Source organism: Malaclemys terrapin, chromosome 10 (assembly GCF_027887155.1).
Source record: "Malaclemys terrapin pileata isolate rMalTer1 chromosome 10, rMalTer1.hap1, whole genome shotgun sequence".
Classification (NCBI taxonomy): domain Eukaryota; kingdom Metazoa; phylum Chordata; order Testudines; family Emydidae; genus Malaclemys; species Malaclemys terrapin.
Window position 1 is genome coordinate 25,836,593 of NC_071514.1, and position 144,179 is coordinate 25,980,771.

Sequence of the window (144,179 nt, forward strand, 5' to 3'; positions counted from 1 at the left end):
TGCTGGAATAGTTAGTCTGACTTCAGTATAGCTACTGTGTACCAAGCTGTCTTAGCTCTTTACTGAATTAGTTGGACCTTAGGAAGCCTGATCCAGATTTCATTTTACACTTTGAAAATTACAGTTTTCATAAAAACTCTCTTGCTGGTCATATACCTCTGTACTAATATTTGGAATCATTGCCTGAGTTGCCAATACTGCAACTCATTGCACTACTGGTGTTTTGAATCACATTTTGTTAAAAGTATCTCTTCATTTGGTAACTGCAGCAATACAATGCTGCAATACATTCATCCCACCACACACTCGAGCAGACTATAAAATGTGCCAGGATTAGCCAATCAAGCTTTCATAGGTGTCTTCTGTATTCATCTTGCTATACAGTAATGGTTTGTCTGTTTCACATCCACAGCATGCTGTAGAGAAAGGAGTTTATTGCAATCAGTAGCAGGGCAGCTCAATACTTTGTTCAAGTTTAGTGTGTGGATTTGGAAACCTGCTTTAGATATATATTTAAAAAATATTAATAAATATACATATATATTTCTAATTACTAGCCAGGTAAATCTATCAGCACAATTGTGTTCAGAACGACGTTTATTTTAATCTTCTTTGACTATCTTTACCCTTTGCCTTCTTCCAATGACCTATAAACTAGAGGGTCTCACAACTTTGTTGCTTAGCTGGACTGGGCTTGCAGATGGTAGGAGGGGCAGGAACACGCACTCTATCCCTGAACCTATAGACATTTTAGAGGATACTGCCATTAAATCTATAGTTGATTGGTAAGTTGTCTAAGCCACTTCTCTTTTTCTCTTAGTAGTTTTATCAGTTTCATATCAACAAAAACAATGCTGGAGGCACAGGGATCTGAGCAGCAGCATTGTGACATCAGAGGTAACTCACTAACGTTAAACTCTGCTGCTTGCCTTGATCACCTCTCCCCTTGGCAGTGCCCATTTGGTGCTGCAGGTAGAAGGTCTCTGTCTACAGAACCCAATTGGGCTCTGTTTAGAGAACTAACACAGTTTTGACTGGGCAAAGATAAATGAAGAGCTGCTCAGAGCTAATCTACAGCAGTGGGTAAAGCCCATTCTTAAAATATAGTTAGCAAAGCCTGCTCTGTCCAGATTCAGGACACTCTGCTGTCCCTCGTGCCAAATTTATTTTTATTACTGCCACCCCCCAGGTCTGGGAGGGTGAAATGTCTGAATGGGGAGTGCACTATATGCCTCATCCATATTGTCCACTAGTACTCTGCCTTCCAACTGATTTCTGTGCACGAAGTGAGGATCTGCATCCTTCCCACAGAGTGTGCAGGCTCTTCAGGGCAGGAACTGTCTTCTTTTGTTTGTACAGCACTTAGCGTGTTATAGGTACTGTAATAGTGTGTGTCCTATATTCTCTCCACCAGCCTAGCGAAAGGTGGTCTTGATTTCTCTCATCTTCTGCACAGAAGCTTTTACATTACTGGCATGCCCTCAGTTTGCCCATAGTAGGTTCTAATTTTGCATGGTAAAGTGAGTGAAGCTGGAAGAGAAAAGTCAGCAGGCTTAGGAAAACACTTCTGTATTTTCTTAGGTATAAGTGGTCAGAATAGAACTTGATGTAACTGGCTCAGCAAAATGAAGCCTAAAACTCAGCTCAACAGCATTTCTCTGTCTGCAAAAAAAGGCCCAGTCTTTGCCCTGAAAAGCCTACACCTGCTGTGGTAAGGATGCAAGTTCCTGCTGCAGGCACACCCTCTGCTAACAGATTAATTGAAAGGAAGACACACCAGTGGAGCATAGGGGAGAGGCATACAGTGTACTCTGCACCCAGGCATTTCATCCTCCCTGGCCTGCGGGTGGCAGCCATTGCATGAGGGACTGCAGAGTCTCCTCAATCTAGGCAGAGTAGGATTTGCAAACTAGATTTTAAGAGTGATCTTTTCCGGCTGCAATAGATTAGCTCTGAGCAGGTCTTGGCTACTCTCTATCAGGTTAAATATTACCTGCGGCTTCCACTGCTGAAAAGAGATCAGGATGGGTAGATATTGTGCAGGACCTAATGCTTTTAGTAGGAGAGTTTCAGTCCGAGACAGAAAAAATGTACTAAAAAGCTGCAGTATTTTCACTGTACTGGTTCTGTATTCCACTCACAGTAAAACCCCTGTTTGCTGTTGCTTGGTATTGATCTTTTATTGCAATGAGGCAGCTTGACAATCTAATGACACTTTTACAGTTTTCTTTGTCTCTCTGTACTTTCCCCTGAGACAGAAGTCCTACCAACCCCAGCACCATCTTAGAGAAATAGTGTTGGATTGTTAATGTGTGTGATTAGAATGTATAGTGAATATGTGGTGTCTCTATTATTTTAGTAGTGATAAGCATGAGTTACAGTTTTTTTGAAGAGATTTTTCTTAGCTTTTCCATTTTTTAAATTAATTCTTGGAGGGTCATCCAAACATACAAAAATGAAAGATGTGTGATCAAGAAAATCTCATAAAGATGTGATTGGACTGCAAGCTCTTTTGAGCAGGGGTCATGCCTTTTATTTGTCTGTAAAGTGCAATGCATGTGTGTGATGCTGAATAAATAAAATTAAAAAATATACTAAAATATACAATTCTATTATTCTGGAAGACAATGTTTATATTCGGATTGAGCTATTATCTCATTTTTAATACAAATAGCAATAAAGAGGCCATACCTTACTGAATAAGTCTAGGGTAACATTACTGAATAGTGATTCTCTGCAACTAAATAACTCATCAGCCTTGGTCACCTGCAGTCAGAAACAAGAGGAGACTCCCATTTTCATATAGCCTAATTTGTTTTAATTATAGCAATGAATAACCTTTCCCATACAAGGAATTGGCTCTATGTACTGTATGGGATCAGCTGTACCAAAAAGGCCCAGCTCAGCGTTGGGGGAACTGCACTGTCCCAACTGGAGTTTTGTGATGCATTGTGTCTCAGGCAGGTAAAGTGTCTCTCAGGGAGCACAGATTCTTTGCCACACACACATTGGAGCACATGCCTTCTGAGCTTACAGGCTATAGAGATGGGGCCCTGCCACCTCCTTGTTCCTCCCTACCCACTTTGGGGAGAATAGTGTGCTAGCCAGCGAAATGATTAGCGAAATGCTTCGATATCATGGTGATGGCTGGGCAACCTTATAAAAATCTAGGTATAAACCTGTGCTCTCAGGAGAGCACAAGGATTGCTGCTGAACCTTTCTCTTTTTCCACAGGAGCAAAAGTGGGGAACAGCCTCCTTGCTCTCTACTTTTTTTGTTCACCGGGGGAAAGTGGGCTAGGGGTGGGGGCCAGGGCCATCCAGCATGTTTTACATTTTTATTATATTAACTCACACTATATACAATACATTATATTAACACACACTATATGACTATACTATATACAAATGCAAAATAGTGGTCACCCAAAAGCAGCCATTACTGTTAAGTTTTACAGTTGGATTCTCAGCTCAATTTTCTAAGATTTTTTCAATTCAAGCTCAATTTTCTAACATTTTTTTTCCTTTTCATGTTGAAATTTTCTTGCTTGCTCACTTGTGGTGATTCATTCTTACATGCTGTGGTAGGTTATTTGTCTGGAAGATTCCAAGCACTGAAAGAATTGGTGAAAAACTTCTTCCTGGCACCAGGCTTTTTATCTTTTTGCAGTTGCCCAAATCCTATGCAACAATGTTTGATTTTGCAGAATTAATGTATAAAATGCCTCCTTTGTAACTGCAAATCATTCAGTCCCTATTGTGAACAGTGGTACCTGCATGCTTGCATCGCACATGCAGTTGCACTGTGGTCTTTACTGTATAATATATATTTCTTTTAAATGTGTCTCTTTTTAAATTGGAGAATGTAGAGATTCTGTTCAAAGGAGTTTTGTTTTGTTTTATTCTTTTAACTTTAAGAGAAGCAGCTGATTAAAGTTTGTGTGTGAGATACTATAATATCAGATTCAATCACAGTTGGTGGGCGGGCTGTCAAGGAATTAACCCAGCATAGTTTCATTCTTTGCTGCCCTTTGGAAACTGAAAATTCACTGAGCACACTTCCTTTATACAACCACTTTCCCCACATAAAGGTTAGAACTTCCTACAGATCTTTCTGGGAATTGTAGTTCTCAACCTTGGTGACTAGAAATGCTGGCAAGAAAATTAACTTTCAACATACTTGTAAAATTAAATTACCCTCACCTGCAAAGTAAGGCTGTGGTATTGAGTGTAACAGAAATTAATTATAAGTGTATCACTATCACAGGCAACAAAGGAGCAACAGTGGGGCTGGTATTTTCACTGTACTCTCTACTTGCAAACATTTGAAAGCTACAAAGTGGAACACTTGGAGAGGAAACAATAAGGATTGATCATTTAACTCCACTGAAATACATTGGACTGGGAGAGCTTTTTGAACAAAGAAAAATACTGTACATTCTTATGTTTTTAAGAAAATGCATTGTTTTTGTTTAGAGGAAAATTTACTTCAGTAACTTTGCTGTATTTCAAACGCAGATTACACCTACATTGCATTTTACACTACTTTTATTGTTCAGACCTGTTTATACTGTAAATGTATATGCCAAGATAACACATCAGGTTACTGGAAAGGCACCGATGATCACTCTGGGTCATATCCTGCCAACCTCATGTTGATTTCAGTGAGGCTATTTGTAGAGTAAGGTACTACTCAGCACAAGTAAAGGTACTAAGTCATTGTACTTAATATTGTGAATATTATTTATATATCATCCTTGATGAGCACTACCCTTTAAAAAAAACTATAAGGCAGTGATGCTGGGCTGAGGAGCCTATGAACCCAGCTAAATATTGCATGAGTGAAATATAATTATATGGGGATGGGGGGAAAGAAAGATGGGGGAAGTATAATGAACGCTGCTTTCTAGGGGCTGGATTACTCCCTTCTGCAGGAGAAGGAAAATGACACCTCATTAAAGACCATGAGATTGTCAGTAATATTCATTTCCCAATATCCTTTCAAAGATGCAGAATCCGCAAACTTCTGGATGCATATGGGGACTCCTGAGAAACACACTCATCTACCCCCTGGATCACTGCCCAGAGACATGGAACAGATGTCCTTCCATGTGCCCTACGGCCATCCCCATCCCCCTGCCTGCACAATGCCAGATGAATTGTCATTGGTTCCTCCTCCTCAGCTGCATGTTCCAATTTTCTCTGCAGGAAGTTAGTGACTTTGAGGGGCAGTCAACACAGGACAGACAGTTTGCGTTGGTATTTTAATTTGTCCACTGGGAACATGCTGCCTATGTTGGCTCCTCCCAGGCTCAGTCTCCTGCCCACTCCAACACTTCACTACAATCTCCAGAGTCCCAACTTTTCATCAGTCCTAAGGAGCAGATTCCAAGGGTAGGGGGCAGGAAAGAGTTGCTGCTGACCCTTCCATGTGCACTGCCCAATTCTGGGTTCATTTTTCTCCCTTGAGCCTGTGTAGGTGGAGACCATCCAGGGCAAGCAGACTAAAGGATATTTTGTGTTTAGGCACAGAAGTCACAAATTCAATGATACTACTACAGTTTAATGGTGCAGGCAGAAATGGCAAATTTGCTGGCTGACGACTTCCTTTCTGGGATTGACCTCCCACCCAAACAAACCTAACCTGGATAGATATTTCTAGGATTTCAGTGCTTTGGCTAGTACAAGGAGCCTGGACATCAGGAACAGTTCTCTTGAGATTCACTGAGAGTTTCGAATTTTAGTATCTCTACAGCTTTGGAAGTGCTCATCTGAGCAGCAGTGGAAAGGATATAATAAAGCCCTGAAGTTGAGTCATGGGTCTAGACTACCTCTGATAACTGCCAGAAGGTTCTGGCCACAGCAGGGGAAAGAAGCCAGGATCCAGAAAAGTTTCACCTTTTGTCATCTTCTAAAAACATAACCCTGGTTGACAAAAATTGAGACAAAGTAGAGAGAAGATCACTGGAAGGGTCAAAAAATAAAAGCAGCATAATAGGACTGCATTTCTTCTGAACAAGTTTCCCTGTCAGAAGGTCAATACCTCCACCCATGCCAAACCAAAGTACAAGGAAGAAGGGGAACATAAGTTTTGGTCAGCATTCTATGGCTAACACACAGGGGTGGCAGATACCAATGTTCTATATGTGGCTTTGACCCAGACTTCCTGTGTGCCCTTGACCTAAAATTCTCAGTCTGTGTGTGTCTCAGTTCCCCCTTCTGCAAACTACTAATCTACTTCAGGGATGTTGTGAGCCTGAGCTCATTAATGGTTATGAAATACCTTTGGATCAAAGGTGATGTAGACATACAAATAGTGGTATTATTAATAAGTAATAATACATACATTGTGTGTATGGCATGCCTGAGTCTAAAAAGTGACCTGTGTACAATTTATCTACTTGTACACTATTTATAATTCACGTTGATTCTTAAGCATGGTTCTATATTCTTTGTTTTATAAAGCTGGTAGAATGGATCAAATTCATTCTTGGTTGAACTCCATTTCAAGTCAATGGAGTTATACCAGACATGCATTTGGTCCACTGTATTCAGCTCCAGAGAGGGGCTGTGAATCTGCATCTTTATCTGTTTAAACTAGTGTCACATTAACATACTAATCCTGAGCAAGAAGGAAGGGACTGAGAGTAACAATTACTGAAGTTGCAAAGCTTTAATCATCTGTTTAGTTTAGCTGAATGTATTTGTATTGGTAAACTGAGGTTGCGTGCTATTCTGATCTTTTTTTAGTGTCAATGTGAGCCACAATAGTGGGGATATTTCAGGCTATTTTATTCAGTGTTGTTGTAGCCTTGTTGATCCCAGGATATTAGCGAGACAAGGTGGGTGAGATAATATTTCTTATTGGACCAACTTCTGTTGGTGAGAGCCACAAGTGTTTGAGAGCCCCGACTTGAAGAAGAGCTCTGTGTAAGCTTGAAAGCTTGTCTCTCTCACCAACAGAAGTTGGTCCAATAAAAGATATTATCTCACCTACCTTGTCTCTCAGGCTATTTTATGACATTATGGAATTAAAGCACATTAGACGAATGCCATATAGTGTAGGTATTGCAGGTTGTACCAAAATAAAGCATATAGAATTCCAAATCCTATTTTATAATATCTGGGTACATACACAACAGAGTTGAAAACATGGTGAAAGAGAAAAACTTAAGGCCAAAGGGATTGTTTCTTTTTTTCTCTTCACAACAGTAAAAATCAGTATGAAGGTTACTACACATGTGGATGTTGTTCTGTGATTAAGTATATGCTGGCTAGTGCCAACCGATCTTGCACCTGTTCTTGGGGGTTTGCTTTTTGTTGTTGTTTTTTTACAACAGTGCAGAAGAATAAAAACAAGTCTGCTAGAATTTTGCTGCTCTGCGCTATGGGATTCCTTGCAGGTTTCTCTTAACATAACCTATGAGATTCACTGCTGCCTTTACAAATGTTACCCCAGTCACAGTCAATGAGGTGCAATTGAAGTAGGTTGGTAAGTGGCTCCCCAGACAACTGTTTAGAGGAGTTAAATGAATAAGGACTTGTCTACACAAAGACTTTGTATCAGTATCACTATGTCAGCCAGAGGTGTGATTTTTTACCAGAATAGTTATACACATATAATCCCTAGCATGAGTATAGTTAGACAAGTATAAAAATGCTCATACTGGTATAGCTTATACCCATGTGTGAATGGAAATAGACTATGCCAGTGTGAACACTTTTATACCCTTGTAACTGCACCCACTAGGAGGATTGTACACATAAGACAAGGGCTTAATATCAGGAGTTCAGGATTCAATCATACGATGGTTGATCTTGATAGCTGGCTTACCCTGCTGCATCACTGGACAAGCTAGCTTTTGCTGTACAAACCACCCTTGAATAGTTTTCTGTAATATCAAAGGGAGAACCCATGCTGTATATCTAGACTGCAAATGAGAGAGAAACTCCCAACAGATTCTTGATTATATCAATATCCAAGCACATTCAATTTTCTGATGGGCTAGTGAAAAGCAGATTTTAAATGTTACTATATTGAGTGCTTTTCTCAGCTTTACACTGTATGATTATCCCCCTAAATCTGGATTTAGGGTGTGACAGACCTACTCCTCCACTTGTGCATTGGTCTCAGCATAATGGTACATCAGAAACTTTCCTACAGCTTTGGCAGCATACCAGATGTACCATAACCTCAGGGGCAACTGATGTGCACACTTCAAATGCTATACTGTCTAGTATCAGGACTGAGCACCTTCAGCAGAGCCTGAGGACTAGCCAGGCCAGTCTCCAGGCTGATTAATGAACACAGATGGGTTGCGCCGACAGGACTGCTTGATTACCTGACCTGCCTGATTGGCTGAAGAGAGCCAGAGGCCTGCCTTTGAGCTCAGCAGCACCAGCCAGATTCTGCCTGCAGTTGTGAGTGCTCTTGCCCCTGCCTTGTGCCTGTCCTGCTCCAGCCCCATGTTCCCTTCCTTATTCCTGGCTCCTGATTTTGACCCCTGTCTCCAGCTCCTGGCATCGAACCTTGGCTCTGGTTCCTGACTTTGACTCTGACCTTTGGCCCCTGTTTCTGGAAAGCCCCCTCAGATCAATTCTAACCACTGAGCTGGACTGCAGATACCCACCCCTGACATCTAGGCCCTGGAAAAAGGGAGTACTAACATGTACATCAAATAGGCAAGGTCTTCTTACATTTCAGAGAATGAAAAATTTCTGACCTGATAATTTTCTATCATCACTAATGGGTTATACCCTCCTACCTGTGGACCTCAGAGGCAGTCCAAGATTGTTGCTGGAGGCTCCAGGACTAAGTCCAGCTTTTCTGCTAAGAGTGCTAGAAGAGTTCTTCCAAAAAATTATAAAAAATACTCCAGCAACCTATTATAGCATTAAGACAACAACTTGATAGAATATACAAGTACCCTTTAAGCAATTTTGTGTCCAAGTCTTCCGTCAGAGAAACATTTTAATTTGTTACAAGTTGCATTCCAGTCATTTACCAGGCTACCAGGGTAGGTTAAATGATGAAAGAACCTGCTAACAGAAAGAAAATGATCAGGTAAGAAATTTCTTATTCTGCTGCACAGCTTCTTTCCTCATTCATCACTAATGGGAAGCAGCAAGCAGGAATCACAGAGGTAGAGAGGGAAAGCATAAGCAGAGTTTTATTATTAAAGCAGAATGATAGGCAAAATAGAAGTTCCCCTATATAGCACAAGAGCTTTGTAATTTAAGGAATTATTTGGGAACCAACCCAGCAGCACCATCATACCAATAGCTGCCTCTCCACAGGAATGGAAACTTCCTTTGCAAATCTTCCTCAGATGAGTCTCATATACTTTCCCCCCACAATGCAACTAGGAAGACTGCAGAGGGACCTTTGACTCCTTCTTCGTAAATAGTTTTCCAGATGCCTACCATGCCAACTGGTGCAGGATTTTGAAATCTTGCCTGCAACTTTGAGGCCCTTAAGTCCCTGGCCTTTTAAATGGATTGAGAGGAATGGGGTACAATTGGTGTTTGTACTCCATATGCTTGAGACATATCTTTAGAACTCTAGGAATGGCCATTTATGCTGCAACCTTCCAATGGGTTGCTAAAGTGTAGTACAAAACGATGAGAGAACCATTTCCCAGAAACTGTTTAAACAAGAACTTATCCTGAACAGAAAGGTTTCTGGAGCTATAAGAATAATCTTTTCTCTCTACCTCTATGATTCCCTGCTTACTGCTTCCCATTTCTCTTTACAACATTTCAAACATAAATTTTTTTCTTCTCTATCCTTACTTCCAACATATTAGTCCATTCACATCTTTTCCCCATCTCAACTTCTGCAAACTCAACCTGCAACTTCAATAGTCTTTTCCACCGTTCCCTTCTTCAGTCCATCCAGAAATGTGGCTACCATGCTCATCTTCCTTCCCTGCTGCTCTGACAACATCTCCCTTATTCGGTCGCCATACTGGCATCCCCTCTTTTTTTCCACACACTAAATGCAAGCTCTTTTTCCTCACCTTCTTGTCCTTGCCTATAATACATCTCTGTATCGAATCAATGGCAATGCCAGGTCTCCTACCTGTACTGCATCACTGGCAGATTTGGAAGTAGAGCAATCACTGTGAACATTAAGATGTCCACAACCTCATGTCATATGACATTTCCAAGTTGCTCAGAAAATTAAAATTTTGCCTTAACATGGAGGATAGATCACACACAAAAAAGACAGTCTCCTTTTCCATAATTGGTGTTCTTCATATCTATTCCACAATAGGTGTGCATGCTCGCCACATGCACCGGTGTTGGAAGTTTTCCCCTAGCAGTACCCATAGAGGAGCGCCCCTAGCAACCCCTGGAGTGGTGCCTCCATAGTGCGGTATAAGGGGCGCTGCGCACTCCCCCCAACCTCAGTTCTTTCTTGTCAGACAACTCTGACAGAGGGGAAGGATGGCGGGATGTGGAATAGACATGAGCAACACATCTCGAAGAACACGAGTTACGGAAAAGGTAACTGCCTTTTCTTCTTTGAGTGATTGTGCATGTGTATTCCACAATAGGTGAATCCAAGCTATATCCAAGTTCACAAATTCTCAGAATGGAGCACAGCCCTGCTGAACCCGGCGTCCTCCCTAGTTTGGGAGACGATTGCATAATGCGAGGTGAAAGTGTGAACTGAAGACCACGTAGCAGCCCTACAAATGTCCTGGTTGGGGATATGGGCCAAAAAGGTGGCCTACGAGGCCTATACCCTAGTCGACTGTGCCCTCACCATTAATGGCGGGGGGACTACTGCCAGGTCATAACAGGTACAGATACACAATGTGATCCAGTTGGAGAGTCGCTGAGTGGAGATTGGCCGACCCTTCATGTGTTCGGCCGAGGCGATGAACAGCTGCGAGGACTTTGTGAACGGTTTTGTCTGCTCCAGGTAGAAAGCCAGAGCCCTTGCACATCCAGCATGTGGAGGCGGCGCTCCTCATTGGATGCATGGGGTTTGGGACAGAGCACCGGCAGGAAAATGTCCTGACACACGTGATAGCTGGAGACCACCTTCAGGAGGAATGAAGGATGTGGGCAGAGCTAGACCTTATCCTTATGGAACATCATGTATGGGGACTTGGAGGTCAGGGCCCTGAGTTCCGAGATCCATCTAGCTGATGTGATCGCCACCAGGAAGGCTACCTTCCATGAGAGGTGCGACCAGGAGCATGTAGCTAGCGGCTCAAACGGGGGGCCCATGAGGTGGGCCAGCACCAGGTTCAGGTCCCACTGTGGGACTGGGGGCCTGACGTATGGGAAGAGACGATCCAATCCCCACCATGAAACGGAGGAAGTATCTGTGCCTCTCGAATAAGTGGATGTGGACGTACATGTCCTGCAGGTCGAGGGCGGTGTACCAGTCCCCGGGATCCAGGGAGGGGATGATGGAGGCCAGGGAGACTATGCGGAACTTGAGCTTCACCATGTACTGGTTCAGACCTCGGAGGTCCAGGATGGGCCTGAGCCCCCCTTTGGCTTTCGGGATAAGGAAATAACAGGAGTAATACCCCTTGCCCATGAACTCCTCGGGCACCGCCTCTATCGCTCTTAGTCCTAGGAGCTGCCCCACCTCCTGCTCGAGCAGAGCTTCGTGCAAGGGGTCCCTCAAGAAGAACGGGGGCGAAGGGTGGTTGACAGGGTGGAGGTAAATTGGAGGGTGTAACCCCGAGAAATGGTGTTGAGGACCCATCGTCTGAGGTTAGCCGTGACCATTCAGGGAGGAAAGCACACAACTGGTTGGAGAAGGGAAGCTTTATTGTGGGTGGATCCCTGATGAGGACTGGCAGGGTGCCCCTGAGCATCTCGTCAAAAACACCTGGTGGGCAGGCCGAGACTGCCTCTGAGGACGTCTCTTATAGTCCCGCTGCTTCTTATGGGCGGCCTCGTACTTCGGGAGGGCAGCCTGGGTGGTAGTCTGCCGCAGCTTGAATTTAGGTTTTGCCGGAGCAGGGACATAGAGGCCCAGAGTCTGGAGGGTCGTGCGGGAGTCTTTCGTGCCATGCAGCCTTGTATCTATTTCTTCCGCAAACAGAGATTTCCCATCAAACGGGAGATCCTGCATGGAAGACTACGCCTCGCTGGACAGCCCAGAAAGTAGGAGCCACAACGCCCATCTCATAGACACCGTGGAGGCCATTGATCGTGCGGCCGTGTCTGCGGCATCCGAGGTTGCCTGTAAGGACGCCCTAGCAGCCGCTCTCCCTTCCTCCACTAGTGCCTTAAACTCCTTCCTATCGCACTCCTGGAGGGAGTCCTCAAACTTAGGCAGGGAGCCCCACAGATTGAATTTGTACCGCCCAGGAGAGCCTGATGGTTTGCCACTCGTAACTGGAAGCTCAAAGATTAATACATTTTCCTTCTGAAAGAGTCTAGTCTCTGAGAGTCTTTGTTCTTTGTGGTCGGGGCTGGCTGACCTGCCGTTCCCTATGGTTGACTGACTCTACCACCAAGGAGTTGGGCGCCGGGTGGGTATACAAGTACTCGTGCCCTTTAGTGGGTACAAAGTACTTACATTCTGCCTTTTTAGTGATGGGGGCCAACGAGGCCGGTGTTTGCCACAGGGCATTTGAAATGTTAGCCACCCCTTCATGGAGAGGCAAGGCCACCCTACCCGGTGCCAATGGGGACAACACATTAAACATGGAGTCCGAGGGCTCCTCCATCTCCTCTGCCTGGAGGTGTAGGCTTGCTGTCCGTGTTATCTGGCCTGGCCCATCGAGGGACGGCTATGGCTGCCATAAGATCCGCTGCTGTCCCTGGACCAGGAGGAACGGCGGTGCCAGGATCTACGATGGCCATGAGACCACAATCTCGACGTGGAGGACTGGTACCAACGGTAATAGCTGCTCCATAAACGGTCTCAACAGATGGACCTGCAACGGTGAGATGTCAGCCAGTGATGTCTTGGCGTAGACTTGGAATGGGAGTCCGAGCGGGAACTGCATCAATGATCGTGTCATGACCGACTGCAGTACCCTCTCTGAGACGAGGACCGGCAGCGACGCCCGCCGCGGTCTCATCGATATTAGCTCCTTGAGAACGAGTGGTGCCATGAGTACCAGCCGGACGGAACCCAGCCAGATAGTCTGGTCGGCATAGAGGACGATCCACCTGGACTCTGCCCCGAGCGGTCGCTGGGCGGTGATCTGCGTTGGGAACGTTCCCTCGACCTAGACCAGTACCGGGCCAGAGGCTGCTGCGGGGATCCAAGCAGCGGCTTGCCTCTGGAGCACGGGGCTAACATTGGCAGCGCTTCAGGCACCGGCATGGACATGACGTCCCCGGCCGCCTGGAGGGCTTCAGGTGTGGAAGGTATCCGGATATCCGGAGAGGCCTGATCCAAAGGGGCTGGGCTACTGTGCTCAGCTTGAGTTGGAGGCCTGGGGCCCGGCGGGGATCGAGGACTGCCCGACATGGGCCTAGCCTCTGTCCCAGATTTCCCTCGGTGCCGCCGCAAAGAGGGAGTCTTCTTGGCCCTCTTGGCGTGCCCTGTGGATGGGGAGCAGTGCCGACTGGTTGATGGTACCGGAGGGTCACCGTATACCAATGCCATGGTGCCGGGTACCAGTTCGGAGTGGCGTACTGGGGTCGGGGTCAACGACAACTCCATCAGGATGGCCCAGAGCCTAATGTTCCTTTCTCTTTTGGTCTGAGGCTTAAACGACTTGCAAATCTTGCACCTTTCGCTGATGAGGGTTTCTCCCAAGCAGCGCAAACAGTCTGCGTGCGGGTTGCTCCTTGGCCTAGAACGCCTGCAAGAGCCGCACGTCTTAAACCCCAGGGCACGGGGCATGCCCCAGCCCGGGCTCACTGACTAACAAAACTAAACTAACTACAGGTACTAATGTTGAACGAACGAACAGGTCTGGGGACAAGCTGCAGCAAAGCTGGAGCAGAGCAGTTCCGATGCACCCTCAATGTTGGCAAGAAGGAACTGAGGGTGGGGGGAGCGTGCAGCTCCCCTTATACCATGCAAGGCAGGTGCCACTCCAGGGATCGTGTGGGGCGCTCCCCCCTCCGGGTACTGCTAGGGGAAAAACTACCGCTACCGGTGTACATGGCGAGCACACCCACCTATTGTGGAATACACATGACCAATCACTCGAAGAAGAATCTTCTATTTAACTCATCCACAATAACAAATGTAAGGGAGCAAGAAATAAACCCCCTTCTAACTTTCCTTCAGTTTTCTCCACTGAACTGCAGGTCAGTATGCTTCCTTAAAGTTCCTACTGAAAACCTAAGACAAACATTTATGTAAATTATAGCCACTCTATTTTACACCTTCAGTTCTGCCAGGGGAAAGCCAGGGTAACTTGAAAAATAAAACTAGTATTTAAGTACTCTATTTTTAAAACTCTTTTTTCTGCTTATTTTGTAACCATAGTAAAACAAGGCTGTAATCTAAGTTGCAGCTTTCCTCCTTCCCCCAACTGAAGGAGGGGAAGAAAATATTAATTCTCCATAACTCTGAGTGGAACTTGTTTGCAAACTGAACATAACCATTTTCTAAACCATAATACACAAATCAGTGTGAGGTTTCAATGTCACATAGCACTTTCTGATTGCTAGGTGCACTCTGCTTTTGATTTGCAGCCTCAGAATGTGCCCATAACATGTACCACACCTATGTAATTTTGCACCAATAATATAGAAACAACCTTGAAGTAGATTTCTGCAATACCTTTTAAATTAAATACCCAACCCTATGAAAATTAAGTGAATTAAAAAAAATTAAATTCACTGTCATGGGAAATTATTAACCTTCCATATGTAATTATCAATACTACTAAAAAGTGCTTAAAAGAATGAAGGGTTGGTTCTTATTTGACAAATTCACACGTTGACAAGTTTTGCTCATGGAACTGGTCTGATTTTAAGTTGTGTGATATAGCTAGCATCTATGTAAACTACATACTAGTTCTCTAAGTGGATATGGAATTAAACTTGACTAAATTGAAAAGCAAACATATTACTTTGCAGTTATCCATGTGGCGGTCATTTAAAGCTTCGACCTCTAAAATAACCATTAGAATAGTAAATAAACCTCATCAAAACAGTGCACTATTTTATATAAGTAGATGCATTTAGCTTTATGGTAGCTTGCAGGCACAAACAATTAGATAAAACTCCTAGAGGATGAAATGTTTCACAATTAACGGTTTTCCACCCTTTGTTTTCATCTGGTGTATATAGTACACATCAATTTAATGTGGCTAGTTTTAGCCAATAAAAACTATGAATATTTTTTTTAAATTTAGAGTTTCAGAACTGGTATTGGAATCCAACAGGCAAGAACAATTCAACGTACAACCTCCTGCCATGCACCCACTGACTTAATTTCCTCCAGAGCTCAATTAAAGGGAAAAATTTCAGTCACAGTTATATCTGAAACTCCAACTGGAATAACATATTGGAACTTACCATTAATTTATAATTTTCATCCAGTCTGCCTCTACTCTAAACACTTACAACACACTCTTGGGTTACCCAGTGATCATAAAGTATTAACCTATTTTCTCTGGCAGACTACTAAATATCAAGTGTACATCCTAAAGTTGGAATGGTGTGGGATGGATACATGTGGTGAAAACCAGCTCACAAACCCCAACAATTAAAGACTGTAGGACAAGGGCCTGTCCTGTAGTAGGTGACTTCTGGGTACCCGTCTCGCTCTGTCAATCTGTTTCCTCACTTCCCCAGATGGGTACTGTAGTTTTAAGAATGCTTGATAAAGATCTTGTAGGTGTTTGTCTCTGTCTGAAGGATTGGAGCAAATTCGGTTGCATCTTAGGGCTTGGCTGTAGAGAATGGATCGTGTGATGTGTCCTGGACGGAAGCTAGAGGCATGTAGGTAAGTATAGCGGTCAGTCGGTTTCCGGTACAGGGTGGTGTTTATGTGACCATCACTTCTTTGCACTGTAGTGTCCAGGAAGTGGATCTGTTGTGTGGACTGGTCCAGGCTGAGGTTGATGGTGGGGTGGAAATTGTTGAAATCCAGTTAGAATTCTTCAAGGGCCTCCTTCCCGTGGGTCCATATGATGAAGATGTCATCAATGTAGCACAAGTAGAGGAGGGGCGCTAGGGGACAAGAGCTGAGGAAGCATTGTTCTAAGTCAGCCATAAAAATGTTGGCATACTGTGGGGCCATGCGGGTACCCATTGCAGTGCCACTGACTTGAAGGTGTAAGTTGTCCCCAAATCTGAAATGGTTGTGGGTGAGGACAAAGTCAAAAAGCTCAGCCACCAGGCATGCTGTAGCCTCATCAGGGATATTGTTCCTGACAGCTTATAGTCCATCCTCATGTGGAATATTGGTATAAAGAGCTTCTACATCCATGGTAGCCAAGATGGTGTTTTCAGGAAGATCACCAATGCACTGTAGTTTCCTTAGGAAGTTGGTGGTGTCTTGAAGATAGCTAGGAGTGCTGGTAGCGTAGGGACTGAGGAGAGTGTCCAAATTGGCAGATAATCCTGCTGTAAGAGTGCCGATGCCTGAGATGATGGGGCGTCCAGGGTTTCCAGGTTTATGGATCTTGGGTAGCAGATAGAATACCCCTGGTTGGGGCTCTGGGGGGGTGTGTCCGTGTAGATTTGTTCCTGTGCTATAGCAGGGAGTTTCTTGAGCAGATGGTGTAGTTTCTTTTGGTACTCCTCAGTGGGATCAGAGGATAGTGGCCTGTAGAATGTGGTGTTGGATGGTGTTGCCTGGCAGCCTCCTGTTCATAACCTGACATAATTGTTCATTATGACTACAGCACCTCTTTTGTCAGCCCCTTTGATTATAAGGTCAAAGTCGTTTCTGAGGCTGTGGATGGCGTTGCGTTCTGTACAGCTGAGGTTATGAGGCAAGTGATGCTTTTTGTTCATAATTTCAGCGTGTGCACGTCTGCGGAAGCACTCGGTGTAGAAGTCCAGTCTGTCATTTCGACCGTCAGGAGGAGTCCACGCAGAATTCTTCTTCTTGTAATGTTGGTAGGAGGGTTCCTGTGGGTCAGTGGTGTGTTGAAAAAATTCCTTGAGTTGGAGACGATGAAAGTAGGCTTCCAGATCACTGCAGAACTGCATCATGTTCATGGAGGTAGTGGGGCTGAAAGAGAGTCCTCGAGATAGGACAGACTCTTCCACCGGGCTAAGTGTGTGGTTGGATAGATTAACAATATTGTTAGGTGAGTTGAGGGTACCACTGTTGTGACCTCCTGTGGCATGTGATAGTTTACTGTCCTTTTTCCTCTGTAGAGAAGTGAAGTGTGCATTGTAAATGGCTTGTCTTGTTTTTGTAACGTCCAGCCACGTGGAAGTTCGTGTGGAAGGTTGGTTTTGTATGAGAGTCTCCAGTTTTGAGAGCTCATTTTTGATCTTCTCTTGTCTGCTGTACAAGATGCTGATCAGGTGCTTCCTCAGTTTCTTTGAGAGTGTGTGACACTTTATATCTTTTATACTCGGCAACAGAACTCCATTGTGGCAAATAGCTATCTTACAGTCTGACATCAGAAGCTTTGCCTTTGAGAGAAAACTAATAAATTCTATAGCTTGACAGTGGTACTTGAGAGACAGTTAATTTTTACCAGCCAGCAAATAATCAAATAAAAATACTACGTCTTCATCCTGTAGCACTTACTATCCAAGGATCTTAGAGCTCTTTTATAAGCATGAATGCTATTCAGGTTCTTATACCATACCTTTCACTCGCATCTGATGATACGTCTACCCTGCAAAAAACAAAAACAAAATAAAAGTATCCCACAACAGTGAGTCTCAGAGCCCAGGTCTACAGACTTGGGCTCATGGTACAGTGCTAAAAATAGCAGTGTAGACATTCCCGCTTGGGCTGGAGCTCAGGCTCTGAAACCCAGCAAGGAGGGTGACTCTCAAAGCCCAAGCATCAGCCTGAGTGGGAACATCTACACTATTATTTTTAGCGCCATAGAGTGTGCCTGAGTCTGTAGGCCTGAGCTCTGAGAGTCACTGCTGTGGGGTTTTTTTTGTTTGTTTTTTGTTTGCATTGTAGACATACTGAGCCTGCAGCTTTGGTTTGGGAAGACATGTACATGGCCTAAGGAAAGCTCAGATCTGGGCTGGAGATTGATAGGACTGTCATACTTCAGGGGTGGGGGACAGGATATCTGCATTTCCTTTGTTGACTACATCCATGAGGTCATGATAGTTCAATGGTATCTTGAGAGCAGCAGATAGGACTGTGGTAGGCATGTTTAACTGTTATGGGCTTCTTCCCTTTGGGTGGGGACTCCCCAGGTCGTGGCATGAGCTGCAGAGAGCACCTGTTCTCTTACTGGCTTCTGGACAGGATTGCCAGCAATACTGGGAGCAGAAACATATTGTCTCCTTCTGCCAGCGGATGCAGCGGTCATGTGCAGCAAGCCATGGCATACCAAAGACAACCAGAGTAGTGGGCCTGAATTAACCCGAACTGGAGGATTTCCTAATGACCCTGGAGAGAAGAGACTTCATGGGGCACGGTCCCGGTGGGTACCGGGCCAGAGGACAGGAGAGAACTCAATGATCTCCATTAGATTCAGAGTGTTCTTGCACAGAGTAGGAATCCCTCGGGTCTTAGCAAAGTCCCAGTCCATATAATTGCCCAATGTCCCCAAGTCAACTAGAGTTTTCAGGTGGATTTTGGGGCACAGAGGAAAATATGCCGTGGCAGTCAGGAGGGCTGTCAGATGCTAGCTCGCAGTTGCTACTGCTCCAACAAAGACATGTGGAGTCAGATAACTTCAAAAGGATGAAGGAGTCCTGTCCAACACAGATTCCTGTATTGATGTTGGGGTCTGGCATCTTTCCAACTCAAAGGCCAGCCCAGTCTTTGCCAGACATAACACTGCAAAGCATCTGGGTCTCCCACAATATAAGCAAAGCCCCAACACTTGTCATCTGTGCTTCTCTGCATCAGGTAGACATGGGTGGACCTGGCCCAGTGGCCTGGGTTCCAGGTCCTGGAGTAAACTGCACAGTTGAGGAATCACAGCCTGAGATTCGGCAGGTTTTGGGGGGTTGAGCCGAGCCACACTTATGGTGCTATTTGGCCATGCTGTTGTCAATTTGAATACATAAATCCATTAGGTCATCCAGACTGGATGGAGGTTCAACCTGTACCAGCTCATCTTTAGAGTCCTTGTTCAATCCTAGTCAGAAATGGTGACACTGTACTGCCTTGTTCCAGTCAGTGTCCACAGATAAGCAGTGGAATTCATCTGTGTATTTGCCCATAGATTGACGCCCCTGCCATAGCACTTGAAGCATGGCCTTGGTGGTTCAGGCACGGTGCGGGTCATCAAAGATCACGGACATTGCTTGAATAAACTTATCCAACTGACCTACAAGGGCACTGGACTGTTCCAAGAGGGGAGATGCACAAGCCAAGTCTTCCCCAGTCAATAAATAATAATAAGCCCAACCCAGGCCTAGTCACTAGGGAACGAGTGGGGCTGTAATAAGAACAGGAGCTGGCACCGGTTCAGGAATCCCATTGAAGTGGCCATGATCATCAAATTTTTTTGGCAATGGGATCTTTGGTTCCCAGGGGACTGGAACCAGGGCAGCCAGCAATGCCACCTGCATCAGTAGGGTGGACACCTGCACCTGCAAATTCTGTATGGCCTCTTCCATCCTTGCCAGAGAGAAATTGGACTGGGTGGGATCCCATGCTGGAAAGGTGGACCCCAAACCTGGTTATTTTTGATGAGCTGCTCAAACTGTTAAGAGACCAGGGCATGGGTGGTCAGGCCTAGTGGGCAAAGCAAGAGTCAGGCCTAGTGGGTAGAGCAAGAGCCAGGAAGCAGATCCAAACCAAGGGCCAGGGGCTGGAGTCGGGTACCACTCATAGGAAAAAAATTAGTGAGTGCTTAGCACCCACCGGCAGCCAGTTTCCCCTTCCCCAGTGCCTCCCGTCCACTGATGGGCCTGCCAATCAACGCCTCCTCCTCCATCTCACCGCCTCCTGCCCGCCACAATCAGCTGTTCCGCAGCGTGCAGGAGGCGCTGGAAGGGAGGGAGAGGAGTGGGGACAAGGCGAGCTTGGGGAAGCAGGCAGAACTGGGCAGGAAGAGGTGGATGGGGGCAGCAAGAGTCAGGGCAGGGTTGTGGGCCTGGGAGAAGGGGTGGGGTGGGGGCAGGGCCTGAGGTGGAGCAGGGGCAAGAAGAGGAAGGGTGGGGGTGGGAGAAAGGGTCAGGTGTGGGCGGGGCCTGGACACAGCGGGGGGTTGAGCACCCCTAGGGCCCGGAGGAAGCCAGCGCCTGTGGTACCAGTAGCGACGCCAGCAGTCAAAGCCAGAACCAAGAACTGATCGCCAAGCCAAGGATCAGAGCCAGTAGCTACACCATGGGTCAGAGCCAGGATCAGGAAATGGAGGTTACTTACCTGTAACTGGAGGTTCTATGAGATGTATGGTCTCTATCTGTATTCCACATGTGGTGGACACATGCACACCATGTGCCTGAGTCTGGCATTTTCTTGCAAGAAGCATCTATTGGTCCGCATACGTGCTGTAACTCTTGTGCTCTGAACCAAAGGCATAAAGGGGAGTTCCTCTCTAGTTCCTATTCTTACTGGAAACCCCAATAATCTGCAGCACAGGGGATGGAGGGCAGGTAGTGGAATACAGACAGGGACCATGCATCTCTAAAAACCTTGTTTCAGGTAAGTAACATCCATTTCTTCTTTGAGTGATGGTATGTTTATTCCACACATGGGGAATTAACAAGGAATGGTCAAACGGGAGGTGGGTGTGAGGATGCAGAAGTAATAGCTGACTGTAATGCTGCTGGTCCCACAGCTGTATCTGCAACAGAAGATTGGAACAAAGCACAATGTCTTGTGAAAGTGTGCAAGAAGCTCCAGGTAGCTGTCCTGCATCTCTCTACGACAGTTGCATCTCCCAGAGATGCAGCAGAGGTTGCTTGTGCTCTAGTGGAATGAGCTCTCACTCCCTCTGGGCGGGGAGGGGATGTGATCTAGTTGGGTAGCCTAGGATAATACAACCAGAAATCCATTTTGAAAGTCTCTGTACAGATACAGCTTGACCTCTTGATCTCTCTACTATGGAAACAGTTTTGGTATCTTTCTAATGTCTTTTGCTCTTTTTAGATAAAAGGCCACTGCCCTTCAGGTATCCAGAGAATGCAGCTTCCTCTCTTCATCTAAAGCAGTGGTCATCAACCAATCAATCACGATCGACTAGTCGATCCTGGGGTCTCTCCCAGTCAATTGCGATCTCTGGCGGTGCAGTGGGGCTCCAGCTAGGCTTGCTCCCTGCCTGCCCCGGCCCCACGCCGCTCCCAGAAGAGGTGGGTGGGTGGGTCTCGGCACGCTGCTCCTGCCTGCAAGCACCGCCCCTGCAGCTCCCATTGGCCGGGAACAGGGAACTGTGGGCAATGGGAGCTGAGGGGGCGGTGCTGGCAGAGAGGGACAGCACATGGAGCAGCTTCTGGGAGTGGCATAGGGCCATGGCAGACAGGAAGTTTGCCTTAGTTTCACTGCGCCGCCAACTGGGAGCCACCCACGGTAAGTGCTGCCTGATGGGAGGCCACACCCCAACCTCCTCCTGGAGCCAGCATCCCGAACTCCCTCCTGCACCCACAGCCCTGAGCCCCCTCCCAGAGCCAGCACCCCATACCCCAGCCCTGAGCCCCCTATCAGAGCCAGCATCCCATAACCTCTCCTGCACCCCAAGCCCCTGCCCCAGCCTTAAGCCCTCTCCCAGAGCCAGCACCCCAAGCCCCTGCCCCCCCTCCAAGAGCAAGCAACCTACACCCTGTCTTGCACCCCAATTCCCCACCCCAGGCTCAGCTTGGGACCCTCTCCCACACTGCAAATCCCTCAGCCCCAGCCCAGAGCCTGCACACTCTCCCGAACTCCAACCCCCTGCCCCAAACTGGTGAAAGTGAGTTAGGGTGGGGGAGAGCAAGTGATGGGGGGGTGAATGGAGTGAGCTGGGCGGGACTTTGAGGAAGGGGCGGGGCAGATCCTGGGTTGCCCTTAAGTTCAAAAAGTGATCTTTGGTGTAAAAAGGTTGGAGACCACTGATCTAAAGCATGTGATGCAGGAAAAAATGCCAGTAAGTGGATGGTTTGACTCATATGAAACACAAACTGCTTTAGGGATTAATTTTGAGTATGGGCGTAACAAGACTTTTCTTCATGGAAGATAGTATATACTGGGTCCACCATGAGTGCCCCCAGCTCACCAACTATTCTGGCTGATGTTATGACAATTAGAAAGGCCACTTTCATAGGCCACAGAGCATGTGGTTAGAGATTTGAAGGGAGATCTGGTGAGAGATGAATGAACAAAATTTAAGTCCCACTGGGGTGAGAACTTCACCAATGGTAGAAAGGATCTAAGAAACCCTTCAAAAAACTAGTTGTGACAGGATGAGTGAAGTTGCATGGTTGCCCACCAGAGGAAAAAAAGCACCGATTGCTGCTAAATATACCTGAAGAGAAATGTAAGGCGAGACCTGTAGACTTAAGAGTAGGTAGATAAGTCAGGATAGCAGGGATCCAAGCAGATTCTGGAGATAACTGGCATTACTGAACTCAGGTGGAGAAATGCCTCCATTTAGCTGAATAACACATCCTAGTAGAGTTCTTCCTGCTTTGGTTACGGATTGCTTGCACCATTCTGGAACGTGAGTGCTCTACTTCTGATGCACATCCAAATACCAGGCTCTGTGCTGCAGTTGTCCCAGACTGAGGTGCCCTTGTGTTGTGTTAGAAGGTCCGGAAATGGTCGGATGTTTATGGGTGGCCTAGCTGAGAACTTCAGTAGATCCGTAAACTTACCTTGGTCTTGGCCATTCGGGGACAATAAGGATGACTTGAGCTCTATCTTGACAGATTTTCTGTAGAACCTGTTATTAATGGAATGGGAGAGAAGGTATACCTCAGGTGATCCTTCCATGATAGCAAAAGAGCATCTCCCATTGAGCCCTTGCCTAGGGCTGCTCTGGAGCAGTATAGAAGAAGTTTCTTGTTCACCTGTGAGGCAAAAAGGAGCAAGGATGGCATTCTCCATTGGCAAAGGCCTCACTGAGAACCAAATTGTGAATTTCCCATTCATGGTTTGTGGAAAAATGTCTGCTGAGACTGTCCACTAGGGAGTTCTGCACCCCTGCTAAGTAAGCTGCTGAAAAGGTTATGTGATGGCTGATGCACCAATTCCAGAGGTTGACTTTACACAAAGAGGACTGGATCTTGTTTCCCCCTGCTTGCTTACACAGAAGATACTGTCATATTGCTTGACGTTATTTGGACAGGTCAGGATTGGATGAGTGGGAAGAAGGCACCGCAGCCTTGATTGACCATCCTGATATAGATTTGATCTTCCAAGGGGTCCAGATGCCTTGTGCTGTATAACTGCCCATTTGGGGTAGTGTGGATGGAATTTGACATTATTGGCCTCCGGGAGCTATCCCACAGTGCTTCATTGTGACCGCTCTGGACAGCACTCTCAACTCAGATGCACTGACCAGGTAGATAGGAAAAGCCCCGCGAACTTTTGAATTTCATTTCCTGTTTGCCCAGTGTGGAGAGCACAGGAGACCACGCAGAGCTCATCAGCACAGGTAACCATGATGGAGTCCCAGGATCGCAAAAGAGCTCCAGCATGGACCGAACGGGAGGTAGGGGATCTGCTCGCCATATGGGGAGACGAATCAGTGCTAGCTGAACTCCGTAGCTGTAAACGAAATGGCAAAATATTAGAAAAAGTCTCAAAGGCCATGAAGGACAGAGACCATAACAGGGATGCACAGCAGTGCCGTGTGAAAATTAAGGAGCTAAGGCAAGCCTACCACAAAGCCAGAGAGGCAAACGGAAGGTCCGGGGCAGAGCCGCAAATATGCCGCTTCTACGCGGAGCTGCATGCCATGCTAGGGGGTGCAGCCACCACTATCCCAACCGTGTGCTTTGACTCCATCAATGGAGAATCACGCAACAGGGAAGCGGGTTCGGGGTATGAGGAAGATGATGATGAAGATAGCTCACAGCAAGGAAGCGGAGAAACCGGTTTCCCCAACAGCCAGGATATGTTTATCACCCTGGACCTGGAATCAGTAACCCCCGAACTCACCAAAGGCATGTTCCCAGACCCTGAGGGCACACAAGGGACCTCTGGTGAGTGTACTTTTGTAAATATTACACATGGTTTAAAAGCAAGCGTGTTTAATGATTAATGATTAATTTGCCCTGGCAATCGCAGCCAGTACAGCTACTGGAAAAGTCTGTTAACATGTATGGGGATGGAGCGGAAATCCTCCAGGGACATCTCCAGAAAGCTCTCCTTCATGTACTCCCAAAGCCTTTGCCAAAGCTTTCTGGGGAGGGCTGCCTTATCCCATCCGCCATGGTAGACACTTTACCACGCCAGGCCAGTAGCACGTAGTCTGGAATCATTGCATAACAAAGCATGGCAGCGTATGGTCCTGGTGTTTTCCGGCATGCAGACAACATCCATTCCTTATCTCTCTTTGTTGTCCTCAGGAGAGTGGTATCATTCATGGTCACCTGGTTGAAATGGGGTGATTTTATTAAGGGGACATTCAGAGGTGCTCGTTCCTGCTCGGCTGAACAGAAATGTTCCCCGCTGTTAGCCACGCGGTGGGGGAGGGGAGGGGTGAAGTGATCATCCCAGAGAATTGGGTGTGTGTGTGGGGGGGTAGTTGGGTTTGTGCTGCATGTTAACCCGGAAACCGCAGCCCCTCTTTTTACATTGCAAACCCATTTTAAATGGCCAACCCAACAGGTGATTGCTTTGGGAAATGAGGGCGCTGTTGTTTGAAACCATTCCCACATGTTACGAAGGTTGAAAAAGCCAAAAGACTGTGGCTTACCATGGCTGCCTGCAAGCCGAATTCTGTTGCCTGGCACTGTGTGAGTGATCTCTCACACCAAACTGGCAGGCCCTCAATATAAGAGGAAAAATGCGACCTTGTAAAGAAAGCACATGTGCTGTGTAATATGAATAGCAAAATTTAACGTGAAAGAGTGTACCCATTGTTCTCTAAAATGTGTCTTTTTTAACCACCTCTCCCTTCTCCACCAGCTGCAAATGTTTCTCCTTCGCAGAGGCTAGTGAAGATTAGAAGGAGAAAACGGCGGATTCGGGATGATATGTTCTCGGAGCTCCACATGTCCTCCCATGCTGACAGAGCACAGCAGAATGCGTGGAGGCAGTCAATGTCAGAGTGCAAAAAAGCACAATATGAACGAGAGGAGAGGTGGCGGGCTGAAGAGGATAGGTGGCATCAGCTTGCTGACAGAAGGCAAGAGTCGATGCTCCTGCTGCTGGAGCATCAAACTGATATGCTCCAGTGTATGGTTGAGCTGCAGGAAAGCCAGCAGGAGCAGAGACCGCTGCTACAGCCCCTGTGTAACCAACAGCCCTCCTCCCCAAGTTCCATAGCCTCCTCACCCAGATGCCCAAGAACACGGTGGGGGGCCTCCGGCCACCCAGTCACTCCACCCCAGATGATTGCCCGAGCATCAGAAGGCTGGCCTTCAATAAGTGTTAAAGTTTTAAAGTTTTAAAGTGCAGTGTGTCCTTTTCCTTCTCTCCTCCCCCACCCTTCCTGGGCTACCTTGGCAGTTATCCCCCTAGTTGTGTGATGAATTAATAAAGAATGCATGAATGTGAAGTAACAATGACTTTATTGCCTCTGCATGCGGTGCTCGAAGGGGGGAGGGGAGGGTGGTTAGTTTATAGGGAAGTAGAGTGATCCGGGGGGAGGGGAGCGGCGGGTTCATCAAGGAGAAACAAACAGAAGTTTCACACTGTAGTCTGGCCAGTCACAAAACTGGTTTTCAAAGCTTCTCTGATGCGCACCGCGTCCTGCTGTACTCTTCTAATCGCCCTGGTCTCTGGCTGCGCGTAATCAGCGGCCGGGCGAGTTGCCTCAACCTCCCACCCCGCCATAAATGTCTCCCCCTTACTCTCACAGATATTGTGGAGCGCACAGCAAGCAGCAATAACATTTGGAATATTGGTTTCGCTGCGGTCTGAGTCAGTAAACTGCGCCAGCGTGCTTTTAAATGTCCAAATGCACATTCCACCACCATTCGGCACTTGCTCAGCCTATAGTTGAACAGGTCCTGATTACTGTCCAGGCTGCCTGTGTACGGCTTCATGAGCCATGGCATTAAGGGGTAGGCTGGGTCCCCAAGGATAACTATAGGCATTTCAACATCCCCAACGGTTATTTTCTGGTCTGGGAAGAAAGTCCCTTCCTCCAGCTTTTGAAACAGACCAGAGTTCCTGAAGATACGAGCGTCATGTACCTTTCCCGGCCATCCCACGTTGATGTTAGTGAAACGTCCCTTGTGATCTACCAGGGCTTGCAGCAGCATTGAAAAGTACCCCTTGTGGTTTATGTACTCGGTGGCTTCATGCTCCGGTGACAAGATAGGGATATGGGTTCCGTCTATCGCCCCACCACAGTTTGGGAATCCCATTGCAGCAAAGCCATCCACTATGACCTGCACGTTTCCCAGAGTCACTACCCTTGATATCAGCAGGTCTTTGATTGTGTTGGCTACTTGGATCACAGCCGCCCCCACAGTAGATTTGCCCACTCCAAATTGATTCCCAACTGACCGGTAGCTGTCTGGCGTTGCAAGCTTCCACAGGGCTATCGCTACTCGCTTCTCAACTGTGAGGGCTGCTCTGATCTGGTATTCTGGCGCTTCAGGGCAGGGGAAAGCAAATCACAAAGTTCCATGAAAGTGCCCTTACGCATGCGAAAGTTTCGCAGCCACTGGGAATCATCCCACACCTGCAACACTATGCGGTCCCACCAGTCTGTCTTTGTTTCCCGGGCCCAGAATACAGGGACTTGTCTGACTTCTAATTAAAAAGGTTGGACTCATCAAAGGGGAGGTCCTGGATGGTGTTTTGGACCTTTCTAGGAAACCTTCATGACTGTAGCCATGAGTTCCTCTGCAGGACAAGTCCTGTGGCCATAGTTCTGGATGCTGTGTCTGCGGCATCTACCACTGCCTGGAGAGCCACCTTTGCCACTAACTTCCCTTCATCTAAAAAGAGAGTGGAACTGGACTCTGGCTTCCATGGGAAACATTTCTTTAGAGTCCACAAGCCTGGAGCAGCTGTTAAAATCATATTTCACTAACAAAGCTTGGTAGTTAGCTATTGAAAATTGCACACCTGCGGAGGAGACAACCTTGTTTCCTAAGGGCTTAAAGAGACTGAACCTCTTATCTGCTGGGGTGGATTACTGGTAGTGTGACCATGATCCTTCTATAGCCACCTGTACCATCACCAATTTGGGGCCAGGATGGGGTAAAAAAAAAAAAGTCAGCTCTTTTGGCAGGAATAAAATAACATCTCTCAGCCCTTTTAGGTGTAGAGAAACATGGTGCTGGTGTGCACCATACTGCTTTGACTGGCTCTAGTATAGCCTTGTTAATTGGATGGGCCATCTTACTCAGTTCCTACAGTTGCAAGACGTCCCAGAGCTGCTGAAGGTCTGGAACCTCCTCTAGTGGGATCTGTAGATCGTTTGTGACCCTCTGTAACATGTACTGATGGTGGTCATCCCGTGGCAAGGGCAACGAAGAAGCGACAGCATCATCTGGGGATGAAGAAGAAGCGGAATGGGTTCTGGGTCTTTTTCTTCGTACACCAATAGAACCAACTGGTGAGAGGAAGAGGAGCAGTAAAACTCCTGAGAAGGGCCTGACATAGGGATCCCATGGACCCCAATAAGGTCAGAAAGAGGGATCCACCAGTTGCGGGGGAATCAGTACCAGCAGACCTGACGTGGGGAGAGGGCGGCGTCATACCTGGCGGGATGCACAGCCCTCTCAGTTGGAGCTCCTATGTCTCCATGGAGATTCTGGTGCAGCTGTCTCCTCTGATTTCTAGGACTTTTCCATCAGTAGGGGCAGTGCCATCGGTACCAGCATGCTCCTGCCTGATGGCTGGAGATGGAACAGCTCCTCGAACATTGGAATAGATTCTTCCTCCAGGGTAAAGACATCCCTCAGGAAGGCTGGGCCAGAAAGGAGTGGAGACTGTGGATAGGGGAAGAATATATCCTCTGGTGTTATGAAAGTTTCTGTATGGCCCTGGGTCTGGGAGTTCCATCAAATATGCCTGAAGGACCCAGCTCATCTGGTGTAGCCGAACAGTTTTTAAATGAACAAGGGGGTAACTCCAATCTGGGGATCTTGGCAAATCAGATTCCATAGGTTCCATGCGCAACATCTCACCCAACCTAGATCAGCTCAAAGACGGAAACCATTTTTTATGGACACTCCTCTGAGGGGATCTGTCCTTGCATCCATGAGAGTGCTCTGTACTCTCATGGTGAACCCTAGACTCCTGGGCTTTGGAGTTAAAGGCTCCACTTCAAAGCATGTGCTTGGAGGGGCACTGCTGCTCGGTTGAGGCCGATGTACGGGGAGTTTCCCGGTCCCGGGTCCTAGCAGGGCCTCCTCTATCAGGAACTCTCTGTCGAATACTGGGTGTAAAGGACCGACAAATTTGCAGAGATATGTACCTCACCCAGACAGCATAGGTACTACTGATGCTCATCACTGATGGAGAAAGAGCGAGGGCAGGAGACATAATCTTTGAATCCCAGACCTCTGGGCATAGTCCTGGAACCAGGGAGGATTTCCCTGCCCAGGGAGAGAAAACTACTCTATGCTAACTATAAACTATATTAATTACAAACTACTTAAGCGAAGTTATAAAACTATTTACAAAGTTTGTACAAAGGCTGTTGATTAATCGCAGTTAACTCATGCGATTAACTCAAAAAATTAATTGCAATTAATTGCAGTTTTAATTGCACTGTTTAAACAATAGACTATCAATTGGAATTTATTAAATATTTTTGGATGTTTTTCTACATTTTCAAATATATTAATTTCAATTACAAAGTATACACTGCTCACTTTATATTATTTTTGATTAGAAATATTTGCACTGTAAAAATTATAAACAAAAGAAATAGTATTTTTCTGTTCACCACATACAACTACTGTAGTGCAATCTCTTTATCGTGAAAATGCAACTTACAAATGTGCATTTTTTTGGTTACATAACTGCACTCAAAAACAAACTATGCAAAACTTTAGAGCCTATAAGTCCACTCAGTCCTACTTCTTGTTCAGCCAATCGCTAAGACAAACAAGTCTGTTCACAGTTATGGGAGATACTGCTGACTGCTTCTTATTTACAATGTCACCAGAAAGTGAGAACAGGCATTCGCATGGGACTTTTGTAGCCGGCATTGCAAGGTATTTACGTGCCAGATACGCTAAACATTCGTATGTCCCTTCATGCTTCAGCCACCATTCCAGAGGACATGCTTCCATTCTGATGATGCTCATTAAAAAAATGCATTAAATTAAATTTGTGATTGAACTCTTTGTGGGAGAATTGTACGTCTCTGGCTCTGTTTTACCGGCTTTCTGCCATATATTTCATGTTATAGTAGTCTCGGATGATGACTCAGCACCTGTTTTTCCTTTTAAGAACACTGTCGATGCAGATTTGACAAAATGCAAAGAAAGTACCAATGTGAGATTTCTAAAGATAGCTACAGCACTCAATCCAAGGTTTAAGAATCTGAAGTGTCTTCCAAAATCTGAGAGGGATGAGATGTTGGGCATGCTTTCAGAAGTCTTAAAAGAGGAACACTCTGATGTAGAAACTACAGAATCTGAACCACCAAAAGAGAAAATCAACCTTCTGCTGGTGGCATCTGACTCAGATGATGAAAATGAACATGCGTCGGTCTGCACTGCTTTGGATTGTTATTGAGCAGAACCTGTCATCAGCATGGACACATGTCCTCTGGAATGGTGGCTGAAGCATGAAGGAACATATGAATCTTTAGCGCATCTGGCATGTAAATATCTTGCGACACTGGCTGCAATAGTGCCATGCGAACAAGAAGCAAGCAGCATTATCTCTTGCAAATGTAAACAAACTTGTTTGTCAGAGCGATTGGCTGAACAAGAAATAGGATTGAATGCACTTGTAGGCTCTAAAGTTTTACATTGTTTTATTTTTGAATGCAGTTATTTTTTGTACATAATTCTACATTTATAAGTTCAACTTTCATGATAAAGAGATTGCATTACAGTACTTGTATTAGGTGAATTGAAAAATACTATTTATTTCGTTTTTTACAGTATAAATACTTGTAATCAAAAATAAATATAAAGTGAGCACTGTACACTTTATATTCTGTGTTGTAACTGAAATCAATATATTTGAAAATGTAGAAAACATCCAAAATATTTAAATAAATGGTATTCTATTATTGTTTAAAGGTGTAATTAATTGTGATTCATTTTTTAAATAACGATTCATTTTTTAAATAGTTTGACAGCCCTACTACTTACAAATCTTTTTACTTACAAACTCTACAGAGTAGAGGAGAATATGATTCTGACTCAGGCCACGTGGCAGTAAGAAGGTGCGCATGCATATCCATGTGTGGAATACACATAGGGACCGTCACTTGAAGAAAACTATTTATGACAACTTGATTTTTATAAACTTTGATTTTTATAAATTTAGCAAAGTAAAGTTTAAATTTTTCTTCCTAAGAAAAAAGCATCAATCAAATATTGCATTTTTCCATTTTTTGAAGTGCCCTTAGTCATATAACAAATTAACTGCCCTACAGAAAAATCCCAAATACATTATGGAATTTCATCTCCCCAAGTCAGTATTTTTAAGTTATTGAAAAGCCAACACATGCTACTACTATTGGAGAAAGTTGAACTCTATGTCACCCTTTTCTCCTGATAGAAGTACTATAGGACAGTACTTGCCTTTCACAAGAAGCTCTCAGGGTATCTCTCAGTTGCCCATTGACAAAAAGTGCTTTGATTGTTTTGCAAGGACATGCAAATTTCTCTCTCATCCCTCCCACCCCTCTTGGTTACTGTTCCAATGTTAAATATTTGTTTTTCCTTAGATGAGTATTACCTTCTGTACACAAATGGATTCTCCACAAGGATGGAAATACTGTGTAAGCCATATATACAATATTTTCATGTTAATATCTTTGAGTACATATATATTTTCTCCAAATAACTCAGGTCTTTTCAATATGACAATTTTGTTTTCTCTTCTCATACAAGGCGGCTTCTGGACGTCAGTCATTTATTTTTCCGAATTCCTATAATTTAAATCAAACTTTTGTAGACAAATTTATCTTAAGTAAATACAATAATAAAAAACAAGCATGATAGCTAGCTAATTAAAGATAGTGGTATCACAACATACCAACTTAATAAACTTTTCCAACAGCCATGTCTATCAGGGTTTCAACTTAAAGTCATACCATTTGCATGAAGCAGACAAAAAAAAAGAAAAGAAAAACTATTAAATTATCTGTTTGGATTGTCTGCTCATGGTTTTCCATACTGTGAATAAGCTCAGGCTCCCCTTCAGTAACAAACATAGTAAGCCTTTTGGTTGATTGACTTCCCCACTGCCCCTTTTTTGGGATGCTCTGTTTATTTTAGGCTGTTAGTGGAAAAGTTACCATCACCAGCAACCACTCACCATGGGTCTGTTTTGCACAGGTCCACTGTTTCTTCACAGTCTTTAACAGCAGCAGTTATAACAAGATATAACAAGTCCACAGTGTAGAGAATTGCCTTTCCCAGATATTTTATTATTAATATATATACACAGAATTGCCAAACTCTCACAAACTTTATCATACGAACATAAGAACGGCCATAATGGGTCAGACCAAAGGTCCAGCTAGCCCAGTATCCTGTCTTCTCAGAGTAGCCAATTCCAGATGCCCCAGAGGGAATGAACAGAACAGGTAATCATCAAGTGATCCATCCCCTGTAGCCCATTCCGAGCTTCTGGCAAACAAAGGTTAGGGACACCATCCCTGACCATCCTGGCTAATAGCCATTGATGGACCTATCCTCCATGCATTTATCTAGTTCTTTTTTGAACCCCGTTATAGTCTTGGCCTTCATAACATCCTCTGGGAAAGAATTCCACAGTTTGACTGTGCGTAGTGTGAAGAAATACTCCCTTAACACAAGTCTTTTAATATCTGGTGTTTTTCTTGAAGCCCCAGATATTGGAATCATCCAATTAAGTGAGGATCTCAGCTTCCATTAAAAACAACGTTTCCACTACTTATGGTTGAGGAAAAAAACTTGAAAATGTAGATCCCAAACACTCAAGACCAGGAAGGCAAGCAAAAAGAATCCAACATTTATTATTTTTCAAAATCATGATTAAGGCTCATGTTTTTTGGAGTCTGGTGCACAATTTTGGAATGCTGGAGATTGGAAATACTGTTTATATTTAATAGCACCAAGAGAACTCGATAATCTAAGATAGCATCCTTACTTGTGAGCTGGCTGGTCTTGAGCTTTCTCAATCACAGCAAGACTACTGTTTCTAAGGGTACATCTACACTACCCGCCAATCTATCTATTGGGGATCGATTTATCGCGTCTAGTGTAGACGCAATAAATCAATCCCCGATCGCTCTGCCGTCAACCCCACGCTGTGAGGACGCGAGGTAAGTTGACTTAAGATACATCAACTTTAGCTATGCTATTCTCGTAGCTGAAGTTGCGTATCTTAGGTCGATCTCCCCCCCCACTGTCCCCAGTGTAGACCAGGCCTAACTGAGAGATTAACAAGGCCCAGGCTGCTAAATCAATTTACTTATTTAAACCTTTGCTAGTCCTGGCTAATGCTACATTGTGAGGCAATGAAATTTCCTCACAGGAACCAGTTTGGGTACTGTTGGCCCAGCAGAGTTCCTCCTCAAACTTCAAAGTAGCAGCATATCCTGTTCCAATATATTGAAACGGGAATAATGTGTAGGTATAGGCACTTGCTCATTAAATTTCAAAACACTTAAAATATTTCTCAACTCACTAATTTTAAGATGAAATCAAACAAGAATGGACGATAGCTTTTGGAACCTGCAACTAAATGTTTAAAGAAACTGAAAGACTATTTACAAACAAATTAATTACCTGAAAAGTAAAATTATTCACGAAGACAAATATTGTTGCAAATATTTACTCAAAAAAGTAATATTTACAGCAGTGTTTTAATAGCTATTCAAAACATTTAACATTCATTAAAAACAAAACTGAAAGAGTCAAATGCACATTGTAAAGGATTCAAATGGAGCATTTTAATGAAGTTTTGTTAATATTTCAAAGCAAGCTACTGTTAATCATATTATGCATTCCTATACCTAGCTGCTAACTACATAGCAAAAAAAAAACAAAAACAAAAAACAAAAAAACCACCCCAAAATCATTTCAGCAGCCATCTTCTTGTATATAAGTTAGACTACAAAAAGTCCTGAAATCAAATTATACATCTCTGCTTTATATGCCCTTGAGTCTTTTTTGTAACAGTTAGCAAGCAGCAGCTGCAAAATGGCAGAATACATGCCTGTCTGTTTCCAGTTCATTTTTTTAAAACAGTTTCTGCATTAAACCGTACTTTGGTTTCACTTGAAGACCATTCATATGGGTCTATCACTAATAAAAAATCATTAAAATAACTGTAATGGCCTAACAGCTACAGTACTTTGAGCAGTATTGCCCTACTTTATACAACTAGTACGTCAGGTAAATCTGCACAGCTTGCACACTGAGAAATCTCACATATATGTATTTATATTGTAATTTCCACTTTCACTGAAAGTTTAAGGTAAGCTTACAACCTGGCAAGATTACACCTGTACAGAGGTGCATAGATTCATTTAGTTCTGTTTACATGCTTTGACAGACAGGAATGTGACATCAAATCCAAAGTAGGTTTCTATTTATCCAAACTGTCAATAGGCGAATGCACCATTGTTGTGAGCATGCTCTATTTCAGCAGTCAGTTTACTTAATCCTTGTGATTCTAAGATTTCCACATGGAGACTATCTTCACACACAACAATAATCTCAATCTTTTGCTCTTGGGTAACAAACCACTTTATTGTAGGCAACACCATTGTGAAAATGATTTTTTTTTCCATTTTCAAGTGCCAGACTAGTAAAACATATCCTCTTCCTATCTCTTGGAGATATATGCCAATGTGCTATTCTTTGTAATATTTTGTTACTAAACTGCTTTCTTCATATACAACATCTACCCTTTTATTTTTCTATCTTAATACTCTGAATCGGCATCAATAAGCATACCCATCAGGAATGGTCCATGGTGTTCTTACCATAATTTATACAGCATACTACTTTATACTGAATGAAGTTAGTTTAATTTCAGCTTGCTTCATTCTCATCTGTCTGGTTTACAGTTGTTTCCATTCTGCTAGGACTGCTTCCTTTAGGAATGTCATCTGTTTGTTCAGAAACTAGTTCAGCTTTCTTTGATGAAGGTGCAACATTACCTTTTTGAAGGATCTCAGTAGCTTCATGCTCAAGTACCTCTGATGGAGTCAAAGGCTCCAAATGAATACTGCCTTGCTCGCTAATGTCAGAACTAACAGATTCAGGTTCATCTCTTTTTCTCAAAAACTGCTCAAAACTAACATCTTCACCCAATGTCAGTTTTAAGTCCTTTGTGTTCAAAGCTGCAAGCCTAGTTTCATCCAAGCTACCTTCTTTAGTCTGGTCATTCAAGATAGCATTCTCGGAACTTTGGCAAATTTTCAATTCAGTTTCATTACAAATATGTTTTTTTTGTTTCTCCTCTATGACTTGATCATTATTATCTGAAACACAACATACTGTTGTCTCACATGACGAGTTTCTTGAATAGTTGTCCTGGAGTACTAGATTGGAGTCATTTTCCATATTTGACGATGTACTTTCTTCACTCTTTTCAACTGACGAGCCATTGTTAGTTGGATTTCCATTGCATTCTTTTTTTGTTTCCTCTGAAGAGTTATTTGCTTGTCTGCTGGGAAAAAAATATCCACTTATTTCTCAGCCATCATAACAAATGTTTTAACATATGGGTCTACTCTGCAAAGTGACTAAAAATGTCACCGTAGAGTTCCATACTTGTCATCTCTTACTGACCTTCATATCAAGTAGAAAGTGCCCCCACAACTGCTAGCCTTGCAAACTCAGCCTTGCATCTAACAGCTGAGTTCTTTCCTTCCTTCAAATCATTGCCAGTAATAAAGATCTTTCAGGCCAAATTAGGCCCTTAGCTATACCTGTGCAACACAATGGTTTTTCAAATTATACTCTCAGTGACACCTATCATCACATTATCTAAACTGGACTGATGCAGGTATAACTGATTGGAATTTAGTAAATAATTCTGTAGATGATGCAAAAGAAATAGAATCCAGTTCACTCCATCTTAGTCTGATTGGCTCTGCGGTGTTAATAGGAATACAAAGCAATAAAAACTTGTTTTTGTCATTAAAGTGAGCTGCTTTGAATCTGAATTCACACAAGGAGCAGACCTACTGAGCAGAAAAGGTGGCATGTTTTATATCACTTTTCACAGTAAAACTGTATTTTAAATTAAAAGAAAGGTACTGAATTATCTAAGTCAAGTCAAGGAAAACCTTTCCATAAAAGTCTGTTTAGCTATTTATGCTAAAGGGACAATATTGGAACAAGAACAAATGGATATAAACTGGTCACAAACTAATTCAGGGTGGAAATTAGAAGATGGTTTCTAACCATCAGATGTTCTGGAACAGCCTCCAATAGGAAAGTGGGGGCAAGCAACTTAATTAGTTTTAAGAGAACTGGACAAATTTATGAGTGCTATTGTGTAATAGGGTTGCTTGTGATGGGGAAAGGCGGGGGGAGCCAGGCTCAACTGTTGCAGGGTTCACTTCTGGTTTACTTGTTATGTTCCTAAAAATTCATGCTTCATGTTTCAGCCAGCCACCAGCAGGGGCCTTGAAGGTATTCCCTCTCAAAGTATTCTGGGAGGTCGTTTTTTTCCCCTATCTCCTTCCTCTGAATCATAAGGAATGGCTGCCATTGGAAATAGAACACTGGGTGAGGTGGGCCTGGGCTTTAAGGTGGCACCAAGCATTATCTTTGTCTGGTGCTTGGATAGCTGATTCTTGCTCACGTTCTCAGAGTCTAACTGATCAACATACACAGGGTTGGGATGGAATTTCCTGCCCAAGTCAGATCAGCAATGATCTTGGATTTTTTTCACCTGCCTCTGCAGAATGAGAGTGTGGGTAACTTGCCAGGATTATCAGGATTTATCTCATTTAATCATTTCCCTGCCATTGCAGGGGCCTCAACCATTGGTGCACCTTGGTCACCCCTATTCTTGGCCTCAGGCGCATAATATTTTAGTCTCTTATGGGTCTAATTTAGTTTGGGCTCATTTCCATTGTTAGGTTTAATGTGCGAGTGGTAGGTGGTGTTGGTGGCCTGTAGTATACAGGAGGATAGAACAGATGACCTAGTAGTCCCTTCTGCCCTTAAAACTCTATGACTCCATAATAAAATCCAAGCCATAACATAGATAAGGTTTATATACAAAGTTGATATTGGCTGCACCTTGTATTACTGTAGCTTTTTAAAAAAATCAGATGCACTGCTCTAAAATAGCCAGGGAAATCAATATTCCCCAAATAAAAACTGAATTACATACTGTGACAGACCCAGACTAGTGGGGTACAGGAGTCTGGTAGAGGGCAAATATACTGGTCACTGGATGAGTAGTTTTCTGTTCCCTAAGTGACCAGAGCAGGGGCTGCACTGCAGTAATCAGGAACCTGCTAGAACCAGTTAAGGCAGGCAGGCTAATTAGGACACCTGGAGCCAATTAAGAAGAAGCTGCTAGAATCAATTAAGGCAGGCTAATCAGGTCTCTGGGCTGTTCCCCAACCCACATGGTGAATCTCTGAGGCAAGAAAATCCGCCAATAAGCGCAGGACCCACCAAGATAGAGGAGGAACTTTGTCACAATACTTAGAACTCAACATGTATATACAAAACCCTCAAATCTAAAACTTAAATTGAAAACAATCCCTGAACTCTGATATATACAGCCAAGAGATGTGTGAGGGAGAATAAGAGGGATTTTGGGGGGGATGGTGGGTGAGGAGGGGATTCTGATTAAAAGCTGCAGTATTATTCTAGCCCAGATATTACTTATTACAAAATTGAGAAGTTGCTCTGCTTTCAAGTTTTACTTTCACTTAAGAAGCTACACCAGGAATATTTATTAAAAAAACAAAAGCAAAGTGAACTTTCTTGTGCAGGATATAAAATTGATAAGAATTCAGCAACCAATAATATTTATCCAGACACTAGAAACAGCAGAGCCAGTTGTAATGTAAGCACCCCAACACTGCCACACCAATGTGTTTTACTAATACTCTGGAGGGATTCATTCAGAAGCCGCCCATTAAAACCCTTCCTCCACTGAGATTGCCAACAAAGGTAAAATTTATATTTCATTTTTATAAAATGCACCGTAACAAGTCTAAACCTCTACATAAAAAATGTAACATACAATTTTTGCTTATTGTTTAAGAACCTTCAAGGACAGGACCTTCTCCCAAACAAATAAATTCCTACCCTATCCCAACTCTTCCAGGAAAGATTTGAGAAAAGAGGTTTGCATGAGCTAGTGGATGCAACATGTTCCAGAGTTAAGGACTCTACATTCAGAATATCATATCTTCTGTGTCTTGATGCTTAAAATCTAGGGTTTTTTAGCATGATTGCTCCAGTTGACCTTGACCACGCTGCTGGAACAAGAAAAGAAAGATTGTCTCTCAGATAATCAAGACTTAAGTCATGTACAGGTTTACAGATTGAAGTTAATGCCTATGACAGTTCCTGGAGAAATGGTGTAATATATTTGCTATAGTTAATACTGCCTAACAAGCTAGCACCCTCATTCTGGACCAGCTGTAGCTACAAAGTGACGAAAAAAGATACTCCATACTGATCCACCTGGGATTCCAAGAGCACGCAGGAGTATAAGAACAGGTCCAAAGTGAGAACCTCTTAAAATGTGAATATACCCTCAATAAAATGGGCAAGACCAATCACTCCAAGCTCTCAAAATCTCACATATCCCTCAAGCATCAAATTCTCCACCTTTTCCAGACTGAACCCCTATGCATTTGTTTTCATCCAAGCTCAATTTTGGCCAGGCACTGGAAAGCAGCCTATGCATCATTTGACACTGATGAAGAAATGGATAAAACTGTGTGCCATCAGCACACTGACAAATTTATATATCCTACTACTAGTTTATTTATACATGTTGAACTGAAGGGTGTAAGATTAACAATAATTTTGCAAATTCACTCAAAAAGACCTCTTGCAGCAAAGGCATTTAGTTACCCAAAACAAATGGTGACCCCCTCAGATAAAAAGACATACAATGTCTCTAAAGCAATACCATCTACCTTGACCAAGGACTGCAGATGTGTCAACAAAACCTAGTGGTTTGTGACAAATTAAGACATTGAGTCAAAAATACTATTTGGTATTGAGAAATAAATATGAAAAATTGTCATTTTGTTAGTAAGGCTGTGGCTGAAAAAGAATAGCCTTCTGTCTGATACTTGAAGGAATGAAATATCCTGTAAGCTAACTATTTTGACAAATGTGCATGTAAAGAAACAGCTAACTGTCGATGTGAGGGGAAAAAAGAGGAAAAACTGCAATCTTCCAGAGAGAAGGAAGGTTTTGAGTAAATACAGTTAGCCAGCTGGCTACCATACAATGAAAACAAGTATTCACTTCCTGGAGTTGTATGCTTGCATAACCCTTCGTGTCCAGATGAGAATACCAAGAACGCACTATGGTAATGAGCAAGTTGACATGTGGCCCTAAAGTAGCCAGTTTTGACAGTAAGAGGAATCCAAAATCAGGGGCTAACCTAAGACATAAGTTAAAGAGCCAAGACTAACAGCTTAGAGAAACAGAGTTACAGAACTCTAGAAATTTGAAGCGTTGCTGTTGTTGTTTTTAAATCTCTCTTGTAATTTTAAGGATTTGGGTCTCGCTAGGGGATACTAGGGAAACAACTCTACATATACTTGCTTTTTGAAACTTTTATGAGTTCATTTGATCTTCTCTTTGTTTTATTTTGAACATTTGGGGATTTTTCATTTTCTGGGAAGATTCCTATAGTCTGTCCCAAGGAAAGGTAAACAACCCTCTTGTTTGAAAGAAGAGATATAAAAAGGGAATGGGTTTTATGGTCATGCTTGAGTTCTCACTCAAAAGCCTGACCATGGAGCCATGTTAAAACTTTTGCTGAATTGTGAAACATGGGAAAAAACTAGACCATTGATGAGTCAGAGAGCAAGGTGACTTGAGCAATGGTATCAAGGCTGCTGATGAAACTAAAAAGGATCAATATGGACTCCTGACAACTGCCAAGAGGATACTGTCAACAGACAAAACTAGTCAATGCTATGTTATATCTTGGCTTAAATCAAACAGAGATCAACAAATTTGGAGGATTAAAAAATGATTGATACCAGAGGTACTTTGCCCCAGTTTTCTATATTTAAAAAAAATATAATCATAGTGGTGGTTTTCATCATGTTAAGATCTGTGCACTAGGAACTAGACGGACTCAACCAACTCATCTCCTCTAGGCCACTGAACTATTTTCAAACTTGAATAGATGTGTCATTACAAAGCAGAAATTTGCAACAAATACAGATGGGGAGGCAGGGAGAAGCTAGTTAATATGATACACAATTGTCTAATGTATCAAGATTAGAATGATTTATTACTGTTCTGAGCTGGATTTGAAACAATGATCTAGCAAAGGAGAGGCTTTGTAGTCATTGCTAAACCTGAACCATCCAATTTCCATTATTAAGCAAGCATTTTAAGTGAAAGTAAAATTTCAGAGTATCAGACATACTTCAGAAGTGGTCTTTGGTATGACCAGAGGAGGGAAAAGCAAGGGAGAACATTTTATGTATGGAAAAGTAATTGTCAGGCTTTTGTATTAAAGCTTACAGTACATACAGGCTTTAAAAATCAAGACACTACAAATGTGTACGAATATAGAATAATATAATTAAGGTAGAAATTTGTGGCAAACAACTTTTAAGGACTACTTCAGGACCATGGTTTTGTAAATTAATAACTGCAATAGGCCACTTCAGGATGATAATTTTGGTGTAATAATTCACATTTTGTACAAATAATTGAACTTTTCCAACAACCTTTTGCCCAGATAAAAATATACATTATTTCACAACTCATGTCAAGTTTTACTGATTCACAGATTTTTATGTAACCAGTCTGAATTAAAGTTAGTAATGTGTGTGTATTGCTGTATGTTACAATTAATTACCCAACAAGTTCACATATATTGCTTTACAAAAAACCTCCAAATTTTGAAGAGTATCTTTTCACGAGTGTGAAAATATGTTTTTAAGAAGCCATACTGATGTTTTTTAAAACATTTGTTATTTAATTACAATGCATGTTCCCTAATTTTACCCCTCTACTTTTTCCCCTGAAAATACCCTTACTATTCAGATTCATTAATATAATAAATAATCCTTCTTTTCAGTATTTTGTACATGTCTTTTGGTGGAATTATTTTTTGAATGTGACTGTATGTTTATAAATATTAAGGCTTTAAAATTTGTAACAAATACACAAATTTTGGAGCCCGACAGCCCAAGTTCCACGTCTTGTTGAGTAAATACACAACATCTGCTATTTAAAAATTACTTTCTACCATAAAAAAAATTAACAGTATGCAAATACTAATTAAAATATTTTCTCCCAATTACCTGAGAAATAACACAGCACATGTGTTATTTTATGTACTTGAATTTCAAGAGATGCAGCTGTTCCTTATATTTACCTTTCAAAAGTCGATGTTTCTGTTTTTCCTTCAGGCAAACTAGGTCTTGAATTTTGCTGTAATAATTAATGATATTTTTTTATTTTACATCCATGACCAACTGATTATACTGCAGTGCAGCAGAAAGAATGTTATTGTTATTTCCCCAGATCTGCAAGTTAGTAGAGATCCAGTGGATAGCTTAGTACAGACACTTGCAACCAGTCTTCCAAGTTAAGAAAACGTAGATCACATTTTTAGCACACATTTCTGTGACCCTTATTCATATACGTAGACCCACTCACATCTCACTTGAGTAGGGTCTGCAGAACTGAGTCCCCACAGTTGTTCATTTGGAGGAAGAATATCAAGACTGAACTACAGATTTGTTGACCATCAGTGGAAGACAAAAGTGAAGTTAATGCAATTTAAAGTATTACACAGGACTTCCTGGACAGTATCTATTGGAGATGTATTAGATAAGGAAGACTGACATACAAATTTGTCTCATATAAAACTGTAAGGCTCTGGTTGTAAGTGCTTAGTGTGATAGCTTTATAGGAGAACAAATTGTCCACTATCATAACTTAATAGGATAAGTGATTTTTCAGCACTGGAAGGCATAATAAAAATGAGCTAATTCTTTCATGTATAAAATAACTAATTGTAAAAAAGTAAAAGAGTGCTCCAATGATGGCATTTGGAAATGGCCAAAGTAGTCCAATAAAAGCATCTGCCATAATGCAGACTCTTAGGCCCACGCAAAGCCCCATTGAAGTCAATGAAGGGTCAGGGCCTAAAATGACAAAATTTGGCAATTTAACTCATAATGGTCACTGTTCAAAATTATAAATGGATTTTGCATTTAAAATGAAAAATTGTTAATGTATAATGTTCAAAAAAGTATCCTAAATTTCTATTATTTGTACTGAGCTTTTTTTTTAGTCAAATCGTTTTTTCTTTTTTGTTTTCGTATTGTATACTCCTCATATATATATGTAACATACAATACATATGATATATGGGGATCTGTGACTCTGCTACAATGAGACCAAATTCTACAGCAAACATCTTCAAATTCCATGGCAATGTTAATCTGTTCTAAATAGCCTTCATTCTGATCCCTTCACTCATATAAAAAAACAAAACAAAACCACACAATGATGGCTCATACTCACTGACCTAAAATTATTTCCAACAAAGATTATCTTCAACTATGGATTTTTCACTATGTCCTGCAGGTGACTTGGCTCCACTCTCCATGCCTTGGATCCCATGATGATGTACAGCTGGCCTGCTACAGAACCTCCTTCCCCACCCATGTCTACCTAGGAAGGGGTGAGCTTATAGATAACTTCAGCAACTCATCTCCCTATGATGTTCTCAAGGCAACCTAGCTGGCCAGCCTATGCTTTTGGTTCCCCAAGATCCAGGCTGTAAATTAGACTCCAGCTCTGGTCTCTGACCCCATTATCTAATATTATCAAAAGAGCAGAAAGCATGCACTATAACCCAGTTAACTCCTCCTGACAGGGAAAAACTAGAGAGCAAAATACAGCTGCAGTCAGATCCAGGCAGAGCAAGTATATGAAACAAAATGTTGAGCACCTGGCTGCAGCAAAATTTAAAACATTTCATGCCATTGGGGAAAAATAACCAATTCCACAGCTATAGAATCAGAATTCAAGAGGCCCCGACAAAGCTGAAGGGGCAGGTCATATCTCTGAGGGCTGCTTCAGGCTCTCTGCAAACCTCAAAGAAATGGTCTGCACTTTGTTCATATTTTCAGTGTAATGCATCTTCTGCAATCTTCGCCTGGAAGTTGAAGCTAGACAGTCAGACTGGAAATAAGGTGTAAATTTTTAAACAGTGAACGTAACCACTGGAACAATTTACCAAGGGTCATGGTGGATTCTACATCACTGGCACCTTTAAAATCTAGATTGGATGTTTTTCTAAAATATATGCTCTAGGAATTAATTTGGGGAAGTTCTATGGTCTGTACTATACAGGAGGTCAGACTAGATGATCACAGTGGTCCATTCTGGCTTTGGAATCTATGGAAAAAAATCATAAGGGCTAGAAATTTAATTTTTGTTTTTAAATGAAAGCAGAGGTTCTAGAGCACAATTCTGCAGGGCAATTGGGTGAATTCCACAGCAAATTCCACGCTGCTGAATCCTGGAATACATGAGGCCCCATTATACACATGTAAAATACATTCTTAATATTCTGTTTCAACAATATTTAATGAAAACATACAAAGAAAACGCTGGAGAACCTTAAGAGAAGCACATTTCTGTCCCCAGACCCAGAAGATCTACTACGGTTCTGTAGGAAACAAGTACTAATTACAAACAGGGTCTGTGCCAGGTCCTAGGCCTTTCCCTCCACCCACTGGAAGAGTGGGGTTTCTGTAACTGCAGATTCTCTTTTCTGAAGAGTCTCAACAAGGCAAGCGGGAGAACAATGTCCATTATTCCACCAAGTATGCCCACTACTCTGCAAATCCCAACCCACAGGAGAACGTTCTGCAGGGTGTTAAGGGAGTGAGAGTGGGTGGTATGAGAATGTATATATGATAGACTCCAACTACCCCCTTCCACATAGAGCAGGGCAGAGCTGTGAAGAGATCTGGGAAAAGCAGTCTAGACTAGCAAAGGAATGACTGAAGTTTTTTTTTTTTTAATAAAATTTTTAGTTTTAACCATGCCAAAGAGTGCAATTTTTTTTAAAAAGTCACTTTCTCACTTCTATTAAGTCTAGGCAGTATACATAGGGCAACTAACAATGGATTCATTAGATTGACATTTCACTCCAATCAGTATATGAATGCCAATTGGAAGTTTCTAGATATAGCAAATTTAAAGGACATTGACTGGAGGGACATTTTAGTTATGTCATTTGAAAACAGATGACAATGCAGGACAAGGCTTGATTCTTCAAAACAAATGTGTCTCCTGGACATACTAACCTTATTATACAGCAGTGCATACATATGTATTTAAGTAGTATCTTCCCAGTTGGTTAACCATTATAGACATTCAAAAATATTTGGTATGCAGACATCTTTAGACTATAATAAAATATTACCTCAGACTTTGAAATCTCCACCAGAGAGAGAGAAGTTGCCTTTAACCTAGTGAATAACGAATTGAGATTCAGAGTTTTCATACTGTACTGTTAATATTAAAAATAGAGGTGAAAATAGGACAAATATTATACTGACAGTAAGAAAAATACCATAGCAGCTTGAAATCTATTTTTATAGTTAAAATGGATCTGAGTTGGCTTAAAATCTATTTCATATTTTAACATCTCAAAACATTTATTGTATACATGTAGTAAGTTGTACACAAACTTGTTTCGTGTGACCCTTTCCCATTTATTTCATTGATGGAAAAAAGGAAAGTAATAGTCTCACAAAACTTCAAGAAATACTGTTCTGCTAATAGTTGCTGTAAGTCTATTTGATGATAGATGATGCATCTTTCCCACGATCAACCTCTCAAACTATGACTGAATCACCATTTTACCCAAATAAATTCCTAAGATTTATATATAAAAATAGCTATATTTTACAAAGTTAAAACATGTTTCTCTCATACAGCTACACAATGACATTACAGAGAAACATTCCTACAACAAAACTATTGCATATGTCTTTCTTAAATTGTATAATTTATTGCATCCAATAGCTCAGAATAAAGTTTTTTTTGTAAAACTGACCTTCAACTATCACTTAGAGGATATTCTTCCCCAAAAATATCTTCACAAGCACAATCCATACAATAGATAGCTACAAATTATTTAAATTTATTGACTTCTAAACCCACATTAATTAAACAGCTTATCACAACATCACCCTGATTGATTTTCTGTGTTTATATGAGAAAATGCTACTGCAGAGGGAGCAAGAAGTACATATGTCCTGTAAAACCTTGTTAAGTCATCAGTTTTAATATAAAATCTAACCTTTCAAAGGCTTTTTGTTTTAGAAATTGCTTGTGGCCATATCTTCTTTGTTGATGCTGCATTAAAGTCAATTTTAATCAGCTGACGTATGGTGCTGTTACTATCAGACCTGAGTAGTAATGTTATTAATCATGAATTAAATTATTCATGACCTCAGTGAGGCTTAATGACTGCTTCTACAATGTGCGATATACCTTGCATAAGAAACAGTCATTTAAATTTTATGAAAAACAGATAACACCAGCACTATGACTGATGTCATTTAGCCTAATTGCGTTCTACTATTGACTAATACAAGAAAAAACAGTGTTAATAAACACCATTTCAATAATCTTTAAACATTCTCAATGGACATCATAAAACTTATGTTTATTAATAACAACACCTTGGTAGGTATTAATAATGACTTTGCTAGTATTATGCAAACCCATTTATGATTATTTATTACATCCTGATTTATGATATAGAATGTGGCATATATATATATTCAAGGGGACTAAAGATCATACTGTTTTTTGTAGCACTTAGCATTATATTAACGTAAAACTAATTAACAATGAGAAAAACAGAGTAAATCAAGTGTTAAAATTGTGTACGATAAATGACGCACTAAAACCACTCTTTTCAGTCAGGGATTTAGAATACTCTGAAGTATTTAATCATGAGTAGGAACACCAATAAAAAATGAAGTGGCATCTCTCTACTACTTGGCTCAGCTTCATTGTTTTAATGATTTCTATGCAGAGAATATAATAAATGTGTTTTTAATAATGATTTATCTAAAGCACAGACAATAGTTAGAAAAATGTGGTCAAAAGGCCAGACCAATTTAAATACCACAAAGATATAGTTGTGGAGTCAGCGGGGGTTCTGCCACTAATTTCAATACTTGTTTACAGTATCTTTATTCCCTACTATATCAAACTCCTTAAAGACTAACAGATTTATTTGGGCATAAGCTCTCGTGGGTAAAAAACCCACTGCGGGTGCGGTGCTGTGGCGGGGTCCTGGAGCGAGACAACGAAGGGGAACGGCATCGATGTTCGTGTCGCGAGTGGCTATGGTAGCCCTTCGGAGACGAAGACCTTCGGTGTCATCTGTCTCGGTCTCTCGAGGCGGAGCGGTGCCTGGAGCCCGTGTCAGTCAGAACCCAGCCAGACAACCTGGTGGGGGCTGACGGTGACCGGCGTGGACTACGCATGGGATGGTGACTGGATGGCGAATGGCATCAGGAACATTCCCTCGACCACAAACGGTACCAAGCCGGGGGTGACTGCGGAGATCCCAGCAATGGTTTGCCTCTGGACCGTGGAGTCAGCGTTGGTGGTGCCCCTGGTACCGGCATAGACATAACGTCCCAAGCCGTTTGCAGGGCCTCCGGCGTGGAGGGCATCCGGACATCTGGGGAAGCCTGCTCTGAATGGGCTGGGCTACTCCGCTCGACCTGAGTCGGAGGCCTGGAGGCTGATAGGGACCGAGGACTGCCCAACATGGGCCTAGCCTCTCCCCTGGTTTTGCTCCGGTGCCACGGCGGAGAAGGCCTCTTCTGAGCCTTCTTGGCGTGCCCCGCGGACGGGGAGCGGTGCCGACTGGTAGATGGCACCGATGGGTCGCCGCGCACCACCACCACGTTATCCGGTGCCGACTTGGGGAATGGCGTGCCGGAGTCGGGGTCAATGCTCACTCCATCAGGTTAGCCCAGAGCCGAATGTCTCTTTCTCTCCTGGTCCTAGGCTTGAAAGACCTGCAAATCTTGCAGCAATCGCTGAGATGGATTTCACCCAGACAGCATAAACAGTCTGTGTGCGGATCACTCACTGGCATCGGTCGTCTACAAGTGTCGTACAACTTAAAACCCGGGGCACGGGGCATGCCGCGGCACGGGCTCACTAAACTAAACTAATCTAACTACTTCAAAGGACAGTTACCTGTTCCATAACTGTTGTTCTTCGAGATGTGTTGCTCGTGTCTATTCTACAGTAGGTGTGCAGGCTCGCCACGTGCACAAGTACCGGAAGTTTTTCCCTTAGCAGCATCCATAGTGGGGGAGCACCGCTGCGACCCCTGGAGTAGCGCCGACATATCGTGCCATAAAGCGGGCTGCGTGCTCCCTCCACCCTCAGTTCCTTCTTGCCAGACAACTCCGACAGAGGGGAAAGGAGGGTGGGACGTGGAATAGACAGGAGCAACACATCTCGAAGAACGCCAGTTACGGAACGGGTAACTGTCCTTTCTTCTTCGAGTGATTGCTCCTGTGTATTCCACAGTAGGTGACTCCAAGCTAGTCCTGATGGAGGTGGGTAGGAGTTCTAAATGATAAAGGTTAAGGGTTACCCAGGCGGAGCACCACCCTACCAAACCCGGCGGCGTCCCTTGCTTGGGAGACGATCGCATAGTACGATGCAGAAGTATGGACAGAGGACCATGTAGCAGCCCTGCAGATGTCCTGAACAGGGACATGAGCCACATAGGCCGCTGACGAGGCCTGGGCTCTCGTCGAATGCGCCTTAACAATAGGAGGCAGGGGAACCCCTGCCAGGTCGTAACAGGTGCGAATGCACGAGGTAATCCAGCGGGAGATCCACTGGGTGGAAACCGATTGCCCCCTCATGTGCTCGACCGTAGCAACAAAAAGCTGAGGGGATTTCCGGAATGGTCTTGTTCGATCTAAGTAAAAGGCCAGCGCTCTACGCACATCTAGCATGTGTAGGTGTCGTTCCTCATTGGAAGAATGGGGCTTAGGACACAGGACTGGCAGGAAAATGTCCTGGTCCATATGAAACGCTGAGACCACCTTCGGGAGGAAGGCTGGGTGCGGGCGAAGCTGGACCTTCCCCTTATGGAAGACAGTGTACGGGGGATCCGAGGTCAGCGCCCTAAGCTCCGAAACCCTGTGGGCTAAGGCGATAGCCACCAAAAACGCCACTTTCTCAGATAAGTGGGACCAGGAGCAAGTGGCCAAGGGCTCAAAGGGAGGTCCCGTGAGGCGTGACAGCACCAGGTTCAGGTCCCAAGGAGGAACCGGGGGTCTAGCATAAGGGAACGCTCTGTCCAAACCCTTTAAAAACCTGGAAGTCATGTGGTGGGAGAACACTGACTGTCCCGCCACCCAAAATGGCCGCCAGGTGCACCCTGATCGAGGAGGGAGCCAGCCCTTCAGTCCTAAGGGACAGGAGGTAGTCCAGGACCAGCTGGAGAGGAGCAGACGCAGGGGAGGAACTTCTCTCCCTCGCCCATGAGGAGAACAGATACCACTTAGCCAGGTAGGCCCTCCGTGTGGATGGCTTCCTGCTTTCAAGCAGGACCCGTCTAACAGCCTCGGTACTCCTTCCATCCTCCGCATCTAGCCACGGAACAGCCATGCTGTCAGGTGGAGCGGGGCCAGGTTGGGATGGAGGAGACGACCTCCCTCCTGGGAGAGGAGGTCCGGGCGGAGCGGCAGCCTGCGAGGGGGGGCCGCCAAGAATTGCAGTAAGGTCCCATATCAATGTTGATGGGCCCAATCTGGGGCTATCAGGATAATTCTCGCCCCGTCTGACTTCACCTTCTGTAGGACCCTGCCTATTGCGCGCCGAGGACGCGGTGCCCGGTGCGGGGTCAGCTCGACGTGCTGGTGCCGGGGCCAACGCTGACTCCATTAGGAGAGCTCGGAGTCGGATTTCACGCTCCTTCTTTGTTCGCGGCTTGAAGGAGCGGCAAATTTTACACTTCTCACTAATGTGAGCCTTGCCCAGACAGCGAAGACACTGAGTGTGTGGATTGCTTCTGGGCATAGAATTGCGACAAGAGTCGCACGACTTGAAGCCTGGGCCACGGGGCATGCCCCGAGCCCGGCACTAACAGAAAAAAGTTCAACAAGTAACTTCAGTGAAAGCTGGATACCACTAAGGCTAGAAATGCTGCAGCAAAGCTGGAGCACAAAGTTCCGACTACCTTCACTGGCGGCAAGAAGGAACTGAGGGTGGAGGGAGCACGCAGCCTCCTTTATGGCGCGATATGTCGGCGCCACTCCAGGGGTTGCAGCGGTGCTCCCCTACTACGGATGCTGCTAAGGGAAAAACTGCCGGCACCAGTGCACGTGGCAAGCACGCACACCTACTGTGGAATACACAGGAGCAATCACTCGAAGAAGAACTACAGGTACTACTACATCGAACGAACAAGAGTTCTGGAGGAAAGCTGTAGACAAGCTGGAGCAGAGCAGTTCCGAAGCACCTTCACTGGTGGCAAGAAGGAACAGAGGGTGGGGGGAGCGCGCAGCGCCCCTTATACTGCACCATGCAGGCGCCACTCTAGGGGTCGCTAGGGGCGCTCCCCTACGGGTACTGCTAGGGGAAATACTTCCGGCACCGGTGCACGTGGCAAGCACGCACACCTATTGTGGAATACACATGAGCAATCACTTGAAGAATAGGGATCTACAACCTAGACAGAGCTACTATATGGTGGGTGCATAATTGGTTGGAAAACTGTTCCCAGAGAGTAGTTATCAATGGTTCACAGTCAAACTGGAAGTGCATATTGAGTGGGGTCCCGCAGGGATCAGTTCTAGGTCTAATCTGTTCAATATCTTTATCAATGATTTAGATAATGGCATAAAAAGTACACTTATAAAGTTTGCAGATGATACCAAGATGGGAGGGGTCGCAAGTACTTTGAAGGATAGGGTTAAAATTCAAAATGATCTAGACAAACTAGACAAATGCTCTGAAGTAAATAGGATGAAATTCAATAAGGACAAATGCAAAGTACTCCACTTAGGAAGGAACAATCAGTTGCACTCATACAAAATGGGAAGTGACTGCCTAGGAAGGAGAACTGCAGAAAGGGATCTGGGGATCATAGTGGATCACAAGGTAAATACCAGTCAACAGTGTAAAGAAAAAGAAACTGTTGCAAAAAAAGAAACATCATTCTAGGATGTATTAGCAGGAGTATTGTAAGCAAGTCATGAGAAGTAATTCTTTCGCTCTACTCAGTATTGTGTCCAGTTCTACGCACCACATTTCAGGCAAGATGTGGACAAACTGGAGAAAATCCAGAGAAGAGCAACAAAAATGATTAAAGGTCTAGAAAACATGACCTATGATGGAAGATTGAAAAAAACTGGGTTTGTTTAATCTGGAGAAGAGAAAAGAAGATAGAGGGGCCATGATAACAGTTTTCAAGTAAATAAAAGGCTGTCACAAGGACAATGGAGATAATTAAATTGTTCTCATTAATCTCTGAAGATAGGACAAGAAGCAATAGGCTTAAATTGCAGCAAAGACGCTTTAGGATGGATATTAGGAAAAACTTCCTGTCAGGGTAGTTAAACACTGGAATAAATTGTCTAGCGAGGTTATAGAATCTCCATCATTGGAGATTTTTAAGAGCAGGTTAGACAAACACCTGTCAGGGATGGTCTAGATAATACTTAGTCCTGCCATGAGTGGAGGAGACTGGACTAGATGAACTCTTGAGGTCCCTTCCAGTCTGATGTTTCTATAATATTAAAGATTTAATCCATGAACACTAAACAAGAAACCTAAAGAAAATACTACTATGCGATGTTTCCAATAATTTGAAGAAATGTAGTATCAATCTTAAATCTTTTAGGGCCAAATTCACAAGTATGTTTTGACAGCTTTAAGCCATTCTCCTGAAAAACTCATGAAGAAGTGTTCTCTTCAAAATGGCCACTACCTCACTGTTCCCAACTGAAGAGAAACCCAGCTCCCCCTCTAGGAATCTGTCAGTTTCCTGTGCTCTCATGAGGTAAATAGGAGCACTGCGAGGAGCAACTGAGTGCAGATACAGGCCTATGGCTCGAATCCCACTGAGGACAACAAGAGATGATGGCTATTTTGAGAGATGACTGTTCTTTGTGGACTTCTCTGAAGATTAACAGTGGTTGAAGAATAAAAAAGAAACTTTCAGTTATGAAGCAGCAAAGAATGGCCATAATTCTAAAAAGAAAATTCTTCTAATGAAGCCTAGTCATAAGATTCTATTAAGTTTTAACTATATGGGAAATTTGAAGAGTCTGTTTTATTCATTATTAAGATCACCAGGCATTACAAAAAAGGTTTTGCCAGGGGGTGCAATTAATTTTAAAATTAATTTAACTCAAACTAATTAATGGATTTATTTGTAAATCCTCAGAACCTTCTTTACTCAAGAAGTGGTGTAATTTGGGGGAGGATGTGCTGTAATTTTCATACATAACTAAAAGAGTGAATCCCTGCTTTCTGTGCAAAACTTAACTAATCTTAACTATATTATCTCTACAACATACAATAGATACTGAAATACACTTCTCTAATTGCAAAAAAGTACACGTACACACACACACACACACACACAGAGGAAATATATGTTATAACTGAATTTTAGCTTTATTTTGTATTTGAAAACCTATAAAAATGTATTTATTGTGATTATTTCCAGAAACAGGGAATGAGCATCATACCCTACCAGAGCATGGGAATTTTTTTTTTTTTAAATTACAAATCTATACAGCATCTTGTATACCAAATGACACTCAAACAAAGGCAGCCACTTTGATCAAAAAAGTGTCATGTCTCACACACACTGGTTCTTCAGACTAATGTCTACACTACTCAACGTGTCCAACTATTGGCCAGCTTCCAGAAGGCTGGCGTTAATATTATTAGTATTATAGGAGCTTTTGTGATGGCGCTGTTAAACAATAATAGAATAACAACAGAATAATAATAGAACAATAATAGAATACCATGTAAGTTCAACTTTCATGATAAAGAGATTGCACTACAGTACTTGTATGAGGTGAATTGAAAAATACTATTTCTTTTATCATTTCTACAGTGCAAGTATTTGTAATAAAAATGATAATATAAAGTGAGCATTGTACACTTTGTATTCTGTATTGTAATAGAAATCAATATATTTGAAAATGTAGAAAAACATCCAAAATATTTAATACATTTCCATTGGTATTCTATTGTTTAACAGTGAGATTAATCAAGATTAATTTTTTTAATCGCGATTAGTTTTTTGAGTTAATCACGTGAGTTAACTGTGATTAATCAACAACCCTAAAAAAAGTAATTTTTTTTTCTTTGCACACCTAAGAAAATCAGTGACAAAAGCACACACCTTCATCATATAAATTACCTCAGGTTCATTCTAAATGTCCTATAACTAAATCCTCATTTGTTTAGTTCAGATAAAACCACAATCTTCACTGTAACCCAACAAAGAACATTAAAGATTCATTAAACAGTGTTGATAATAGAAAAGGGTTCAAGCAGGGTTCAGATTCAGATTAGTTTAGGTTTAAGTTCAGGATTGATCAGTGCCAAAATCTCTCAGATAATCTAATAATTTTTGCAAAATTGGACAAAAATCTTGAAAGCAGTATTCATTAGAGATTTTGTCTAAGGCCAAACCATACCTGGATAATAGGTCCTCTCCAGTTAGGATACAACCCAGAACTAAAACTATGCAGACAAGCAGAGAGCTAGGAATATTTATCCACGCACCTCAAATATGAAGGAGCTCATATTCATAGTGCAACTTTTGATCATATCTAGTTATACAAATTAAGTTAACTACATTTTAGAGGTTAACAAAAATAAAAACTTACTCAGAAATGTGTTCAGCAGCAGGGCAAGCTAGGGAAACTGGAATTAAAAATAAAGAATTAATTCTACATTAAAAAATACACCTTGAAATATCATCATGAAAGATCATCCATTTCATCCTTACCCATAACAATTTTACATTCAACCAGAACACTTTGTCCAAGCCATGGGTACTAGGGTAGCTCCCCAATACTACAACCTTTTCATTGTCCATCTTGAAGAAGAATTACTGGACAAACGTACCTCAAAACTAGTGATATACTTGAAATATATCAATGGTATTTTCATCCTCTGGACAGATGACCTAAACTCCCTCACTGATTTCCACCACAACTTTAATAACCCCTATCCATCCATTAAACTCTATCTAAAACACTTCCACACTAGCGTCAACTTCCTGGACACCATGATCAGCTTCAACGTTGGAACTCTACAGACAATTTATAAAAAAAACAAACCTTGATCACCACACCTACTTTCATAGATCCAGTAACCACCTCAAACACACCAAGATATCAGTTATTGACAGCCAGGCACTCAAATACCACAGAATACAGTAGAAAAAAGTCTGGGATATACACCTTAACACACCTAAAAACTCCCCCAACCTTTCCAAGCTCATCATCAGAAGCAAGCTCCCCAGAGACCAGGACATACCAACTCCAAGCACCACCAGACCCTGCCAGCATAACAGATGCAAAATCTGTAAACATATCCCCATTGCTAGGATGATCAACACCTCCCACAACACACCTTTCCAGATCCATGGGTCCTACATATGCCTATCACAACATGCGGCGTACATCATCCAGTGCACTAAATGCCCAACAATAACTTCATGAATGAAAGCAGACAATCACTACATTCCCGAGTGAACTCACTCAGAAAAATGATAAGACAAAAACACCATATCATTTGTGTGTAAACACTTTTCACAAAATGATCTCTCTGTGGATGAGAACTGAGGTCAGCTATAAAGTACTCCTGGGGGAATTCTGCACCACTGCACATGCGCAGAATTTATGTCCCTTGCAGATTTCTTTGCTTCCCCACAGAAAAATGACTTTTTGATGGGAAGCATGTTACCTTCCCCAGCATTACGTTTTGGGGGCCCAGGGCAGCCAGCAGAAAGGTAAATCACTGCAGGGCAGAAGGCAGGACTGGGGAAGACCTGGCTAGTGGCTCCTACCGTGCATCAGTCTCTGGTGTTGGTCCCGGCTGGGCAGGGGAGGACAGGACTTCCTCTTCCCTTGCACAGCATCCGTGGCTGGGTCAGACCCACCCCCAGATTTCGCCCCTGGCTGAAGGAATCTCTGAAAACTCCCACCCCCACCCCCCACTTACTGCACCCATCACTCCCCAGCTGCAGGGGGAGGGATTCCTGTACAGGCAGCTGCTCCCCCATCCGCCCAACTCCTGTGCATACCCAGACCCTCCCACCGAGCCTCAACCCCCTGCACTCAGAAGCCCACCACCCGATGAGCCCCACTGCCCCTGCACCTGGACCACCCCACCGAGCCCCAACTGGACCCCCCACACCCAGACCCCACCCCCCCGCTGAGCCCCAACCTTCACCTGGACCCTCTGCAGAGTCCCATTACCATTGTATCCAGAACCCCCCTCAAGAAGCCCCTATGTATCCAGATCCCCCCTGCACCTGGATCCCCCACTGAGCTGCCCACACCCAGATTGCCCCACACAGAACCCTCTTGATCCACACTTGGATCCTGCTTTGCTGAGTCTGCCTGCACACACCTGGTGCACCTAGCACAGAGTGTAGGGCCCTGGGGTGTTTCTGGGGCAGGCCCGGTCCTTGCACTGTGTCAGGGTTGGGTGCAGCCTCATTGCTGAGTCCGTGTCCCGGGAGGAGCTGCACCACGGTCTCCCACCTCTGTGCAGCCAGTGTGCTCCCCAATGCCATGCTGGAGCCTCCACATTTATTTGAAAAATAAAATGTGCAGAATTTTGCAGAATTTTAAAATACATGCGCAGAATTTTATTTTTTTTGGCACAGAATGCCTTCAGGAGTAACAAAGGAAACGTGCACAACACCTTCAAAAGATGAGCCTTGGAGCTTAAATTCATAACTTTGCTAAAAGCTAAAAATCATGGACCGAAGAAAGGCACTGGCTTTATGGCTTATTACAACAATCTATAACCCACTAACCACACCCCCATTCTCCTCCATTACTGGAAAGGAGTTAATGGACCACTTCACCTTGAACAACACATATTTCAAGGGACTAACTATTTACGCTAAACAATCTGTTCCACCTTGTATTTAGCTATGACACTCTGAATACATTTCAAAGACATGAAGAAGAGCTACATGTAAGCTTGAATGCTTGTCACTGTCACCAACAAAAGTTGGTCCAATAAATGATATCACTTCACCCAACTTATCATGAAAGATTAGCATTCATTTTGGGATGTAACTCCACAAGAACCACCAATATTGTGGTAGACTAAAATACTATATTATTAATATTCAATATATAAAAATAAAATATATTACATGTACTTACCATTCTCTATAATAACTTGACAAGTATGAGTATGTCTTTCACTCAAATGTGTGGCCATCTTATCTAAGCCAGAAACATCAGTTAGGAAATCACAATTAAGACACACTACAGTAACACCCCTAAAAAGGAAGAGAAAAAAGAAAAAAAAAAGGTAAAAAGAGTGAGTAGTACAAGGCTATGAAAGATTGTCTTCTACTTGTGGCATATAAAGTTTGAGACTATGTGAAGATCCAATGAAAATAAAATGTACATGTATGTAATGTTTATGTAAATCATCATCATTTTTTGTGCACTTAAGTATTTATTATTTGCATTAAGGTAGCATGTAGGAACCCTAGTCATATACCAGGACCCCACTGTGCTCAGCACTGTAAAAACGTAATAAAAAGAAAGTCATAAAAGTATTATCCATTATTAGCACTTTTACTTAAGCATTCCAAGCATTATAGATAACAGGTGTGTGAGAGGAAGTTCTTCTTTTGAAAATTTGGCAGGGATGGGGAATAAGGGTGGAAGAAACATGTAGACAGTTGCTTTATTTATCTGCAGCTACATTAAACATTATTAGTTCTCCCACAAGCAGCTTCACTTCCCCTGCATAAACATTTTCACTTCCATGCTACTTCCAACTTGTGGCAACCCACAAGATCAAGAGTTCCAAAGTTTGAACCTCAAATACAGGCCTTATATATAATATCAACTAAGCGACTAGACAGGTATAAGAGTGTATATTAAAAAAAGAATGAAACAAAGAATAATTTGCAACTGAAAATAAGAGTTTACCTCAGTTCTTCTGAATGCTTCTTATAGATCCAAAATCTTTTACTTGGACGAGCACTATGAAAACTACAGAGAAGAAAATATAATTTACACTATTTTTCTATATAGAGGGCAAGTCTTTCTGAGTGTAGTACTCCACATAACTACACTGTAAATGGTACTGCAAGTTGCCTGTTGCAAGACATGAAAATAAAGGCCTTTTATTGTCTGTCCATGTACTAGTCTAAGGTAGTAAATTTGGTACATAAAGAGTTTACAGGTTCAAGCATCTCATTCCCTGTTCAAAATACTGAAATACTACACCAACATCTTTAAAACATCACTAGTTGTTATATATTTTCAGGATTAGACTACCAGTTAAATAAGTATGTCTTTATCCTTTTCCGTTTAGTAAACTTTTAAGTACTTTCGGAGGAATGTGATTTTTGGAGAAAACATTTCAGTCATGATTAGCTGAAGTACTATGAAGTTTAATTTTCAGGATACAATCACTTACTATTATAATATGGCAATAGCATTGCATTGTCTTTGAATAAGTACTTTGAATTTTTGTGTTTGGACATAAATAAGTAGTAAGTCATTTCTGAAAATAGATAAAACAGCCTGAGAATATATTCTCAACTTCTAAAGGTTTAACTATTATTTTGATGTTTTACAGTAATTACAATAAGCTATATGTTTGTTCTCAGTATCAGTATTTCAGTTTGCTCCAGCTCCACTATGTTTTGGAAACAAGGCATCATTTATGGACTATACTCAATAGGTTTACACAACAGCTTAATAAATGTGCGTATGTGAGATCTGTCTTAATATATAAGACAAACTAAAGCCACAAGATAGCTATACAGCTGCTGGTTGCTAACATAGAAGGTTCTCCTATTAACTAACTAGAAACCAGCAAGTTTGTAACACGATACATCACTTCATCCAAAAACTCAAATGGACACTGACACCACAACATGTCTGTGTGTGTAGGTAGGCACAGGCATGTCTACATACATACACACAAAATGCTAAAACATTAAGATTGTAAAGTCAAGCACTCAGTTAGAAAATGCCAGAATTTAAAGTTGCCTAGGCAACCTTAACTCATTCTGATTGTGCGTATGCATTATATAGTCCTTAATTATATGATCACATTTTTTTCACAGGACCCCTGCCTCATTCAGTGCACAGACTGAACAGTGCTCATTTAATGAGCAGCTATTCAACATTTTGATTTACCCTCATTGTATGTGAGGTCCCATACCTTATTTACTGCACCACTATTCAAACACTCCACTAAATACAGAATTATTAATTTTCTCATGGGCTTTTCTATCACGATCATCACTGCAGTATCTGACTATTTCACAAACATCAATGAATTTATCTTCACATTACCCCTGTGAGATAAGGCAGTATTATTTTACAGATGCAGAACTGAGGCACAGAGAGAATAGGGTCAAAAAAGTATCCATTAATTTTGGGTGGCCAATTTTAGACACTTACAGCCTGATTTTTCAGAGAACGTCTCATTATATAGCACTGCGTACGTTTAAAGCACAGATCCCATAGACTTTAGTTGTAACTGTGACTGAACTGCCCTTCTACAATTCAAACATTAGGGTCTCAAGGTGGGTGGCTAGAAAATGAGGAAAAAATTATTACTGATCACCTCTGAAAAATTTGGTTTAAGTTACTTGCCCAGCCTCACATAAGAATTCTGTGGCAGAGATAGAGGCACGGATAGAACCCAGTTCTCCAGGGTGTCATTTCATTGCCTCAACCACGAAATCATTGTTTCTCTTCCTGCAATACCACGCCTCACTCTATACGCAGGGTCCTGCTTATAGTCTGAGTTGTTTTTTTATAGCAAGTACCAGTGCAGTGGATTTAGCCACACATCTGTCATTAACATTGCTTTGAAAATCTAAGCCTATAGTTTTCCTCAGTCCTATAAAACAAATACAAGATACAACTCACAGAAACAGTTAACATAAATTATATATAGGTTAAAGAAAAATATTTTATAATAACCATGACTATAATTATAAAAATTTGAACAGTTCTCACCTCATCATATGATTCACATAGGCTTTGCTACAGCTAGTATTGTATCTGCATAAGCTGCAATGGACATATGCTGGAAAGTGACTTGCAAAATCTTTTATTTCTGAGTAACATTCAATGCATTTATGAACTCCCAAACGATACCTAATAGTAATACAAATGAACCAAATACTGTTAGTGTTAATACATTAAGGGGACATAATATATTTAAAAGGTCTTATTTTAAAGCCTCAACAGCATTGGTTTGACTAGTAAAAAGAGGGTCTTTTTAACAATGTGTTGACTGACTAATGATTTTAAACACCACTTAGTACCCAGCGTAGACAGTTTAACACCTTTTAAAAATGTTAGCTGGTCATGGTAGAGCCTATATACAAAGTACTGTTTAAATTCATATTAGCTCATATTTCTTAAAAAACACTCAAGAGATTTCCCCCCCTCTAATTACAGTGTCATTCTGATCTTAAAACTTACTCAAAGGTTATCTGCAAAGGACTTTTAAATAAGTTATTTGCCTGCTTTTTGCTTCTCTAAGCTGTGTAGAAAAGGATTGGGGGGGGGTCTCCTCTGAGATGTCTTCCCAACCCATCCACCCCCAAAATACCCCACAAACTTTACAGAAAAATTAAATGAAGAAAGTTAAGTCTGGTCCTCCCTAATTTTGTTGGAGGCCCAGTTGGATGTCCTGAAGCATATTTATTGTGAGGTTTAGTACCTCAATTGAAGAAGCAGGATTGTTAATCTTTAACAAAGGCGTTCTGTATCCAAAATGTTATTCATTGAAGTTAAATAGCTATTAAAAAAGTTTTATACAATCAAACTAAAGATCCTCTCTCTTCTCAATAGCTTAGCTTTCAATCTCTTGACTCTTCTGGAACAATTTCATTACATCTCCAGTCACCAGAGTGCCTTCTAGGACAGACAAGACCTGAATTCCTAATTTTAAAAATAAACAGGAAAAAACAAACAAAACCTTAAAAACCCTACAAACAAAATGATTTCTTTGTAACCTCATAAAGAAGCTAAAAGGAACACAAGCACAGCTATATTTCCCTTTGCAAGTCATCTTTAGTAGACTCTACCTGGAGACTCAATATTTCAACAAAACATGATTTTGTACAGTGACCCAGTGAAAAGTCTAAATTTTGTAGGAAATTAGTACTTTTCACATCATCTGTCCTGCTCATCCATTGCCAGGAAGTCTGTTGCTAAAAAAACAAACAAATCACATGGGGAAGAATAAAGATAAAAATAATATCAAGATATTGGTATGCAAATATCAAGATACTAGCGTCTTTCTTATGAACCTGCTCTTCCTGCCAAACTCAACCATGTCACAAATCCTCTGTGTTCCAATAAGCTTTATCTTCATGAACTGATCTTTAACTACTTTTTGTAAGTATGTTCAAAATATACTTTAGAACAGTATTAACTGAAAGATTTTACCTTAGATTATGCAATGCTGTATTGGCAACTTTTTTTTTTTTTTTGCTGCTGCTGCTGCTGCTGCTGCTAGTAAATGTGTTTTGCTTCTTCTGTATAGTTGATGATTTTAATTTTGATTTATTTGTATTAGATTTGTTGTGATTTTTAGTGTTTGTGTTTTTAGTTTTGGGAGATAACTGAAATGTGGAGGTGCTTGTGCTAAAAGATGTGGCAGATGTTCCAGATTGAAGAGGTCCAACGGAAGCTCGAATAGTAACCTAGGAACATGAAATAATATGGGCACTTTATTTTTATAACACTGTAAAAATTAATGACACTAATTAGCGAGTTATATTTAAATTTTTGAAATGCCTATTCCTATAACTTAGGCAAAGCTTTCATTTGCCTTGTATATTTTGTTCATATCCCTGTTGCATAAAACAAATAAAGCAGTTTACTGTCAGGAAAATTTTGCTTCACATGGAACACAAATATATAGAATCCTATTCAATAAGACATATGTTGAAAAATATTACTTTCAACTGACACAGAACAGAAGCTATACCCCAAGTAGTTTACTGATTTTCAGCAAAAAAGGGGGCATCCAATAGGTAACAGCAGAAAATTCTAAAGTAAGCAAGCAGAACATCTACTACTTAGTCTTCCCATTAAATCTTAGGATAATTGAGTGTGTTATCACAGAAGACTGAAGTCTGACCTGAGGGTTTACTGGGGGGAAAAGAAGTACTTCATAATTTGCAAAGCACCTATCCAATTATGAGTTCTCCTACAGGGACTGAAATGACAGTGTGGTCAAGCTGGTCAGCTTCCAACAGACCAGCTACTTCACAGACCTGCCAAGTCCACAGGTTTTCCTCATAGGACTATGGATCTCAAACCCTCTTAGAAGTTGGTATGAAAAAACCCTAATTTACAGGGAAATCTTGTGCTGATTGGCTACTTGTCACTCATTCTATTTTTTCCTTGAGGAAGGGGAACCAGGTGAGATGATGATCCACACGCTGATGAACAGCAAGGTTCCCTCAGCACATATAGCAAGAAGAGCTCTCTTTATCTCCCTTCAAACATGGTCTGGAAAACTCTTATAGATCTCTGTGCTCAGGACAGAGTTCTAACTAGGGAGCAGCAACTTTTGCCCCCTTGCTGGCTGCTGCTCTTCCCCAACATGGCCCCATAAATTGAGAAAGGGTCAAATATTCTCAACCACTGATCACACCCTCTCTATAGTCAATATGCTGAAGCCCTCGCTTTTCTCCAAGAAAGTGAGGGGGAAAGAGAAGGCAAAAACAGGACCCTCAGCTCAGGAAAGCAGCAAGACAGACTTCTTCTAAAAAGTGGGAGTGGGGCTATTATCAATTGTGTGTGTTGGGGTGCACAGACATGTGCGGGGAAAGCACAGTCCTGTATAAATTATGAAGATGGGAGGCTGTTGCGGATTGTGGGGGAGTTAGGGCCCTGCACCCCCGGCTTCCTGCGATTCACCATGACTCTCAGCCAGCCAGTAAAGCAGAAGGTTTATTTGGATGACAGGAATACAGTCCAAGACAGGTCTTGCAGGCACAGACAACAGGGCCCCCCTCAGTTAGGTCCAGCTTGGGGTCCCAGGGCCTGCCAGCCCACCCCCCTTTGGGGGGGTCAGAGCCATCTCTGCCTCCCAGCCATCTCTCCAGCCTGCTTCCAGCACTCTGCTTTCAGCGACCCCTCCCACAGCCTTTGTTCAGTTTCCCGGGCCCGGAGTCACCTGGCCTCCAACCCCTTCCTGGGTTCTCATGTTACAAGCTCAGGTATGTTCCCTTGGGCCGACTCCCATCCCCCGATGCAGAACATCCTAGTCACACTCTCCTGTCAGCATTCACACACCCCAGCAAGAACAGGCCCAGTTCGTCACAGAGGCAGAATTAAATAATCCGCTTTGAGGGATGGTGTAAAATTGATTGCTTTGAGCAGGGAAGATTCCCTCCTTTCCCAACTCCTCAGTATCTCCCACCTAAAATCCAGTACCCCCATCTCCTCCTCTCTAAGTAGGCTCTCTCCATTTCTCCGGCCAGGTAACTTTTTCTTTTTTTCTCTTTTATATGAAGTAAAAACTTACTTTAGTTCCAGGAGGCAATCCCTCTAATTGCTTAGGTTTCCTGAATGTCCGGTGATGCTGAGTCTTGTGATCCATTTTTTCTTTGCATGTCAAAAATTGCAATCTGCACTTAGTACAACGGTATATTCCTTTTTTCTTTTAAAAATGGAAGACAATTTACAGTAAGCAGGAATCTTCTAATGAACTGAAACTGCCATCCTAGCATGTCTCAAGCAATAATGACCTAAATCTTATTTTAACAAGTCACTCTTAATAATCCTAAAACCTATAATAGTGTATAACAAACCAGAAAATGAACCTGTGTACAGTGCTTTTAAATGCAAAGCAATACATAAACACGATGTATCAGTAGCATCTAGGTTACCAATTCAATGAAATTACAAATAAAAGATAACTATAATCCTGCATCTGGTTCCGCAAGAATGAGTGTGTGTTTTGTCACTGATTTCAAGAGGATGTCAGTATGACATATCTAAGCAAAGAAATGACATGTATTCTTTCATAGACTGTGCAGAGGTTTTTTAATAGATTTTTAATATTATTGCTAACACAAGTTACAAAAATAACTCCTCACACATCAATATATTGGGGAAATCTAAGAATGGAATCCAATAGTTTACTTAAAAGAATTCAAAAGAAATGGCCCAAAGTTTTATACGATAAATATTTTCTCTTATTAGTATATTTACCTCCAGTATTTTAAAAGATAAGTCTTCTCAATGGTCGCACAATCAATTAAGCTATTTTTATGTGGGAAAATGTACATTAGCATATTATTAAGTTAAGTTTTGCTTTTTTGGTCACATTTCTATATCATGAAGAGACAAAAATTAATAGCTACTTACCTGATGCCTCATATAATGATGCATGTATGGTGCTCCAATTTTAATAACTTTGAGGCAAAATGGACAAAGCAAATGTTTTGTGTTTTCATGTACAGTTCTAAAATGGGTTTCTACATCTGAAAAAGCTGATGATCTGTAATTGCACACCTAGAAATAAAAGTGTAATTTAACATCATGAGATCTTATGTTGACTTCTTTGCTGAAAATTTTCTTAAGGAAAAAAAAATAGGTGTTTTAATACTGAATACTCTGAGGTACCTGGCAAACATATGGCATTTCACCTGGCTTATGATTGTCCTTCATATGTTGCAGAAGAACTTGCTCTGTTTCAAAGGATAATTCACAGATTTTACAAATAGCTGAAAAAGAACAGAAAATAATCAAAATGTATTAATTGGAGTTTGGGGGAAGAAATAGAGTATTGTGCGTGTGTAAACTGCTATGTATATATATATATACACATCAAGTGAAATTTACACATACAGAAGTATTAAAGTAATAAAGATGAGACAAACTGCAGATTTATTTTGCTTCTGAAACTTGCTTCAAGAGTCTGCAGTCAGGATTTCCTGGTGTGATGCACTGTCTTTTAAAATACAAGAAATCTGGCAATGGAGAGCTCAATTCTATTAATTTTTGTTGTTGTTTTTAAACCTGGACTGAAACAGTAATCTTTCAAACAACTAATCTGAACAAAAGCTGGTAACTGAACATGGTAACTAAAAGCTGATAAACTGGCTGATCAACTACTCTCTAACCTCAATACTTATTCTCCCCTTTAAACAAAAACAAAAAACAATGGTTTCCTGCATCTTTATTTGCAAGTTACAAATCAGCAAATAGCTAAAATTGTAAGAACACAATGATTAAACACAAAGAGAACAAACTTACTAGATGATTCATAAGGGGTGTGTGTGCTTTCAATGTGGCACTGCAGCTGGAAAGGTGTGGGAAACTGACGATAACAGTGCTGGCAGGTGGTGTGGCTTTCCCAACTTTCACTGCTCTGCTTCTCAAGCTCTAAATGGTGTTTCATGTGGTTCATAAACCTATTAAAGATAGAGAACAGGTGCATAAGCTAAGTTTAAACAAAAAACATACTTGACAAATTTGACATGAAGTATGTAAAGTAGAAAACACTGTTGAATAGGAGCACTTTTCAAGTGAATTGTAATGAGACTTATGGTTCTTATGATTTCTAAATTGTCAAACATTTCATAAATGGAAGTTACAAATAAAAAAACCAAACCTTTCAACAGATTAACCGAAAGACACCCTGAATATTAAATTAAAAAGGCACTATCATCTCAAATATACTCTGCAGTATAGGGAATCTATAGTATTATGTCATATTTGCTTATAGTCATGCCAGACTATGTCAGAGGGACAAGGTGGGTGAGGTAATATCTTTTATTGGACCAACTTCTGTTGGTGAGAGAAACATACTTTCAAGCTTACACAGAGCTCTTCTTCAGATCACCTTCAGGTATGGGGGCCTGACAGTGACCTGAAGAAGAGCTCTTTGTCAGCTCGAAAGCATGTGTCTCTCATCAACAGAAGTTGGTGCAATAAAAGATATTACCTCACCCACCTTGTCTCTCTAATATCTTGGTACCAATACAACAACACTGCATATAACGATACATAGGATGCTTTCCAAATTTCAAGAAAGGACAGTCCCTGCTACAAAGAGCTTATAATCTAATGAAGGGAAACGAATAAAACAAAATAAACGATCTTTACACAAGTCAACTCAATTCACTCTAAGCAGCATAGCAGAAGTGGGTTTTAAAAAGTGACTGAAACATGGACAGGGAAGAGGCCCTGCAAAGGAGCATAGGAAGACTATATCTTATATAAGGGATTCCCTCCCCACAGGCATATTGTAGGAGTCATGTCCCGAGTATGCTGCCATGAAACCTTGTGGAGTAATGGGGGGGGGGGAGGGGGCATGTGCATGCCCCTCAAAGCCCACATTCCACAAACCAAAAAGTAAAAGTCATTCAACAGAACCATCCCATCCCCCTGAATTCCTTTCTACTTTCAGGAGCTTTATTTAGAGATCAGTTTTAAAGTACAGGGAGGAAGGTTGGCATGTTATTGTTTGTACATACAGTAGAATCTCAGAGTTATGAACACCAGAGTTACAAACTGACCAGTCAATCACACACTTCATTTGGAACCAGAAGTACACAATCAGGCAGCAGCAGACATCCCTCTTCCCCCCCCCCCCCAAAAAAAAAAAACAAATACAGTACAGTACTGTGTTAAACGTAAACTACTAAAAAAAGGAGGGGAGCAAAATTTTTCTTCTGCATAGTAAAGTTTAAAAGCTGTATTAAGTCAATGTTCAGAGTTAGGAACAATCTGCATTCCTGAGCTGTTCGTAACTCTGAGGTTCTACTGTACCCCCTTTTTCTTCTTTCATAGGCCTACACAAAACTCTACCGTAGGAGACTTGCTACAGGAGGCATATTGAGGAGACAAGCTAGTCACTGGGGGTGAAGTGTGCAAATGATAAAAAAAAACTAGGAGAGTGGTAAATAATGACAAGAACAGGTCAGTTCTACAGAGTGAGCTAGATCACTTCGTAAGGTGGTCTCACTTGAACAATCTGTGTTTTAATACAGCCAAATGCAAGATCACATCGATAAACAAAAAAATGTAGGTCACACTTACACATAGGAGGACCGTATTTTGGAATGCCTGTCTCTGAAAAATCATCATGATGCATAACCAATTAAACATGACCTCCCAGTGTGATGTGGTTGTTAAGACCACTAACAAGATCCTTGGATGTATAAGCAGGGGAATATTGTGTAGAAATAGGTAGGTGATATTACTACTGGATAATACTTGCATGAGCCCATTACTAAAATACTGCATCTAGTTCTGGTCCACACTTGAAAATGGATGTTGATAAGATGGAAAGGGCTCAGAAAAGAGCTACAAGAACGATTCAAGGTCTGGAAAATCTGTATTACAGTAAGAGATTAAAGAAGATCAATCTATGTAGTTTATCCAAGAAAAGGTTAAGAGATGACTTGATTATAGTCTGTAACAACATACAAGGGGAGAAGATTTCTACAGTGCTCTTTAATCTAGCAGATAAAGGCATAACAAGATCCCATGGCTGGAAACGTAAGATAGATAAATTCTGATTAGATGGTAAAATGCAAATTACAGCAAGAATTCTTAACTATTGGAAAAGCTTGCCTATGGATGTGGCAGACCCACACGTTTGATGATGGCACTAGCATGGTCTGAAACAGAGATTCCCTTCATTCCAAAAGCTCATCCACAAAGTGGTAAGGGGAAATTTCTCAGGCACCAATCCAAAAGATCCTATAGAAGAGTAGCTGGGGTACAACATTAATGTCATCTGACATCATGTCCACCAGAGTCTACAGAAGGTGAAGGTTTCTGGTACTTTAGCTATGCAACTTCAGGAAATCAGCTGCATTTTTGACCAACTAGAGAGTCAATGCCAAGGCAGCACTCTTTAGACCTGTACAACAGTAATACAAATAACAAGAAGGCTTGATTGTGGTTCAGGCACTATGGTCACATAAATCAATTATTAAAACAGAAAATGTAATAAGAAATAATGAGGGGTTACAGGACAGAGTCAACAAAAGAATATTGGCAACTTCTGACTTTAACATGAATCAAGAGATAATAAGGAGAGTAGCAGTCAGCAACAGAGTGAGTTGACAGTGACAGGATACTTCCTTGACTGATCAGAATGATAACTAGGAAGAGTCTAGAGAGGCCTGAATACTGGTGATTGGAGGGCACAGCTACCAGTACCTCTGAGGACCAAGTAACTTTGAGAGCTAAGGGAATGTTTCATGATAGAAGCACAAGCCCCAAGAAGAGGAATCCATTAACTAGTGTATCTTTGTAAGAGACCCAATGTGTTCACTTAAAAGAAAATAATCTATTAAAATATTTTGTCACCAATTAAGTTTATTGGTAAGTCAAATACTGTAAACAACTAAACAAAGTATTAAATATTGTAAACTAACAATATCTTTTTAAAATGAAAATATTCTTATATGTAATACTACTTATAGACTATTTCCAAGATGAGCTAAAAGAGGCTCTTATTTTTAATAGTAAAACTATTATGCACAGAAAAAGACAAACAACTTTCTTCAACCCACATCAAATACTGTTTACAGTTTTTAAAGATAAATGAAAGGAAGGAAATGCCATAGCCAACAGCAACTATCAAATCATGAGAGCAAACCCTTTGAAGGTCTGACAGCATACAATATTTTCCAGCTGCTTAAAAAATAAATTACTAGTAGTTTTATTTGTGAGTTAGTTTTTAAGTGTGTGTAATAGCAATTTTAATGCCTGCAATTATAAGAACCTTTTGTTTTATTTAACGATATGAGTTTAATGTTATCACAAGCCTGTTCATTTTAAACTTGCAGACTATGCCCTTTGAAGGCCCAGTCCATTTTTCAGTTTTACATTCTGCTACATCAGCTTCCCTTACAGGCGTCTTATGAAAAAGAACTACGACCTTAACTGCCAAAGCAATTGTGTTACAAACTTGCCTACCTATTGAAACAGCTTATGAAAGCTTTTTGTTGCATTTGAAAGTAAAGTTATTCCATCAAAAGAAGAGTTTTTATACTGGTTACATCACTACCAATTACTCATCGTGGACCCCTAAAGGTAACTATACTGAAATCTACTGTTAATGTCATCAATCTGGATGGCAAATTGTAAAAAGGTAATGTGTTGCTCTTTCAATTTCCATACTACCACAACCAGACTCATTAAAGCATACAATACTCTTTATCTTGGAAGTATTAAGATTAGCCATTCTAATTTGTACAAAATTTAAGTTCCAAACATACACACGTTGTGAAAAATGAATTAAGTTTTACTTTACACTGAAGTAACTTTATAGCATTAATTTTCAAATTAAGTCCTATACATAAAATGCATCTTTACAGTCCAGATACAATTGTGACTACATGACTTTTAATTTTCTTTTTGTTACTAATCTGTAGTATCTAGCAGTTACAGAAGTGAATGTTTAGATACCTTATGTTATTTTTAAGAACTTTCAAACAGCTGAAGCACTTAAAAGTTGTATGAGTCTTCTGTTCCTGTTGTACCCGCTGGACATCACCTTCATGCTTTCCATAATAAAAGTCATTAACTAACATGATCAATTTTCCTTTCTCAGATTCAGCAGTCTTACTTGGTGTATTTGAACATTCTGTTTTGGACATTCCCAGAAAGAAGTTATTTACCAAATCTGGACAACAATACTGAAAAAGAGACACAAGTCTAAGTTACCAAATTGCACTAAAAATGCTAACCTTGCTATACCTGCATTTTTATTTCCATTACTGTGGGACATGTTCTCACTTTGCTTTTACACCTATGTCTATTCTGGATGGTATCTGCTCTTGTGTTATTGCAAATACAAAAATACATAAGGATAGGATTTAGATAATTAAACACCAAGTATTTTAAAATACCTACAAAGGGTTTTTTCTTTTATGTTAATATGACTACTATAAATCACAAGGCAGAATTACTACCTTGTTTTATATGTTGATTAAAAAATATTCTGAAATGTACAGCACAATTCAAATTTCTCCAATCTTCATTTTATTAATTAGAAAATTATTCTCCCTCCTAACATAAAATTTAAGCTGAGTAAAACAGCTGCTTTGTTAAACAAAATATTTGTATGCATGAGTTTGTTGACAACTATGAAGAAAGCTGTATTTATTTTTTAAAAATTTGACTCTCTTTTAAAAATATCTGTATATATAAAACACCAATGTGCTGAATTGATTAGAGCAGATAATGGATAGTAAAAACATCAAAGTTTTCTTTCCCAACTCCATGAATGAATTTAGAATATGGAAAGTCATCTACCATCCATGGCCTCTGCTTCCCTAGCTAAAATAGAGATAATGTTTACATAGCTAACAGAAGTATTGCAAAACTTAATGTTTAGAAAGAACTTTTGAGTTCTTTAGCTAGAAGGTGCTATATTGCTGTCCAACAGTAAACAAAACTGGAATGCTTCCAAGGACAACTTTTGCTAAACAACATGCCTTGCTGCGTAGTACTAATTTCTCTGACCCCAGTTTGTGATAAGCTCATTTCCTGTTGTAGGTGAAATGACAGTCCTTGACTTATTTATCCCACTAGGTTAACTGAAGATGTATTTTATTCATAAAAATGTGCAAGTTAATAAAACCAAACAAACCCACTTTCTTCAACAGTATCTTTCAGCACTAAATTCTCCAAATGAACTTAACTTTTCTCTAACAAAATGATCACGAATGGATCAAAATTGAAAAGGTGCAATTGAGTATCTATACATTTTTGAGAGGAGGAGAGGAAAAGAGTAATTTTCTCTCTTTTATAAACAGCATCTTTTTTATTTTGCACTGTTCCTGGCCCATGAAGGGGGTCATATTTTGCCTGTACAAACAGTAATTCGTAAGGCATTTAGGGTTCAATTCTTCAAGAGTCTGAACTCCCGTTGCATGAGAGTTGAGGATCATCAACACTATACATGAGGTGCTAAGACCCTCACAGAACTGGGCTATAAAAAGCCTATGAGGTTTTTATTTACATATGACAAAGCAAGAGTGCACCTTTCAAAAGGACCAGGAACAATGAAAAAACAGGTGAAAATTAATCTCATTTTGCTAATTTCTTTTTCATTCTTCTTTGCTCATGGGTGTGAAAAACATTCAGCATCTCAGCGAATTGGGCCCATGATGAAAATATCCAAAGTGCAGAACATCTCTAACTTGTCATAAAAATTTGACCCCTGTTTTACAACTCTGCTTAATCCCAAAATGTTTATAATTACTTTTCACAAATACAAAAAACTTTTACCTTCATGTGATTTTTTAAAGGATCCATAAGATTGAAGTGAATATTGCATTTTGGACAAGCTCGTGGAAAAGGTGCTCCATTTTTAACATTGCTTGATGTAGTATTAGTACCTGTAAAATGTGAAGTGTACATTAGGACTCCAAATTTACAGTCCATCACAAGAGTAATTATGACAAAACGTCTTAGAAGTCCAGAAAAATACATGGTTTAAAATGATATCTATTACAACTCAGGTGACAGTGGTGGCTGTAATTAAAGACTGAATTCCAACTGCCATTATAATTACCCTTTCATTTTCAAATTCTTTTTGGTGACAACTTGCACACAATATTACTGTATGTCCAAAAATACTTTAAGAGTGGAAGAGATAACAAGAGCTAGATGATCTACCTATCTAAGGTCCTTATGCAGCACTACTTATGCAGTGATTTTAAGACAGCATTTAGAATTTTTGTTTTACAGGATTTAGTCTGACCACTTCTGGAAAGGAGTTACATGACTTGGCTATTAGTGATGAGAGTATTGTTCTCTCTGCCAGGTAGTTGGAACCTAAGCCTATTCAGCTGCATCATTCGTGCTGATCTAAGAGGTCTTTGAGGTTCATGGAGAATAAATAGGTATCTCAGGCACTACACCCACATTCATGAGAGAATAGTGTTTTCTCTTATTAACATAAAAATTGTTTGCCACCTGCTAATCAGTTTGTATTTAAATGTTGGAATAGCTCATCTTTAGTGAATATTGCTTATATCTGGGCTTAAGCTCTCTTGGAGCTGCCAAAATCAGAGCCAGCTGCCTCTGTAGATGAAGTTCTCTCTTTGGCATACAGTCCTATCCAGGTAAGCAGTTTAGGCAAAAGGAGGAATAAACACAGGAGGGCTGTGTTTTTTGTTTTGTTTTTTTTTAAAGAATACATATGAACTATTTGAGGTCAACTGTAATCTACCAGACTATGACCAAAGGTCACAACAGTCAACACACCACCTTATAAGAAGAACCAGGCAACATTATTCATTTTTGGCCTGCGGGAAGAGAGGAGGCAAAAAATTAAGAATTGGGTCAACTGAAACATTTCATAAACTCACGTAGCTTTTGCCAAATTGTTTTAATGAATATGCTAATCTAAAATAGCTAGAATTCCTCTCCTTTTGTAGGGAGGGAGAAGCCTATCAGAGCGCAAAAGAAGAAGCTATTTCAAACTAAATCAACAAAATTGCTATTAACAGGATTTTTTCTTTGGGGAGGGGATTTCTGCAGTTGCAGGTCCGAACAGGAAATTCTTCACTCAGAGAATCCTTGCAATCTTGGTTATTAATCTTCAAAAAAGGTACTATTTTGCTATTCCATTTTTTATATATAGATTCTAAGGTAATGTGATTTAACTCTGGGCCAATGAACTCTAAATATTCATATCTTCACAATTACTGAACCAGTTAACTTTATTCTTGACTTGCTTTATAGAGATCAATGAAACTCAAAACAAGCCACATCTGAAGACTAAATATACTGTAACATTTGTTAGGCTTCAGTGTGTATTATATAGAGTATTAAAAAATACCTCTTTATATAAGAAGAGAACATATTTTAAGGCATAGGCACAAGGGGCAGGCAGAGCTGTTGAGTTAACTCTGCCTTAACTTCTTAGTGTTGATCGTTCAACTTTAACATTGCATTAGTGCTAGCTTTTTCCATGGAACAGATACATGGATTTAACAGCTAGACCATTTAATCTACCCTACCTTTTGAAGAAACATTTTGTGATGGTGTTACTGTTGGAGAGTTAACTGAAGGTGATACAGTTGAATTGCTTCCAGCACCAACCTCATTAGGCTTGGCCTTTTTTGGAGTAACACTGTTGGCTTCAGAAGTAGCTGGACGCTTAGACACAAAACCACTCTCATTCAGACCTATAGCAGTTTAAATTAAAGAACCTCAGTTTTTTCATAGTATATTACCAATCTCTTACTGATGATTACTTTTTAAATGGACAAACAAGTCTAAACAAATAATAGTTATTAAAATCTCCTCTACCCAATAAGCCGTTTATAAATTAGGAAAATTATGTTTGTTTGAGTCAGCCATCAATACTTGGAAGTTAATGTGATGTGAATGAATAAGAGAATAGACTGCAGCCCCCTCATTTAAGACACCTCATATATTTGTTGGAGCCTACCTAAAGAGCCTGGTCTTTCTGATCCCTCTTCATCTAGCACAGGCCAAATTTGCGTGCCTAACCACAGATGGCTATAGCATTAGTCACTGCAATGCATACCATTTGGAAGTGCCTTTTCATTCTTCTCTTCAACAGAATCTCTCTCTTTTACTTAGCATTCAGTTTTAGTTTATGTATTTGATGTTTCACTCCATATTCTTTATGAAAATATGTTTATGACATGAATATGATATAACTGAGATATACTTTATGCAAGATGGCTCATGTAAGATATCACTGGAAAGGTTATGGTTTACTGAATGTGATTATCCAATTTGTATGCTTGTATCATTTCTGTATCTGAAGTTAGGAATATGTACCTATATTTCAAATGTGTTACTTTGGGTGTCACCCCCAAGTAGTCTTTCAGGTACAACTATGGAAAAGCAAGGCAGGGCTAATGGCCCATTAGCAATGACAATGGACTGTGAAAGAGCTTAGTCTTCCTGTGGACGCTCCAGACAGCCTATGAGTAATGGCTGCCACAGCTCTGCAGAGACATGGGTCTGAGTCACCTGGTACTGGACCCATCCCTTGGAAAGCCAGTGTTCTGTCACTGGGAGACAAAGGGTTCCTACCATACACAAGAGCTACAGAAGGCAGGGGAATGACATCATTGTGGTTCTCCTCTGCCTCCACACCCAAAGAGACACTGAAAAACACCCGAAAGCAAGAACTGAATTGTGGGGAGAAGGGCTGAGCCCAAGCTGGAAGGGTGTCTGGCTTGTGAGTAATAATACCTGAGGTCTCAAGCTGGAGACCAGTGCAGATGCCTTTCAAGACTTTCTGTAATCTGCCTGCAACATTATCTAGGATGAGAAATTACTATTTGTAACCAATTTCTTTAGTGAAACAAGCTCATTTTCAGAGTAGCATCCAGCAGACTTAGTCTGCATCCACAAAAAGAACAGGAGTAATTGTGGCACCTTAGAGACTAACAAATTTCTTTGTTAGTCTCGAAGGTGCCATAAGCTCAGTTTGTGTGTTTTGTTTTATTTGCTTAGTAATCTGCTTTGTTCTGTTTGCTACCTCTTTAACCACTTAAAATTCATCTTTTATAGCTAATAAACTTATTTCTTGGTTAGAATATAACCCCGTTTGTGCAATTCATGGGGGCGGGGGGGGGGCGGGGGGGAGATGAGAGGCTGTGCATACCTTTCTCCACATTGAGGGAGGAGGCAGATTTCATAATATACCTTTGGGTTTGCACCCCAAGGGAGGTGGACACCTGAGTGCTGGAGCAGGTCCCTTAGGCTGACGCTTCCCAGAGCTATTCTCAGTATCTGTGTCATTCTGCAGTTGGGTGTGGCGCTGCCTGCATGTGTGCTGGAGGAGGCTTAATAGCCTGGCTCAGCAAGACAGGTAAAAGGGTGCCCTGGCTGGCAGAACAGGCGGCCTCAGTGATATCCCAGCACATCGGGTGGCACCTTAAGGGGTACAACCCATCACAATGTATGTTACTTACTTCTGTCAAAATGTCTGAGATTTCAGTTTGTATGCAAGATCTTATATAAAATGAAAGTTGCGCTATAGATAATTCCCAACTATCCAGAAAATGGTAATTCTCATTTGCCATTTGAAGGAAAAAGAACTGAAATAGCTTCCAAAAGGTTGGAGGGGAATTAGAAGCAACAGTTTGCTAGTGCCCTATAAAAATGCAAAATATTAAAAGCAACTTTCAAATACATGTATATCAATGGCCTGATTAGGTCCATTAGAAAAGCTGTGTGCCTTTTTTCCAGGGCCAAGTTCCCCTAAAGCCAGCATGTCTGGCACTGGATGATTTCCCCTGCATAGGAGAATCATCCAATATCACCCACTCAATGTACTGGTGAAACAAGGTAACCAAAGGCATGTCGGGGGAATCCCTACATGCCAGTAGTGTGTTCCTGGCTGCCAGGACAGTTCCTGAGGTCCACTGGGAACTACAATAAATTAGACACCAGCTTTCAGACTTCTATAGTTTATACTGGGGACTGGACCAACAACAGGGTGAGAACAGAAAATAGGTCCTGTGCACTCCCTTCTCCACTCTCCAGCTGCATTCAGCACTTCTTGGGTGGAATTGAGAATCTGTCCTTATCTTTCCTTACAAACAACAGAAGGATAGCTGATCTCTTGGAGAATTGTTAAAGAGCTCACTTTTTCACAAAAAATGAAAACTAGGACTTAACGTGGCGACACCCACCTAAATTGCAATTGTGACTCTCATTCATTACTTGTACAAGAAAGCCTTTGTCGTAATAACTAGTTTTGTTACAGCAATTATGAATGTCACGTGGATGTCAGTACAAAAATTGTATGTAGTATTGTTGTAGCCGTGTCAGCCCCAGAATATTATAGAGACATTGTGGGTGAGAGAATATCTTTTATTGGACCAACTTCTGTTTGTGAGGAAGAGAAGCTTTTGAGCTTACACAGAGCTCTTCTTAAGCTCTATAAGCCTGAAAAATTGTCTTCTTCACCAACAGAAGTTGGACCAATCAAAGATACTACCTCAGCCACCTTGTCTCTCCAATACAAAGATCCTAATGCCTATTGAAACTGCCTTCATTATGCCCTATAATGAGAATGTACTTAACTTTTAGCTCAGACTTTTATACTTAACCAACTTAAAAAGCTGTTTTGCAGTCATACTTTCTAATGATACAAACCCAGTCATTTTCTGAAGTGAACATGTTAAACATTTCCCATTCAGTTTATGCAACTTTTGCCCAAGGTAATTAAAAATTGCTAAATCAGATCTGGGCTACTCATTGGGTATTATCTTTCTTTAGTGCTTTTGTTTACTTATACATGCACTGCTAAATGTGTGAGATTCTTGCTGGGGCTTCTGTGTGTTGATTAGCAATGGCTGTTGTAGAGCTGGTACCAAATATGTATTCTTCTGTACCACTGAATTTACTTGTGCAATGGGCCTGTGAACAACAATGGATGCTGTAGATGTGACTATTAGATGTATTTGTATAATTGACTATTCAGGTTGAACCGACTTAGTGGAACCACCTATAAAATACCATTTTTTTCAAAGTCGTGTGTCAGAAGAAAATCAAGTTTCAATATAATTTGTAATATTTCCTATCAATAAGGAATTATAAAAAAAACTTCTGATGTGTTCCAAAAAAATATACACCATTAAGAATTCTGTTCCATATTTACAATGGTGCACATTCTCACAGGGTTTCATGCAACTCCAAATATGTTACTAGGAGTAACACAAACAGCAGGAGAGTACATATGCTCAAATTAGCGTGGGATTGTTTTCTGTGGTTCTACATTAGAAGAGTCAAGTTAATTCTATTAAGTTGTCTCTTTCAGAATAGCCATCCTAAGAGTAGGAGAATTTGTTTACAATAGTAGATAAGAACAGAATTCAAATGCACACTGAAAAACAGCTGCAGTTATACTGTGAAAAATGCTATTTTAAACAAAGAAATTCCAAACACTGTGTAATAATCAGTAAAACTGGTTGCCAATCTGAAAACTAGTCAATTTTATAGAACTATCACCAATTTACATGGTCTGAACCTTGCAAACACTGACACACATGCTTAACTTTTATTTCAATGAGACTACTCATAGTAGTAAAGTTAAGCACATTCATAAGAGATTGCAGGATGGAGCCAATTGCCCAGCTTTAGGAAACCGCTTAGGCACATAAGTCCCACTGAATTCTGAGCTCAAAGTTAAGCATGTGCTCAAGTGCTTTTCTGAATTGGAGAATAAATTAGTTAGAGGTAGTTACTAAGAGGCTTGTGAAATCTGAATGATCAATAGTCACCTGAACAGGACAGTTACTGACTGTTTGATAATAAATACATATATTGGTGCAACACTTCTCACCCATAGCCCAATCCTCCCCTCAGACCAATTTACACTGATAAAATTCGAATGACTACAATGAGTTGCAATTTACACCAGCATGAAAGAAGACTTAGGCCTACAGTTTTTATTTTGGGCTACAGATTTTTAACTTTAAAAAATAACACTTCAGAAAGAATCACACCACCTGACAGGTGTTGAATAAAGCGTTGAATTTAACAGGTATGATTAAGTATTTACATTTGGCTATACTAGGGGTTGGCAACGTTCGGCACGTGGCTCGCCAGGGTAAGCACCGTGGCGGGCCGGGCCAGTTTTATTTACCCGCTGACGCGGCAGGTTCGGCCGATCGCGGCCCCCACTGGCCGCGGTTCGCCGTCCCGGGCCAATGGGGGCGGCGAGCAGCCGCGGCCAGCACATCGCTCGCCCGTGCTGCTTCTCGCCGCCCCATTGGCCCGGAACGGCGAACCGCAGCCAGTGGGGGCCGCGATCGGCCGAACCTGCCGCGTCAGCGGGTAAATAAAACTGGCCCGGCCCGCCACGGTGCTTACCCTGGCGAGCCGCGTGCCGAACGTTGTCGATCCCTGGGCTATACCAAGATTTTCTATTTTAGCCAAAATATTAATTTTCAGCATTTGTTACTATGAACAATTCCAACTTGAGTATCACAGTATTCAATTCTGTAAATAATACATGCAATACTAGATTTAAAAAAAATTTTCAAAGTGCTCTTATTCCATTTAACAAGTGGAAAGTATTTACTCCTTTTCTCCCACACACATAATAGATTAAAACAATCAGTACACAAAATTATTTTAAGCTTGTTCTGGGTCTTGAACAATTTACAATCAGTAACTGATTTTTGTTTAATTATCTAAGATTATTTCTGATAAAGGTAAATGTTAATAATTCTTATCAATTAACATGAAAACTCTTGATATTTCTAAATAATCAAGTCCTCAGTGTACTTGATTTTAACTGTGTTTTCTGAAAACATGTGAGTCAGAATTTTTCTAGAATTCTTGGCAAACAGGTAGGCTTGAATGCTAAAGACTTCCTGCTGCCTCTCCCTCACTTGCATTAAAGGTTTTGGTCTTATGGAGCTCACATGTGATATGAAACTGACCACCTATTTGTTTTGGCTCTCAGGTCCTTACTACTGCACACACGGTTCTCAATTTAGTCAACCCAGCTCAGCCCTACTTTTGCTTACTAACTCAGTAAGTATTCCTCTCAGCCTATCAATTTCCTTTGTCTGTTCCTTAATCTTCTCCAGCAGGCTTTTCTTGCTACATTTTATTTCACTCTATTACACTCTCCCTCTGTTTCTAAAAGGGGCAAAAAGCAGTTTTGTTCTCAATAATTTAAATAAGGAATGTTAAATTCTTTTTTTAATCTCTAAATCCAATACAGACCACACACCTACTTTCCTACCTCACATGAACTGCATAACACCTCAATTCACAGTCATTTAAGGGCTCAGTCCTTGAAGGTGCGGAGCACTCTGGCTCCAGTCCAGCAAAGCACATAAGCATGGGCGTAACTTTTCAGTTTCCCTCTGACGTCAACGAAACTGCTCAAGTGGTTAAAGTTAAGCACCTGCTTAAGAGCTTTGCTGGATAAGACTAGAATGCTGAACACTTGATAAAGTGTTCAGGGGGGAGGGATAGCTCAGTGGTTTGAGCATTGGCCTGCTAAACCCAGGGTTGTGAGTTCAATCCTTGAGGGGGCCACTTAGGGATCTGGGGCAAAATCGGTACTTGGTCCTGCTAGTGAAGGTAGGGGGCTGGACTTGATGATCTTTCAAGGTCCCTTCCAGTTCTAGGAGATAGGATATCTCCATTAATTTATTTATTTAAAGTAGATAAGTGCTTGATCTTGCCAAGAGCTACTTGCCCCACCTTCTCCCCAGCTAGAATAAATCACAGAACAAGGGTGGGGTAGGAATGGAGGAGACTATACCAATAAGTGTGTGTGGATAACTACTGGAAAAAACACACCCTTCACTCATTTGGGAGCAGATGGAGGATGGGAGAGAGTGCCCCATTTAGAGTGTTATGAAACCGCCACCTCCCCCACAAGAATTGGTTAGATTTTCATCTTACTCATTCTGCTTCACATAGCATTTCTGTTTTAGTCACCTCTTGTAGAAGGATCAGAAAAATTGTCAATTATATTTCATTATAGATTGAATTACAGGCTGACCAACAATTAAGTTTGTCATTCAATTACCACAAAAATGCAATTCGTCATAATTGACACTTGAAGTTTAAATTTACAGCATATACTTATTTATTATAAAATGTAATTTAACTTTACATGTTCTAATTAGTATTTCAAATAAATACAATTTTCTTCAGCCAGATAAAACAGTTTCTGCAACTAAAAATAAAGAATTAAAAAAAAATACTTCAGAGGCTCATGACAAGCATTCTCCCCCCCCCCCCCCAGTTTCCCAGAACAGATCCCTTTGATCTGTCTACTCCAATTGCTATATATAGCAATCAGGAAACAAAGAATGACATCTAGGGAATCCACTGAGCAGACTCAGGAAGTTGTTCCATGGGCTCTCACTGGCTGACTGACAGACACTTTTATTGATGTCATCCAGAGAGAGCTGCATATGCTGCAAATGAACTTTTGCCTGCTAAAAAAGTCATTTCAGTGAGTCTGGCAGTAATTTTTTAATATAGACAGACAAAAATCACACGCATATATTGATTGGGGTCATCATATAACATGTGTGAGTTCACAAGAGCAAGACTTTATTGGAAAGTATATTTTAAGTGCAATGATCCAAATCTTCCTTCGTAACATGGACACCAATACTGCTATTTTACAAACACTAATAAACTATCCTATGTTCTGAAACCTCTATTAAAATTATAACCAAACACTCTATACTTTTACTCTTAAAAAAAAAAAAAAAAAAAAAAAAAAAAAAAAGCTTTTACTAACATACACTCACCTGTCATAGTCACTACTGATCCACTCTGGTAGTGAGGAACTCCTGACTTCTGTCTCAAGCCGAACAGTATGCCCGAAGTATTATTTGGTACAGCTTGTGGAGAACTCGCAATATAACCCTGATAAGCCATTTTCAAAAGGAGGGGAGAGGGAAAAATTGGGACTTAATCTTTATAAAGCATTTTGAAATTTGCATAAAAAAATCAATATACAAATGCAACTTACAGTATCATATGCTTGTTTTTTGTAACTACAATTGGATTCAGATAATTTAAACACTTATTCTGTAAATACTGAAGTTATAATTACCATCTGCCAAAATAATAATATAAATTCTGTTAAAACAATTAAAACCTGACCTGGTTCATCTGTGGTTGATTTATCCAGGGTAAGTGTGCATGTGTACGTTCTGTACATTTTAGAGAAAGTATGCATACTACTGATTTATTTATCTGAATAGAAACAGAGTTTACTATCTGATTTATCCTAAATCTGCTAGTGTTTCTAATTAAGAGGATTTTTTTCTCTAAGCATTTGCCCACTTTCTTCCTTTCAATTTAAATTTAGAAACTTTACACATTATTTCCACAGCTAGCTAACTGCATTTTAAAGGACACAAATCAGAACCCAATGTAAACTCATAGTAAATAGAAACTTCTTAATACAAACAGAGCAAGATCAGTTATTTTGGGGTTTTTTAAGTGCCACCTGTTCAAGCACCAATTCAAGCCAAGATTCAGAAGCCATAATCAGTACTTAGGTTAGGCAATTTTTTTGTGATCATAAAAGAAGGATCAATATATCATTAATATTTTTATAGTGAGCTATGCAGTAGTAAAGTCAGTTTAGAGCATTCCAGAAAAGAACTAATTGTTAATAATTAATGAAAACCATGAAAATTTCCAGGTGAAGACAACTCATGACACACATAATTTTAGGGTCTTCTTGCAGTTTTTATCCTATTTTCCCAGAGCTGAAGTTCTCATTTAAAGTATATGCCCTCCTAGTACCAATTATAACCTTCAAAATAGAAACCAATAAATATACTGTGTTTGTGGCTGCATATTCAACATAAAAACCTACGCACCTTAATTCATCCCAGTGGGTTATTTCTGAAGCCAACAATACCCACTGAAATTCTAAATGTCTTCTAAGTTATATACCAGAAGCATTCACAAAGTAAACTGGTCGTAAAATGTTCACATGGTACCTGCCATATCATAAGTGCCAATTCATTCAAATGGCCACTCCACACAAAAACTTTATATAGAATATATGCAATTTCCAGAAGCAGCATAATGAATTAAGAACAACCAGATGATAGAGCTGGGTTCATTTTTAGTTTTAACTTAACAACAATGTAAAAAAAATAGGACAAAACCCAAATCCAAGCCTGTCCTCAACTTTTCCCTATCAAGAATTGACTTATTTTATTTCCCTTTCTCAGCATACCAGTTTCATGCAGATACCTAGATGTATTTTTTCCCCTAGCACAGAGAGTTTTTTTAAAAAAGATTGTTCCTTTAAAAAGAAAAGAAGCCAAAGGCTCAAAGAGCAGAGTCCACAACCTATTTAGCACTGGATTAAAACTGTGGGAGAATACAAGGCAAAATGAAAGCCTGGGTAAGGAGGCTTGACACAACAAAAAGATCATCTGGAAAAGGCACATGACTTGGGTCCCATGTCTCTCCTCTAGTGACTTGTGCCAGCAGATCTGAAGTATGTTGAAGATATCCACAAATGGTGCTCTTAGACCTGGGTACTAACTACAAATTCTTAGCAAACTGATCTCTCCTCTGATGATTTTTCCTTTACTGTGAATAAATGTGTCCTTTTCACCCCTTCTTCCCAACTTGCATGATGAAACTGAAAACTTGACAATGATAACTCTGTTTTCCGAGTGACTTTCATAGGGTAGACCAGATTTTGATATAAAGATCTCATGAAACACGTCCCATTCACAGCTGTACCTTTCCATTCACAAGACAACCCTTTAGCATCTATAGCAATTGTTATATTCTTTACTACCAATTTGTACCACTACACTGATTAAGCCTGCTGAAAGCAAGTCTAATTAATAGTGCTAAAAACAAATATGGCTTGTCTAGTTAAGGCCCCCACCAGTGCCACAACAGATTTCAACAGAATGAGAGCACACATCTGTGGGAATCTTTTTTTGTAAATTCCTTCGATGCAGACCCTGAATGACGCAAAGGAAAAAAACCCCTCAAGTCTTCATTTCCTCAAATGAACTCCTCATCCAACCTTACCAAATTGAGACTGATCCTTAACAGCAGCTCTGAAAAAATGAGTTATCCTTTTGGTTATGTTAAAAATATTACTAATGATTTGGGATTAGTTTTCAGAGTTCTTTGACCTGTTCATTATCAAGCTTTAAGGAGGTGTGGAGGACTGTGCATATTGTCTACACTTGAAAAATGATGGGCCAGATCATCAGCTGATACAATAGCTTCATTGAAGTCCTTTATGTCTTAATACAAATCAATCATCTGAGTATGGTACCATGGCTCTATAGCCACACTTCCAAAATGTTTTTGTAGTGATCACCATTATTTTGGAGAGAATTCAAGATGCTTTTGTTGGGATGAATGGTAGCACATGTACATTTCCCAGCACACAATTAAGTTATCTGGCCAGGAAGAATGTAGAAAGAGGTGAGATGGATATTCATAGAGACCATGATATCCTCTGAACTGTATGGTAGAATGACAACCCATGAAAATTCCATTTTCAAGTACTCTTTTTGCACAAACTGATTCAGTCATGTCATATGCAAAATGAATCAATATCTTCCAATGCCTTAGAAGTCACAATCTCTATTGGGTAGATATCTCAAAGCATGCTTTAAACACCAGTTTTATGACCTCAGCGAAAGGTCAAGTGCAAAGTTGATTTGAGTTCCTGCATCTGCAAATGCAAAGAACCACCACCACTAGAGTTGAATACACATTGATGTTTACACTTATAATCTGCATTTGTCATCTTGAGAACCTAATTTCAGCTAGGATCCCTGACCACAACTTCTTAAAGTAAGACAATCTCTACCCAGTGAAGAAACAGGACACACTGATACAAGTTAGTCAGAATACGCCTCTGCCCCTCATCACTGAGCCTGTTCTCTGACTGTTCTCTGACTTGCCCAAGAACTGAAAAGCCTTACTGGAACCAAACCTCCATTTCAAAACTTGACCATTGAGACAGGAAGTCTCCCAAAACTAGTGTGCTATGGTTGGCATGTATTTGATGGAGATTATCCTTCTGGGATGTATTAACAGGTGTGTTGTGTGTTGCCTAGGGAGGCTGTGGAATCTCCATCTCTGGAGATATTTAAGAGTAGGTTAGATAAATGTCTATCAGGGATGGTCTAGACAGTATTTGGTCCTGCCATGAGGGCAGGGGACTGGACTCGATGACCTCTCAAGGTCCCTTCCAGTCCTAGAATCTATGAATCCTCCTAATAATGCTTAGGAGTTTGGTCCACTATAGCCATAAATCCCTTATCTCTGGAAGAGTTGGGATTACTGTTAAGTAATTAGCTTTAGCCAATCCATTTTATCAAATGTGCCAAAAAGGGGGTCTCGCATTGAAAGCAACGTAATTACAAATCGCTGAGAACTGAAAATTTTGAGTCTGGATTCTTCCCAGAATGAATCTGCAAGGAATTTAACTACCCAACACAAACAGAACACTTTAATTGGTATCCTTGTCTAAAAGAAGAATTTATCCTAGATGGCTAAGGGAGGGAGGGGATGGGGAAAAACTGTAGATTTAGCAAATAATCTTAAGAAGGATACCAAATTTTAACATTTTAAAACGTTCCTGCTACCTGCCTGCACTCAGATAGTTTAATGGAGTAAACAGATTTCCCATTCAACAGGGGAATCAGTCATTTGTTTTTTACGCTGAAAGTGTAGTCCTCTCTCTCTAATTTCTAGTCATATGAGTCTAAGAAAGCTGTGACAACTACAGGTATCTGAATTTGTCTGGAATTTGGTTGCAGTGCCCATTACAATTTTCATGAGTTGGATGAATGTGCTCCACTACCTTGAATTTCCTCAGTAAAGTCTAATTTAAAAAAAAAGTACTACTTTAAGTACTACCCTGCCCAGATGCCTTAAGTTCAGTATATTTGAAGGAATGGTGCTCTTAGAGCTGGGTACTAATTACAAATTCTTAGCAAACTGATTTCTCTCCTCTGATTTTTCCTCTACTGTGAAAAAATGTGACCTCTTTATCTCATTCATGTGAGAATTTAACCTTCACTACTCTATCTCAGAACAGTCTGTAGCAGTGACAGAACTGACCCAATTTCATCCCTGTAGTTCTATCAATTTGGGGTCCTCTGACTCCTCATGAGGAAGATGGTCTTAGTATCACTCAGGCACATCCTCCTCCTTTTCAAAGAAGCAGCCATATTACAAGATATATATACTGACACTGCAACACATAGCTGCAGTGCATTACTGTTCCCATCTATATTTTCCTTCTAGGTTTGTTCATTATTAGAGAAAGAAGAATATTGTGGTGAGGGGTAAAAGGCATAAGCAACTATTGCTATGACAGTCTTTTGCAAAGCAACACACAAAAGAGAAATTGCAACAAAAAGTTAGAGAAAAGAATGCAGAAAGACTTAAAAGTGATGGACTACCGGTAGCAAAACAAACAAAAAGTAAGCCATCAGAAGGGACAACCAGTCTGTGGATACACAGAAATCCACAAATTCAGAGATTTAGGATCTCCAACAAGTTTCTCACAAAAATCAAACTTTTGTTATTTTGTTTCTCTGAAAATGTGTATGGAACCTTCCCAAGTTTACAATTTCCTCAACATTTTGAGTTTAGTACATTTATACTAAATTCACCCTCCTTGCATCTTGAAATAATATCTAGCAACACATTTTAAGATTAATACCAATAAGAGAGGAAAAAAACAGTTTACCAAACACTACCACATATTTAGAGCCTGCTCTATACTACAGAGTTAGGTCAACATAAGACAGCTTACATTGACCTAAACTCTGTAAGTGTCTACGCTAAAATGTCACTCCCATCGATGTAACTCGCCCACTACACTGACTTAATAACTCCACCTCTATGAGAGGCATAGAATCAATATCGATATAGTTAGGTTGACGCAGTGTCAGTGTAGACGCTGCGTTGCTTACATCGACTGCTGCTGCATCTCAGAAGCCATCCCACAATGCCCCATGCTGACAGTTAAATTGGTGCCAATACTCCTGGTGAGGACGCACACCACCAAAACAAGGCGCGTAGTGTGGATATGCAAAAGCAATTTAATTAATGCCATAGCTGTGCATTGACATAACTTAGGTCAATATAATTTTGTAGTGTAGAGCTACCCTACCCATCACCTTGTTTGCAACTTTTTAAACCTGATATCAAATAATGGCGCTGCAAACTCTAGAATACATACTGAAGTCTATTCCCTACACCAGGCTACTGGACTACCAATTTGTTCACTCAGGTTATATTCTCATTTTTTTACTTTTTTGTTCTAAAGCAGTAGTATTAAACATCCACTTAATTAAACTGCAGAATAATATTAAAATGAAAATTTCAAATCTTAGCATTCTTGTGAGAGTAAATTAGACAATGGAAAACATTGCAAAAGTTTTTAAAAATATGAGTAATTAATTATTTTTACAATTACAACATATAGAAAATCAAAATTTTACTCAAGCCCAGATCCTGCAAACACTTATGCACATGCAGAACCTTTTACACAAAAATACATTGTCCTGAAGACAATGCAATTACTCCTGTGTAAAGTTAACCAGCTGCCAAAGTCTTTGAAAAATTGAGGCCTTAAGCTTCAAACGAATTGAACAACATCAAACACAGTGTAGTAAAAAGCCTATTTAATACTAAAGTTCCTGAAAGGGAACCTATGTGTCATGACATGTTTAGTAAATTTCTACAAAAACCACAAGGTTCTTTGAAACTGAAATTTTGTGAAGTGATGTGAATATACAATAAGCAATATCCACTTTTTCTACTTCATTAATTTAACTACAATTAAACCTTGAGCTTTATAAATTAATATAACAATTTACCTGATTTAATATTACAGGTTGTGCTGTTACTGTAGCCACTGGCCTCGGTACGGGTTGACCCATTACAGGAATTGAAATATCTCTTGATACTGGCTGTGTCGTTACTGGAATGGTTACAGGTCTGCTAACAGGCTGTGATATTCCAGAATTTGACCCGGGTATCTGCTGAGCTGATAAACATCCAGTAATAGGTCTCTGTAGCGTCTGGGAAGTTCCTGAAACAGTCACTGGTCTAGACAACGGCTGAACGGCTACAGAGCTAGTTGCAGGTCTGGATACAGACTGAAAGACTGGTGAAACAGTGACAGCACCCGGATTGGATGCAGGAGTTGTATAGTGTTGACTGGCAGGCTTGAATGTAGTAACTGTACCTGTTACACAGAATTCCAGAATAATCATTACATAGTATTACAGTTGGATGTTTCATTAAGTTTTTTTTTTAAATTACCATATTAGGACAATGTAGTACCTCTACTAGGTGCACCATTCTGTATCCCCGTTCGTGATGAGCTGAGGTTGACTCTGTTCAATATATCTGTTAAAAGTTACATTTGTGTCTTAATTCCAGTGACAAGTTACAAAAACTGAAGTGAAGTTAAAATAAAAACAAAAATTAAAAGCAGCATTCACATTTATTTGTGAAGGTACCACAAGCCAATAGATTTTTTTCAGTTACAAACTTGAATGCCATTTCTAAAATAAACACCCAATAAAGCAAACTGCATTATCATCCTATTTATACAAATAAAGATCTTGAGACTCCTAATTTTTCTTCTCAAGAAAGTTAATTCACCAAATCATGTCAAATTTTAGTTCTCTAGAAATGCAGATAGGAAAGCAAAACTCTCCTACATAGAATCCATAAGTGTTTAGCTGTGTTGATTATGTAGACCATTATACAAAAATTTTATGAAGACAATGGAAACAAATAAGAAAAGTGAATACATTCATAAATTATTTCTTAGAAAAAGTTTCTTGAATTCTCAAAAAACATTCAAAAAGAAGGAGCAAACTCCCTGCTCCCCAACTAATTACTTTGCATTTGGAAATTTAAGACACATCGGGAGGAATAATTTGAAGTACTTATTCTAAATTAACTATCAACTTACAAAAAAGATCTGATCATCATTGCAGAGAGCTCAATCTCCAACAGAAGTGAAAAATCCAAAATAATATATTAGGCTGTACAAGGAACAAGATGGAGAGTACTACCAAGATATATAATACCATTATACAATTTAGCAGGATTTATAAAAGGATTAAATGTTTATATAACAAACAAGAATATACAGAAGTTAACAAAAAATACTTAACTATCATCTTCAGGGCATAAGCCAACCTCTAACTATTGGTAGTTAAAAGAAGCTTTTCCTGGGTGAAAATTATTCCTCAGCTGCCTACTGCAGAGTTTTTTTCTCTGAAACAACTGGTACTGGCTACTATTAGAGATAGGATACAGTAACTCCTCACTTAAAGCCGTCCTGGTTAACATTGTTTCGTTGTTACATGGCTGATCAATTAGGAAACATACTCGTTCAAAGCTGTGCAATGCTCCCTTCTAACATCATTGTTTGGCAGCCTCCTGCTTTGTCCACTGCTTGCAGGAAGAGCAGCCCAGTGGAGCTAGCTGGTGGGGGCTTGTAACCAGGGTGGATCGGCAGCCCCCTCATCAGCTCCCCGCTCCCCTAAGTTCCCTGTGCAGCAGCCGCCCAGCAGGCTATCAATTGCCGGGCAGTTCAGCTATCCCCCACACCCACTGTCATGTGCTGCTCCTGCCCTCTGCCTTGGAGCTGCTCCCCGAGCCTCCTGCTTGTGCGGAGGCGGGGAGAGGAGTAATGTCAGGGTATCCCCCCTCGCTCCTACACCCCGCTTACCCCTTCTCCATATAGAGCAGGGTGGGGACACGGACGGAGAGAAATAGAGAGAACTTGGGGCAGCAGCTGCTGTCTCAACTTCCAGATCCACTTAAAAAGACAATGCGCTTAAGAGTGGGTCAGCTTACTTAAAGGGGCAGTGTTTATTTCTCTCTCTCTCCCACACACAAGATGTGTGTCTGTCTCTGTCTGCTATGCTGTCTCCCCTCCCCTCCATTCCTGCTGCCTGGTAGAGTGTGAGAGGCTACATCAGTGTTTCTCAAACTGGGGCTGCCGCTTGTTCAGGGAAAGCCCTTGGCATGCCGGGCCAGTTTGTTTACCTGCCCCGTCCGCAGGTCCGGCCGATCGCAGCTCCCACTAGCCGCGATTCGCTGCTCCAGGCCAATGGGGGCTGCTGGAAGCGGCGCAGGCCGAGGGACGTACTGGCTGCCGCTTCCAGCAGCTCCCATTGGCCTGGAGCGGCGAACCGCAGCCAGTGGGAGCTGCGATCGGCCAGACCTGTGGACAGGGCAGGTAAACAAATTGGCCCAGCCTGGCAGGGGCTTTCCCTACACAAGCGGTGGCCCCAGTTTGAGAAACACTGGGCTACATTAACAACAATGTGTTAACCCTTGAGGGCTCAGCCGAGTGCTAGTTCATCATTTAGCAGCCAGGCATTCCCTAGGAAATATCCCACCCTCTTCCACCCTCTAACTTCACCACCTCAACCAAGCTTCACAATCATCATAGCTGTGAACAGTATTAAATTGTGTGTTTAAAATGTATACTGTGTGTATATATACATATAATATATAGTTTTTTGTCTGGTGAAAAAAATTTCCCTGGAACCTAACCCCACCCATTTACATTAATTCTTATGGGGAAATTGGATTCGCTTAACATCGTTTCCCTTAAAGTCGCATTTTTCAGGAACATAACTACAACGTTAAGCGAGGAGTTACTGTACTAGACTAGATGAACCTCTGGTCTGATCCAGTACAGTAATCCATAAGTAATCCATACCAGCACTCATCTGGATGACATTCTTTTATGTATTTTTTTAAGCAGGTAAAGAGGCAAACCACTCACTAAGAGAGGATATTATAGGCTTCCCCTGCCCACAAAACCAGCACAGCTCACTATACAAGCACTGTTTGGGAAAAGGTTAAGGAGGGGAAAAAATGGTAATTTACTTGCAATGTAACTGTTCCTTGAGACATGGTTCATAGGCGTATTCCACTCAGGAAACTACGAGCTTCTCCTCATTTTACTGGGAAATCCGCTGTAAAAAGCATCTGCTACATCGAGTGTCAACTGCACTGATGTCTTGGGCACCAAGCGACTTTCTGCCAAGAAAGCCCATAACTCCTCCCTTATAGCTTCAGGCAGCTTGTCAGCGAATTTAGACATTGCATCCCAGTTTACAAAATCATGTTTTGCTAACAATTCCTGCTGGTTTCCTATGCATATTTGGAGAAAGGAAGCAGCAAATTCATTTGGCTATGATGTAGCCGTGGTGGCATATAAAATAGACTTCTATTTTGAATGGTCCCTTGCATGTCTTCCTTCTTCAGCAAGTGTCCATATGGAAAGGTTTAGTCTTCTTAAATCCCTCAAAATTGCATCTTCCAACCACATTCTTGGTCAGGCTTGTGCTCTACTTCCTTCAACTGCAGCTCTATAAACCTTCTGTGAAAGCATACCTGCTTCTGTACTTTGGACATTACCTCATCCCACTGCAGCCATCTTGTTCTCAAAAGGTGCAAAACTACAACTTGCCAGGATCATCTAAGTATTTCCTCATTTGTGACAAAAGTCAAACCAACAGATCTTGATACATTGTAACTTTTGACAATGAAAACTATTGTTTCCTCTCCTCCGGTGTTTTTAACAGCCATGTTTCTGCTCCATATAACAGAGTTGTCATTACTGGTGTGTTGAACACTTGTATCTTGGTTGTTACAGACATCCTGCCAGCCAAAGAGGTTTTTGAAGATGTTGAAATGACACAGACACAAGTCTGATCCTATGTGTAACTTCTTCAGTTATAGAACCTCCTGCTATCAAGATAGATAAAACTGTTTACCATTTCAGCGTCATTACATGCAATGTCAGTAGGCCATTCGTGACTGTTTTATAGGAGGTACACACAGCTTTGGTTTTATCATCATTGATCTTAAGTCCCATATAGTCTGCAGTTTTCTGCAGCTCTTTTAGCATTAGTTGTAGTTTGCTGATGGTCTCTCAGGGGGCATGGATCAGCATTCACCTTGCACTTCTCGTCAGTACCTGGCCCGAGCCGGGGACACTAATGATCCAACCAGCATACCAAATTCAGTGATGAATCCTGGTCACATGCCACCTGAGGCAAGTTCTGCATATGCTAAGAAGAATGGTCTCTGCAAGTAAGATAATATCATCCACATACTTAAGAGCCTCTAAAGATTAATCTTTAAATTTCACTCCACCTACTTTGGGCTCAATCAGATAGTCTATTAGAACTATAAACACGTGGTACACGTACCCTGTGGGCTACGCAGTGGACTTCCAGGTGGTACATCAACTCATCTAAATATTTGCCTAGAACAAACTAACATTTCATTCAGCCAAAATGAGAAAGTAAGCAATTTTTCAGAAATAGTGTCCTGTGACACTTTTGTATTTTTATGTCTGATTTTGTAAGCAAGTCATTTTTAAGTGAGGTGAAACTTCAAGTACACAAGACAAATCAGATTCCTGAAAAGGATACAGTAGTCTGGAAAGGTTGAGAACCACTGTTATAAACTACATAGGTGAGAGAATGCGTCCCTGGCATATTCATGATTCTACTGAAAACCAGTTTATAATACAACTATTGACCCTCACAGAGGTAAATGTATTGCAACACAGTTCTTCCACCAGGCACACTAAGTCCTCAGGCACTGCAGATTCATAGCAGTACCCACAGTGCTGAGTCACGCACCGAGTCAAAAGTAACTGCAAAGTCTATAAATGCAGTATTAAACTTCCCTTTGTTTCTGTAATCATTTTTCCATTAACATTCTGCACAGCATATAAAAGACAGATTTTAGATCAGCCTGTACAGAATCCACACTGGCTGTCTCTCATTTTTGGGCTGAGCAGTATTTCAGTTGGTTCAGTAGTATAATCATAAACATCTTCTCTGCAACTAAGAGCAGTGTTATTCCCTTATAGTTTGAGCAAACTGATCCCTCTCCTTTTTGAGTGATGATACAGCCCCTCTTCTAATCTTCTGGAATATGACTGGTTTCCCAAACTTTTAAGACTACTCTATGAAACTAGTAACCTAAACCCAGGCCACCACTCTTTAGGAGTTCTGATGAAATATTGTCAAGACCAGTTGATTCACCATTTGGTAAATGTTTGACCATACGCTTCACTTCCTCAACTGTCCATTTCCTGTTTTCTGATCAGTTCTCTTTTGGATTAAGTTGAATTTACATCTTTGTGGGGATCTGTTCATTAATTCACAAAAGTGCTCACACCAATGCTTAAGTTGTCAATATCAATATCTTGGAAGTTATCAATATCTTGGAAGTATTCTCTGGAGAGAGAAGGAATAATTTTTTCTCCTGAATAAGTCAAGTCCCTTGGATTTTCTCTTTGGGAGTTGATTTGAATCTCCCTTGATGCAACCTCTCATTGACAGCACTGACCATGAAGGAGTTAGAGGCAGGGTGGGAACAAAAGTACCCCAAGCCTTGCATCGGAACATGATATCATTTGTCTGTATGCTTGGCTATTGGTGCCAAGGAGGCTCGTATGTGTCATAAGGTCCTTGCTGGTTCCAAAAGAGCCCCATTAACAAGGAGGGCTACCCTCCCAGGGGCTGCCGCCTGAAAAACGTCCAAAAGCTTGTGAGTGTTCTTTTGGACAAGCTCAGCTTGTATGCTCAACACTGCAGCCATCCTCTTTAATAGGTCCTGATAAAATTTAAAATCCTCTGGAACAGGGGAGGAGGAATCTGAAGCCATTAAGTCCTCTGGAAAGGACAACCAGTTAACCAGGGCCAGTGGGTCCTCTTGTGGTACAACTGGCACCTCAGGTGAACCAGTATCTGCACAGGCTGCCAAAGTAAGTGGCTCCCGATGGTGTTTAGCAAAACTATCTGGTGAGCTTCCTCTCTAGCATGCAGATCATTGAAACCTGGAAAACCGTGATAGTGGCTCTTTAGGAATCCTTAGGGTGTGAAGAAGGGTGTAGGTCATAGGTGTTGTTGTATTAACTTCAATGGAACAAAAGGGGTCCAAAGAGTCAAAAGTATTAACATGACTCGAACTGTGCAAAATTAAATAGTGTTCAATAAGGTTCAGAGTTTGGTATAGAGACCTAAGCCTGCTTGGTACCATGACAAACACACCATTAAAATACTTTTAATATTTTATTAAAGGCACAGAAAAAGACAACAACATTTAAAGCATTTGAAATGTACAGCAATAAATAAGGCTTTCATTTTAACAACAGTCCTTGTTTCCCTTAGGTGGAGAGTCTTTTAGATGGAAAAAAAACCCTTGTTCTACAATCTCTTAGATGGTATTAAAGATGATAACTGTCCTTTTTGAGGAAAAGTGAAGAAATTAGCCGAGATGGGCTGCAGCTGTTGTTGTTTAAGTCACACACCTTTTCCTAGAAGACAAAACAAGACAAAATACAAAAATGGAAGAGAAAGTACAGCAAAGATAGAAAAAAACAGCTTCTGTCTCTGATGTTGGCTTTTATTTGCAACCTCACTGCTGGAACAAAACAGTCATAGTACATGGTACTATTAGCCACTCTGAGACCGGGCAAACTTATGATAGCATTGGGCAGTTTAGGGCACTGCATTTCTAGTCACAGACTTAGAGCAGTGTTGCAAAATATACAGCCTTGGCTGGCTAAGCCAGACTCTTATTAAGACAGAAAAGTGAAGAAATAAGGTGAGGAAGGAAAAGGACACATCAGGTGAAGAGAGGAGAGAAAGTGTCACATTCCAAATGGTGGTTGGAATTCAGTCAGAGCTGGTAGCAGAGGAGATGTCATCCGCATCCCTTTTCTCTGGCCTGGTCAGGACATCTCCCAGAATCAGGATGAAGAAGGTCCTGGGGTCCCAGGAGATGGTAAGGGTAGCAGCCATTATGGTGAAGCTCGGTCCTGTAGTCAAATTTTCTCCCAAAGTCTCTTAAGGACCCCAAGAGGGAGTAGAAAGTGGAATAGCCCATCCCCTCGTTATTTTGTCCACCAGTTAGGCATAATATCTGACATACCAATTTTGGTTCATGGATTTTCGTTTCCACACTTCGTTTAATAAGCATGATCTTAACACAATTCTTGAGTTATGTCAGAAGACCTTTTGTTTGGACTAATTCAGTATCTCTCTCTCTCTCTCTCACACACACACACACACACACACACACCTTTTCCTTCCAACATTTGTTGTTACAGGTTATTGTGACATTTTATTAACTTACCTTCACTTTTTACAGATGAATACACAATTAAGGTAAATTTGTAGGCCCAATTATTATAACCAGCAGCCAATAGGAAGCAGGCCAAGATGAGCTATCTTTGCTGTATGAACAGTCCCATTCTTGATACAATGCTCTCCTTCAGTAGGTGGTCTAGAAGACTTGCTAGACCGACCAAACCTCAGAAGGAACAGTGACGTGGAGGAGGACTCCAAACCCAACTGCAAGGAGCTATCTGAATAGTCAGCAGACATTGGGGGTGCCAATCCTAAAGAGGCCACTAGGCTCTCTTACTTATCTGTGGCCCATTGGAAAGAGGTCAATATCAGCACTGATGCCAGCACAGTAGTGAATACTGCAAACATGCCCCAAGGCGTGAAGAGAGTCACATGGAGACTTGGTATGAGGAAAGACCTTGCTGCTGAAGTGCAAGTTGTGGTTGGTGTCCAATCTGAGGGCTACCCCAGTACTAAACCCATAGGTGCGGAGATACAGGCTTGTGCAGAGGCTGAAAAACATACCAATACTGACATGGTGTGCGTCAATGACTATCACATCTTTGCTGTGTTTCTTAGTTGGTATCAACACTGGTACCGACAGCCTCTGTTCTGGAGACATAGACCCAGATGCACCACTGCGAGCAGGAGGCACGTCCACTGCCAAGGACTCCTGGAACTACAGGAGAGTTTGGGATGGAGAGCTAAAGCAAATCCTTTACTACCTCATAAGCTTGCAGGATCATTGGTACCAAGGGGGCCAGAACAGTATCCGTTGGTACCAGATTCAACAGCTGCCCCACAGGACAGTACCAGAATCAATGGAACAGTACCGATATGTTTCCCTCATGGTACCAGGAAGACAAGGGTCAACAGCCTGGCTCTATCCTGAGTTCCTGAGGAGCAGGGGTGATTTTCCAAGTCCTCCTTTGAAGAAGAATAGTCCTTCAATCTGGAGTGGCTCTGGTCTGTTTTATGGATCCTCTTTCAGAGAGGCCCCAGAGAGGAAGACCAATCCCTCTCTCTCTGAGAAGAAGAGTCTGAGTACAGCAGTTTGTCAACAACCACTGCAGCCTCTGTAGCAGCCTGAGAGACAGGGTGATCCATCGACAGACAGGGAGGCTGAGGCAGATCCTGCGCCATGAGGTGATGCTTGAGGCGCAGAGCTCATTCTTTCCATTCTTTATCTGCAAGAAAGGCAGATGCTGCACATCTCTTTAATGTGTCCCTCACTGAGTCCAAAAAGCAGCACATATGGGGTCACTATTCAGAACAGACACCTCACATGACAGACAGTACTTGCATCAAAAACTAACCACTGACTAAAAACAATCAAAACAGTAAAGGAAACTATCTACTGGCAGGAACTACTACCTAATATTTAACAGGATTATCCAGACCAAAAAAAAGAAAGAAAAAAGTGAGGTAAACTGCATGGGGAACTCAGACTCAGGCACAGGTGGTGAGAGATCAGGGTGGTGCCAACCTTATATAATTTCAGGAGGAGTCTGGGTGCAGAGCACAAGCTCCTCCCCGATAGATACTGCTACAGATATATAGGATAATTAATGTATTATAATATATAAGCATACAAAACTGAGTTAAAATTGCATATGCTAGGTTAACTTTGGCATTTCTTACACATTTCCTAAACGGTACTAGTATGTTATATTTACATAGTTTATTTTCATATGCCGATGAAAGCATCTGCCAAACATGAACAAATGTTAGCCGCAACCCATTTTACCAAAAAAATATCTGAAGCACGGAGAAGTTAAGTGATATGGCCTATGTTCCAAAGCAAACGGTCAGCCCCAGAAACTGAAACCAGGTTTTTCGGTTCACAGTCTCACGGGTCAAGGTCTAACCAGCAGCTACACAAGTACCCAAGTACCTAGCAGGTTACTCATGCACGCTCTTTCAATTTGCCTCTGTTGTAAGAAGGACCAAAGGAGACGCCATACCTGATCAGAGCAGTAGATCATATATTCCAGTATCTTGTCTCAGATTATGGCCAGTACCAGATGGTTCAGAAGAAGGTGCAAGAAACCCCATAGTGAATAAATATGAATCAACATACTCCTAGATTTTTTTTCTTAACTGCAGCCAATTAAAGCCTGGTTTATTCCGTAAATTATAAGAGTTTATAGCACTTACGAAAAGAACACACTTATCTAACTACAGTAACTGTGTAATATTCTCATTTTCAATGTAAGTGCGTTATCTTTTAGAAAGAAAAATAAACCCTACTATAATAACACTTCACTTTGGTATCCTGGCAAACAAGTTCACAGGTTAATTGTACATTACTACATAATTCAGTGTTTCCCTTCATTAGTTTCTAATTTGTCATGTTTCAATTTCACTGAAAGCATCAATGTACTTATGAGTAAACAGGAGGGCCCAATTTCCCTTCTATATATTGTTCACTTTTTATTCCTCTTTTTTGTCCCCTTTTAACTAGCCACTCTTTAAACCAGTGTGGGGAAGCTTTTTTTCTATCAGGGGCCACTGACCCACAGAAAAAATCAGTCGTGGGCCACACAGCCCCAAAGGATGGTGGTGCAGAGGCTCATGGCTTCCCCACACACACACAGTGGGGCAAGCCAGCGCTCATGGCTCCAGCCCTGAGGGGCTGTGGGTGTGGAGGCTCGGGGCTTCCCACAGGCTCCGGTGTGGCGCCAGAAATGAGGGGTTCAGGGTTTGGGAAGGGGCTCTGGGCTGGGGTGCAGGAGGGGATGAGGACTCCGGCTGGGGCAGTGGGCTCCGAGTGAGGCTGGAGACTCCACCGAGGGGTCACAGGGTCATGACAGTCGCTTCCGGGAGCTGACTGGACTTTTAACGGCCTGGCAACCCCCACTTTCCCCCGCAGTGGGGTGAGCCAGTGCTCACGGCTCCAGCCCCACTGGGGGGGGGGGGAGCGCCAAGACTTGGGGCTTCTGACCCACAGCACAGAGACTAGCCACAGGCAAGTTTAAATGAAGCAGTGGACCAGATCTGGCCCGCGGGCCGTAGGTTCCCCACACTGATCCTTCTTTAAAAGGAAGCATTCCAGTGTATTTAGTTGCTTTTTGTCTGGACCTCTTCTATTTCTGCTAGATTTTTTTAAATAGAGTTATCGGAACTCAAAACAGTATTCCAAGTGAGCATATACAAACGATTCATGTAATGGCTTTATAAAATATTTTTAGTATTACAGTTTATCCCATTCCTTATGCCTCCTAACATTTCATTTGCTTTTGTGGACCCTCATGCACAATTAGCAGCGGTTTTCATTTACTAGTCCTCAATGATTCCAAGCCATCATTATCTTTTTTGTTTTTCAAAGCATATTTAGAATTAACCAAGTACAAGTACACCTCTATCCCGATATAATGCTGTCCTCGGGAGCCAAAAAAATCTTACCGCATTATAGGTGAAACTGCGTTATACCAAACTTGCTTTGATCCGCCACAGTGTGCAGCCTCACCCCCCCGGAGCGCTGCTTTACCGCGTTATATTAGAATTAGTGTTATATCGGGTCGTGTTATATGGGGGTAGAGGTGTAATTCAAATTATCCCCTCCAATGTGCAGTACTTTGGGTCAACAATTGTCAACAATTAATTTAATCAGCCATACTAGGCCCATTCACATAGCTTGGTCAGGTCTTTCTGAAGTTCCTGAGCCTTCTCTAGAATTGACAAAACTTAATAATTTAGTTTAAAGAAAAAAAATTCTCATTTGCATGCTCTTTACCTGCTTGGTGCTATACTCAGAACCTATTGGACTGAAGTACTAGATACTAGCACATAATCCAGGGATTTGAGTCCTTCCAGAAGTTTAGCCACCACAAGGGCAAGTTGTCTATGACTAGGGAAAAGGGACTATTCAGAAGACAATACCTGAGGAAGTCTACTGCCCACTTGATAGCCAGAGCTTCCTTCTGATATATATTTGAATATGTTCTTTCCCTGGGGAACAACTTCCTGCTTAAATATAGGATTGGGTGCTATTCTCCCTCAAAGTCCTGGACAGCACCACTGAAAGGCTGATGTCAGTTGCATCTGTATAGAGAATAAATTGACAGGTGAAGTTGGTGAGTACAGGCATCTGGCCCAGCCATGCCATCAGGGTATTAGAAAAGCATCACCACACCGGTCATCTCAGAGGACATTCTTGGTCTTTTAGCACATTAGGGGAGCTGTGATCAATGCAAAGTTGGGGATGAACCGGCATAATGCCCCACCAGGCCTAGGAAACAACATATGTGTCTCCTAGTCCGAGGCGTGGGGCATGAGTTCAGCTTGTGGATATTAACACAGGCTTCACAAAGCTTCCTCCTACCCCCTACCTCATAAGTCACTTCTGCCATGGCCAACTTACACTTTGCAGGGTTAGCTGTGAGACCAAGCCTCCTGTAGGGATGTCAGTACTGCCCTTAGGTGCCACAGGTGGTCTGCCCACATACAGCTATATATGACAATGTCGCCAAAGTAAGCCTCTGCATATTGCCGGTGAGATTCGGTTCAAAGGCACTGGAAAGTCGCTCTCGCTCCTTGCGGAGTGAACAGCATAGTTATAAAATGGAAATAGCCAAAAGAGAACAGGAGGGGTGTGGTCTTCTCCTGAGAGGATGGAGATGGGAAATCAGTCAATAGCCCTTTGTAAGTTCAACCATACTGAGATACTGCACTGGGCCCAACCATCAGATTTCATCCACCCTTGGCACTGGAGAGGCATCAAACTTTGTGATGGACTTGAGCTTGTGAACATCTCTTCAAAATCGGACCATGCCATCTACTTTCAGGTCCAAGACTATAGGGCTCCTCCATAACCTCCATTCTCAGCACTGCCTGCACCTCTTCATATATTGTGACCCACATTCTTTTTGGTAAGGGCCAGAGAATTCTTCCTAATGAGCTGCCATTGTGCTTTGTTGTGTTCTTCACAAACTTGTGGAGAATATTTGAGCAAAGTCTCTGATTATTTGCATCAAACTGGATCTTCTGATCTGGTGAAAGGGCCTCACTTAATGGTACAGATTTCAGGCAAGCAGATACCTCAAGGCCTAGCTCAGGGCTTGCCGGCCAAGGGTCTATCAAAAGGGCTTCCCGGGTCTTTCATGGCTTGAGAAAATTTACAAGGTAAATCTTAATCTCCTTCCTCATGCCAGGTAGCTTAAAACCATCATGTACCAGGATAATTTGTCTAAGAACCTCAAAAAAGTCCTGCCAGCAGGTCATCAATTTAGATTCTGATGATGGTAATAGTAACACCCCCAGTCCACATGTCCCAGTACCCCTTTCCCTTGGACCCATACCAGAATCATCAACTTTGGGAGAGACCTACTACAGGCCTTCATTTCTGCCATCAAACCCTGGGCATATTTGCATTCTGTCAACGAGCACTCTTCTTCATATGCCCCTGTAGATCACAGGAGTAGCTAATTACCGGACTCATTCCCCTGAGCTTCTTTCTGGCAGCGAGTGGGTTTAACCCCAAAATGGGATTAGTGTCCATACTCAAGCCTGGCTGTTTGTGCCACTAGGCAGGTATCTCGGCAATAACTCACATGAGCTCCCTGAGGTCTTCCCCCTTCTATGCAGTTGTCCTGTGTCTCTGGAGTGGGGTCTGTACATGCCTTGCACTTCTACTAGGGTTTGGGGTCTGCTGGCAGGTGTCCTGCTCTGCTGGTGGCCCTAGGTGGTGGGTGGGCAGAGGCCGGACAATGACTCCGGATGATGCCAGAGCAGACACTCACAGCCCATTACAAACTGCTCCAGTAAGACCAACTCTGCAACTGGGCCCTGGAGCATGCCTCTGGGCAAAGCCACTACCAGCAGTACTCTTAATTATTGTACCACCACCCAAGGATGTTCCCCCTTGGAGTACAACTCAGCTCTAAAGCACTGCCGATGCAGCTCTTTGCTGATGCCCAGGTAATCTAAAATAGCAGTCTTCACATGATTATAGGTCACTGAGAGGCCAGCACCTCCTTCTCAAAATGGTGAGGAATGCTTCCAGATCATCATGTGGGCCCATCTTAGTTAACTTCACCGTCATGGGTGGCAGAGGTCCCTTTGGCAAACTGGTCCCTATGAGGCCTCCCTCAGATGTTCTTGCTGCTGGGAAATAAACTCTTTCAACAGCTGCTGCTGCACTGCTTGGACTTGCTTCTGGGTTGTCCACTACTACATCATCTATTGCTGGAATTGCTGCTGCTGGTTGGCCTGCTGTTGTTGCCACTCTCACCATCCACTTACACCAGCGTTCATCTTGTCTGAAATCCATATCGGCTGAGGCCCCCTCTCGAGGGGCTGGTGAGGAACCTGTTTCTGTCTCAGTGCCTTTTAATGGGCATAGAGCTTCATACCTGTATTCTCCACCAATTGTGGTCAACTGGCCCTCAACTGGGGCTTGGAGTTAGTGTCTGAATCTTTTTCCACTGGGTCCCTTATGGTAGCCCCCGCTCCTGGGCAATCTTACAGTTCTTGGCAGGAGTTCAGGTCACACCTGGCATCTTTTCAGAGCCCAATTTAAAAAAAAAATGCAAAAAAGGCTACTATTCTGGGGTGTATTAATAGGAATGTCGTATGTAAGACACAGGTGGTAACTGTCCCACTCTACTTGGCACTGGTGAGTGCCCCAGCTGGACTACTGTGTCCAGTTCTGAGCACCACACTTTAGGAAAGTTGTGGAGAAACTGGAGACTCCAGACGAGAGCAACAAAAATGATCAGAGGTTTAGAAAACCTCACCTCTGAGGAAAAGTTAAAAAACCTGGGCTTGAGAAAATAAGACTGAAGGGAACCTGGTCTTCATATATGTTAATGGCTGCTATGAAGAGGGCAGTGATTAATTGTTCTCCATGTCCATTGAACATCAGACAAGTAATGGGCTTAATCTGCACCAAAGGACATTTTGGTTAGATATTTGGGAAAACTTTCTAACTATAAGGGACGTTGTGGAATACCCAATATTGGAGGATTTAAAAAACAGGCTGGACAACCAATTGTCAGGGATGGTCTAGGTTTACTTGTTCCTGCATCGTTGGAGGGGGCTAGATCTGATGACCTCTCAAGGTCCTTTCAAGACCTACATTTCTACGATTCTGTGATCTTTAACAAGACCCTATGTTTTCCTAAAACATCCAGAAAATGCTCCTGATTAATAACTACAGATGTTTACATCAAATAGGACTACTCGCATGAATAAAGACTGCATTTAGGAGTAAGAGTTGCAGGATCAGGCCTTATGTTTGCAAACATATGTGCTCGTGCAGACCTGTTGGCAAATCCTGTTATCTAAACATCAACATTAATTCCACTCTGGAATTCAAACTAAGATCTTGCTCAAGCCATTTAGTGAAATACTAGAAGAATCCATTCTGGCAGTTGTAGTTCACAAAGCATATTTTCACCTTAAGGCATTTGGTATAAACATTCGGTTTGTATTCTGTATGTCTGAAACATTTAATGGCTTGCACATAAGACATATCACTAAAAAGAATATAGATTCAGAATGAATAGTTTAAAAAAGGAAAACAAATTCCATGGAGGCTTATGACTGAATCCACATAATCAATCTACAGCTTGTAATTTCAACGTGGACTTCTAATTTGTATTTTACTACAACTAATCACTGTCAAAACTTTATTTTTACAGTGTTGTAGAAAGCAAGTTTAATAAACTACATTTTATCTAAGAAATATAAGTAGAATATTGTTTTTAGCCAACAACAGCAACCTACAATCATACCATATAAGACTGTTATTGTGTCACATATCAAACTAAGCAGCACAGGGGCTGGTCAGTAGTAGGATGAGCTATAGGAAATTGTATAGGTAACTCAATAAATGGTACTCTTCCTTTCCAGACAAAGCTGAACTAATGTTGCAGTATGGCAAAAGGGAGCAATTTACTGTGGGAGGAGCTATTTCAGGAAGTAAAATCAAGCTCCTCTTCTACTCTCTCAGACTTCCCATGCCACTTTGTACATTAGATGCATTAACCACCGTATTCTGGACAAACCCAAGTATGGGTATATACTTCAAAAATACAAGTCCATACAAAAGTGATTAGAAATGGCATCCTGCAGTTTCCCTAGTGGAAGCTCTTAATGGTTCTACATCAGATTTGCTCAGTTTACAAGTAAAGAGGGATAAACACAATTGTGGTCATTCTGACTTGCTTATCACCAACAGTAATCAAGATTCTGAACATTGAAACCTTCTTATTGTGCTGATAATGGACAAGCCAGAGAATGGTCCCTTGAAATGCGTGTTAACTACTTACACTAAGCAATCTGTTCCACCTTGTATTTAGCTGGGACACTGAGTATGTTTACCAGACCTGAAGAAGAGTTCTGTGTAAGCTCAAAAGCTTGTCTCTCTCATCAACAGAAGCTGATTCAATAAAAGGTATTACCTCCCCCAATCTTGTCTCTCTAATAAGCCAGAGAAGAATCTAATTCACTCTCCCATAGCTATTTTCACGCTATTTGGCAGAGTAACTGTATATTACCGAGGCAGCGAGTCTGTGGAGCAACAAGGGGGACAGAATGTGGGAAGAACTGGATAAAGAAAGACACTGTAGGTCCATGTCTGGGATCCCAGTTCCTGGAGCTGAGTCTGCTTACATCAGAATCTCAGATTTCATTTAAAAGAAAGTATATCCTTCATAAGAGCAAAGAAAATCTTGAAGACACAACCCAAGCACAAACAATGCAAAGAAGTCTGCCTTATTCTGCAGACAGCCAGAAATAATAGTTCGGTGGTATGAAATACCCAGTGCATCTCAATGACTTGTAATTCCAAGATCCACTGTTGTTGGAGGTTCTGCCAGTGTATCAACCCAACAGAGGACTCTGTGCATGGCAGAAGGAGAAGAGTACAGTGGTCCCAGCCCATCCACACTAGCAGATACACCATGGATGCAGAGGGCCCTCTCTGCTGCCACTACTGCCTCTTTGCAAGGAGATGGGAACCCTGCTGCTAAATCTCCTGCTCCCAGTGGGAGTTTCCTTGCTGTTGCTCTAAGGAAACAGAAAAGGGCACCATGCCACTGCCTCTCTGGAAGAGGAGACAACTTCCCGCTGCTATCATTCCAAGCGTGGGGCAAGGGCTCAGGGTTTGAGCCACAGCAACCAGTACAGAGAACACCATGTCATGGTGTGCTTAGGGTCACAGATTGACTTAATCCAGGCCCAAGTACAAAGCCAGAAACTTCTCAATTATAACCTGATTCCTCCAGTGATTTGCTGTATTACCTTGGGTAAGTCACTTAACTAATTCACTCTCTCACTTTCCCTCTCTGTAAACTGGGAATTAATGTTGACCTACTAAACAATCCTCTGTCACCTCTGTGAAGTGTTTATACAGCACATAAAACATGTACATTTCTTAATATTTTTATCTTTAAATGAGAAATGGAAAAACAACAGTGAAATGGTCAATGAAAATTACTTTTTCCAAGTTATAAATAAGAACTCTTCATTTAAAGAAAGCCCTTATTAAGGAATGCCACTTCCTCACACTTATAGTGTCAAGTTATGTCCTAATATTCATTTTGTTTCCCTAGACTTGTATGATCATTTTTTCAACAACATTATCAGATAGGAATATAGTCATCTAGGGCTTGATCCAAAGCTCAGTGAAGTGAATGGGAAGTGAAGTGAATGTTTCCATTGACTTCAGGGTGGGGTGGGGTTAGGCCCCTCATTCAGTTACATCTGGTAAAAGTGTGGCTACAAAATTAGCATTCCACGTTTTCAGTTTTTACCTATTTTCACTGATAAATTATCTGTTCTTTTATTAAAGTTCAGTTTTTACTGATTTACACCACTTTATCAATCCACTCAGTATTTTTTCGGGTACTTATTTTTGTTAACCACAAAGCTTTACGTGACTGTTGTATTCTGCAGCTCTGAGACTGAAGCAGTTCCACAGTGTAAAACACAGAACACACACATGGTGAAAGTCAGAAAATCAAACTATGACTGGCTCACAAGGAGACACTGCTCGCCTATTTCTTTGTGTCTGTTTAGTGTGGCACTGAATTTAAACAATCAGTCCTCCACAACTAAAGATATGTAATGCCCCTTATCCACCTCCTGTAGTGCCAATCTCCTTACGGGTTTGGATGGATCAGCCTGGGCTCCTCTGGATCCCCACACAGGCAGTCCCATCCTTTCTGTGGCTGGCTCCAAACTTCCTCCTTCCTGGGTTCCCAGGGGAATGCACTCACTCCAGGAGCTTTCACCAGGACTTTAATGAAAAAGAGGATACAGCATGATTGTGTCAATGAATTTGTGCATGCTCTTTGTTTCACCAGACAGTCACTGTTAATAGCAGGGAGGCCTCTGGGTGACTTTGTGCGACATTACTACAGCAGAAAAACCTTTCCTATTGCAGATAACCTCACTCATAAATATCTGAAAGAAAATGACCATGCTTTAGTATCTAAATTGATGGAAATGTGGTGTCTAGTCTGATTTCTCACAAGTCTCCTGATGCTTTGAACCGTCCAATTTTTGGCGTTTTGCTTTCATTTTTTAATTTCAAAGCAAATAAACCTGCATGGTTTTGTCTTGATGTGGCATTCATCTCCTCTGCTGATAGTTTTGTTGACACAACAATAATTGACATGTTTGAGATGTACCAACTAACTTGGGAAAATGTAGCCATAACTAACACAGATTCTGCTTCCTAGATGGCTAAGTTTGCACAGGAGATTAAACTCAATCAGAAACTGGAACTGCTATGTATTACCTGTCCTGCTCATCTGATTAACGTTGCGCTGTCAGCAGCTACGGCCACAGAAGAAATGAAAGATGTGAAATCTTGCATCACTGGATTCAGGGCCGTTTTCAAGCATGCAAACAGGTTGAAGGCTTTGTTTTACATAGTGCGAGACGAGTGCAGAGCCAACTGCCGATAACCTACCCGTTGTGTCAGATCAGTGGATGAACTTGTATTTTGCTGCCTGTCATGTGAACATGTGGACTGTGCTAATGCATCTCCTCAGTTTGTTGGTTCTAAAAGGAGACACTCTAAAGAGACTGGCAAATAACCAAAATGACCACCAGATTCTGCACACCATTGTTGAAAATGTGGAATCACTGAGTGACACACAGAAAACACCGGAGTTTTCTCCAACTACTTGCAACATGTTTGCCAATACAGACGTTTACCGGATCCTGACAACCAAAACATCAGTTGAACTGAGCATAAAAGTGGCAGGAGAAACATATGGCAAAAAAACCCAGTTGTTTCTGGAAATCCTTTCCACCCCGGAACATGAGAGAACCAAAAAAGAGTTCAAAACCTTCAACACAACACTCAGTGAGAAATGGGAGACAACCATGTCCCGTAATCTGAATCCAGAAGTATTTGTTGCCAAAGATTCTTCTTGGAAAGTCATCCAAGTGTTGCATCCCTTCCTCAAGGTGAATTTTGCAGCAGACTATGACCATTATGCCAGAGTGTTTCAACCATTTGCCATTAAAGATGAAATTTCAACTCTGAACGGGAAATTTAATAATTACATGAACTTGCCTAACCTAGACAATGCAAAACTGGATGTGCTAGCTTTTTGAAAGTCATCAAGATACCCTTCCAACTCCAGCCAAGTGGCACAGCGAGCTTTGAGTGTACCCCCCGGATCTTTTGATTCAGAGCACATATTTTCAAAGTTGGACTATCTCCAAGACAACAAGAGGCTCAACATGAGCGAGGATATTTTGAAGAAAATTATGGGAGCATACACAAACCAGGATTTCTGGAAAAACCACTAGCTCTGAGAGAGACAAAATATACCTTTGTACACTAAAAAAAGGTTTCAATTATACTGTAGTAAAATGTATTTTTTGTTTTTCTTTCCCCCCCTAATTTTTCCTGATTTTTAACTTTTAACCCAATTTCATCCCAATTTTAATGCCTGGAAAATAAACACTGAAAAATTCCTGGATTTTTTTTAAATAAAAACTGAAAACATGAAACACTAAAAATAAGTTAGCTCACTGAATTATTTTTTCCAGTCCTATATACTACTGCCATTTTATGCCAAATAGGTATATTCCATATTAACACCATCTATACATAAAATACACAGATTCCTACTGAAATGTTGTCCCACACTGACAGATTTGCACAACAACCAGCAAGTCAACATTACAATGTACAAGGACTAATCAACTCTTCAAAAAAAATATATAGCATGGTATAGAATATTTTTTAAAAAAATACATCAGCATAATCCAGCATGCCATGTAACTATTTATTTTAAATGATCTTTTGAAAGCTGTGCTTTAATCCACATCTTAAAATTATTATAACACAAATTTGGTCAACTTTTCATTTTTAAGATATTGTTTGGAAGACACAGTATGTGGAACATTACTCAAATAACATTTTTTGCCAACATTTTCTAAAAAATATCCTTTCCAGTTCAAGCCATCTTTGACACCCCCAAAGTTATCTCTGCAGATAACTTGCTATCCCAGATTCCCAACCAATATAATTTCAAATTCCCAGGAGGATAAACCCTTAAAAAGTACGTATTTTAAATGAGACTACTATCTTAACATCAGTGGTAATATACTACCAATGCTTCTTTAATATTTAAAAAGTGAACAGTAGGGATTTTTAAAATACCAAAAGTATCATTTAAAATACAACTTACTACTCCCAAATAAGTAACAGAAAGTGATATAGATACATAGACATCAGTACACAGAGATTTTAGAAGATTACAAATACTTAAATTTTAAAATAAAAACGTAACAAAAATCATTTTCTCTTTTACTTACCTGGCAAGGCCCAAGTACAGGACAAACTTGGAATTCTGACCCAGCTGATGGCATCATAATCACCTAACTCATTCCCTGCACTAGGAGAAAACTACAGAACTTGATAAACATGAACTCTTACTTCAACTGAATTAATATCAGATTATTAATAGCAACATCTTTATTTGACACAGGTTCCTTGAAGTGATTATTTCTATATTAACACTCTCCCCTTCTCTGATTATGTCTTTTGCAGACACAGGATATCTGCCTTTCCCTTATTAGAAAAGTGTCCAGCCATTTAGATAGGATTGCACTGATAGAAAGACTTTCTTTTTCAGTTAGTTCTTTTTAAAAGGATGGATTACATTGATGTACATTATGTCTGGCTAGGCCCGCTCCAATCTTCACTACAAAGACAACCAGGTTGGAGACTTCAGTTATAACATTACTTCATTCTGTCATGTAAATTGTACCTTAACCAAGCTCCCGAAGTATACTAAAGCCTTGAAATGTCCTTTCTTTAACCTGAGGGACAAAGGGCAGGCAACTGTGTTGTACTTGGATCCCAGGAGACAGTTGTATTTTTAGTGTATAGATGATCAGGAATTAAAAGAATTTAAATTTATTAGCTCTTATCTGACAATACAAAATCTAGTCTTTTCAAAAGAAAGTATTTTTTTAAATTACTACTTCCATTCTTCATCATACCAAGAATATATATTTAAAAGGTTTGTTTTATAATGTAGAAAATGCTATCTTACATGTACTGGCCGGTTTGGAGCTTGAAATCTCCCCAATGAAGATTGGCTCATCATCATCATCATCATCATCCTCCTCAACTTCTTTCACTCTCTTTTGCCACGGTTCTAGCTCCTCCTCCTCACATTCCATAAACAGTTCTGCCATTTTGGTACTAGATAATAAAAAATAATCATACAAGCGTGTCATGGAAAGTGGGGGGGGGGAAACGGCCAAATAACCCACACCTTTCAATAATAAAATGATTGTGTTTGATGCAAACATGACCACAGAACACTCTTATGAGTTGTAGCCTTCATACAGATACAGATTATGAGGAGTTTGATATTGCTTCCATTGATATGAGTGGTCTCTAGTATTGGGCGCCAGGTACTTAAATACTTTAGGGCAGACCTATTAAAACCCACCTCTGCTCATTCCCCTTGCTTTATCATTCCCTTTGCATCCTACTCCACTCTTGCAATCATTTTATTCTTTTTATTCCCACACACTTTGCAACATCCAGAACTAAATCCCTCTTTCTATGTGCCAAAAGTCCTAAAGCTCCTTCAAATCCTTCCTTCAAACCAACTTCTGTCTTGTTTCCTACTACTGACACCCAGTTACAGGGCCAAATCTACACTAGAGCTCTCACTATTGATTGACAAGATGCCCTTGGCATTATCATCACCTTCCTTTAGACTTGCTCTAAGAAAGGCACCATTGTTTTCACCACAGCATCTTGCCTTATCTACTTGTGGAGATTTCCCCCTGGCAGTGCACCCATTGGAAATTAAGCAAAAGCTCAGTGCAGACCCAGTCATGTTGTCCATTCCTCACTTCTCACCCTAGTGCAGTCTCTACTAGAATATGATTCATATGATTTCCTCTATGCATTTTGTCTTGCATTTTTTTTGGTTTAACCCTTTTCTGTCATTTTCTTATCCACTTATTTTCTCTAGCCTCATGATCTGTCTAAATTAGAGACCGTCAACTCTTTAGGGAAGGGACCACTGTTTTTAATTTCTGTAATGTGCCACATGAGGCAAATGGACTTATAATTTGTTCAGCCCTGGCCTACACTTTATACTTAAAAGAATTATGAAATATTATAAGACAGGAATACAGTCTTTAATGCATGAAAACATCATTAAGAAACAGATTAAATAACTGTTCAACTGAACAAGTTAAAACAAGATTTTATTACCACCAAACTGGAAATCTGAATTGTGCCTATATCTTGTTCTTTCTCCACCACCGTTTCATCTCTTTAGTCCCATGATAGTACAGGTCTAAATTTATTGACACAGAGAAAGAACTTCCTTATTTTAAAGACTCCTGATTCTTATTGAATTTTAAATAAGTTCTGCATAAAGAATTCAAAACTATCCTAGAAACAAGTGTTTCACATGCTGCGTCAACTATCTGGCAGCATCAATGAGAGCAGGAAAAAAACAACCCAAACACATTTGACTTTAGTTAAACGCAATCCTTAGCTGCCTAACTCACTAGATGCAGCAATAAGCGGTAGCCACAAAATAGGTGCTTATGGCTCTCTGATCCTGAGGCCCATTATATGCTAGCTATGCCATAGCCTGCAATAAGCTACAACAGCTGGTAATGTTTCCCAAAGGGGTCTTTATGCCAGCATGGGCTTGCCAGAGCACAGAAGTACCATCCCCAGCTCCCTTTGGATGGTGGAGTAATCTATACCTCAAAATTGATTTATTCCCCCACAACAGGAATCCTTGGCATGGCAATTATGTCAGTTTTGCACTCCCCCACTTGTGCTGCAGAATGCACAAATGGGCCAAAGATTGTGCACTTAGCATATAATCATGTTTCCCAAGCATTAACCTTACTATATTATAGTAACTTAAATTGAGATGGGGAGGTGATGTTAAAAAATGGGGATTTGATCAACACAAAGTATACTGAATGCTACTGTGATGAAATGTATGCATTTTATTTGAAAAGCACAGTGTAACTTCCACCAAACTTTCATCATATAATCTGAGTAAAGCCTGAATCCTCTGAGGAGTTTCAAGAATACTGGTTAATTAAAAACTGGCTAAAGAAAGAGTTCACTTTCTGAGCCTCATGAATTTTTGGGCCCTTCTATTCTGAAAATTACATCCTGCAGAAAGTAAAGCCATGAGTTCATGGTGAGAGTTTGAGAGCTCCCTGGGGTTATCATTTTTTTTTTTTAATTACCAAAACAAATCACTCATCATAACTGATTTTTATACATTATGGAAGCCAATGGAGAAAGTTTTTTACGTTGGCTACTTTCGTTCTCCAATATAGCATGTGTAAGACTTCCTAAATAGTATAGGGAAAAGATGTAAAACTGCTCTTTGACATATGCGACCAAAAACATTCCTGCAATATATTGGGGTCTAATACGGTGGGCGGGGAATGGATTTGGCTAGGCAAATGGTCTTTGTATTGTGTCAGAAAAGATCTTCAACACAATAATGGTTACTTTGCCAAAGACTGGGACCTCTGTGAAATTGTTCAGTTGGTTCAGAAGCATCCACAATCAGGATCATTGAAATAGTAAGTTGTTGCTTTATCTGAAACCACAACCTGTGTCAAATTTGTCAGCCAGTTAAAGAAAACTAACTGAACAGCTTCACCACCAGGATCACCATATAGCCACTACAAGAGTTCCTTGAATTGTATAAGCAGTTTATTTAAGTACATCTTCAGCAAAGTATTCCACTGCTTTGACAAAGACCCTGGTTTGAGTGAAAGGAATCGTTGCTGTGAAGATTCTTTGCTTCCTTAAATTATTCAGCTAGCTCAAAAGCTTCACTCCTGAACCAGCTGAATAGAGCAAGTTGAAAAGTTTTGTCAAACAACTTTTCTGAAAAAAGAAGTTTCTAAAAACTCTGTTTATTTAAAAATGTTCATAAACAGACCATATTTTATTTGAAAATTTTCAACCAGCTCCACTGTTTCGTTTTATACATTCACTTGTGAATGTCCGTTAATGGGGGTGATATCAGAACGAAGTTAATGTACAGGCTCCCATACTGCACTGAAAAATTTCCACAAGTTTATTGTTTTTTCCTACTGCAGTACTGGAAAGACTTCATTATCCATATTTGCTCTAGAAACACTTCTGGATTAGTTTGTGATCTCATGACCTCTGAAACTATCTCCACACATTTAGCTGGTCAGATTTTGGTGACTGAAAATAAACTTCTATCATGGTTGCACCACTGCTTCCTATAGTTCATGTTGCAGATCAATCATATGTGAAAGCATTTTGATAGTCTGCTTATGATGATTAATGGACTTAATTTTAATACAGAGTTCTCTGTAAGGAGTATTTTAAACCAGAGTCCCAAAATCAATGGCTTGCTAGGACAGGATGATTCCTTGTTCTTGAATATATAAACTGTGGTATGTAAGCATATGTGATCAAGTGTCTAGATATGCTCTCTTTATTAGCTCTACTATACTGGGGGACGGATAACTCAGTGGTTTGAGCATTAGCCTACTAAACCCAGGGTTGTGAGTTTAATCCTTGAGGGGAGCCACTTAGGGATCTGGGGCAAAAATCAGTACTTGGTCCTACTAGTGAAGGTAGGTGGCTGGACTCAATGACCTTTCTGGGTTCCTTCCAGCTCTATGAGAGAGGTACATCTCCATATATTATATTAATCTCCCTGTTGTCAAAAAATTCCATTTAGGACATTTTGGACATATTTAGAGTCTGTTAATTTCCTTTACCCTTTGGACATAGTACGGCAATAGACCTGGTTTCATTAGCTGATACTCTCCTAGGAACAAACAATGACCAGGCATTGAAGCCACTTTTTTTTTTTTTTTTTTTTTTTTAAATCAGCCTTTATTAAAGTCAATCGTGTTTGTGCACACAAACTGTGAAAAGAGCATGAGGCATGTTTCTGACTGGTTCTTGAATAACAGATCCCAGGGAATGGTTTTGGGTACTCATTTTAGCTATCGCAAGACTATTCTTATCAACCCTTTATTCAGCAAGTGAAAGAGAAGGGAAAAGACACACATGGGCTAGAGTGCTACTGCTATGCAAATGACAGCCATTTTACCCAAATTATCTGCCTTATTTCTCTCAGATCCATTGCTTTTCCAACATTTGGCCAAGATTAAGGTTCAAGCAGCTCTCATTCATGTTTTAATCTGAGTAAAGGGGTAGCAATCTTAGAAATTGTGAAGGGGGGGGTGGGTGGGAGAAGTATCTGGCAAATACATCTGGGACTGCTTCCATTTTTATTGAGGGAGTAAATCCACCCTTTATTCGAAAGGTTGGCTGTTTCACATGCTTGTGAATCCCAAGCTGCTTCTACAATCTTAGGTGGTATTGCTGGCCAAAAGCACTTTGAAACAAATGGATACGCATGCCTAGCCATATGCAAGTGTCAGATCAGACTTTGCATCAGCTATCCTTGACTTTAGTCTGGCAGTCACAAATTACTGCAGTGCACTTGACTCTTGAAGACCATCTAGAAGCTTCAGGTAGTGCAGTTAACATTCAGCAAAGCTAACTGATGAAAAGATATTAGCCACATAGCACATTACATCAGATTTACCAACTTTTTTTTTTTTTTATTAAATAAATCACTTCTGGTCGCAATCCAAGATGTTGACTTTAATGAGACTCTATATATTGGATGAAAAGTTACAATAACAGAAAGTTTAGGTTGCAGTCACACACAAAATTTAGAAAATGTCAGATTTAATTTTGCCCACACAGCCTTAATTCTGCCACCTTAATGTGTCTATACCATGTACTGAATCAAGCACGGATCTTGTGGGAATAAAAATTGTATGTGATCATGTAATTCAAGACTGTATCATAATGCATACACACTAGGTCGCAAAATCAAAATTGCACAAGCAACTGGAAATGTAGCACTTACTAACTCTGAGTCATTGTTTTTGCACACAGAAGAGTGCCCTTTTAACAGCTTTTTTTAAGGCAAGTTCCCAAGATAGGGTTTTTGGGGGGCAAGGTGCTGGGTTTTGTGGTGTTTTTTTTTTTAACTCTTTATTTAAAAATACCAATAATTAAAAAGGCAAGGCATCTGCAAGACCGGTTTACTTTCTACTCTATTAAGTTTCCCTTCTTCTCAGTAAGAGGACCTCTTCTGAAATTCACTTCCTTTAATGGTGCAGAGGCAGAATTCACCAGGCTTTAAGGCAATGTGCACCACACATCTCTTTTCTTAGGCTTCTACAAGGGTTAATATGGATTTTCACTGACTGGATATTGACTGCATTTTCGAGAATAACTATTATTTGACTTTTGTTTATAAAGCAATTTGTTGAATTAAAACTATACACATTTGCACCAGGAATGTGATTGAGAAATAAATATAGGCAAAGTAACTCATATACTACAATATAATTGTAGTGGAAACACATATGATAACAGTGTTATTTCCGAGGATAAGCAGAGGGCCTATATCATCCAGTTAATTTAAAAGTGAGGTCATATGTTGTTTAAACAAACACTCCATATCTACCTCTTTCAAGAAGTTTCTTCCACCTTTTCTAGGGATATCCTTAAAATAAAGGACTGATAAGTAAGGCTGTATGAAAGTTGTTGATTTTTTTTTTGGTTCAAAAGTAACAGTCATTTCAAGTACCATAAAAAAGTTTTAAAAAAATTTGGTAGCAGTGCAATGCCGCGTGCCAGGTCACAAAGTTATTGAAACTTGCAGAAACAATACAAAATTGTAGCGTGTGTTAAAAGTTTAAGTTTCCGCAGCAAAATCGCAATCTGCACTTTTCTTACAGCCTGACGGACAAATCATCAACACAGCAGTCTGTGGTACTGTCATCTTTCAATGGCAAATGAATCAGATATCTTGCTGTATATGCACCTCACATTTCTTTTACCATGGTACTACTAGCTCATTCAGAACACAAATAGTCTTGTAAAGTTTATGCTTTTTAAATAGGCTAAAGCAGATAACTCATTGCATGAGCCTACTGGTTTCTTTCAATGTTAACAGAACTATTACTCTTGATCCTAGAAACAGAGAATATATTTAAGCCAAGCACTGTAGATAATAGGTTTTCAATCTGTGGGTTTTGATAATGTGTGCTGGAGTCATGAGTATGCTATACTTTTCACACTACCAAATGGGAAATGGGATCCTGACACAGCAAATGTTAAGAACTAAAAGCATCACCTAAACTTAAATCCTATGCATGACAGATTAGAACTGTGGAGTAAACTTCATTTTCTTAGAAACATGGAAGTGTTCTAAGTTTTAACTTTTAAAACAAGTTTCAAGTTTTCTTCATGGAATGACAAAACTTCTCGAAAGAAGAGGATTGCTGAAAAAAATTAAAAATAAGTATGAGCAGCTAGAAAAAAAAACTGGCCAATACTGCTACATTTCTGAACAACAAAAACTTAACACTAGTCATGAATGTTCATTACAGCAGCCACAACTGCATCAACTTTTAGGATGATATTACTCAACTGTAATAATCAGACTGCTTGAGCCTGATGCAAGTCAAAAAATCAACTCCGTATCTTATTGAGCAAAATCAAGTTAAAACTAAGTTCATGATGGAATACGAGTTTTTGCTTCTCTGCATAGCTGTTATATCTCCACTTTAATACCATAGATGTACACTCAGCACAGCTGTAATAGGCTTACTAAATATATATGTTCCCATCCTTATTGTGGAGTGTAATAATAAGTTTGAGTGTTTACATACTTAAAAGAAACTAAAAAAAATTAAAGCAGGTGTTTGAGAAATATGAAATAAGAAGTGGGAGAAGGGGAAAGAACTTTTGCAAAACTGTGTGTGTAAACTAAGGCTATAAAAATGTCATCTTTGTTTTTGACATGCCAAGCTACAAAAATGTAAAAAGTTACTGAAATCCTTCAGCAATTTATAGTTGATATGTTACCAGCCTCAGTGTTCTGAGGAAATTCCAACATGGATAGTTTCCATGGGCCTATAAATCCTTTTATGAAATCAGGAAGCAACTATCCTTGCAGAGAAGAGAATGGAGGCATCTATTTCACGATAGTAAAACTTTTCAGATTGGCCTTGCTTGTCTGTCAATTTGTCTGGACAATAGTTAAATTATCTGTGTGATGTAATGACACTGACTGTTAAACTTTAACATTTGCCCTTTAAGAGTTGCTTTAAGAAGCAAAGCTAAATTTTACATCACAAGCCCAAAGTTCAACCTAAATCATCCACCGGGCCACCACTTTACAACTGGTCCATTCTACTTCAATTAGCATGATTTAATGTCATACAGACAATCAACTAGGGCAATGTCATGGTTTGCATGGTCTTGTTTTGTTTTAGAGGCTGTCAAACATTGGGTTAGTGATGAACATACTTAAAAGAAACTAAATGATGAAATTTAAGTTTGATGCAAATTAAAAAAAAAAATTAAGCATCCAACCCAGTGGTGAAACTTCCTTTTAAAAAGCACTTTCCTGCCTCACTGTCATGAGGTGGTAAGTGTCTCCTAAAGAAAGGCAACGTTACCTATTGTAAACAAATGAGAAGTTCTCACCCCAAGCTCAGATGGGTGTGAGGTGAAGCCAGGGCAGGGCGCAGAGAGCCTGGGGCAGCAGTGTGGCTCTCTCTGGAACCGTTCTCTTTAACGTGGCCTCAACATGTCCCTCTGACACTCCGTGACCCCAGGTGTCTGGAACTAGGGCTGGGTTTGGCGTCGGGCAGGAAGGGGGTGTATGGGGATCAGAAACCTGCTTGCACAGCTAGAAGAACGGGGAGGGAGGATCAGTAACACCCATTCACAACTATACGGGAGGCACCAACAAAGCGCGGACACGGCAGGAGGAGCCCAGGAAGCTCCCGTCCCCCGCTTTAAGCGGAGACTAACAGGCTCGCTAGAAAGCCTGCGAGTCCCAGAGCTCGCCGGTCCGGGCAAGGGGGGGGGGGCGCTACAAGGCCACGCTCCGAGCTAAGATGGCGTCGGTCTCATAGGCGACAATCCCACCGGTGGCCCACCCGCCGCTAAGCAGCAGCAGCAACTCCCTCCGCACGGGAAGGCCCCGAGCAGGCCGTCCCTGCGCGGAGGGGACAGAAGGAGCGGGCCGGCTTACCGTGCTGCGCGTGTGAAGAGGCCGCGGCAGGCTCGCTCGCTCGCTCACTCCCTGACTGACTGGGGGATGGGAGGGGGCGGCTCCGGCGGAGGATCCTCACATTGCCTATCCGCGGCGCCCAACCTCAGCCTCCTGCTACTGCAGCCGCCGCTACTGGGAAAGGAGGGGGGGTGTTTGCCGAACCCGGCGCGCTGGCTGATGGGTAAAGTGCAGGTCAGCCCCACAGAAGCGCCTTCTTTCCGGCAGGCAGCGGGGTGGGGGCGGGGCGGGGCAGCGCGGGGGCGGCCGGCACAATGCACGGAGCGCCATGTGCCCGGCCTCACACCCTACAGTGGCGCAGGGCAGGCCTGGCCTGGCCTGTAGGCCGCACCCTTGGAGCTTTCCCTGGCCGGGGGAACTCTACTGCAACACAGTACTTCTCCCCTCTCTCCCACCTGGGGCAGGACTCAGAGCAAGCCATCCCTCCATACTCTACTCATCACAGCTCCCATCGAGATACAGCCACCACCACCTATGGGACACATGCCATCAGGGCCGAATATGCAGCTGCACCAAATTGCCCCAAATTCAGTGGAGTAGCCAGGTGGAGGGAACAGGGGAGCAATAAAAAAAAAAAGGTGCCACCCGCTGTGGTGCTTTTATTTTACTCACCTGGCAGTGCTCCAGGTCTTCAGCAGCGGGCCCTTCACTCGCTCCGGGTGTCTTCAGCGGCACTGAAGGTCCCGCTGCTGAAGACCCAGAGCGAGTGAAGGTCCCGCTGCCGAAGACCCGGAGCACCGCCGGGTGAGTAAAATAAAAGCACCACAGCGGGTGGCACCTTTTTTTTTTTTTTTTTTAAATCACTCCCCCGGGTGAGTACAAAGGCACTAGGAAATTGACAAGACACCACATGTGCTCAGTGGGGGAGCGGCTGCTCCCCCCCAGCTATACTACTGCCCAGATTTCGTGGTGCCCTTACGCAGCTGCGTTCTTCGTATGTCGCAGTGCCCGCGCCAGCAGCCAGCTCCATCCCCCAGCTAGTCCCCCTGTGGGGTGTTCCCACTGCAAGGGGCAGGGACGTTCCTAGGGGATTGTGGGGCCAGGGTCAACTCTCTCTGCCCCAGCCCCACCTCTTCCTGCCCCCATTTTCCACCTGGGGTGAGCAGATGTACCGATTTTATAGGGACAGTCCCGATTTTTGGGTCTTTTTCTTATATAGGCACTTATTACCCCCCACCCCCTGACCTGATTTTTCAAACTTGCTGTCTGGTCACCCTATTTCCACCCCTTTTCCCAAGCCCCCTCCCCCAGCAATGGACGCGCACCCAGGGGATGAGCAGGGGGGCCTGGCGCTGGCAGCAGGGGTCAGGCCTACCCCAGTTCTCACTGGCCGTGGCAGGAAGCAGAGCAACCCGGCCCCATCCTGCTCCACTCCACTGGCTCACTGCTGTGTCGATGAGTGGGGGGAGGAGGGATGGAGGCGGACCCCCTCCCCCGAGCAACACAGCTGGGGCAGGGGGAGCGGAGTGGGCTGGGGCCGGGCCCCCCGCTAATCCTCCAGGCTACTCTGGGCATGTGGGGCCCCCCAAAGCAGCCCCCCACAGCTCCTGCCTCCGCAGCCCTGCAGGCCTTGAGCACAGCCCAGACCCTCTGTGGGGGAAGGGGGCTGCATGCCATGGCGTGAGCTGCCCTCCCATTATTAAGAGACTCAGGCCACCGCATGAACCAAACCCACAGGAAGCCCAAATGACAGAAAGAGACTGATGCCCTGCATCAGGAAGCCTAGATTGCACTGTGTACCAGGTCTACAGATGCAGGATGTATGCCACAGAGTAAGCCAGGTTCACAGCACAGCCAACGGCATCTGTAGCACCAGGCACAGATAGGTCCCTGAGAAAGCCCAGACTGGGACGTTGCTTTCCGCACACAATACAACCAACCACAATCACCAATAACTCCCTCTGTCGTAAACCTATGATCAGAATATTACTCCACTTCAGGGAAAGTTGTACCTACAGTAAATACAAAGTGCAACAATCTGCCAAGTATAGCGAACTAATGGAATGCAAAATATGAAACTTTAACACTACATGTACATTGTATAATAGCTGTATGCACGTTTTCATTAACAGGTATAAAATGAGAGAAAATGAGAAAAATATTTAAATCTGACAATATTCATGCCTCAATATTTGCACATATATTTGTTATTGTTCATGTAACTTGTTTAGTGTGCTTGGCTCTATACAAAAACCCAGAAGTAATCTGGGAATTTAAAATCTAAGAGCCTGATCCTGCAGTCCGATGTGCACAATGGATCCTTACAGACACGTAGAATCCCACTATAGTTGACAGGATTCCACATGGACATAAGGATTTGCCCACATGTATCAAATATCAAAATGTGAGGGTCCAGCCTTGCAAACCTTTACTCAACTAGGTACAACAACCTTATTTATTTTAGTGGTACTACTCGTGGCCTAAAGGATCAGGCTTTACACAGTGAGGAAAAAAAACTCAACAGAGACTAGTGGCACTTTCTATCTTATACCATTTCCCCCATCTCGTTTTAATATGATGGAAAACAGCGTTTTTACTAAGTTCAGTTAATACTCTTATGTAAAATTTTCTGAGTCAGAATGAAAAGGACCAACTTTAAGACATTCAACCTTTCACATGCCTTTCCTGCTGTCTATTGCTATTCCTCCCCCAGAGGACAAGGCTGCTCCACCCCAAATATTATGGAGGTGATTAGAGTTCTATGATTAAGCTTGAATCTAGACTTCCACTCTAAGCCCTATTTTCTACCCTACAACAACACTGCATACAACTATTTCCTACCCTGTAATTTTAGAAGAAAGTAATAGATTGGTTTCCAATTTGTTATTCCTATTACAGGGTGTAAAAATACCCCTCCCCACCGAGAATTTGAAATATACAGGACTGAAGGACATTTAAATGCTACTTACTTCAAAATTACCTGTGTGCTAGATTATTCCCCAGTGTCTGTCTTTTTTTTTTTTTCAGCCCACACATTCTGAAAACCTACTGCTGCTGACAACTTCCATAGTTGCACTCAAATGCCTCTCACAGCACAGGTTTCTTCTCACATATAGGCATTTTCCAGAAGAGAAAAATTATGGACTTAAGACATAGTGAGTAGGAAGAGATCAGGCTAGACAAAACAGTTTAAACTGGGAAGTGTCCTGTTTGTTTCAAGAAAACACAGTTCAATAATACTTTATTTTATAAACTGTACAGCCTCTGACTGCAGCATTCAACTGTTTTAATAATGAGCCCATCCTATCCCTCTTGCAATCCCATCTCATTCACTATGCACCTCCCAATTTTTGCAACAAGTGAGGCTGGGTTTTAAAGATAACTGCCTCCTTTACTACACAACCCTGATTCCTCCCCAGAGCAGGTACAGCCTATGCACGAAATCATAGGCACCAACTCCATGGGTGCTCTGGGGCTGGAGCACACACAGGGAAAAATTAGCAGGTGCTCCACACCCACTGGCAGGCAAGCTCCACCCCACCTCTTTTCCGCCTCCTCCCCCGAGCGCACTGCGTCCTCGCTCTTCCCAGTGCTTCCCACCCACCAGCCTCCTAACAGCTGTTTGGCGGCACTTAGGACTTTCCAGGAGGGAGGGGGAGGAGTGGGGATGCAGTGTGCTCAGGGGAGGAGGCAGAGAAGAGATGGGGCGAGGGCAGGGATTTGGGGGAAAGGGGTGGAATGGGGGCAGGGCTGGGGTGGGAAAAGGCGGGGCGGGACAGGGACTTTGGGGAAGGGGGTGGAATGGGGGCGGGGCAAGGGCAGTGCAGGGGCAGGAAGAGGTGATGCAGAGGCAGGGCCAGGATCGGGGGGGGTCGAGCACCCACCAGGCAGAGGGGAAGTCTGCGCCTATGCACGAAATGATGTAGGAGTCCTGTGGAAAAAGTAATATGTGACCATGAAATTAGAGACTGAATCATAATGTGTATGCACAGGGGGCCTGAATTAAGGTTGTACAGGCTCCCAAAGCTTGCTCTCTTCTGCCCCGTCCAGCCTGGTCCTGTCCCACTTCTGTCTCCTTGTCCCATTCTGCTTGCCCAGCTACTCCCAGTTCCCCGCTCTAAACTCCTCATCCGATCCATCTCTCCTCCCACAACTCCAAACTGGCTCCCATTCCTAATCTCAATCCCCAGGCTCCTCATCCAGTCTCAGTCCCTCCACCACCAGCCCTCCCCAACTCCTTGCCCCAGTCTCCCCACTCTCTGACTCCTTGTCCCAGTGTCTTTGCCCAGCCAGTCCCAGTTCTCCCCCTGCATGCCATGTCATTGTCTGGATGGTCTCCCCATTTCCATTTCTCCCTCACTGATTTCTCATCTCAGTATCCTTGTTCAGCCAATCACAGTCTCTCCCCCACCCTACCCCAAGCCAACTGGCTCCCAGTCCCCACCTCTTTGTTCAATCAGTCCCCGTCTCCCCTCCCTACCCCCTCTGACTCCCAGTCACAGCCTTCCTTCCACCACCACCCCTTCCCAAGCTCCAAGTCTCAGCCTCCTTACCAAACTAGTACCAATTTTTCTCCCCACCCTCCAGTTTCCGTCTCACCATACTCCTGCCCCAATCACACAAAAGAAGCTATAAGATGATTGAGCATACTCCGTTGCTTTGAGGAGATGGTGCATGCACAGTTTGGTTAGTAGTAGGAGCTGTGAGGTTAGTCTGTATTCTACTGTGGTTCCACGGCCTGCTGGGGATAATACGTGGTGGCTCCTTCATGGAGCTGTGAACATGAGCATGTACCTGGCATGATTCATGAACGCCCCTGACACCTGTCCTTTTGCAGTGTGAGGGAGATCCTCATTTATGTAGAGTGTGTCAGGTTGCAGCCCCTCTTTGGGCTCCTCCAGAACTTCCTACTGAGGTTCTGACTGCACTTCTCCCCAATCTCCTGGTTTTTGCACACTCCATCTGCAGCCCCATTATGTCACAAGATGTCCTCATCAAATTCCTCCTGACACTGGCTAAGACAATCATCCATTACAGCAGGAGGAGGAAACTAGGTGGGGGGTTGCTCTGCAACTGTGGAGCCTGCTTCCATTCCTTTATCCAATCACATCTCCAGGCAGAGTTACTCTGGGTGGTGTCCACTAACTCCTTAGACACTTTTGAGAAGCAGTGGGTGATGTGAAGCGTTCTCTGCTTGGTGTCCCCTTCCAGTTCCCTGATTTTTACCCTATGCCCATCCCTGTTTCTTCATTTGTAGTCCCCACTATTCAGTTGTGGTCCAAGTTCACTAGCCCCTCTCTCCTGGCTAATGAGGAGGGCCTTTAGCTTCATCTCCCACTACCCACAGTAGGTGCTAAGAGTGATGAGAGGCAACAAGCATGCTCAGTGAGGAACAGAATCTTTAGAGATTTTAGTAACCAAAATGTCTCTAGTTAGTGTCATGGATCCACAGTATTGGTGCTATGCCCCCAGCTTTGGAACAGTGTGCAAGACCCCTAAGGGGTCTCACTCTTCCTGCACAGGATAAGCTACATGGCCTCACCACCTCCTTAGATTGAATCTCTGGGGCTCCAACATTCTTGCTTCACAGCATGAGCTCTGTTCAGTGAGTCCAAATGAGAGAGATTCCTGGTAGAGACCTGTACACTCTTCCAGAAGTTCCAGGATTAATGCACCTCACCATGCGTTTGCAGTGACACTCAAACAGCATTGTCAAAACACTACAGTTTACTAGTCAACTGGAACACAGCATAGAAGTCATTAGGTTAGTGTAGAGAAATGAAGGTTAAAGCATAGACATTCTGGTCGCACAGAAGCCCAGCTGAGCTTTCCTGCAGAGAGGTGGGGAAATCCATCTCCCTCCAGATCATTACTTGCTAGGTGTCACTGATGATTGCCTTTGCAATCATCTTCAGAGATTCTCCTCTGATATGAGGTCAGCCTCAGGCAGTCCTTCTTCAATGACCCATTTAGTCTCAGACAGCAAGGCAACATTCACACTCATGTTTCTTAGGCCTGGTCTACTGTAAAAAGTTAGGTCAAAGGAACTCACCTTAAGTTGACCTGTTAATGTATGTGTCAACACTACCAGGTTCTTTACGCCGACCTAAGGCACCTCTAATGTCTATTTCTGTAATCCACCTCTGCGAGAGGCGTAGCACTTAATTCAATTTTCATGGGTCAACTGCGAGGTAGTGCAGAGGCAGCGTTGTGTAATTTTACTTAATTGGTCTCCAGGTGGTGTCCCACAATGCTCATCTGTGACTATTCTGGAGATCATTCTCCACTCTGTTGCACTGGAGCCAGATACACAGGAAACAGCCCCTCCCCTGCTAAAGCCCCGGGAATGTTTGATTTCCCATTTCCTGTTTGATCAGCATTGGGAGCATGCCAGCTTGAGCACAGCTGATCATGGAGACTACACACCCCAAAGGCACTCCAGCTGGTCTGCACAGGAAGTAGTAGATCTCATCCCTGTGTGGGGAGAAGCGTCTGTGCAGGCAGAGCTCTGATCCAGCAGAAGAAACGCTGACATCTATGCAAAGATCGCTCGTGGAATGGAGGAGAAGGGCTACATGAGGGACACACAGCAGTGCCATGTAAAAATAAAAGAACTTTGCCAAGCGTATCAGCAAGCAAGGGAGGCGAACAGTCATTCTGGTGCAGAACCCCACAAGCTGCGTGCAATTCTCGGGGGTGACCCTACCAGCACCCCCACAAGCAACGGGGACACCTCACAGGTGTGTGAGTCTAGGGAAAACAGGAAGGATGATATGGTGGATGAGGAAGAGGAGGAGGAGAAGAATGGGGGACAGACGAGTGGTGGATCCATTCTGCCCAAGAGCCAGGAAATATTTTTAACCCTGGAGCCCTGTGAGTTGCAGGACATCACGGTGGCCGACCGTGATGCCAGGGAAGGCACCTCTGGTGAGTATACAGTTACAATCAAAGTCCAATTAAACTTTAGCAGGCACACACATTCGGTGCTATTGCATGTTTACTGTGAAGAAAAAGCGAGGTGCTGTAGCTGTGATTCTCTGCTTACAAGAGGCTGCTCCAGCTATGGAGAGGGTGCCCCCCCCCGGAAAAGACTGTTTATGTGGACTGGGATAGCCTGGGGATCCTCCATGGATATCTCTAGGAAACTTCCATGGAGGTACTCTGCAATCCTTTGCAGAAGGTTTCTGGGCAGGCAGTCTTATTTCTTCCACCATGGTAGGACACTTTCCCATGCAACTCCTAAATTAATTCTGCTGGCATCATTGTGGTACACAGCATAGGAGCATAAGGACCAGGTCGATACCCACACGCTTGCAGCATCTCCTTCGTTTCTGCTTCTGTTACCCTCAGGAGACTGATATCACATAGGGTCACCTAGGGGAAACGGGGGAAGTTCTTATTAAAAGTGCTCTTACAAGAGAAAAAAAGAAAGGATAAATAGACCCACCCCACCCCCAACGTTCCTGATTGCCAAACCACTAATGTGCCTTTACTGTACTCAGCATGGTTGGCAAGTAATTTAAAGTGGCTGACAGGGGATGAGAGATTCTACAATTTGGGAGTGAAAATGTCCCAGTCCCCCCGTCCTGTTCATAAACAGCTTCCTGTGGTGCTATGGGAAAGGGCTATTGTTTGACTAGCTACCTCTGCTCCTGACATGAGCCTGCCATAAACTTAATTAAAAGTGCAGTCACCCATGACCCAGGAGGGCCTACTCACCATGGCTGGAGCAGCAAAATGGCACAGTGAACGGTTATGGCTTCTGATTATGTTATGGCTTTCACCTAGTGTAATAAGGTTTGTTTGTTTGTTTGTTTGTTTTTAATGAAAACGGCCTTGCTATGGAAACATTTTATTCATGTACAGTGACTCCTTTATTTTTCCCCATGACTGACAGCTGGAAATGTGTCCTTCAGCGTGTCTTCAACACCTGAAAGCAGACTTTAGCTGATTAGAAGGAGGAGAAAGAACACAGGAGGATATGTTCACTGAGATAATGAACGCCTATGGGAGAGCTGACACAGACCTGAAAGCGTGGAGAATTTCACTGTCCAAGAAGTTAGATATGGGCATGGAAGCAGGAAAGCTTCCAATGAGCAAGAGCATGTGACACAGGATGAGAGCTTCGGATTATGAGGGACCAAGCACATATGTTGGGGCAGCTGGTTGAACTGCAGGAACAGAAGCAGGAGGGTAGAGTCCCTGGTGGACAGCCAGCCAGCATTGCCTGGCGCAAAATCACGCTTCCCGAAGAGTTCCATGAGGCATTGTCCATTATCCTTTTCACTTAACTCATGGGGAGGGTACAAGGAACAGAAGGCACCCATTCACAGACCTTTGCTGGTCTGGAATGTGGTGTTATGTTACACAGGTGAAAATGTTTCTCCCATTCCAACTTTACAACCCCTTTTCCCCAAGCTTACCTTTTTTCCCCTGTTTTCCCTCTTTACTTATGTTTGTTAAATAAAGTTAATGGATTCAAGAAAAAAATGTTCTTTATTGAGTGGAAGCAGTGGGCTTCGGTGGGGGATTGTCTTTACAGGGACAGTGATACAAGCCAGGTGACGGTTTGGGAAAGCACAGTGCAGCTAAGCAGCTCACGTTACTGTGACTCACTACTGAAATGGCTTTTCAAAGCCTCGCGGATACGCAGCGCCTCTTGCTGTGCTCTTCTTATTGCCCTGGTGTCTGGCTGCTCAAAAATGGTTGCCACGCAATCTGTCTCAACTGCCCACCCCTGTGGAAAATTTTCCCCCTTTTTTCCCACAGATATTATGGAGCACACAGCAGGCAGCAATAATCATGGGGATGTTCTCTTCACTAAGGTCCAACCTTGTTAGTAAATTTCTCCAGCGCCCTTTTAAACAACCAAAATCACATTCAACCACCAATCTGCACTTGCTGAGCCTATAGTTGAACCATTCCCTACTGCTGTCCAGATGGCCAGTGTATGGCTTCATGAGCCATAGGAGGAAGGGGTAGGGAGCAAGGCCCCCCAGGATAACTATAGGCATCTCAACGTCATCAATGTTCATTTTGTGGTCTGGAAAGAAAGTCACAGATTGCAGTTTATTGAACAGACCCGAGTTCCTAAAGATGCGCGCGTCATGAACCTTTCCCGACCATCCAATGTTGATGTCAGTGAAATGCCCTTTGTGATCCACCAGCACTTGCAACACTATTGAAAAGTATTCCTTTCGGTTTATATACTCTTTGGCAAGATGGTCCGGTACCAAGATGGGTATATGTGTGCCATCTATTGCCCCAATGCAATTAGTGAACCCCTTCATGGCAAAACCATCCACTATGTCCTGCACATTTTCCAGATTCACTACCCTTCGTAACAGAAGTCGATTAATGACCCTGCACACTTGGAGCACAGCAGCTTCCACGGTTGATTTACCTACTCCCAGGGGTGAAAGTAACGTAAAAGACTTACCAGTACTCTGGAGTCCTTGTGGGGCTCAACCGGAAGAGGGGTGGTCTCTACCGGAAGAGGCGGGGCCTTTAAATCCCCGTACCCTTTAAATCAGAATTTAAAGGGCCCAGGGCTGGGGTAGCAGCAGCTGGGAGCCCCAGGCCCTTTAATTCACCCCTGGAGTTCCCAGCTGCAGAGGTGGCTGGGAGCCACAGGGGTGATTTAAAGGGCCCGGGGCTCCAGCTGCCGCTACCGCAGAGGAGCCCCGGGCCCTTTAAATCACCATCGGAGGGGGCCCAGGCCTCTGGCAGAGCTTTAAAGGGCCCAGGGCTCTGCTGCAGTAACAGCAGCTGGGAGCCCCTGGCCCTTTAAATCACCACCTGAGCCCCGCGGTTGCTACCCCAGGGCTCCAACAGCGGGACTCGGGTGCCGATTTAAAGGGCCCCAGAGGGTAGTGGCAGTGGGAGCCATGAGCCCTTTAAATCACCATCTGAGCCGCACTGCCAGAGCCCCGGGGTAGCAGCGGTAGCCGGGGGCTCGGGCGGTGATTTAAAGGGTCTGGGGTTCTGGTAGCCGCTACCGCCCCGGGCCCTTTAAATCGTCCCTGGAGCCCTGCTGCCAGAGCCTTGGGGTAGTGGCAGCGGTGCTCTGGCATCTATTTTATGGGCCGAGGCGGTAGCAGCTGCTGCAGCCCCGGATCCTTTAAATAGCCGCTGGAGCCCCGCCGCCGCTACCCCAGAGGTCCAGGGACGATTTAAAGGGCCTGAGGCAGTAGCTGCGGCAGGCGCCCTGGGCCCTTTAAATCACTGCCCGAGCCCCTCCACCACTTCCCCAGGGCTTCGGCAACAGGGCTCAGGCGACAGTTTAAAGGGCCCGGGGCTCCAGCCACTGCTGGGAGCCCCAGGTCCCTTAAATTGCCGCCAGGGGAAGCCAATCCACGTCGGAACGGCGCACCAGCTCTTGCCGGTATGCCGTACCGGGGCGTGCCAGCTTACTTTCACCTCTGCCTACTCCAAATTGATTCCCCACTGACCAGTAACTGGTGTTGCAAGCTTCCAAATAGCAATCATCACTCGCTTCTCCACTGACAGAGCAGCTCTCATTTTTGTGTTGCTGAACTTCAGGGCAGGGGAAAGCTCTGCACAAAGTTCCTAGAAGGTGGCCTTACGCATTCGAAAGATATGCAGCCACTGCTCGTCATCCCATACCTGCAAAATGATGCGGTCCCACCAGTCAGTGCTTGTTTGACAGGACCAGAAACGTCTCTCAGAGTGCAGCTGCTCTGTGACTGCCAGTAGCAACTGTGCATTGTTTTTTTCAATGGCTTGCAGCAGGGCTGCTTGCAGGATAACGCTATGTTTCATGCGGCAGACCCTATTTCGGCTCTGGAAATACTGCAGGAGAAGGCGCAAGGTATTTGAGATGCTCACAGCAAGAGTGCACAACTGAGCAGGCTCCATGCTTCTGGGGTTATGGCATACGTGTGGCAGTTTTAAGGTGCGAAAACCACTTGGTTGTTTGCAGTTGATGAGAGGGAGGGAGCACAGTGCATCATGGGATGCCGACGCAATGTTCCCATTCTCCCTTGCGACAATGTTTTGGTCCCATGAGGCATTGCACAAACTTCCCAAAACAAACAAGTTTGCACTTTGGGATAGCTACCCACAATGCACTGCTTTGTGCGTCAATGCAGGCACTGCTTGTGAGGACGTACTCTATCGAGACAATGAGCATGGTGTGGCCATGCACAATCAACTTAATTAATTTAGAGGCTCAAGGTCAAATTAGATAAAGTCGACTTAATTTTCTAGTGTAGACAAGCCCTTAGCCTGCTCTGAGAGAAAACAATTCTTTTTCATCCACTGGATAACACTATTACATATAGGGGAAACTGAGGCACGCACAGGATTCATAAAAATATTACCAAAATTCCCACTTCATCACAGTGAGCATGTGTAAAGTGCAGTTTTTCAAAGGCCTATAATTTGCCCAACTTTGGGCAGTTTTTCAGAGAGCAAAAGGCACGTCCCTGATACAAAGGCCACCCCTTGCCAAATTTCAAGTTCCTTCTTCAAAACATGAGGACCCTAGAGTGGTACAAAGAACAGGTCACCAGAAAAGGCCTTGTTCTAAAAGTTTTGGCTGAAGTTTAAAAAAAATAATTCAGCCTGAAACTGACCCCAGGCATGGAAAATACAGCACAAATGTTTAAAGTTTGGCAAAGTTATAAGCAACTGAAAATATGGTCTGATAATGGTATGTGTCAGACAGCCGTAATAGGTGGCAGTACCATCCCCACGTTTAAGAGACTTTTTAAAAATGATTTTGGCAGCTTATTTTAAGAAGTTGTGAGAGTTTGCTTCTATTACTGCTTCATTTTATTCAGGAAAGACTTGTTGAAAGAAAGTGGGCTTAATTGCTTAAATATCTACTGACTCATATTGTAATAGTACATTATATTAGCTGTATGGATCATCTGAAGGATATTAGGATAGACTAGGAATCTCTAAGGCTATTTGGGTAACTTTTGTCTTGCAAGTGGATTGAATTGCACTCTCTGTTAATTTGAGTAGGAAGTTGTAGTGTGGGCTGACCTCTAAATTGAAGGACTTACATTACCTCAGTAGGCAAAACTGGGAGTGTATGTTTGGTTTCTGTTATATATGAAAAGTGAGGATTTAAATGTAATTCTGTAAGCTTGCAGAAAGGAAGCTTCTGGGAAGACAGTGTCAGAAGGAAAACCTTCAACAGTGGATAATTGCAGGAGATGATTATATTTCATGCAATTGGATGTCATGCACTTTGTCAACTATGATAATAAGGCTGAACTTCAAACCTGATTAGTCTGAACTACTGCTTCTGGCCTGCTACCTAATTATGAGAGCTCTTGCTCTCTCCAAACGTTTTCTTCATAGTCATCTCATGACAGCTTTTATATTGACCGTTCAGATGCCTGAAGAGATCAATTGATTGTGATGTCCCTCAGTGGACTAGAATTCTCTCAAGAAAGGGCTTCAGTTGTTTGCCAGAGAGGAAACAATAGATTTAAAGTTACCCCAATAACTTGTAGGGATAAAGCTCTAGCTGATTGTGTGTTAGTATAAATGTGTCCCACTGGACCAGCTGGCACAGTCTACTGTGACAGCTGTTAATTCTGACAAATGTCAGAGTTGACAGCTCCCTCAGATAGCAGACTTCTTCCTTAGTCTATTGGTTAACGTCCCCTCAGCCTGTTATTCCACTGTTATGTACTTCTCATGTTCTTCTCTCTTTCAGAAATATCTCTCAACCATAGCCCCTTGCCTTATCTCTGCAATCTTCTTCTCCTGCCCTTCAGGTTTTCAACTGGTGAACCAGCAGCTCTGGATTGCCAGCTGAAATTGCAATCTGTCACCTCCGCACCACACATCTCCATCAATCCCCTCCTTCCTCAAACTTTTCCCCCCACCACCATGCCTTTATATGTTCTTTCCCCTCACCTCAGATGATACTCCAGACTCTGACTGCCAATCAGCTGATGAACCATAATAGTTTACCATCTGATACTTTGGGCAGGTCTTCACTACGGGGGGCGGGGGGCGATTTAAGATACGCAAATTCAGCTATGCGAATAGCGTAGCTGAATTCGATGTATCGCAGCCGACTTACCCCGCTGTAAGGACGGCAGCAAAATTGACCTCTGCGGCTTCCCATCGACGGCGCTTACTCCCACCTCCGCTGATGGAGTAAGAGCATCGATTCGGGGATCAATTGTCGCGTCCCAACGGGACGCGATAAATCGATCCCCGAGAGGTCGATTTCTACCCGCCGATTCAGGCGGGTAGTGTAGACCTAGCCTTTTACTCTGACAAAGCCCAACTGGAATTTCAGGCAGAAACACGGGAGCTGGGTGCTGCATTCCTCAAAGTTTATCAGCTACCAGCTTCTTCCCTCCTCTGGCTCCTCCAAACCTAATTGGAGGGAACAACAGGCTAGATTAATAGATTTCAAGGACAGAAGGGACAATTGTGATCATCTAGTACAGTAATACTGAGACCTCAGTGGTTCAGAAGCCAAATTAGTGATCAACGTTACCCAATCTTTTCCAATCTCCTCTTTTAAGATTGGCCCTCTCATCTCCTGATCATCCTCATAGGTAATTAGAGTTAAGGGCCAAAATTGCCAGACTCAGGAGTCAGAAGTTAGGGTCCTAAAATCCATATTTATGTACAGGCCCACTCAGAGGTTCAGAGAGGCCCGGGCCACTTCCAGCTTTTGAGGCCCCTAGCCATAATAAAAATAAAAAATGACGATACATGGAAACAAAATAAGGCACCAAAAAAAAGAGTGAGATATAATTTGAATATTTTTTTATTTAACAAATGCTTTTCTACCCTTTTTTCTATGGAAATGCACTAATTATTGAGGAAAAGTTTAGCTTTCGTGCAATGTCACAGTTGATATTAAGCATGGTGAGCCCATTCAAACACTCATGTCCCATAGTAGAACGGTGATAGTTCTTTACCTGCTTCAACACGTTGCAGGTGCTTTCACCTGAAGCCACTGATGCAGGCAAACTGACAAAAAAAATGCAATGCAATTGTGATATTAGGAAACACCCCAGAGAGTCCAAGTTTGAGTATTTCTTGAAGCAATTCCTTTGGCTTGCAATCCAATTGAAAGTTCATTGAAAATAATTGTTTGAGGAAGATGACCTCGTCACTGAGATCTTTTGTGATTTCGTTGTTGTACTGTTGCTGAAATTGTTCAGCTGCAGAAAGTAGATCTTCATTACTCAGTATGTTGAACTGCCAAAGAAACCCCAAAAGGGTACAAATTAGTCGCAGTGGGTATGTCTATACTACGGGATTAATCTGAATTTATATAATTTGAATTTTGGAAACAGATTGTATAAAGTCGAATGTATGCGGCCACACTAAGCACATTAATTCGGCGGTGTGCGTCCAGGTACCGGGGCTAGCGTCAATTTCTAGAGCGTTGCACTGTGGGTAGTTATCCCATAGTTCCCGCAGTCTCCCCCGCCCATTGGATTCTGGGTTGAGATCCCAGTGCCTGATGGGGCAAAAAACATCGTCGCAGGTGATTCTGGTACAGCCTCACCCCTCCTCCATGAAAACAATGGCAGACAACCATTTTGCGCCTTTTTTCCTGGGTGAACACTGCAGACTCCATACCACGGCAAGCATGGAGTCCGCTCAGCTCAAGACAGCAGTCATGAACATTGTAAACACCTTGCGCATTCTCATGCAGTTTATGCTGAACCAGGACCAGAAAAACGAGGAGAGGAGGAGGCGGCGACGGCAGCGCAGTGACAAGAGTGATGAGGACATGGACATGGACACGGACACAGAATTCTCTCAAACCGTGGCCCCCGGTGCTTTGGAGATCATGTTGTTAATGGGGCAGGTTCTATCCGTAGAACGCCAATTCTGGGCCCGGGAAACAAGCACAGACTGGTGGGACCGCATAGTGTTGCAGGTATGGGACAATTCCCAGTGGCTGCGAAACTTTCGCATGCGTAAGGGCACTTTCATGGAACTTTGTGACTTGCTTTCCCCTGCCCTGAAGCGCCAGCATACCAAGATGAGAGCAGCCCTCACAGTTGAGAAGCGAGTGGCAATAGCCCTGTGGAAGCTTGCAACACCCGACAGCTACCGGTCAGTCGGGAATCAATTTGGAGTGGGCAAATCTACTGTGGGGGCTGCTGTGATGCAAGTAGCCAAAGTAATCACTGAGCTGCTGCTACGAAAGGTAGTGACTCTGGGAAACGTGCAGGTCATAGTGGGTGGCTTTGCTGCAATGGGATTCCCTAATTGTGGTGGGGCGATAGATGGAACCCATATCCCTATCTTGGCACCGGAGCACCAGGGTACCCAGTACATAAACCACAAGGAGTATTTTTCAGTGGTGCTGCAAGCACTTGTGGATCACAAGGGACATTTCACCACCATCAATGTGGGCTGGCCGGGAAGGGTTCATGATGCTCGCGTCTTCAGGAACACTAATCTGTTTAATTGGCTGCAGCAAGGGACTTACTTCCCGGACCAGAAAATAACTGTTGGGGATGTTGAAATGCCAATAGTTATTCTTGGGGACCCAGCCTACCCCTTAATGCCATGGCTCATGAAGCCATACACAGGCAGCCTGGACAGGAGTCAGGAGCTGTTCAACTACAGGCTGAGCAAGTGCAGAATGGTGGTAGAATGTGCATTTGGCTGTTTAAAAGGTCGCTGGGGATCGTTACTGACTCGCTCAGACCTCAGCCAAACCAATATCCCCATTGTTATTGCTGCTTGCTGTGTGCTCCACAATCTCTGTGAAAGTAAGGGGGAGACCTTTATGGTGGGGTGGGAGGCTGAGGCAAATCGCCTGGCTGCTGATTACGCGCAGCCAGACACCAGGGCCATTAGAAGAGCACACCAGGAAGCGCTGCGCATCAGAGAAGCTTTGAAAATCAGTTTCATGACTGGCAAGGCTACAGTGTGAAATTTCTGTTTGTTTCTCCTTCATGAAAATCCGACTTCTTTATTGACTCATTCTCTGTAAGAAACCCACCCTTCCCCTTCCCCCAGCTTGCTTTCAAAGGAAATAAAGTCACTATCATTTAAAAATCATTTATTCTTTATTAATTGATTATAAAAAGAGGGAGCGAACCCGGGTGCGGTTTGGGAGGAGGATCAGCGGGAAGGAAAAGGCTACTAAAAAAAGGTTAAAAAAATTACAGCCTTTTGCTTGGGCTGTCCACTGGGGTGAAATGGGAGGGTGTATGGAGCCTCCTCCCCCCGCTGCGTTCTTACACGTCTGGGTGAGGAGGCTATGGAACATGGTGAGGGGTAGGGGGGTTATACAGGGGCTGTAGCGGCACTCTGTTATCCTGCTGCCGTTCCTGAAGCTCCACCAGATGCCGGACCATGTCTGTTAGCTCACGCAGCAGCCCCAGCATTGCATCCTGCCTCCTCTGATCCTCCTGCCGCCACCTCTCATCTCGAGCGTCTCTCCTCTCCTCACGTTGGTCCCTCATGTCCTCACGTTGGTCCCTCCTGTCCTCACGTTCACTGGCTTCTTTCCTATACTTTGAAACCGTGTCCTTCCACTCATTCAGATGAGCTCTTTCACTGCGGGTGGATTCCATGATTTCCACGAACATCTCGTCTCGCGTCTTCTTTTTCCGACGCCTTATCTGAGATAGCCTTCAGGACGGAGGAGGGAGGCTTGAAAAATTTGCAGCTGCTGGAGAGAGGGAAAAAAGGAGAGAATTTTTTAAAAAGATACATTTTGTAGAACAATGCTTATACTCTTTCACGGTGACCAACACTATTCACATTACATAGCACGTGATTTCTGTGCAAGGTCGCATTTTGCCTCTTAATATTGAACGCCTGTGGCTTTGCTGCTAGAGATCACAGACGCAGGTCCGGGCAACAGAATTTGGCTTGCATGCGGCCATGGTAAGCCATTGTCTTTCAGCTTCTGCACCCTCCTTTCCCACATACCAAGCAAAGCCCATTGAGTGCTGCGGTTTTCCTGTTAACCTTCAGCAGTAGAAAACAAACTAACCCCCGCCCCACCCAATTCTCTGGATGATCGCTTTATCCCTCCCCCACCGCGTGGCTGGTATCAGGGAAGATCCCTGCTAGCCAAACGCAAAAAGCTCAGGGCCCATTCCTCCTCCCCCCCGCCCCGCGCTTGGCTAACTGCAGGGAAGGATTTCTTTTCAGCCACAGGCAAACAGCCCAGTAGGAACGGCCACCTCTGTCCCCTTAATTAAATTCCCGTATTTCAACCAGGTTACCATGAGCGATATCACTCTCCTGAGGATTACACAGCGAGATAAAGAACGGATGTTGCTTGAATGCCAGCAAACACCGGGACCATACGCTGCCAGGCTTTGTCATGCAATGATACCAGATTACTTGCTGCAAGCATGGTGTGGTCAAGTGTCCTACCAGGGAGGACGGAATAAGGCTGCATTGCCCAGAAACCTTGTGGCAAGGCTTTTGGAGTACCTCCAGGAGAGCTTCATGAAGATGTCCCTGGAGGATTTCCGCTTCATCCCCAGACACGTTACCAGACTTTTCCAGTAGCTGTACTGGCCGCGAATGCATCCCAAGTCCTCAGGGCAAAGTAATCATTAAAAAACGCTTGCTTTTAAAACAAGTTTTATATTTTAAAAGGTAAACTCACCTGAGGTCCCTTCCATGGGGTCATGGTCTTGGATACTGGCTTGGGAGGGTTGGAAGGGTACTTCAGTCAGGCTGAGAAAAAGATCCTGGCTGTTGGGGAGAACGGAGTGCTGTGTGCTCTCCGCAAGCTCGTCCTCCTCCTCCTCTTCCCCATCCGCAGAATCCTCAGGTGTAGCTGATGAGATTACCCCCACCTTGGAATCCATGGTCAGAGGTGGAGTAGTGATGGCGGCCCCCCCTAGAACTGCATGCAGCTCGGCACAGAAGCGGCATGTCTGCAGCTTTGATCCGGAGCGACCGTTTGCCTTCTTTGTTTTTTGATAGGCTTGTCTGAGCTCCTTGACTTTCATGTGGCACTGATCTGAGTCCCTATTGTGGCCTCTCTCCATCATTCCCTTGGAGATTTTTTCAAAAGTTTTGGCATTTCGTCTTTTCAAACTAAGTTCTGCTAGCACTGAATCCTCTCCCCCTATAGCGATCAGATCTAGTACCTCCCGTACGGTCCATGCTGGTGCTCTTTTTTGATTATCGGCCTGCATGGTTACCTGTGCTGATGAGCTATCTGTGGTCACCTGTGCTCTCCATGCTGGGCAAACAGGAAATAAAATTCAAATGTTCGCGGGGCTTTTCCTGTCTACCTGGCCAGTGCATCCGAGTTCGGATTGCTGTCCAGAGCGGTCACAATGGTGCACTGTGGGATAGCTCCCGGAGGCCAATACCATCGAATTGTGGCCACACTAACCCTAATTCGAAATGACAATATCGATTTTGGCGCTACTCCGCTCGTCGGGGTGGAGTACAGAAATCAATTTTAAGAGCCCTTTATTTCGAAATAAATGGCTTCGTTGTGTGGACGGGTGCAGGGTTAATTCGATTTAACGTTGCTAAATCCAAATTAAAGTCATAGTGTAGACCAGGCCAGTGACTCAAATAGACGTGTAAGACCTAACTGAATAGAGTCAATGATGACAAGGAAGACATTGACCGTATAATGCTGCTCGGCATCGGATTCAGTAGGTAAGTTGCGATTGGTGGAGAACTCAGATGAAATGCCAATATTCTGTGCTACTAATTTGGACTCAGTCAGGATCGCATCCCATTGTTCATGAATCTGTTGAATGTCATTGATAAGACTTTCAATGTTATCCCTCTCAACGTAAGTGTAGCATTGCGTGCTTCAATTACCAGATTAGTTTGGTGGATCATCCACAAAGATACCATCAGAATGCATTCAAATTTGGACATGTGCTTCTGAATAGACTGAAGTTCAGTTTGAGCCTGTGCAGTGAGATTGAGAGATTCAAGCTCATTTAAAGCCTTTCTCACTGAATTCAAACGCTGCGTAACTGGTTGAACACCATCAATCCATGCAGACCATCTAGTTTTGGACATCCTATGCAGTGAAACAGGAAGATATTGCTTCAGAATTTCCCACCTTTGTGGACTGCTACTGAAGAGATTGTGCATTTGCTGAACAGTTCCAAAGTAAGTAATTGCCTCCTTGCATGATTCAGCACAGTCAACACCTACAAGGTTTAATGTGTGGTTTCCACAGCTGGAGAAAATACAGTTTGAATTATGCTTAAGCAGAACTGCTTGTACACCTTTGTACTTCCCAGCCATATCAGATCTATTGTCATAGGCTTGACCAACGCAGACTTGAAAATCTAACTTAAAACATTCTAGAATTGCTAGTACTCGAGCAGCAATTTCTTTTCCAGTTTTTCTTGTGAAATTAACAAAATAAACCTTTCTTCAATTGAAAATTTGGAGCTGTCTACAATCTTAACATATTGAATAACCATAGTAGTCTGTTCCTTGTGAGAACAATCTGGAGTGACATCAACACTGATTGAAAAATACTTGGCATTTTAAATCTCATCAAGAATTGTTGTTTGTACGAATGACCCACATAGCTCAATAAACTCGTTTTGTATGCGTGTGGAGAGATAATGGACTTCCATGTGCTTTTGTCTCTCTTGCGATTCTCAGACATGTTTAACATGCTCTGATAAAAGTGGGTCATATTTGCTGAGGAGCTCAACTATGCCAAGAAGTTTCCATTTGTACGATCACCAATATGTTGACTGGAACCAAAGAAAGCTAATCCCCACTCAGAAAAAAAAAAAAGGATGACATTCAGGATGTGCTCAAGAAGTTTCTTTTTCAGTTATTAGTTTCTGTAGCACAGTGTTTCCCAAACTTGGGTCTCCGCTTGTGTAGAGAAAGCCCCTGGCGGGCCAGGCCAGTTTGTTTACCTGCCCCGTCTGCAGGTCCAGCCAATTGCAGCTCCCACTGGCCGCAGTTTGCTGCTCCAGGCCAATGGGAGCTGTTAGAAGCGGCGGCCAGTACATCCCTCGGCCTGCGCTGCTTCCAGCAGCTCCCATTGGCCTGGAGCAGCAAACCGTAGCCAGTGGGAGCCGCGATTGGCCGGACCTGCGGATGGGGCAGGTAAACAAACCAGTCTGGTCCACAAGGGGCTTTCCCTACACAAGCGGCGTCCCAAGTTTGGGAAACACTGCTGTAAAGAGTTCAGTCAAGAATATTTTCTCAACTGATCTTTCAGCTGATGCTGCCCTACTGGCTGATTTCCATGCAAAATAGTTTTCTTTGTGTGATGTTGAACTCTCATGTGATGGAATTTGGTCTTTCAACTTCCTCCAACCTCTGTTGATGCTCCATCCTCATTGATCAGAGAGAACTGATGCATTTGTAGCACTTTTGTTCAAAATGAAGCTGGGTGCACAGTACAGAGACTGGTTATACTGGAATACAGAAGAACAGTCTCTTGTGCAGGTCTCACCATCTGGAAGAGTTTTTGTCAGCAGACGAGTAGGGAAAGCATGATTATCAGAATCTCGTGGAATGGTACTTAGAATTTAAAAACAACTAATTTGAAAAAAAGATTGCATTTGGGCAGCATTGCTCTTCTCAATAATTCCAATGTGAGTCACAGTCAAACCTGTAATACTCATGAATTGCTTTTGCTGTGTAAGATCTACATCTTCCTGTTGCTGTTGAGTTTCTTGATCGTACACAGGATCTTCTGCTGCATCTGTTACTGTTGGCACATCTTCTTCTTGACTACTGTCCTCATGTTCAGGTATCTGCATTGAAATATCACCTGTTGCAGTTGCGGAGTTTTCATTATCTGTAGCATTGTTTGTTGGGCAAGATATGTTTTCCAGTGGTTTGAGAAATGAAGTTGTCACCTTTGAGCTCTTAGCTGCTGCTTCACTCAATTGTTTTCACCATCTCTTGCTTGCACCACTTTCAAATCTCCTCTTCATAGTGATCTATCTGGTCAATATGTAGTCTATCCACACTTGAAATATTCTGCTGTAAATAAGTAGCTTATTTACACCTGAAATCTTCTACTGTAAACATATACACAAATGCTGAATGGTACACAAATGCTGAAAAGACTTAAAACGAAGGAATGCTAATTAAGAACACAAAATGAAACAGTCAGACAGGTTATTATCCTTATCACTAAATCAAAACTCAAGCACGCAAGGTATAATATAACAGGCTGAGCTAAAGACAAAGGGATGACATATATATATATAAAGTAAACACGAGCACAGATACAGACAGAGGGATAATGTCCACGAATTTCAAACATGTATCCTCACGAAACTCACTGTACAAAATTGTCCTCACTAATTTTCACCTTGAATCTGTGCCTATAGACTACGAAAGCCTATGATGATGGCCAAGCTACCAAGCTAGGGCTCAACCAATCAGTCACCTCTTTTAGCTACCATATGAAGGTAATAATGAGGAATTCTCACACATAAATAATTCCTTAGTCAACTAGACATAAAACTATAAAGACACTAAAATGTAACAATTTTCTATCTTTCAACACGCACTTGATCCAGCACCAGCCACTAGTAGTGGTTTGTTTATATAATCAGCTGATCTGAGAGGACACGTTCATCACAGTCTAATCTTGTGCCATCAGAACCGATATATTTTTATTAATATTTATGAACATTTTTTAACTCTTTAATATGTCTTTTACCAAATCACATCTCTTATTTGCGTAAATTTGCAGTTCTAAGCTGAGAGCGTGTGTCACATTTGGTCCGATAGGGATGCACATAAAAACAAGTCGTGAAACTTATCAAATGCCAACAAATTAACAAGTGTCTAAATTTGAGGCCCCCTTTGAGCTTGAGGCCCAGGCCAAATGGCCCTCCTTCCCCTCCCTGCCTCTGATTGGCCCTGTTTAGGTACCTAAAAAAAAGTGGCGTGATTTGCTTAGGTGCTGGACACCTTTGTTATCAGTGGAATTTGTTAGTGCTCAACATTTCTGAAAAGTAAGGCCACTTCTATTTAGGTACCTAAATATAGATTTTAGGACTGTGATTTCAGACACCCAGGTTTGAAAGTGTTGGTTAAGGAACCCAATTTCTGCTCTCACTTTCATGTAAAGCAGGAGTAACTTCATAGAAGTCAATGGAATTACACTAGTGTAAGGCTGTGTCTACACTTATCAGCAGTGGTGAGCTGGAGCCGGTTCGCACCGATTCACATGAACCGGTTGTTAAATTTTGAAGCAGTTTTAGAACCGCTTGTTAACTGGCTTCCCTGCGAGGGAAGCTTTGATGGGCTCCGGCCGGGAAGTGTGTAATTCCTCCTCCCGGCCGCTGGGGAGTGCTGTGCTACGCTGAGGGAGCCATGTGGGCTGCCTCCTGGCCCTATTGCTGCTGCTGCTGCTCCTGGGACCTCTGGCCCTGGGGCTCCTGCTGATGCCTGGTGGGTTCCTGGCTGCTCTGCTGGGCTTGGCCTGCGTCTTGCTGCTCTGAGCTGCTGTCCCCGTGTGAGTACCCACCACGCTGCCCGCAGCCAGCCCCTGCTGCACCCCCTGCCTGCAGCCACCCACTGCCCACAGCCACCCCCTGCTGCACTCCCTACCCACAGCCAGCCCCTGCCACACCCCCTGCCAGTGGCGTAGCCAGGTTCTGAGAGCAGGGGAAGCAACCATTAAAAAGGCACCCCCGCTTGGCTCCTCCTCTGGCCACACCCCCTTGGCTCCTCCTCGGGCCGCTCCGTGCCCCCGCTCCCCTTGGCTGGCTCCTCCGGCCGCACCGCCCCCCCCGCATGGCTCCTCCGGCCGTGCCGTGCCACCCCCGCAGCCCCCCCCATGGCAATTCTGGCCGTGCTGCGGGCTGCCATGCTGCTCCCCCCTCGCTCCTCCGGCTGCACCCCCCCCAGCTCCTCTGGCCACGCTGCGGGTTGCCATGCCGCGGCCTCCCTCCCCATGGCTCCTCCGGCCGCACCGCCCCCCCCCCGCCATGGCTCCTCCAGCCACGCTGCGGGCTGCCATGCTGTGCCCCCCCTCGCTCCTCCAGCCGCGCCGCCCCCCCATGACTCCTCCGGCCGTGCTGTGCCGCCCCCGCAGCCCCCCCATGGCTCCTCCGGCCGTGCCGCCCCACCCCCCATGGCTCCTCCGGCCGTGCCGGCCCCCCGTTGCCTGCAGGAGCCCAGCGCCGGTGTAATGAGACACAAACAGCTCCTGCTCCCAATTCCCTACTTTGGGTGACTTTGGATGTACTGAGCATGCTCACCCGAACTGAGCATGCCTAGTAACCTTCGCTGTTGCCACTGCCCTCTCTCTGCCAGCCTGGCAGGCCAAGCTTCAGAGCAGAGCGTGGGCCCTGCCCCCTGGTGCCATGGTACCCCCTAACTAAGGCGCCGCTTTTGTAAAATGTGCTGAGGGGAAGCGGCTGCTTCCTCTGCACCCCCCTAGCTACGCTACTGCCCCCTGCCCACAGCCACCCCCTGCCCACAGCCAGCCCCTGCTGCACCCTCTGCCCGCAGCTACCCCTGCCCACAGCCAGCCCCTGCTGCACCCCGTGCCCGCAGTCAGCCCCCTCCTGCAGCCAGCCCATGTCACACCCCCTGCCTCCAGCTAGCCCTGCCCCACGCCCCTGTCTGCAGCCAGCCCCACGTCCACTGGTGCCCTGCAGTTCCCAGGGCAGTAACCCTGCACACCTGCTTCAATGAGGGGGGCAGGGAGCAGCTGGGACCCACACATTTGCACATCCTAGGGTGACCAGACAGCAAGTGTGAAAAATCGGGATGGGGGTGGGGGGGTAATAGGAGCCTATATAAGAAAAAGACCCAAAAATCAAGACTGTCCCTATAAAATTGAGACATCTGGTCACCCTAGCACACCCCCAGGGAGTGGCGGGGACCCACACATGTGAAAGGGAGCTCATTTCTAGTTCAGGCCCATCTTTTTAAAAAAGAACTTTAGGTAGGGTTAACATACATCCATATTTTCTTGGAGATGTCAGGCTTTTTGGTTCTTAAATCGCCATCCATTTTTAAATTTTAAAAATTCCTCCCGGGAAAATACGGACGTATGGTAACCCTATTGGTACAAAAAATACATACTGTGGCACATCCCTTAAATCAGAACTTTTTATAGGGAACTGGTTGTTAAGATTTTAGCAGCTCATCAATGCTTATCGTGACATGTAGAGTACAGGAACTACCTATATAGCTACACACCACAGTGAAAGGTGGCTGTATCCACCCTTGTCACTGCAATGTGTAGCTACATGCGGCAGCGGAAGTCTCTGGCAGTCGGGAAGCAGCAACACACTACACTGCTAAAAATAGCCAGTAGACAGAAGAGGCACTGCTCAGGTGTGGAGAGAGCCATGTAGAGTATATACCACAGGGTTTAGATGTGTATATATCACAGGGCACTCTGCTCTACTTTTCTCACTTAAGCCATGCCTCACCATCAACACAGCTATTTATGCTAGCTGGGCATGCAGTGTCTGAATTCTACACAGTAAGTGTAGACATACCCTAAGTGAGAGGAGAATCAGGCCCTCATAGTTACTCGTTTGGGGGAGGGGGGAGTAAACGGGAGAATATTTTGAACTAAAATCAAGTCTCAGGCTTCAGACATAGATTCATAGACTCTAGGACTGGAAGGGACCTCGAGAGGTCATTGAGTCCAGTCCCCTGCCCTCATGGCAGGACCAAATACTGTCCAGACCATTCCTGATAAACATTTATCTAACCTACTCTTAAATATCTCCAGAGATGGAGATTCCACAACTTCCCTAGGCAGTTTATTCCAATGTTTAACCACCCTGACAGTTAGGAACTTTTTCCTAATGTCCAACCTAAACCTCCCTTGCTGCAGTTTAAGCCCATTGCTTCTTGTTCTATCCTTAAAGGCTAAGATGAACAAGTTTTCTCCCACCTCCTTATGACACCCTTTTAGATACCTGAAAACTGCTATCATGTCCCCTCTCAGTCTTCTTTTTTCCAAACTAAACAAACCCAATTCTTTCAGCCTTCCTTCATAGGTCATGTTCTCAAGACCTTTAATCATTCTTGTTGCTCTTCTCTGGACCCACTCCAATTTTTCCACATCTTTCTTGAAATGCGGTGCCCAGAACTGGACACAATACTCCAGTTGAGGCCTAACCAGCGCAGAGTAGAGCAGAAGAATGACTTCTTGTGTCTTGCTCACAACACACCTGTTAATGCATCCCAGAATCACATTTGCTTTTTTTGCAACAGCATCACATTGTTGACTCATATTTAGCTTGTGGTCCACTATAACTCCTAGATCCCTTTCTGCCATACTCCTTCCTAGACAGTCTCTTCCCATTCTGTATGTGTGAAACTGATTGTTCCTTCCTAAGTGGAGCACTTTGCATTTGTCTTTATTAAACTTCATCCTGTTTACCTCAGTCCATTTCTCCAATTTGTCCAGATCATTTTGAATTTTGACCCTATCCTCCAAAGCAGTTGCAATCCCTCCCAGTTTGGTATCATCTGTAAACTTAATAAGCGTACTTTCTATGCCAATATCTAAGTCGTTGATGAAGATATTGAACAGAGCCAGTCCCAAAACAGACCCCTGCGGAACCCCACTCGTTATACAATTCCAGCAGGATTGGGAACCATTAATAACTACTCTCTGAGTACAGTTATCCAGCCAGTTATGCACCCACCTTATAGTAGCCCCATCTAAGTTGTATTTGCCTAGTTTATCGATAAGAATATCATGCAAGACCGTATCAAATGCCTTACTAAAGTCTAGGTATACCACATCCACCGCTTCTCCCTTATCCACAAGGCTCGTTATCCTATCAAAGAAAGCTATCAGATTAGTTTGACATGATTTGTTCTTTACAAATCCATGCTGGCTATTCCCTATCACCTTACCACCTTCCAAGTGTTTGCAGATGATTTCCTTAATTACTTGCTCCATTATCTTCCCTGGCACGGAAGTTAAACTAACTGGTCTGTAGTTTCCTGAGTTGTTTTTATTTCCCTTTTTGTGGATGGGCACTATGTTTGCCCTTTTCCAGTCTTCTGGAATCTCTCCTGTCTCCCATGATTTTCCAAAGATAATAGCTAGAGGTTCAGATACCTCCTCTGTTAGCTCCTTGAGTATTCTAGGATGCATTTCATCAGGCCCTGGTGACTTGCAGGCATCTAACTTTTCTAAGAGGTTTTTAACTTGTTCTTTTTTAATTTTCTCTTCTAAACCTACCCCCTTCCCATTAGCATTCACTATGTTCGGCATTCCTTCAGACTTCTCGGTGAAGACTGAAACAAAGAAGTCATTAAGCATCTCTGCCATTTCCAAGTTTCCTGTTGCTGTTTCTCCCTCCTCACTGAGCAGTGGGCCTACCCTGTCTTTGGTCTTCTTCTTGCTTCTAATGTATTGATAAAAAGTCTTCTTGTTTCCCTTTATTCCCGTAGCTAGTTTGAGCTCATTTTGTGCCTTTGCCTTTCTAATCTTGCCCCTGCATTCCTGTGCTGTTTACCTATATTCATCCTTTGTAATTTGTCCTAGTTTCCATTTTTTATATGACTCCTTTTTATTTTTTAGATCATGCAAGATCTCGTGGCTAAGCCAAGGTGGTCTTTTGCCACATTTTCTATCTTTCCTACCTAGCGGAATAGCTTGCTTTTGGGCCCTTAATAGTGTCCCTTTGAAAAACTGCCAACTCTCCTCAGTCGTTTTTCCCCTCAGTCTTGATTCCCATGGGACCTTACCTATCAGCTCTCTGAGCTTACCAAAATCCCCCTTCCTGAAAACCATTGTCTCTATTTTGCTGTACTCCCTTCTACCCTTCCTTAGAATTGTGAACTCTATGATTTCATAATCATTTTCACCCAAGCTACCGTCCACTTTCAAATTCTCAACAAGTTCCTCCCTATTTGTTAAAATCAATTCTAGAACAGCTTCCCCCCAGTAGCTTTTTCAACCTTCTGAAATATAAAGTTGTCTGCAATGCAGTCCAAGAACTTATTGGATAGTCTGTGCCCCGCTGTGTTATTTTCCCAACATATATCTGGATAGTTGAAGTCCCCCATCACCATCAGATCTTGGACTTTGGATGATTTTGTTAGTTGTTTAAAAAAAGGCTGATCCACCTCTTCCACCTGGTTAGGTGGCCTGTAGTAGACCCCTAGCATGACATCACCCTTGCTTTTTACCCCTTTTAGCCTAACCGAGAGACTCTCAACACTTCCGTCTCCTATGTCCATCTCCACCTCAGTCCAAGTGTGTACATATTTAATATACAAGGCAACACCTCCTCCCTTTTCCCCCTGTCTATCCTTCCTGAGCAAGCTGTACCCATCCACACCAACATTCCAATCATGTGTATTATCCTACCAAGTTTTGGTGATGCCAACAATGTCATAGTTGTACTTATTCATTAGCACTTCCAGTTCTTCCTGCTTATTACCCATACTTCTCGCATTTGTATATAGGCATCTAAGATCCTGATTTGATCTTGCCTCCCAATTTTGCCGTGACCCTCCTTTCTCTCTGCCATTATAGCCCACGCTCCCTCCTATTTCCGACCCATCTCCCAGGTCTCCATGTTCTCCACTTACCTGTGGGCTTTGCTCACCTGTCCCTGTCGCACCTAGTTTAAAGCCCTCCTCACTAGGTTAGCCAGTATGTGTCCAAATAGGGTCTTTCCCCTCCTTGAAAGGTGAATGCCATCTCTACCTAGCAGTCCTTCCTGTAATAGCATCCCGTGGTCGAGGAAGCCAAAGCCCTCCTGGCGACACCATCTTCGCAGCCAGGCATTCACCTCCACGATGCACCTGTCTCTGCCCGGGCCCCTACTATTGACAGGAAGGATGGAAGAGAATACCACCTGCACTCCAAACTCCTTCACCCGTACTCCCAGAGCCCTGTAGTCACTCTTGATCTGCTCAGTGTCACATCTCGCAGTATCATTTGTGCCCACATGGATGAGTAGCATGGGGTAGTAGTCAGAGGGCTGGATAATCCTCGACAATGCCTCATCAGTTAATCCATTTGTACTCTCAGTGCCCCAAGAAGCACTCAGCTTCACATATACCTTCACAGGCTGGATTTCTCAGTGCATTTCTCTTGGTGCTCTCCTTTTATTCTCAGATTCATTCTGTTGATTTCTTCTAATCCATCTTTTTCCCCATAGCCCCCTTAACTACAGTCTCATTAAACACTTTACATTGTGTCTTGCTAACTTCCCTCCCTGCCTGGTCTGATTCATTCCTCCTGAAAAGGGTCCTGAAGTCACTGTATTTTCTTTGGTCTCCTCCTCCTCTCTCCAACTGTCATTCCCAACTGCCATGGAATCTTCCACACCCAACATTCTCCCCATGAAGGAACAAAACATTCTGTTCTCTGTGGTGAGATTCATATGCGGAGAGATACACATAAGGCTGAAAGCAGGGCCGGCTCCAGAGTTTTGGCCGCCCCGAGCAGCCAAAAAAAAAAAAAAAAAAAAAAGCCGTGATCGCAATCTGCAGCGGCAATTCGGCAGAAGGTCCTTCGCTCTGAGCGGGAGTGAGGGACAGTCCACCGAATTGCCGCCGAATAGCTGGACCTGCCACCCCTCTCCGGAGTGGCCGCCCCAAGCACCTGCTTGCCAAGCTGGTGCCTGCAGCCGGCCCTGGCTGAAAGCACCATTTATGCCCTTAATGGGTTTGTGCAGGCTCCCTGTACAGCATTAAATTGCACCCTGTTTAATTAAAGGATAGCGGAGAAACTATTTCTTAATTTTAATTTTTAAAAATTGGATTAACAAAAAAAATAACATTTAGTTGAAAATGCCTCACTGTAAGTACACTGTAAGCACTGTAAGGTGCTGTAAGTTTGAGGAAGACAAATTATATTCTTCATACAAAATAGAGGTCAAACCCCTGCTCTAAATTTAAAAACTGAAGCCAAACTTTTTATATGTAATATTTATAAAATAAATCTTTAACATTCCCTTTTAGGTATGCCTTCTCAAGTGTGTGGTTTAAAATGTACTTTATATGGACAGGTTTGAATTCAATGGATTGAATTATATGGACAGGATTACTTCAATGTCTATGGAAATAAACACCAGAGGGTTGAATCCAGCTGAAGCAAAGTCACTTTTAAATTTGAGTGAATACCCATGGAAAATTCATTGTAGAATTTGCCCAGCTCTTATGTTTTCCCTTTTAGTAACCCATTTGCAAACCAGTGCCCAGTAGGTATATGTGCTGGAACTAGAGGTGCTGGGTGTGCTGCTGCACCTGCTGGCTTGAAGTGGTTTCCATTATAAACAGGGTTTACTGTTTGGTTCAATGGCTTTCAGCACCCCCATTATAAAAATTGTTCCAGCCAGTAGGAGTGGTTTAAGACAAAACAAAGTCTAGAAGAGAGGGTTACTCCCCCTGCGCAGTAAATGAAGTTCTTCAAGATGTATCCCCCTATGGGTGCTCCACTGTAGGTGTGGCAGTGCCCCCTGCATCTGGAATCAGAGATCTTCATCAGCAGTGCCCATCAAACCACACATATGCTCCTCCCCCATCTCGCGCCATGAGCAGAATGTACACAACGCTGTGCAGTCCAACCGCCCCCCAGTTCCTTCTCTGCCACAGAGCTTATGGTCCACTCCAAAGCAGAGGGGAGGAGAGCAGGTAGTGGAGTATCCATAGGGAAACATCTCGAAGAACCTCAATTGATGCACAGGGTGAGTAATCCTCTCTTCTTCGAGTGATGTTCCTATGGGTGCTTCACTGTAGATAAGTATAAAGCAGTGTCCCTAGTTGGAAGGCTGGGCTTTGGAGCTGCATTTATAGTGTGTCCTAATAGATACCATCTGCAGCATCCTGAGCAATGGTGTAGTGACAGCTAAAAACATCTGTCGAGGCCCATGTGGCCGTTTTGCAAATGTCAGCAATTGGGACATTATTGAGAAAGGCAATTGAGGTGGAGAGCGAGCTGGTGAAATGTGCTCTTTTTCCAGGAAGAGGTTGTCAATTGTGTAGTTGGTAGGATAGATGTATACACTGCGAGATCCCTTTGGAAAGGCATTGCTTAGAAATGGCTGTGGTTTTCGATCTTTTGGTCATTGAGAGGAATTAAGCATAGAAATTTTTGGAAAGGTTTAGTTCTGTCCAGATAGAAAGCTAATGCTCATCTGACATCTAGGATGTGCAATGTTGCCTGCTGTTGGTTGCTATGTGGCTTTGGAAAGAAGCAGGGAAGGTGAATAGGTTGATTTAGATGGAAAGAGTAGGTTACCTTGGGGAGCAATTTGGGATGTGGATGTAGCATAACTGTGTCTTTATGAAAAATTATATATGGGGGGGTATGCCAAAAGAGCTCCAATTTCACCAACTCATCAAGCAGAGGTGATAGCGGCAAGAAATACTGTTTTAATGGATAAATAAATGTAGGAGCACATTGCCATGGGTTCAAACGGAGGTCCAGTAAGAGAGCATAGAACGAGGCCAAGGTCCCAAGCTGGGGTTGGGTCCCATATGGGAGAATAAACATTTTGAAGGTTGTGACAGGGTGTGCTTACCCCGCACTAGCCCAGATAGGGTTGAGCCCATGTTATTGACAGCAGAAGTCCCGCCTCCCTGGTGAGAATGGGCCAAGTGCTCTAGTAGTATAAAGGGAGGGAGCCCAGCTCATTCGGGGCTGGAGGCCGCAGGGGAAGGACCTGCCTGGGAAGCTCCTGCGGCGGGTCAGCCACAGCCACTGACTGCACTGGGAATCGAAGCCTTTCACGGTCCGCCTGCCCCCTGGCGACTGGAGGAGCCCCCAGAGACGACTGGCCCTGCTGAACACAGAGAACCCGACATCTCCTGGGAAACCCCAACGCAGACTCTGGTAGGAAGTGACCCAGGGAGGGTGGCAGAGTGGTACCTCCCGCCCAGGAAAACTCAGCATGTTTCGGTAGGACCCCCCCGCTGACTCCGTGGCAAGCTGCTACGCCACTGTTAGGACCCTGGGTCGGGGCCTGGTGGAGTCGGGTGGGTCTGGGCCCCCCTACCGGGGCCGCCACACCCCTTAGTGGGAACCCCAAGTCTATAGACTCTGGCCGCTAGGCCCCGTTGCCCTGCACCAAAGGGTGGCTCTATAGTCTCTGGCCACTAGGCCACGCTTCCCTGCGCCGAAGAGTGGCTCTATAGACTCTGGCCACTAGGCCACGCTGCCCTGCGCCAAAAGGCTGCTTTGTAGACTTCGGCTGCTATGCCACACCTCCCTGCACTGAAGGGCTG

At 42.7% G+C, this 144,179-nt stretch overlaps 1 protein-coding gene across 9 annotated transcripts; it reads right to left on the minus strand.

Annotated features, from left to right (window-relative positions):
• Positions 1–33,098: 33,098 nt before the first annotated feature.
• On the minus strand, positions 33,099–113,280 carry ZNF280D (zinc finger protein 280D). Of its 9 annotated transcripts, none has more exons than XR_008446426.1 (21): positions 113,058–113,280; positions 104,982–105,133; positions 84,608–84,673; positions 84,139–84,509; positions 78,046–78,163; positions 70,783–70,950; positions 69,044–69,153; positions 67,217–67,446; positions 63,044–63,201; positions 62,411–62,511; positions 62,153–62,299; positions 61,308–61,442; positions 59,216–59,472; positions 57,773–57,913; positions 55,721–55,783; positions 54,938–55,056; positions 52,415–52,451; positions 43,924–43,969; positions 42,013–43,011; positions 40,852–40,907; positions 34,925–34,956 (listed from the first exon to the last, which is right to left on the minus strand). XR_008446426.1 is itself a non-coding variant. In XM_054041415.1 (20 exons), exons 2-20 carry the CDS (start codon positions 105,124–105,126, stop codon positions 34,320–34,322), a joined length of 3,105 nt encoding a protein of 1,034 aa, XP_053897390.1. In that variant the 5' UTR covers positions 105,127–105,133; positions 113,058–113,275; the 3' UTR covers positions 33,099–34,319. The 9 variants fall into 9 exon arrangements, 5 of the variants coding, with proteins under 5 accessions (XP_053897390.1, XP_053897389.1, XP_053897391.1 ...); XR_008446425.1 differs by having other exon boundaries at positions 34,928–34,959; XM_054041415.1 differs by lacking the exon at positions 42,013–43,011 and having other exon boundaries at positions 33,099–34,956; positions 113,058–113,275.
• Positions 113,281–144,179: the final 30,899 nt, after the last annotated feature.

Bases quoted from the DNA above. Each gene is read 5' to 3' on its own strand.
- ZNF280D (XM_054041414.1), bottom strand. From the start codon at position 105,126: ATGGCAGAACTGTTTATGGAATGTGAGGAGGAGGAGCTAGAACCGTGG. The intron at 62,300-62,410 runs GTACCTCAGAGT...TTTTATTTCTAG, and splicing joins AAATGCCATATGTTTGCCAG to GTGTGCAATTACAGATCATC. The intron at 57,914-59,215 runs GTAAAATCTTTC...TATTACTATTAG, and splicing joins ACAGCATTGCATAATCTAAG to GTATCGTTTGGGAGTTCATA.